Source organism: Elgaria multicarinata, chromosome 9 (genome assembly GCF_023053635.1).
Source record: "Elgaria multicarinata webbii isolate HBS135686 ecotype San Diego chromosome 9, rElgMul1.1.pri, whole genome shotgun sequence".
In the NCBI taxonomy this organism is placed as follows: Eukaryota; Metazoa; Chordata; class Lepidosauria; order Squamata; family Anguidae; genus Elgaria; species Elgaria multicarinata.
In genome coordinates this window covers 97,727,113-97,870,992 of record NC_086179.1, presented here as the reverse complement: position 1 = coordinate 97,870,992, position 143,880 = coordinate 97,727,113, and the positions used below count along the sequence as shown (strand labels likewise).

At 43.2% G+C, this 143,880-nt stretch overlaps 1 protein-coding gene across 1 annotated transcript; it reads right to left on the bottom strand.

Moving 5' to 3' along the window:
• Nucleotides 1–26,642: 26,642 nt before the first annotated feature.
• FAR2 (fatty acyl-CoA reductase 2) lies at nt 26,643–94,127 on the bottom strand. The gene is made up of 11 exons (XM_063134398.1): nt 93,908–94,127; nt 67,762–67,937; nt 63,896–64,075; nt 58,304–58,481; nt 54,587–54,631; nt 51,418–51,536; nt 42,857–42,924; nt 32,858–33,029; nt 30,018–30,147; nt 28,279–28,406; nt 26,643–27,066 (listed from the first exon to the last, which is right to left on the bottom strand). The coding sequence occupies exons 1-11, from the start codon at nt 94,094–94,096 to the stop codon at nt 26,904–26,906; spliced, it is 1,548 nt and encodes a 515-aa protein (XP_062990468.1). The 5' UTR covers nt 94,097–94,127; the 3' UTR covers nt 26,643–26,903.
• Between the last annotated feature and the right edge of the window lie 49,753 nt (nt 94,128–143,880).

Genomic DNA, 143,880 nt, shown 5'->3' with positions numbered 1-143,880 from the left:
CCTCTATGGTAGTACCGGCCCTGGAGGGAAACAACAACAAACAATGGTCCCGCCAGGGGAGGCGGCAGATCCAGGACCGAAAAGGAGGAGAGTGTGACCAGGCCGTGGTTTTTGTTTTTTTTTTCCTAATATGAAGGGGCCGTTCTAGCCTGTTCCGCCCCTCGAAAAGGTGCTTAATGAGTGATGAAAGCAAGATCTGGAGACACTTACTGAACAGTCTTTCCTTACTGAAATGAACCAGGCTTGTTTACCTGCTTCTAAGTAAATATGCTTCGGACTGAGCTGTAAAGGTTTATTTTGAAAGACTGAAGGAGAGGATGTGTGAGGTGAAAAACTGACAATCGGAGTAGGAAAGGAACCTCTCGTGCAAGCACTGAGTCATTACAGACTCTTGGAGGGATGCCAGCTTTTGCTGATGTTTTCTTGGCAGGCCTTATAGCGGGGTGGTTTGCCATTGCCTTCCCCGGCCATTATTACCTTTCCCCCAGCTAGCTGGGTACTCATTTCACCGACCTCGGAAGGATGGAAGGCTGAGTCGACCCAAGCCAGCTGCCTGAAACCAGCTTCCGCTGATATCGAACTCAGGCCGTGGGGAGAGTTTCGGCTGCAGAAACTGCTGCAAGTATCCAGTTATTGTATATAAAAATAAAATGCAAGTTTCCCCTGGAAAACAGGAGTGTACAATAAATGTTTAGATTTGAGGCAGGTAGCTGCCCTACGCTGTGCTCCTATGCACTTGCCTGGGAGTATAACCCACTGAAAATAGTGGGATTTACCTTTAAGCAAATAAGCGTAGGAGAGCTTCGGCTATGGGGCGATATTTAAATTTAAATAATAATAATAATAATAATAGCACTTCCAAACTGTTGCAGCAAAAGCTGGTCATGCAGCATCTTTAAAATGGATAGATTACCACCTTTCCTTCAAAGCAGTGTACATGGTTCTCTCTCGCCTTGTAAGAACCCTATTATGTAAATTACACTATAGTGTGTACCAATGGCCCAAGGTCACCCAGTGTCCTCCACGAGCAGCACCCATCACGATTTGATGGGCAGGAATAGGTAAGTGTGGTTCTTACGTTTTCCACCTCCCTGGCCAGGTATCCTACTTGATAACCAGTCTGCATGTGGCATTAGGTATTTGGAGCTCAAGGCAGGATTGCTGGAATAGCAACCGCCTGGCTATCCAACAGTTTCCCTGCCTGAGCTGGCAGAGATGGTCTCAGGTAGTGGACCCCAAGACTTCAACATTCATACTGAAGCCATGTTCCTCTGGATCAGTTCAGGATTTCAAGGCTGCCATGGCAACCACAAACTTATCTCAATTTATATCTGGGCCAATGAACAGGGCAGGACATTCACTGGAAAGATGGCCAGCCTGCCGGGGAAAAGGCCTACCGGCGCAACTGCGGGCCGGGCACCCCCATTATCCTGGTAAGCGGGCCCCCAGCTCCGGTTGCTCCGGTTGGCCTAATTTCCCCGGAAGTTTCCAGACAACCTCAGTCAAGCCATAGTTATGTCTGCTTCATGGTATTATGTGGAGTTGAGGATTATGAAGTGGCAAGGTCGACAGCTAGAACAGGGTTTCAGAGAGCTCGGGACGACTAGGATCAAACACAAGTTCTCTTTAGGGCCTAATCTGAGGCAGTGATGGCAGCCATTATTGACCTGCTCAGTGTTGGCCAATGGAACTCTTTTGGATGGTTACAGGCCTGCTTAATGCAGGTCTGGTAGATCATCAGGTTGAATCATCAAAGGCCCATTGTACTATTTGCTTTACATTAAACTTTGATGCCTTTTTTAAAAATACAAAATTGGATTCAGCCAAGGTATCATCTAGTTGTGGATACCAAACTACCTAGAGAGCTGAGACCAGCCACCTTGGATCCTTGCCCATCTTGGCTTTTGAAATCAGCCAGGGCTGGGCTTTCTGTGTCAGCTGTGGCAAATGCCTTTTTAACAGGGCACTGTGATAAAAACCACTTCTGGGGAAAAAAGAGAAAAAGGCAAATTCAGTCCTCATAGCTTTGGAAAACTATTGCCCAGTTTCCAACTTAAAATTTCTAGTCAAGTTTCTGGAGAGAGTGGTGTCCTATTAGTTTCAGGCAGTCTTGAATGAACCATTACTTAGATCCATTCCAATCTGACTTCTGGCTGGGTTTGGGACAGCAACCACCTTGGTGAATGATGTGTGCTGGAAATGTAATCCTCTTAGTTCTCTTGGAATTCTAAGTGGCTTTCAATACCTTTGACCACTTTATCCTTCTCTCAGGCATGAGAATCTGGAGTAGTGTTTTGCAGTGATTCTGGTTATACTGGAGGGTGAGGTCCAGAAGGTGATTTGGACACTTCTGTTCCATCCCCTGGCCGTTGGCCTTTGGAATGTCTCAAGGTTCCATCTTACCTCTATGCTTTTCAGAATCCAGGATGGTGTCATGTGGAGTTTTGGACTGAAGTATCATCATAGATTAGTAGAGTTGTAAAGGGCCTATAAGACCATTGAGTCCAACCTTAATTCAGGAATCCACCTTAAAGCATCCTTGACAGATGATTGTCCAACTGCATCTTGAATGCCTCTAGTGTGGGAGAGCCCACAACCTCCCTAAGTAACTGGTTCCATTGTTGTACTGCTCTAACAGTCAGGAAATGTTTCCTGATGTCCAGCTGGAATCTGGCTTCCTGTAACTTGAGCCCATTATTCCATGTACTCTGGGATGATCAAGAAGAGATCCTGGCCCTCCTCTGTGGGACAACCTTTCCCTCAGAGCTCCTGTAACTGTCACTTTATCCACTAAGTCGTCCCTATTGGTCAGTATCAAGTAAAGGATAGCTGATCCTTTACTTGATACTGATAGAAATTACTTGATAGACTTGATAGATAGAAAGTTACTTGATAGAAAGTTATCACCCGCACATGTCAGGAATTTCTTGGAAGGGCCACTTTTGGCAGAATTTGTCCCCCAAAACACACATTTCACCTTAAGGGCCAAGTAGTTTGGGAGTGCTCTAGTACTTACCGGTGGCTAGGAGTACTTTTTACCAGCTTTAGCCTTATCTAAAGAGCACATACCTTGCCTCAGTGATACATGCATTGGTTACATCCAGGCTGACTTACTGTAACACCCTCTGCATGGGCCTTAAAGGTGGCCTGAACACTTCAATAGATGCAAAATGCAGCAACAAGAATGTTGATAGGAGCTAGGTATTCCAAACATATGATGACCATGCTACGCCAGTTACACTGGCTGCCTGTTCATTTCTGGGCCACGTTAAGCTGCTTTTAAAGCCCCAAATGGCTTTGTGAAAGGCCACCTACACCCGCATGTAGTTGCCCAAGCATTAAGATGGAACATGGAGGCCCTACTATCTGGTTCATTGGTGACAGCGATTAATTTGGCGAGTACCAGGCACAGGGACTTCTCTGTGGCGTCCAACCCCACATCTGTGGAATACTCCCGCACAATGATTGTCATTTCCTGGCTTTTGGAAGAGCCCTAAAAATTCTAGTATGCTTTGAAGTAATTTTATTACACTGTGTTTTAATAATGGTGTTTTCTTTTACTGTTATTTTAATGTTACTTGCTGTTGTTTTGTTTTTATTTTAATAGCTTGAGATTTTGTTATATTTTTGTTTTACCAATTGGTTTGTAACACACCTTGCGAGGGTGAATGCCCTAGAAGGTGAGGTAGAAACATTAATAAAATGTCTGAGTGGGATTTGAATCTGTGTCTCCTCATTCTCTCTGGGTCTCTCCAACTTGTTCACTACTGTCAAACTTTAAAACTATTAAACAACATTAAAAACCCAAGCAATGCAATAATGTTTTAGAGTATTCAAAGCATTTCAAATGCTTTGGGCTCCTTCACACGTGGCTTTTTATCCTGCAACTTATCGGGGTTTCTGCTTTCAGAATCTTTGCAATATTTAAATATGCTCTTTATACAGCTAGTTTTTCTTTAACTGCATAATGCTACCTGCCATTTACACTGTTGGGTAGACCCTGGTGGGATGTTTTTGAATGTCAGCAGCATGGTAGGCCTGCTGTCCCTTTGGGGTAGCCCCTCCCACCTCTTGGCATGATTTTTTTTTCATTTCAACTTCCTTACCTCCCCTCTTCACTTCCCCTGCCTCTGATCACTACTTTGGCACACACAATGTATTTTTTTAGATAGATTCCACAGTATTTTCACAATATTGTATTTTATATTATGGTTTTATACTGTTGTTTTATACTTTGAATGGTTTTAATTTTTGTGAACCGCCCAGAGAGCTCCGGCTATTGGGCGGTATAGAAATGTAATAAATAAATAAATAAATGTCAAAAGTCTGTTCCACCCCACAACAGAGCAAGCAGTTACACATTTCTCATTTGTATGTACAAGGGGATTGAATCTTAAGGATTGGTTTGTCCATACTAAGAGCTCCATCCCACTTACATATTTGTCCTGGTTTTCCCTCGAATTATCCCATTTCGTTTCCATAGTGTATGAAAGCTTGCAAACTTACACCTGTGCGCTTGTATGTGCCATGTCTCTTTATACCTTTCTGTTACCCCAGTGAGATTCACTCACTCACACACCTTGTTGTTTTCCCCATCGTCTCCGCCCATTGATCTCCTTTGTACCTCCCCCTTCAGTTTATTGGTTGTTGGAAGTTGGACAACCCCACCTCCATTCATCCTGTTGGAAAACCTCCCTCCCCCTTCCATGAACTGAATGTGTATGGACATTGATCAGTATCACTATCACACATCTGCCACTTCCAAACACACGAAAGAACGTAGGTTCGATTAATGGGGGTTTCAAGATTCTCATTTCAAGGCAATAAACTTGAGGTCCCTGCCTGCAACCCCCCTCCTCCTAGAACAGCTAATGCATGTTTCTGTTGTGCTGACACTCATTGCCAAACTTGGCTGTGTCCAACACTTTACTCAGTACACCTTTTCTCAGAACATTTTTGGGATGGTCCCATCTCTCCCTGGCATCCTTCCTCCCCAAGTCAAGGCCCACTCTCACAATTTCTTCATTAAGATATACCAGTGGATGTTCAGTAGGATTTTAAATGCCTGTTTATTTTCCTGAACGGGCTGTCCAAGAGTTTGGGGGAGCTGAGGACCAGCTGGGCACACTTATGGGGTAGGGGGGAAGAGCAGTGGAATCTCGCCACAGCAAAGACACCCCCCACCTGACGGAAGGAGTCTTGGCAGGGAACAGCCTCCCTTCACCCAAGAAATGAACAGCAGGAGGACCCAGAAACAGTTTTTACGATCCCCCCACACTCACCAAGACAGGAGCTGACCCTGGATGGAGGGAGGACGGATGGAAGGAAGGAAGGTCCTGCGCCCCTTCTTTTAAGGGGCTCAGGAGAACAGGTCGAGAGAAACCCTGATTTTCTATGCAGTGTTTTTTTTTACTGCAGACATTTCCACTGGGGTTTTTATTCACGCCTCTTTTTAATTTCACTATTTCCATAGAACATTGGTTTGATTCTCAAATGTATCCCATGCAGTAGCGGTCGCCATATTAGATGTGGTGCCGTCTCCCTTCTGCGGCCATTTTGAGTGTGTCTGCTGTTACAACTAATGCCGTCCGCTGCCATGTTGTGTTTCATAGGAATAAGCTTTTCCCCACCCAGCACTATTTAGAAGAACACAACCCTTCAGTATATTGAAAGTAAAAGCTTTTATTGATCTAAGCATGCATAGCATTTATCAGCGCCTCCACATCCACCTAGTTACATTTGGATGTTGGGTTGCTGCATCTCTCCGCCGATTACGTCAATGGAAATTCCAAACAGCATCTGTCCACTTCAGCACACACCGGCATGCAGTCAAGGGCCCCAAAGAAGACTTGTACGGTCCAACTCAGCGGCTGTAACAGCACTCAGCATGTCAGCGATGAAGAAAGTTCTGTACAGCACCAAACACTGGAATCAATCCATGATGTTCAGCCTCAGTTACCTTTTCTTGGTTACAAGTTTACGATGCTGCTGTCTGATGGTGCGCTACTGTGTTAATGTAACGGGAGAGCATAGAATCATAGAATAGCAGAGTTGGAAGGGGCCTACAAGGCCACTGAGTCCAACCCCCTGCTCAATGCAGGAATCCACCCTAAAGCATCCCTGACAGATGCTTGTCCACCTGCCTCTTGAAGGCCTCTAGTGTGGGAGAGCCCACAGCCTCCCTAGGTAGCTGATTCCACCGTCGCACTGCTCTAACAGTCAGGAAGTTTTTCCTGATGTCCAGCCGGAATCTGGCTTCCTTTAACTTGAGCCCGTTATTCCGTGTCCTGCACTCTGGGAGGATTGAGAAGAGATCCTGGCCCTCCTCTGTGTGACAACCTTTTAAGTATTTGAAGAGTGCTATAATGTCTCCCCTCCATCTTCTCTTCTCCAGGCTAAACATGCCCAGTTCTTTCAGTCTCTCTTCATAGGGCTTTGTTTCTAGACCTCTGATCATCCTGGTTGCCCTCTTCTGAACACGCTCCAGCTTGTCTGTGTCCTTCTTGAATTGTGGAGCCCAGAACTGGACACAATACTCTAGATGAGGCCTAACCAGAGCCGAATAGAGAGGAACCAGTACCTCACGTGATTTGGAAGCTACACTTCTATTAATGCAGCCCAAAATAGCATTTGCCTTTCTTGCAGCCATATCACACTGTTGGCTCATATTCAGCTTGTGATCTACAACAATTCCAAGATCCTTCTTGTTTGTAGTATTGCTGAGCCAAGTGTCCCCCATCTTGTAACTGTGCATTTGGTTTCTATTCCCTAAATGTAGAACTTGGCATTTATCCCTATTAAATTTCATTCTGTTGTTTTCAGCCCAGCACTCCAGCCTATCAAGATCACTTTGAAGTTTGTTTCTATCTTCCAGGGTATTAGCTATCCCACCCAATTTTGTGTCATCTGCAAATTTGATCAGCGTTCCCTGCACCTCCTCATCCAAATCATTCATAAAAATGTTGAAGAGCACTGGGCCCAGGACTGAGCCCTGCGGCACCCCACTCGTTGCCTCTCCCCAGTTTGAGAAGGTTCCATTGATAAGTACTCTTTGAGTAAGGAAGGTGGAGTGAGAGGTGCTGACGCAAACTTCCTGCAGATGGACAACATCCGCCCAAAAAACAAAGAACGGCAATGTTGGAGAAGGGAAAGTGGAAAGTAATAACCACACAGGTTTTTTAAGCAGCATTAAGCAGAAGTGAGGAAAATTAGTTAAGCTCTTTGCCATGCAGCCTCATTAATTAATGCATGAAGAATAAGCAGAGGGGGGTTAGGGGAAGCAGGATGTGCGCAAACTCTGTAACTACTAACACGTGCTTCCCCCAGCCGTCTGTATGCTATTTTTACCATGATCTTTACTGCTGGCCTTCTAAAGCCTGAAGGCGCTAAACCAAAAAATGGAGGCGAAAACATGCTGCCGTACAAACTCTCCATGCGTGCTCTGTAATGAAGACATAAATACAGAGCTTTCCAAACTTTTCGTGTTGGCGACACACTTTTTAGACATGCATCATTTTGCGACACAGTAATTCAGTTTTACTAGCAAACTGGAGGTTAAACTAACCCCTTATAAGAGATACGGACACATACATAAATTGCAATAACGAAATGTATGGGGACACAACATATCTCATGAAAACCTTTCATTTATATTTTAAAAAATATATGATTTGTAAGATAATAACATACATTTCCAAGATTGTTGTCATTTATGAGAATGTGTAAATATGTGCAAGAATTATTTTTCTTTTAATAACACCAATAACTACTTACCATTTTCATGAGATGTATGAGGTTGATGGGATGAACACAGCTTTTGAATATTTGGTGGAATATTAGATAAAAACATACGCATTTCGCCATGAAGCATTTTTAAGCTTCCACGTTTCAGTGTCTTTAAGTTTGTCATCGTTGAAAAGGATACTTCACAAATGTATGTAGTAGAAAACTGCAGAAGAATTTTTAATGCTTTTTAACCTATGTTTGGATGCATTTTTGAAACGCGAATCCAAAAGCTGTCTAAGTCACCCTCTTCATATATCATTAACAGACTTTGATCATTTTTTATTTCAGCTAATTCTTCTTCAATAAGTGAAAAGTTCCTTGTTGCAGTTGAAAGAAATGGAGTTCTGATCCAATCATAGGCCTGGATTTCAACATTTGGGAAGTGATGATGAACTTTCTCTCTGAGCAATGTTAAATGGTCAACAATTAGCGAGCTGATATCACATTTTAGCTCACACTCAGCAGTTTTGGAAAACATTTCAACATTTCCTTTTTTCACTTTCCTTTTCCAAATTGCTATTTTGTCTCTCATAGCACAAATTTTATCTACTGCTGTTAAGATATTTTCTCCTTTTCCTTGCATGTTGGTGTTTATTTTATTCAAATGTTCAAATATGTCAGCAAGATATGCCAATTTTGTGTACCAAAGTTTGTTTTGAATTAGATTGCAGATTTAATTTTGCTGGTTTTTCTCAAAAAGTTTAAGCATCATTTCCCTCAATTTGTATACACGACAAAGCACTCGACGTCTTGAGAGCCAACGAATCTGTGTGTAGTAGAAGCTTTTTAAACCTTGCCCCCATTTCTTCACAAATATGAGCAAATAATCTTGATTTAAGAGGTCTACTTTTAAAGTACTTGACCATTTGAACCACTTTGTCCATAACTTTTCTTAATTCTTTTCCAATGGTTTGCGCGACTAGTGCTTCGCAATGTAAAAAGCAATGAGTAATTATAATATTTTCATTCTCTTTCTTTGGTAAAGCTATAAAACCTTTTGTTGAACCAATCATTGAGGGTGCACCATCTGTGCATATTCCTATACAATTTAATCATTGCAAATTATTTTCCTTCATGAAGCAATCTAAAGTTTAAAATATATCTTCACCTCTAGTTCTCATTGGAAGTTCTAGACAACACAAGTATTGCTCAATAATTCTGTCAGTATGAATGAAACGTATAAAAAACAATAATTGTGCTAACCCACTGACATCTGTTGATTCGTCTAATTGCAATGTAAAGATCATATTATCGTCTTGAAAAATATCCTTCATTTGCAGCTTAATGTCATCAGACATGACTTGAATATGTCTTCCAATCCTGTTATCTGCCAAAGGGATTTTATTAACTTCTATCTCAAATTCAGTCCCAAACATTGTTCGAACAATAGCACAGCAAGATTCCTTTATGGTGGTTTCGGCAATAGTGTGTGGGTCCTTGTTTTTGGCAATTATTTCAGCAACCAAGTAACTTGCCTTTTGAGCTTTCTCTGATGTCTTCATTCTCTTTGTGAATGATGCAGACTGCTTCTTTATAGATTTTGAAAGCTCAATAAAGTATTCTACTGGTTTTTCTGACAGATGACTGTGTTTTGAGGTAAAATGACGCTTTAATTTGTTTGGTACCATATTTTCATTTGCAAGTATATCCCCACAAACTAAACACTGGGGACAAGGATTGTTTTCATTACCAGAAAATGTGAACCCCAGTTTCATATCTTTATTGTATAAACGAGGCTTGGAATTTTTTCCTTCACACTTCTTACGTGCTAATACAGACTGTTTAACAGTTGATTCTTGCGTAATTTCATCTATAGCCACTACATTTTGTTCATCGCAAACGTCATCTTCACCAGCTTTTCTTTTCTTAATTAGAAACTTATCTATTTTAAGGGTAATTCAACTGCAATTTAATGAATAAATCTGTGTGAATGTATTATAGAGTTTTAACAGTAACTAAACATGAAAATAACTGCACCAGAACTCCACTACTGCAGTGATACAGTGAGAGAACAATCCCACATTGCACACACGTACAAATAGTGCAGACTAGGCGGCTTTTCATCGAGCGGCCACACATAACTTTTCACATTGAACTAATTTTGTCAAGCTGCGATTGAGCGGCGGTCGAGACGATGTTCTATCAAAAAACTGGACCCATGGAATTTCTCGAACGCGTCACTTCAGGTGTGGCTGCGTCACCGGAAGTGACACAGAATCAGCTGTTTTTACCCGATTACACATACTGCACAGTACCTGTATGATCCCTCGACCGCAATTGAGAATGCACAGAGAAGCATCAAGGCTCTCCTCTACTTTTTCTATATGAAAGGAGGCCAATATATTCTCTCAGCCATTCAAGTTTTCAAGGCGAAGGCCATCTCCCAGATGTTATATGGATCACAGTTGTGTGCATACAAAAGTTTTGCCCCCTTTGAAGTCACTCAGACTAAGTTTTTGCATTCAGTTTTGGGAGTCCCAAGTTGTGTTCCAAATGTAATTGTCCGTTTAGAGACAGGGCAAATTTCTATTGAGGCCCGTATATGGATCCTTAGGATTCATTACTGGCTGAAGCTGATTTTCTCCCCAGTGGGCCTGGCCCCACTGACATTAATTGATACATTCCAGACAAAATGGAAAACTACGCTATATGAAAAACTGAGAGTTCTAGGCTTCTCGCCAAATGCCGTAGTTGCTCTTGGTTATGAAAAAGCTAAAATGACAATTCAACAACATATTTTGGATATGGAATTGCAAAATCATTTGAGTTTGGCTTCAAGTTATCCTGAATTTAGAGATAATAGGAGGATATTTGCTTATGCAAAATATCTGGTGGACTTGAATATTCCTAAATTCAGGAAAGCTTTCACTCTGGCCAGGTTTAACGTTCTACCTTCAGCCCTTTTGGATGGAAGGTTTGGAAATGTACCCTACCAAGAACAGGTATGTCCTTGTGAGATGGGTAAAGTGGAAACAGTAGGTCATGTTCTGCTGTATTGTTCCTTTTATCAAGATTTGCGCCAAACATCTATAACCTCTATCTTGCAGCGAACTCCCGGTAGATCAGATGAATATTACATAAAACATCTTCTATCGGATCAGAATCCTCAGGTTACTCTAAAAGTGGCCAGTTTTTGTGCGGCTGCCATAAGCCGACAGAAATTGATGTTGCAGACTTTTATTGCACCTTTGACTTAGGCTGAGACTGCCGTGTTTTATGTATTTTATGTATGTATTTTATTGTATATTGGGGTTTTTAATATTATTGTGATGATGTTTTCTGTTGTGCTGGTCTATGACCGAAATAAACAAACATTCACATTCACAGTGCACCATACTAATCGGCACCTTTGCTGCGTAAAAATGCATGCAAGTTGGTATTGTTTATTTCACATAGACTCAGAGGTTTCTCGTTACTTTCGCGTGACACACCTACACACTGCAGCCAACACACTAATGTGTCGCGGCACACAGTTTGGAAAGCTCTGCATTAATATATGTCAGTGCACTTAGCTCAAAGGTGGGGTGGGGTGGGTTGCTGTGGGGAGAGAAGACCTGAAGTTGCAGGAGCCTGGTCTCTGCAGTCTCTTTCCCCCACCTGTTGAACATCTGCTGACCAGGGCCCTGCCTTGCTTACAGGTAAAGCTCCAGCTGGCCAGAGGCAGCACCTCGGCATGCGCCTCAGCGACTCGCAGAGTGCGCACTTGGCACCGCACAGAGGAGCCACCCTGTTTGGAGAACACCAGCCAACCAGCAACCAACAGCAATTTTTGCAAAAATCTTTTAATCAACTTTAAATAACTTTTAATATGTGCCTGGGGAGCTCTGGGGAATATGGGGGTGCCTGCATAACTGTGGTCACGGGTAGGGGGAGGTATGGTGCTGGGGGAGGAACAGGCCAGATGAGGAGAAGAGGGGATAGATTCCTTACAGCTATCCTCTCTTCTAGTTCTTCCCCCAACCAGATGGTTCCTGGCAGCCTTATCAGCTTGCTCCCGGGTCTGGTGGTGCTGCTGCTGAATGCCAGGTCAGTCCAAAACAAAATCTCCCTCATCCATGATCTGATTGTGGATGAAGGGGCTGACCTGGTATGTATCACTGAGACCTGGGTGGGTGAACTGGGAGGGGTTGCTCTCACCCAGCTCTGCCCTCCTGGGTACTCGGTGCAGCACCAGCACAGACTCGAGGGCTGGGGAGGGGGCGTTGCTGTGGTCTATAGAAATACAATCTCCCTCTCTAGGCTTCCTGTTCATTCGAGTGCTGATCTTGAGTGTTTGTACTGTGTGTTGGGTACTCGAGACAGATTAGGGATTCTGCTGGTGTACCGTCCACCCCGCTGCCCAACAGTCTCCCTGCCTTAGCTGACAGAGGTTGTCTCGGACCTGGTGTTGAGGACCCCCAGGATGGTGGTTCAGGGGGATCTCAACTTCCATGCCAAGGCTGCTGTATCCGGAGCGGCTCAGGACTTCATGGCTGCCATGACAACCATGGGGCTGTCTCAACATGTCATCGGCCCAACACACGCAAAGGGACACACGCTTGATCTGGTTTTCTCGACTGGGCAGGAGGATGGTGATCTGGAAGTGGGGGAACTAACATCTACCCCCTTGTCATGGTCAGATCACTTCCTACTGAGGTTTAGACTCTCGGCGGCCTTTCCCCTCTGCAAGGGTGGGGGGCCTATTAAATGGTCTATTAAAATGGTCTGCCCCCGGAGGCTAATGGAATCCTTGGTATACACCTGAGCTGAGGGCAATGAAGCAAGAGGGGAGATGGCTAGAATGCAGGTGGAGGAAAACCCGTGCTAGGTCTGATCGAACACGGGTTAGAGCTCATTATCGAGCCTACTCTGTGGCGGTGAGGGTGGCAAAGAGACAATTCTTTTCCACCAGCATTGCACCTTCTCAGTGTCGTCCGGCGGAGCTTTTCCGGGTGGTTCATGGCCTGTTACACTCTGGGCCAGGGCGTGAGATAGTTGAACCCTCGGTAGCACGCTGTGACGAATTTGCACGGCACTTTGAAGATAAAGTAGCTCAGATTTGTCATGAATTGGACACCATGCTTAATGCAGCTCCACTAGTAGAGGCGTTCGGAGCGCCGTCCGGTTCAGTTTTGTTGGATGAGTTTCAGTTAGTGAGGCCCGAGGAAGTGGTCAAGGTGCTTGGCCAAGTCCGGTCGACCACCTGTGTGCTTGACCCTTGCCCCTCGTGGCTCATTACATCAAATAAGGAGGGGATCGCCGGCTGGGTCCAGGAGGTTGTAAATGCCTCCTTGAGAGAGGGAGTGTTGCCAGCGTCTTTAAAAGAGGCGGTAATTAGACCACTCCTGAAGAAGCCTAACCTGGACCCGGAGGATGTTAACAACTACAGGCCGGTGGCTAATATCCCTTTCCTGGGCAAGGTGCTTGAGCGGGTGGTTGCAGGACAACTCCAGGCACTCTTGAATGAAATGGATTATCTAGATCCATTTCAATCGGGTTTCAGGCCTAGTTTTGGAACGGAAACTGCCTTGGTCGCCCTGTGGGATGACCTCTGCCAGGAGAGAGACAGGGGAAGTGTGACCCTGTTGGTTCTCCTCGACCTCTCAGCGGCTTTCGATACCATTGACCATGGTATCCTTCTGTGACGACTCGCTGAGCTGGGAGTGGGAGGTACTGCTCTGCAGTGGTTCTGCTCCTGTTTGGCGGGTCGGATACAGAAGATGGTGCTTGGGGAACATTACTCGGCCCCGTGGACTCTCAAGTATGGGGTCCCACAGGGGTCGGTTTTGTCATGAAGCCTCTGGGTGCGGTCATCCGGAGCTTTGGAGTGTGCTGTCATCAGTATGCTGACGACACGCAGCTCTATTTCTCCTTTTCATCTTCAGCAGGAGAGGCTGTGGATGTGTTGAACGCCTGGCTGCAGCAATGGACTGGATGAGGGCTAATAAACTGAAACAATCCAGACAAGACTGAGATGCTGCTAGTAGGTGACTCCACTGACAGGACGGGGTGTGTGTGTTCTACCGGTTCTGGATGGGATTGCACTCACCCTGAAGGAGCAGGTTCATAGCTTGGAGGTTCTTTTAGATCCATCATTGTCACTTGAGGCTCAGGTGACCTCAGTGGCATGGAGTGCCTTCTATAAACTCCGGTTGGTGGCCCAGCTACGCCCCTATCTAGACAGGGATAACCTGGCTTCAGTTGTCCATGCTCTGGTAACCTCCAAGTTAGATTACTGCAATGCACTCTACGTAGGGCTGCCTTTGAAGACGGTTCGGAAGCTGCAGCTCATGCAAAATGCAGCGGCCAGATTGATTTTGGGAACCAGAAGGTTCAACCATATAACACCTGCTCTGGTCCGCTTGCACTGGCTGCCTGTATGTTTCCGAGCCTAATTCAAGGTGCTGGTTTTGACCTATAAAGCCTTACACGGCTTGGGACCACAATACCTGATGGAACGCCTCTCCCGACATGAATATACCCGGTCACTACATTCAACATCTAAGGTCCTCCTCCGGGTGCCTACTCCGAGAGAGGCTCGGAGTGTGGCAACGAGGGACAGGGCCTTTTCAGTGGTGGCCCCCAGACTATGGAATGATCTCCCTGACGAGGCTCGCCTGGCACCAATGCTGCTATCTTTCCAGCGCCAGGTTAAGACTTTCCTCTTTGCCCAGGCACATAGCAGCACATCTTAATCACCCACATGTTTAGTTGTTTTTCTTAACGGTTTTTAATGCTTTATGTGTGTATGTTCTGTGTTTTAGAATTTTAAATTTTGTATACTCTTTTTTATTTTAATTTTAGAATTTCTGTAAACCGCCCAGAGAGCCCTGGCTATGGGGACAGTATATAAGTGCAATAAATAAATAAATAAATAAATAAGAGTAACTGCACATGTGCCTCTGTTACTGTTGTTTGTACTTGTGCTGCCACCAACATGGGGCTGGTTCCATTTTAAAATGGTCACTGCCATGTGTCCTATCCCTTTCCAATAATAGTTCCCAAATGCTATATCAAGTGTGTGTGGGGGAATTATACCCTTTGTTTAAGCTTGGCTAAGCTGGTGAGAAATTAAAAGGAGAAAGGAGCATGTTGCTTCCTGAGTGTGAGTGTGTGTGTGTGGGGGGGGGGGGGGTGGAAAGAAAGTTGTAGACTTTTGCTACCCTAGCTAACTTTTGCAGCCTCACCTCCTCCTGCTTCCTCCCCACCCACCCCGTTTCCTTTCCTCCCAGGACCACCTCCCTCCCCTGCCCCTTGATCTCCAAACCTCCCAGCAAACAGGCAAGTTTGCTCCTCTTCCACGGCTTTTCCTCGCAGAAGGCGTGCTCCTTGTCTTGATGGCTGTGGAGGCAGCGCTGCTCTTCCCTGCTTGGCTTTCCAAGGACTTTTTCCTCAGCAACTGAAATCCTGGAGGACTGCCTGAGACTGAACTGGAGACACCTAACGCTGCCGGGTCTGCCTCTTTGGCCGCCCCCATCATCGCGCTGATTGGCTCAGCAGCCCCCTCCCGGGATGGAGACGCTGCTGCTGGTGCTGCTGGTGCTGCTGGTGCTGGGCCTGTGCCGCTGCGGTGGCTGGACCCCCACACCGCTCTCCACCCACCTTTCTCCCTTGGCTGCCGGCCAGCGCGCCTCACAATTCCCTGCTCCCCATAAAGTGGGGAACTCGGCTTCTTCCCCCTTAACCCTTTGGAGTTGCACAATGTTATAAAGTGACCTATTTGCGAGCTGTAGTCATTTAAGCAATCAGTAGAGGCCTGATACAGGCAACAGATCTTTGACCATTCTCTTACCTGGGAGTAAGCCCCATTAATTAAATTCAGTGGAAAGAAACCCGTGTTTGGCTGTGCATTTCTCCCACTGAGAGTGCTGAACTTTGACAGTGAGTTGTGTCCTAGTTCATTTTAATGAGTTTCGTCCATTTTTAGGGGCTTTGCCAAAAAAAAAAAGATCACATTTTTAAATGTGAAGATGCTATAGTTTCTGTGCAAGTAGGATGAAAATGTTAACTTGGAATGATCTCACTCTTACAGCTTTGTTTCTGCACTACCTTATTTACTATGTTGAAATCTCCTGTATTATATAAATGTCATAGTGATGGAAAAGGCCATCCCAGGTCACCTAGCTCCCCTCTCTGGGATTTACAAGAATGATGCTTAGCATTTAAATGCAGTGCTCTCAGAGATGTGTGCTATGTAGCCTTTGGCTTAGGGTTTTCATACTCCAAGAGAGTGCCTTCCCTTTTCTCATCACAGCTTGGTTGAGAGTTAATGTGTGCATCAAATCAAGCCTACAAAGACAGAGTGGTTGTAACTGCCCTCACATCTGGAATTCCTGCAGACTTGCCTAAGCCTGAATATCTTACAATGATTGCAGTGTTTTAGTTTTAGAAGGATTCTGATGGCCAGAAATTTTGGGGGTTGGGTGGCATGCAGGTGCAGTTTTTATGCCTCTTAGGCACTTCCTTTACATTTTGTTTCACTGTTACATAGTGCTGAAACACTTTTGGGTCCCTTATAGTAAATCAGCTTACTAATGTTTATTAGCCTTTGAAATAACAGGGCATTGTTTGCATTTTGTTAAGCTTTCAAAACACAGCCAAAACCCACCACAGTCAGACTTCTTCTGCAGTATTTTAAATTAAAAGAATAGGTGGGCATTTGCTAGAGGAGGATTAAGTGCCATGCATGTGATAAATCAATCTCATTTTCATTAGGAAGATAAGTTTAGTGATGTATGCGAGTTCAAATCAGAAACTGTTCATGACAAACTCTGCTTGGAAATGCTAAATTATTAGTGATAATGCAGGGTTGTACCCAAGGCTCAATCTACTGATTTGTAGGTAGTGCCTCTTTTTCACAAGCAGTATAGTAGGGCCACTAAGCCTTCTAGATTAAATGCTGTCATTTGTGCCATTGTAAACCTATATTAAAATGGGACTATCACTGAAAACTAGAGCTGAAGCTACATTAATTGCCTTGTTTTGTGTACATTATTTGTATTGTTTCAGAGTTGTTTGGTGCCATCACAATGTCCACAAAAAACGTCATGTGGATCACCAGAGTCAAGTGTTGTACATGGAAGAGTAGGCATTGAGGCTAAAGACAGCGAGGGCAAAAAAGACAAAGTAAAATCAAATGGCAAAGCAGCATCACCTGGGGAATTGAAGGTGCTAAACAGTATCGAAACAATAAGGATTTGTAAGGAGAATATCTTTTTTCAGTTATTTGGCTTTAAAGTGGACTAATTTTGAAGTGACTATTGAAATACAAGATATTCAGCACAGGTCTATTTAAAACAAATTCAAATTAGAATGATTGGTGAGAGATTTTTGCAGTTAAAAGGCACTGGAATCTAATGTAGTATGTCCAGGGTCTGCTATAAGTTCAACCATGCAGAAAATTTATGGGGTTTTAAAGGTAATGGAATGTTTCTTAATTTATATGTTTTCCCATGAGGAAAAGGATTTATATTTGAAATGTTGGTAACGTTAGAAACCTGCTTGCTGCTTCTACCCATTCATTCCCTCCCGACCCCCACCCCACCCCCAACCATCTTGCTATCACTGAAACTGGACTTTGCAGGGTGGTGCAAAACGCCTGTGTGTACAGCAAATATAGAAGTATTGCATGTGCCTCACAGGTATTTGCAACATACAACCTTTCCTCCATGTTACACATCACATCATCATAATGGGCATTTGCTAGTTCACATATATCACACACTTCTGCTAATATTTATTATCAATAACTTAATCATGGAAAGAAAAATGGAGGCCAGAAATATTCCAGTCAGGCTTTTAGGCCAGAGTGTTTCCTTAGATGACTGCTATTATAAATAACATCCCCTTATTGGGTTCTTCCTCCTTCCCAAAAGATACTATAACTTACTTGCCATGACATTATGCTGGGCATTCTCACCACCAACCCCTGATGGCAAGCCATTGATATAGAGTGGCGAAGCATGCGAGGAGGTCGTTATGTTGGAATATGAATAAGTAGCCTTAAAGTTTATAGGGAGAGTTTATAGGGGGTGGGGGATTGTTGCTATTTTCAGCAGCAGCCATCAGTTTTAAGGTAAAGGAGGAAGAGCCTACAGATTATTCTGGGAAAGTAAAGGTTTATTGAAAATTATAATAGCTCAATGTATTTCAGCCTGTCACCACTTTCAGGGGTAACAAAACAAACAAAACCTTTCTATTCTAATGTATTTGGCCTTTCATTTAAAACATGTAGTCTCAACAGGGAGAAAGAAATGCCTTTGAAGAATGCAGCGCACTGAAATGTGTTCCACTGCTTTCCTACACTCCTCTTGAGGCTTTCTCCCTCTTCTGTTTTCTTGTTTTGTCCTTAACTATTATACAGTGCTAGCATATTTCTTCGATTGTAAGATGCCATCGATTGTAAGACGCACACTAATTTCAGTACCATCAACAGAAAAAAAAGCTTTGATTCTAAGAAATAATAAATGCACCCGTGATTCTAAGACGCACCCTGGTTTTAGAGATGTTTATATGGGGGGAAAAGTGTGTCTTAGAATCGAAGAAATACGGTAGTTCTCAGGGCATTAATATGGAGACTTCCATTACATTTGATCTGGGCTGAACAAGGGGCTTTCTACAGACTTCTGCAGGATCTACACTACTGCTTTATAGTGGCACTGAAGTGCACTGACAACTGTTGGGGCCCATGACACATCTACCCTAAGCAGGATATAACACTATGAAAGTGCTATTGAAAGCAGGATATGGTATGTGTCATGGGTCCCAACAGTTGTCAGTGCACTTCAATACTGCTATAAAGCAGTCATGTGGCTCCTGCCTTTTATATACTGTATTTCTTCGATTGTAAGATGCCATCGATTGTAAGACGCACACTAATTTCAGTACCATCAACAGAAAAAAGATTTGATTCCAAGAATAATAATTGTACCCTCCCGATTCTAAGACGCACCTCTTTTTTAGAGATGTTTATATGGGGAAAAAAGTGCGTCTTAGAATTGAAGAAATGCGGAACCGCTTTCATGCCACTTTCATAGTGGAATATCTGCTTGGTGTAGATGAGCCCTTAGACTTGAGGTTAGTCTATTACACTCCTATGCAATGTGTAATGTTTTAATGATTATTGCTATCTAGGATGCAAGTGCTGTTTGGACTTCGGTTGGTAAAGGGTTAATGCTGTTGGGAGGGGGAGCGAGTGAAATGAATGGCTTTGATTGGCTGGTGGTTCAAAGATTTGGATTGGCAGTTAGCAGTGAGAGGGAGGAGTTAGAAAAGAGTAGTAGTGGGGGTGGAGCTTGACGGCCATGGTGCTGGTAAGGTTTTTGTAATTTTCTAACCGGCCGTGCCGGGAAAATCAATTATCTCTTTTTAAAAGGGCATAAATCTCAAAACAACACGATGGAAAAGGACTATGAATATTAGGTGTTGAAGTTGCTGATATGGTTAAAGTTTAAAGGACGTTTGGAGTGAGATTTTTTTAAAAGCGAATGGAGGAACGTCTCTGTCTATGCCTAGCTATTTCGTCCGTCTCAGTGGAAAGCGAAACTAATTAACTGCTAGACGCAGGCAGTTAATGGTTTGTTTTTATTAGAGACGCGGACTTGATTTATGGCGAATCTCACTTGTACTGGAAAGTGAAGAACTGTGAAAACTTGCTTTTAAGAGTGAAAGTAACTCAGACACAAATTGACTGAATGACAGTTGCTAATTGAGTCGGGGGGGTGCTTCGCAACTGTGGACTGTCAGCAGCGTTTTGAGGGGAGACGGTCGTCTGTTGATTCAGCACTTTGTTTGTGTTTGTATCGGTCTCCCCCAGTGAATGCTGTTTTGATGTGTGGTGGAATTCCCCCCCCCCAAAGAAGAAAGAGTGATTAAGTAATGGAGCAGAGAGGGGAAAAAAAACAGTTTGCTAGAAGGGAGCTGGTGCTGGATGAGATTTATACCCTATGTCTAACATCAAAAAGAGGATTTAAAAAGAATTTCAAAAGTTAAGTGTTCAGAAAAAACGACCAAGTAACCATAACCTTGCCCACCTGGAAGAATCAGCTTTAGAAGGAGAAAAGGAAGACACAAACCCAGCTCTTTTAGATACAAAGCCAGTTAGAGAAGAAAACATGGCTGAAGGGGGAAAAGAAACTGGCACTCAGCCAGCCTCCATAGCTGAAATCCAAGCTGTTGTTGCAGGAAATAACGCAGTCATTTTTTAAAAAATGGACCAGCAAACGGACAATCTTAAACAACAGATGCGTGTCTTGGCGGATAAAATTATGCAGAATTCCAACGCAATCAAGGATTTGGAGGCAGGAGCAGACCTGACCCAGAAGAAGCAAGAGGCTTTTGAAAAATCAACAAATGTGCGATTTAATGAACACGAATTAAGGCTGATAGCTTTGGAGGATCAATCTCGCCGTTCATCAATTCGAATAAAACATTTAAAGCAAACACAAGGAGAGGATCTCAGAGAAATAATCCTGAATTGGTTCAAAGAGTTGATGCCTGATTTGCAAATTGACGGATTTGAAATTGATAGAGTTCACAGAGTGGGCGGGCAAAATTATAAAGGGGCGATTAGAGACATTTTGGTGAAATTTGGTAATTATTATAAAAAAGAGCAAGTCATGAAGAAATTGAGGTCTATGGCCCAGATACAGTATTAAGGCAAATCAGTGCAAATTTACAATGATCTTTCTCAGCATACATTGAATTGGAGGCGTAGTGTTAAGCCAATAACTGAAATATTAGTGAAGAAAAAAATCACATATTCGTGGGGTTATCCTGTTTTTCTAAGATTTACATTTGGAGGGGGGGAGCACAAAGTAACCTCTCTGGATCAGGGTAAAGAGTTGTTGAAGAGCTTGGGTCTGTTTGGGGAAGCAAGCGGGATTGGAACAGGTGGGGGGGGATGAGGCTGGGGCATCTGGGATGTAACAGAATTGTTAATTGTATTATGAGATAATTGTAGTCAGAAAAGTTAAGCATAGAAACCTTGCCGGCCTGGCGCAGCACTGCCTCCCCCCCTCCCCTTAAAGTAGGTGGCTGGAGTATTAGACTCACAGGGATGTGGGGGGGGGAAAGAGTTGGGGGGAGGGGAGGGGGGAAGGGAGGATGGTAGGGGGTAGAGTAAGGGGAATGAGGGTTATATTTTGGTGTTTGTGTTTTTTGTCTGTATGTAAATTTGAGTTTCAGAGCACAAGGGATCGAAAGGGACTCCAAAAGGGTGAATATGGATAAAAAGATAAAAGTATCAACACTCAATGTTAAAGGTTTGGGGGCAGTCGTGAAAAGGAAGAGAATAGAACAAATGTTTAATAGAGAAGGACCTGATATTATGATGATCCAAGAAACACATCAAGGCTTTGATAATGTGAATATGATAAAATTAAAGTGGCTAGCTTATTATGAAAAGTCATTGGGGACTTCAAAAAAAAAATGGAGTGGCCACTTTGATTTCAAAAAAGAGTGGATTTATATTAGAAGATATAAAAAAGGATGATAGTGGTAGATATCTTATGATAAAAGGTAAAATTGAAGGAAAGACATATACATTAATTAATGTTTATGCCCCAAATGAGAGACATAGAGAGTTTTTTATAAAATTATTTAAAGAAATAGAAGATTTTAAGGAGGGGTATGTTATTTTAGCTGGGGACTTTAATATGGTTATGGATAACAGATGGGACAGGTCGAACCCCACTAATGTTGAAAAGAGGAATAATATAACTATATTGAATAAATTAGTAAAAGAAAATGATTATTTGGATTCTTGGTGTTTACTCAACGGGGTTAAGCCTGGGTTTTCATATTTTTCCCCAGTTCATCATACATACTCCAGGATAGATTATATCTTTGTTTCAAAAGATTTGGCAATGAAGATTTGTAAAATGGAAATGGGGGTAATAAAGGTAACTGATTACGCTTTGTTAAGTTTAGAATTTGCAGTTAAGAAGAATTACAAAGAGGCGTACAGATGGAAACTGAATGCAAAGATATTGAAATATAATAAAGTGGTAGAAAAAATTCAGAAGGAATTGTCAGAGTCATGGGAAATTAATGAAAAGGGAGGAACAGCGGGGTCAGTCGTTTGGGACACCATGAAGGCTGTAGTAAGAGGAATTTGTATTAGAGAAATGTGTAGCTTAAAAAGGCAACAACATGCAGCGCAGGAGAAGTTAGAGACAGAAATTAGAAGTTTGGAGGAAGAATATTGGCAAGGTAAAAATAAATATAAATTAGTGGAAATACAAGCTAAGAAGAAACAATTAGAAAATTTAAATTTGGAGGAGGTTCAAAAAAATTTAATATATATGAAAAGGGAATACTTTGAAAACAGTAATAGGAATTCTAGATTGCTTGCCAGGCTCACACAAAAAGAAAAAGGGAGGAATGGGATAGAAGCATTGAAGGATAATAGGGGGAATTATTGTTATACAATGAAAGATAAAATAAAAACCCTTCAGAAATTTTATCAGGAATTATATAAGGGTAAAGAAATTCAACGAGAAGGTGGAGGAATATATTGGAAGGTATATAAAGAAGGGAATAAAAACAGTACATAAAGAGCAAATGGAGAAGGTAATAACTCAAAGAGAAGTTGAGGATGTAATTGATAATTTGAAAGTGGGTAAATCACCTGGAGCAGATGGATTAGGATCAGAATACTATAAAGTTTTTAAAGAGTTTTTAGTTCCGAAATTAGTGAAACTTTATAATGATATATTAGGAGATAAGATACCAGAATCATGGGAACATTCATTGATAATATTAATTCCAAAACCAGATAAAGATTTGACTATTCCTGATTCATATAGACCTATCTCATTAATAAATCAGGATGCCAAAAAATTTTCATTGATTATGGCTAAACGGTTAAATAAATTTATATCAGAATATATAGGAGAGGATCAATGCGGATTTGTGGCAGGAAGGCAGATGCATAGTTTAGTGGGGAGAGTTTTAAATGCAATAAATGCAATAAAAATGTCAAATACTAAGGCAGGAATTTTGGCACTGGATATTTTTAAGGCTTTTGATTGTGTGAGCTGGCAGGCATTAAAGATTATTGTAGATAAAATGGGATTTGGAAATAAATTTAAAAATATAATAGAACAGTTATATTCCCAAAATACAGTTGTAGTGGTGGTAAACGACGGACTCACTGAAAAGATACGACTAGTCAGAGGTACAAGACAAGGATGTCCGCTCTCGCCGGTCCTGTTTGTAATGGTTATGGAAGTATTGGCGAATGCATTAAGGGATGATGGAGAGATAGAAGGAATAGGAGAGGTAAGGGAAATAAAGTTGAATATGTTTGCGGACGATACCTTATTGACAAGAATCCAATAAGAAAAATGGATAGAATTGAATATCAATTGAGAGAATTTGAAGAAGTTACAGGGTTAAGAATAAATTGGTCTAAATCAGAGATGATGTTGATTAATTATACTAAGAAGGAAGAAAAGGAATGGGAGCATAAGGGAATAGAAATGAGAGTTAAGGAGGAGATTAAATACTTGGGAATTAAACTTACAAAAAACTTAGAGAATTTAGAAAAGGTGAATTTAACGAGGTTAAAGAAAGAGGTATTAGAAAAATAGGAAAATATAAAAGATTAAATTTATCTTGGTTTGGAAGAATAGCACTAATAAAAATGAAGATTTTAGCTAAAATTAATTTTGTGTTTAGGATGTTACCAATAAAAATCTCTGAAAACGAGATAAAAAGTTGGCAAAATATTATTAATACATTTTGTAACGGAGAAAAGAAAGCGAGGGTAAATAAGAATAATTGGTATTTAAGCTAAAAAAAGGGTGGATTGGGTCTCCCAAATATAAAATTATACTATGTAGCAAATAGATTAAGACATATTGTAGAAGCAATAATAGGAGTAGGAGATTTACATTGGATGGAGGACAAAATTACAAGTAATGTAGAGATGAGTTTGAAAAATGTCTTTTTTAAGGAAGGAGGGAGAAAGTGGGTTGGAAGTATAGATAATCCACTCCTGAGGACTCAATGGGAAATTTGGAGTAAATTTAAAGGGAAGTTGCTTCTGAGCAACTCTCCCTTATCACCGGTGATAATGTTGAAAAATTTCCCAGAGGATCTGAAGGGTAGATTATGTAAAATATTAAAAGAGCAAAATAAAATGAAATTAAAGGATTGGCTAAGAGATATAAAAACAAGAGAAGATATGGAAAATTTGTTAAAAGAGAAAAATTATCTTGGTTAGAGTATGCGCAATTAGAACAATGGAATAAAAAGTGGATTAAAGATAATAGAGTTTGTAGAGAAATGACGAAGTTTGAAGAGTTAATAGTAAATAAGGAAAAAGGTAAAAGAGGTAGTATAGTCTTAAAAGGGTTAACGAGCGAAATATATAAAATATTGTTAGAAAAGGAGTTAAGGGATAGCTCATGGAAAATGGTATGGGAGGCAGATTTGAAGGTACAAATAGGGCGACAGAGCTGGGAGGGACTGTGGAAACAAAGAGTGTTGAGAAGTATGTCAGTGAGAATAAAGGAGAATTATTTTAAAATTTTGTGGAGGTGGTACCTAACCCCGATAAGATTGAATAAGATAAATGAGCAGCACTCAGCAAATTGTTGGAGAGGTTGTGGGGAGAAAGGAACGTATTTACATATGTGGTGGGAATGCAAATATGTGCAAAGATTATGGAAGATGGTGTTTTCTGAAATTGAAGAAATAGTTGGAATGAAAATAGAACAAACACCAAAGATTGCATTACTGTCGCTATTTGAAGATTTAAAATGTGGAAAAGAAATTAAAGAGCTGATATCGAGTTTGCTGACTGCAGCACGATTGATGGTAGCTAGGAACTGGAAGTAAATGAGTTTGAAGGAATCTGGAAACAGTTCCTAATATTTGTGTTTACTAGGGGAAGTGGGAAACCGCCAGCAGAAGAAACGATAAGATTTTGGAATCAGGAATAGATCCCGAGGTGGGGGGTGCACTTTTATGTTAAAAATGATTATGTATGGTATGATATTTTATAGTTAATATCTATTCAACATATATGTATTCAACATTTATTTAGCATGTATGTAGTGGTTGTTTGGATGTAATTTTTTATTGTAATGTTTTATTGTATGTTTAATTAATGTGGAAAAGCAATTAAAAATTATTAAAAAAAGAAAAGAGTAGTAGTGTGTGTGTGTGGAGAGAGAGAAGAATCTGTGTTTGTCTGTGTAAGGGGTTAGTACAGAGTAGGATAAATGTGTTTTATTATTTTGGGGAGGGGAAGTTAATGGACGAGATAGTGTAGATTAGTGGGTAGAGTAGGCAGGGTTACTTATGAAACTGTTCTGAAACCAACAAACAATAGGACAAATGAAACCACAAGCTTTGTAAACTGCATAAACTTACTTATTGTTAAATAAAACTTCTTCAGTTTCATAAACTGGATTGGATTCTTGAAGTACCCGAGGTAAGGTACAGTGTTCTATGGTGGCAGCGGTGAAGGACAAGGGTGAGTAGAGAGTCCTGGGCTGGTTGCTGTGAGGCCAGAAAAGGGTCAGTGAGTCACAGAGTCAGTGAGCAGAATTCTGACGACTTGTTCCTGAGTTGGGATCCTTTAGATAATAGTGAGGAATAAAGGAAGCTCAAAGGGTGTCCTCACAAAATCTCCTCTTTGCAGCCTGAGTGCAGATGGAAAGGTAGCAACATAGTGCAGAATTAGGAGGGGGAGATACACACCCTTATAATTTATTTATTTATTTATTTATTTATTACATTTTTATACCGCCCAATAGCCGAAGCTCTCTGGCACTATTCACTGCCTACAATATTTATGCATTTGCATTCTAAACAACTGTCCAAATTACAATGGCCCCTGCAAGTCAGGGAAAGATTTTCTTAGCTGCAATACACTGTAGAAAATGAAAGTACAGGAAAATGAAATATTTCTGCACCAGAACAATGGCTGCAGATTGCTGTTTTAATATGAACTTTATATGACAGGAAATGCCCTTTAATTTCGTAGTAAAGTTACCTGTGTATAGATAGGGTCAGTTATACTACAAATGAATCAGTTTTATACCAGTTTAATTTTAATGGCCTTTGCAAAAGAATCCTGGAATTTTTATGTCAAACATTCTAAGAATCAAAGATCCCCCTACATCTGTGGGGGGGATCTCTTAACGGAATACAGTTTTCAGAGTTCCGTAGGAAGAGGAAACAACTATAAAATCTAGTTTAAGTCTGTGGCAGAGACATGCCACAGACTTAAGTAGTAAGTCTGTGTGTATTTGTGCGTGTATGTATTTGTGTGTGTGTACAAACTTTAAAAATATACTTAAATCTGTCTCTCTCTCTCGGGCTTAAAAGTATCCAGACTTAGCACAATGGAAGGGAGAGTAAAAACTAAATTCATGGATATTGTATCTAATCTGTTTTTATGCTTTTTATGGTTTTAAATTTTGTATATCAGTTTTTAATGTTCAATGTTTTAATCTTTGTAAACCGCCCAGAGAGCTTTAGTTATGGGGTGGTATATAAATGTAAATAATAATAATAATAACAACAACAACAACAACAACAACAAAATCCATCGTTGTTCTGTGGATTTCATTTCGTCTTCATTCTGAGTGAAGGAGACCCTTGAAACACATTTAAAATACAAAATATGTATGTCCACCACCAATAATGTCAATTCAACTATAAAGGATCTTGAAAAATATTCCTCTAGTCAGCCTCTCAGTTATTTCCTGTTGTGTCATGTCCCTTGCCAATTTTCATGCTTCAGTTATGGCATAGGAAGAAACAAGACTGGGGACAATATATTAGTACATTATGTCGAAGGTGAAAGAAGGCAGCGTTGGTGAACCACAGTCCTCATCGAGGCGGGGGGGCGGGGCGGGATATTCCAAAATGACTTGTATTGAAATCTTCAACCATGGCTTTGGTATTTAAAGTGGTGGACCTAGAGAGGGAAGCGGGTCGTCCATTAAAGCATTAGCAAACCAAAAAAGAAGAATATGGAGTGAGCCCTATAGTGATGTATGTTGAATTCTGCAGCAATTAAGAGACACCCTGCAAGTATCAAGCCTGAACACCTGCAACTGTTGTTTGGAGGAGGTGGAGGTCTTTCCATGAGATGGTGGTCAATAACCAGACAGGTATGTTCAATGCCTGAGAGTGCTGGAAGCTCTGAAGTAGTTCAGGAACTTGTAGCAGAGGTTCACCACGAAGAACCATATGTTCCGAGCCATTTGCGACCTTGCAATGAATAGGCGCCAAATGATCACAAGAAGGGTGGTTTTGACTACATACCCAATAGTCTTTAGCCTGAAAAAAGAAGAGAAACAAGCGTAGCTGAAACATCGGCTTGGTAGCAAACAGTTATCGCAGATAATGCATAAATAGATAAACAGCATTCTCCAGTGACAGAAGGTGGACAGCTCCCCACCTCATTTCATGCCACTATGCTGCTTGATTCTTGTGACATGGGACTGGTGTGATTGCTGCTCCCCGTGGCGCCACCCTACAACACTCCAGTAATGTTGGGGAATGGTTTGGGAGGGCTGGGATGACATGGAAAGAGGCGTAGCAGTCTTAGCCTGCACTTTCCATGGGTTCCTGAATTCTAGAGTGGTGTGAGACGGAATAATGGGACCAGCACTGCACTCACACCACTCCTGCTATGCAAGAATCAATCAATCAATCAATCAGATATTGCTGTTGTATTAACTGGGCAACCGAAACAAACATCCTGCATAGGATGGATGAGAAAAATGGTTGCTTTTGCTTTCTGTAGTTGCAATCCAGTGATGCTATACATGCATGTGTGGAGAGCCAGAGATGTCCTTCAAGTTTCCATTGCAAGCTGCTTATTAAATCCTTCTTAAGCTCTTCATCGTTTGGCAGAAAATTCCAGCTCCTCAGAAACTCTCTTTTGTTGTAGTCTCTGGGAGCACATAAAAGTGCATTAGGGATGACTGGTGAACCCTGGACCTCAGCCCTTGTGCTAAATCAGTGACTTTTTCAAATTGTGTTCTGCCAAAGCCTATAATTCCTCAAAAGCTCATCATGACTCTAGCATTAGAAGATCAGTGATGGAAGACAAGGTCTTTCCTGAAAGATAGCTTGCCCAACACTATAATCTTCCCCTGCAACCTGCAGGTTCAGGAGACTGGTAGACACCTAGGGAGATCCTTAGAGAAAAGGTTGACATAAAAAGGGTTCACTGAAGGTAAGAAGTTTCAAAACAATTGAACTAGAAAGTACTCATATCTCATGTTAACATGTATTTAAACTTGCTTTAGTTTTTTATATATGCAGAGACATACATACTCTGTTCCTATAATGCTCTCTTCCCCAACCTGGTGCCTCCCAGATGTTTTGAACTACGCTCCCACACTCCCCAGCATCCCTGATCAGTGGGCATGCTAGCTGGGCTGATGGGGGTTGTAGTCTAAAACATCTAGAGCATACCATTTTGGAGGACCTGCTATAAAGCAAAACATGTCTCTAGTTGTTTCAAATGGAATGTTCACTTACTTCCTTATATGCCTCCTTGCTGCAGGAATTCCAGACATGTCTTCATTTAGCAGATATTGCTTTGTTCCTGCACAATAATTATCCATGTATTCTGACCAGTGCAGCTCACGGACATCAAAGAAGAATAGCTGCAAGAAGGAATAAGGGACAATCTCAGTGACATGCCACAGATAGGATAGAACAAGTCCTTTAGTTCCTGAAGCTATATTGAACTTTGTATCAAAAGAAACCACATCAGGAGTAACGATAGACATAAGAGTTGTAGATCAATTTGACTATTTGAAAATATAGCCAGCTGCCCCCATCAGTTCAAATGCTCCTCTCCAGGATCGATATCTGAAAACACTAGTTCTGTAGCAGAAGCCAAATGTGCATACTGTGAACTCAGGGTGTCACTTCACAACCATCACAACCGCGGATTTATCGCCCTCCCGCCTTGCCCGGGATGTGTCTTTGCGGCACGGTACTCACACGACGTAGTCCCTGTCCTGCTCTCATCTTGCCTCTCCTCATCTCGCCTCTTCCCCTCCCTTTTCCACCAAAACAAAACAAGTTCCCACCACCACCCTCAAAATTTTGCCCATAGCCTTTGAATGAATTTTACTCTCAGGGTCAATCAGGTTTGGGATTCTTCTTTCATAATTTCAACTTCATATACACCTGGATCCTTTCTGTAGCAGTTAAGTTACATTATATTTGCTGAGCAATTTTGATAGCGCCTACTAAAAAAGTCCCTGTACGTATCCTTTTGTAATTTAGCGGGTTTCTTATCAAGAGGCAATGCTACAACATCTGCTTTTCATACAAATTGTATGAAAATTCGGCTATTGGGCGGTATAAAAATGCAATAAATAAATAAATAAATAAATATTGTTCTCCAAAGAATAGGAGGGATTACCAAATTGCCTTTTTTTACCATCCCAAAATAGTACAAAATTTCCTACCCCCTCAAGAGAAGTAACTATGCTTGTACATTTTATATAACCCCACTCCCAACACACACCATTTGTCGGAACTTTTATGCTCAATAGTTGCCCTCTGCACTGTTAAGTGAAAGTTTCAGTAAGATACTGATTAGCAAACTTCTGTGTTCAATGGGGTGCAAGAGAGCCTGTTGATCATGTACCCCTGTACTGTAATCTGGACAATGACTGCAGAGAGGATCTGATTTCCCCCTTATTAAGAATTGTCCTGGGACAGCATTTTGAAGAGGTGGTAATGTTCTGTTTGGAGGGTGATTTGTCCTAAGCCATTGGGAAGGTTACTATGTTCTTATTTCAATGCAGACACGGGAAAAATGCAGATGGCAGTGCCAAGCCATGCAGGCATGACATCTTGGTTCAGGTCCAAAAGCCAACACAAAGCCACGTGATATAAAATATTTGATTTGCTGATGCAAATGTCATATTTTTCGTTATTGTTTAAATTTCTAGCCTGCCTTATCACAAATCTGCTTCCTAGTAACAGTGCGTTCTTGAAGCCTCCAAGAATAGACAGAGAAGCCAGTATGGATTAAGGTGTTCACAGAATGTGGTAGGCTTTACACGTCATTGATAGATCTGCTGTTTTGGAAATCACTCCATCTAAGTCCAAGCCCAGGTTTGGGTCATGGTGCAATTTGGTGCCATCTGTAAAAGAAATTTTATTCCCTCCTCGGAGTGCTAAAAGCCACAACCCAAGCCATAGATGAGATTTGTTATAAAGATGGGATTTGTACTTTCGCAAAGTAAGATGCTTACTTGCTTGTCTTTTGGACTGAGCTGGTTCCTTAACATGCTCATATTGTCTGAAGTCCATTCCCAAGAACGGCTGGTAAAATAGTCGAAGAATGCTATGGTCTTGTCCAGGCGACTTAGGGTCTTCATCATCCTGAAATGAAATGGAATTAGCATGGGCGGTTTATAACCATGTAAGAATTTGCATCATAATCATGTAAGAATTTGCAGCCCTCTGAACAGACCGGCTACTCTGGATCAAAGGTTGCTCCACTGATGTTTAAGCCTGTATTTGGAATGAATTTCAAAAGCCGTTGTCAGAACTAATGAACGTAAGACCAAAGGCCTATATGGTCCAGTATTCCGTTACCGCAGTGGGCAAGCAGATGTCTATGGAAAGCCCCGAAGCAGAGCATGAGTGCAACAACAGCGCCCTCCTGCTCTTGCTCCCCAGCAGCTGGTGTTCAACTATCATGACTAGTAGCCACTGATAGCCTTAGCCTCCATAAATGTATCTAACTCCCCTTTAAAATTGTCCAAGTAGGTTTATTTATTTATTTATTTATTTATTTATTACATTTTTATACCGCCCAATAGCCGAAGCTCTCTGGGCGGTTCACAAAAATTAAAATCATCATAAAACAACCAACAAGTTAAAAATACAAATACAAAATACAATATAAAAAGCACAACCAGGATAAAACCACGCAGCAAAATTGATATAAGGTTAAAATACAGAGTTAAAACAGTATAATTTAAATTTAAGTTAAAATTAAGTGTTAAAATACTGAGTGAATAAAAAGGTCTTCAGCTGGCGACGAAAGGAGTACAGTGTAGGCGCCAGGCGGACCTCTCTGGGGAGCTCATTCCACAACCGGGGTGCCACAGCGGAGAAAGCCCTCCTCCTAGTAGCCACCTGCCTCACTTCCTTTGGCAGGGGCTCACGGAGAAGGGCCCCTGTAGATGATCTTAAGGTCCGGGTAGGTACATATGGGAGGAGGCGTTCCTTCAAATAACCTGGCCCCAAACCGTTTAGGGCTTTAAATGTCAATACCAGCACTTTGAATCGGGCCCGGACCTGGACTGGCAGCCAATGAAGTTGTAAAAGGACTGGCGTAATGTGATCTCGCCAGCCAGTCCCTGTTAGTAAGGTTGCCATTACTACTTCTTGCGTTAGTGGATGCTGTAGTTTAATTATGTGTTGTGTGAAGAATTACTTTCTTTAATGTGTCCTGAATCTCTCATCATCCAGCTTTGGTTGTGTACAGGGGGTAAATTACTTCAGTCAGTCTATAGTCTCTTAAAAAATATGACAAATTACATATAGGCTTTAAAGAACTCATGGGGGCCCTGCCCCACGAGTTCGCCAAGCCAGGCCATGTGAGCTTTTCCAGAGTGTTTTTCCAGAGCCCCCCCACCCCAAGCCCTTGGCAAAGCACACTTTCTGGTCCCCCTGGAAAGTGTGCAATTCCTCCAGCCACGGCATTAACGAAGCCGGGGGAACTGCGCACTTTCCAGAGGCCCTAGAAAGCGCCCTTTGCCGCCCCTTCCCACACCAATCGGGCCCTTAAAGGCCCTCTTAACCTTGCATTAAGAATGGCTTTAAGCCTCCAATTGGCCCCTTGGGAGGCAAAGCATGCTTTCCAGGGACTCTGGGAACTGCATACTTTCCAGAGGCCCCAGAAGTATGCTTTGCCACCCCGCTCCAATTGGGGCCTTAAGGGTCCTCTTAATGCAAGGTTAAGCGGTCCTTTAATGCCTTGATTGGTGCGGGGTGGGGCGGAGAGAAACACAATTTCCCCAAGGCTGGTGAAATTGCATATCTTCTCCCTCCACTCTGGCATTAATGGCAGCATGGAATGGAAAGAAAAGAGAGCAAAACGCCAGTTGGAAAGGAGAAGGTGGTTGGTGGTCAGAAGAGGTGAAGGCAGCAGGAGAGGGAAGGAGGAGAGCTAAGAAGGACACTGAGGGAAACCAGCAGTGTGGTGAAGGGAAAGAAACAGACAAAGCACCCTTCAGGCAGAAGAAGAGTGAACCTCCACAACAGAGACAGGCGACAAAAGACAAGAACAGCACTGCACTTTACAGGGACCTGTGGCCTAAAGTTAGAGTTCTTGGTTTATCATTTTCTTAATAATGTTATTTACCAAACATCTAAAGTTAAGTAAGTTCTGTTAAATATGTATTTTGTTTGTCTCTGGAATGATTGCAATCTGCTTCTCCTCATCCTAGTTATAGAAACCAAAACATCACAGCTGATGTTAATGCTGTAATCTCACTCTTTCATTGTGTAATCATATGATCCATGTTATTTATTTATGCTAGTCTATATTGCAGGAAGAGATTTCTGGGGTGGTGATGATGAAACCCCCGGTGGTGATTGGCTGAGCTGCCAATCTGTCAGCCCCCAGGGATACAGAAAGGGCCAAGAAAAAATGGGTTGGTGGATGGAAAATGAGGAGGCACTGGTCTAAGAGATGGCTCAAGGAAATAGGGGCAGTTAATACAGGAGGCTTGGAAGATGCAGGGGCACAAAAGCATGAGAGCGAGTTTGTAATCACTGGAGAGAAGCACATGGCAGGAATAGAGCAGAATGGCACACGTGTCCAGGAGCTGCAGAGAATTGAAGTTCACATGGATCTGAAATTGACCTTTGAGCTAAAATCTGCCCAAACTTTCACAAACTGCTTCTGCCCGCACGTTCTTGGTCACAAGGCTGGACAGCTTTCAGCTTAAAGTAATCAGCTTGTATTAACTAAAAAGGGAATGGTAGAATCTACACAGGTTTTTTTCTCACTTATGTAGAAAGTTGTTCCTTGTAGCAGTTTCCAGTATAATAGCATAGCAATGAAGCCTTCACTCACCTCGGCTTCCTTCCAGTTAGCCTCAAATACAAATCATAGAGAAAGGCCGGGGCCTTGTGGCCAACAGCTGTCCAATATTGGTGTATCAGGTAGTTCGAGGTCATGTAAGCCTTAGGTGCTCTGAAGGCTTTCTCCAAGGGGTTCTTCTCGAGTGAAAGTATGGCGCAACTTTCTGCATAGTAATAGAAAATAAAAAGACTAATTGTGTGGAAGACACACTTACAGGAGTATAAAGCTATTCATTTAATATTACCAGAATACAGAAGGCATGGAGAAAGACGTACAATTAAATATTTGCATTCTGCCAGAAATTGAATAATAATAATAATAATAATAATAATAATAATATATAAATAAACAACACCAAACACAATGTAATACATAAAATTAGTTAAAAGAGCATATAAAACCAATACAATATTAAAATAACAATCACAGTATCTTAAAATTCTTAGGTTTAAAATTCATATGGGTAGGCCTGCTGGAAGAGTCTAGTCTTTACGGCTGTCTTAAACTCAGAGAGAGCTCTAAGCTGACGAATCTCCTCCGGCAGGCCATGCCACAGTCTGGGGGCAGCAGAAGAAAAGGTCCTCTGGATAATAGCAGTCAGCCTTGCTTTTGTTGGCTGGAGTAAATTCTTCCCAGAGGACCTGAGTGTGCGGGGCGGATTGTACGGGAGAAGGTGATCCCACAGGTAGCCTGGACCCAATCCATGTAGGGCTTTAAAGGTAATAACCAACACTTTATACTTCACCCAGAAACTAATTGGCAGTCAGTGAAGTGATTTTTAAAATGGTGTAATATGGTCACCCCTAGATGTAATTACACCCCTAGATGTACTGGTGATGGTACATCTGCCATATTTTGCACTAGTTGAAGTTTTCGAACTAGGCACAAAGGAAGCCTTATGTAGAGCGCATTGCAGAAGTCGAGCCTCAAGGTTACCAGCATGTGCACGACAGTCTTTAGGTCTTCCAACTCTAGGAAGGGGCACAGCTGGCATATCAGCTGAAGCTGATAGTAGGAACTCCTGGCCGTCGCATCTATGCGGGATGTCATTTGGAGCACCAGATCCAGAAGCACCCCCAAGCTGTGAATGCAGTCTTTCAGGGGGGACTGTAACCCTGTCCAGAACTGGTTGACACACCTCCAAACCCAGGTTGCAGCCGTTGACAGTAAGCACCTCGGTCTTGTCTGGATTCAGCTTCAGTTTGTTTTTCCTCATCCAGCCCATTACCGCCTCCAAGCATTCATTCAGAGGAGACGTACTATCCTTAGCTGACGCTGTTGTCGAAGGCATAGAGAAATATATTTGGGTGTCATCAGCATACTGATAGCACCCCGACCCATGCCTCCGGATGATCTCTCCCAGAGGTTACATGTAGATGTTGAACAGCATTGGGGATAGGATGGTGCGTTGTGGTAACGCCATACAACAGCTTCTTCTTTGAGGAGCAACTATCCCCAAGCATCACCATCTGGAACCTACCAGAGAGGTAAGACTGGAACCACTGGAGCACAGTGCCCCCAATTCCCTCAGGCGTTCCAGAAGGATACCATGGTCGATGGTATTGAAAGCTGCTGAAAGGTCCAAAAGCATCAGCAGGGACACACTACCCCTGTCAATACCCATGCGGAGATCATCCACTAAGGCGACCACAGCAGTCTCAACTCCGTATCCTGCTCTGAAGCCAGTTTGAAATGGGTCTAGAAAATCTGTATCGCCCAAGTCTGCTTGGAGTTGGAAGGCAACCGCCCTCTCGATCACTCTGCCCAAAAATGGAAGATTTGATACTGATCTGTAATTATTAAGGTCCAGGGGGTCCAGGGAGGGCTTTTTTAGAAGTGGCCATACTACCGCCTCTTTTAAGCATGATGGAAAACTCTCCTCCCTGAGAGATGCATTAATAATACGCTGTAGTTGTTATCAAACTGCATCTCCGCCCTGGATGACCAGCCATGAAGGACAAGAATCCAGGTCTCTGTGAAGCATGTCAGGTAGATATAGGGAGAAGAGCAAGATCCCTTTTGAGCTTATGATTTCCATCCATTATTTATGCATATAGACAGAAAGTATTGTTATTATGATTCCAGACAGAGTCCGCTATCCTGTCTTTTCAGCTAATGTACACATTTTTCTTCAACATACATGAAAAATAGAGAGATGCCATATTTTAAGTCCTTGTTCTCATAAGCATTATGATAGAGAACAAATGTATCTTGGATTTATACCAGTTTAACTTCTATGGTTTCCTTAAATAAGCCTGGGAATTGAAAGGTGGAATTCTAGTTCAATAAGAAGCTAGGCTCTACAGATGATAAAAGTCAACCACTATCTACCTATCTATTCCAAACTAGTATTAAGTTCTACAAACACAAAAGAAAAAACTAGAAATACATCCACAGCCAAGGCTATAATCTCATCCACAGACTAAACATCAAGTTACAACACATCTAACATGCATTTATATAACATATTATCCAGGAATTCAGCATTGTTAAAAGGTTTTCTTTCTTTTTTTTCTAGCCTGTCTTCTAAGACAGGCTAGAAAAATGTAGCCATTTTACAGCCAGAGTACACTACTGAAGCTTAATTTTCTTAATATTTGTATTGTAAATGTGAGACTTCAAGATAATAACTAGGCAGGCTGGGTTAATTATTTTAAAACAATTAAATAGACCAACCCTGACAAGGCCCAGGCTGAATTTCACCCCTGTGGGAGCTGTAATTTGGTGAGGGGGCTGAAAGTGCTGATTTAGAAATAATAGAAACCTCACAAAATGGCAATTCTCAGACCTCCCTGAAGAGTGCATGGCAATTAAACTACTATTCATTATTTTCTATCTTACTTTTCTATGCAAAATTCTACCCCAAATAGGTATACATCTGTAATACCTATTTGTGGCCCTCCAGATGTTGTTGGACTGCCACTATCATCATTGGGTCTACTAGCTAGGATTGATGGGTACTGCAGTCCAACATCAAGTGGATGGCCACATATTACTCACCTGGCTAAAGGCAGTTCTCGAACTGCTCCCCTAGCTACTAATTTGCTGAAATGTCACTTCTGATGTTCTCTTTCTCCTTTAATTTAAGGATGTGTAAAAAGAAAGCTGCTTGTATGAGCCAGCCTCCCCCAACCTCGTGTCCTTTGGATGTGCTCCATTACAATTCCCATCAACCTCAGTCAGCATGGCCTATGATCAGGAATGCTGGGAAATCTAATCTAAAATATTTGGAGGGCACCATTTTGAGGAAGGCTGGTATAAGCCAATGTTGACTTTTACTATGTTAAAAAGCAGAAAAAGTTTTGACCAAAAACATTCAATCAAATAAGTATCAGAATGATTACAACTGAAGGAGCACAGAGAGCTTCAGCTATTGGGTGGTATAGAAATGTAATAAAGTAAATTAAAAGATAAAGTGAGTCCAGGGCTGGCACCAGACTATTTTGCGCCCTAGGCAGGCGCGCCGCACTGAAGCCGCCCCCGTGTGCGCTCCTGGCTTCAAAGCCAGGATACTGTGGTTGGGGGGCGGGGCAGCGGCTTTGAAGTGGCACGCTCGGAAGTGGCTTCCAGGCGCGTCGTTCTGAAGCCGCCCCCCCCCCCAACCCCAGCGTCCTGGCTTCGAAGCTAGGAACGGGTTCCGGCCGGGCGCTGGCTTCGAAGCCAGGATGTTGGGATTGGGGGGCGGCGGCTTTGGAAGAACGCGCCCGGAAGCCGCTCTAGGAGAGCAGCTTCCAGATGCGCCATTCGGTGCCCTCCTCTGCTTGGCGCTCTAGGCCGCCGCCTGAGCTGCCTGTATGGCAGCGCCGGCCCTGAGTGAGTCACACACAAAATGTTTCAACTAAACATTTTTTTCAACTAAAAATTCTATTACTTATAAAAATGACACCTGTTGATCTAATAAGGTGTGACTAGGCATCCATGATCTACAAAATTTCAAACTGATCTGATAAAAGCTGCCCCAGGTACAGCCACGTTCAAGCCCAAATCCATGTGGGGATTTGTCCGGATCCTTATCTTGTTTTACGAGGCCTGTGATCCTTACTGTATTGCAAGAGGAATCGTCCTGTGAGTTGACCCATGCCTGTTCATCGCTTGCATCAGTAGCTGGCAGGATTCATCAAACCAGCCTTCCCCGGTGCCCTCCAAATGCATTGGGCTGCAACAAAGTACTGTTTAGATGCTTCAAAATATAATAATACAGGCCTAGTGGGTCATCATTGCTAGTACCAGGCAACCCTTCCTCCCCATCTGGATCTGGGCCTGAAAGACCAAGGAACAGTGGGAGGGTACGATGTAAGCAAGTGCAATTTCTGACATTGCACAACATCATCACTGGTCATGGGACACCCCAGTTAAGGCAACATCCATAGCTTCCAAATTCCTGGCTTTACGGAGCTCAAGCCAACACGAGATAAGACTTAACTCTGGTCTTAAACCAACAGGTGTTGTTGTTTTTTAAATCACTGAATGTATTATTTTTCACACAGAGAAACTTACCATGTAATCTTTTGGAAATGATCACATTTTTTCAGCGAAACTTTCAGAATATGACTCTTGGCCCCCCCTCAAAAAAGTCTCAGTAATGTTAACCATTAACCCACTTAGATTTTATTGGAAGGACTTTAATTGCAACAAAGCATAATAAAGCGCTTTGAAATTGCTAAAATTACAGTTGATAGGTAGTAGCAGAATAATAAGAACAACAAAAAAAAAGAGTATTTGTTCTGAGGAAGGATCTATGTTTACAAAAGGAATATATATATATACACACACACACACTGTATTTCTTCAATTCTAAGACGCACTCCCCCTCCCCATATAAACATCTCTAAAAACGGGGTGCGTCTTAGAATCGCGGATGTGTTATTTCTTAGAATCAAAGCTTTTTTTTCTGTTGGTGGTACTGAAATTAGTGTGCGTCTTACAATCGATGGCGTCTTACAATCGAAGAAATACGGTATACACCTAATTTAACTTAAATTTAAACTTTGCTGTTTTAATCTCATATTTTAACCTATATCAATTTTTGCTGTGTGGTTTTATCCTGGTTGTGCTTTTTATATTGTATTTTGTATTTGTGTTTTTAAATTGTTGTTTGTTTTTATGCTCTTCATGGTTTTAATTTTTGTGAACTGCCCAGAGAGCTTTGGCTATTGGGCAGTATAAAAATGTAATTAATAAATAAATAAATAAATAAATAAATAAATAAATAAATAAATATATGAGGACCTGCAGGCCCCCATTACTTCCATTTAGGGTGCCCGGCAAAATCATTTCCATTTCCCCAGACTTTGAAGAATTGCTGTTTGGTTTTACTGTCTGTTTAGTAGTTCCCAGTGTTGTGTTAGCTTGAATGCTTTCTATGATGATGATCAGCAACGTTGCTCTTGTTGTTTTTTGTACTTTTATTATTTCTTACTACTCTGCTACCTGCCCAAAGAACATGCATTTATTTTGAAGTTGTGAGATATAAATTATGTAAATAAATAAATAATACTGTTAAAACAATGACTTGATTTGGTGAACTGCTGGTGAAACAAAAAAGGGATAAAATTAAATTAAATTAAAATGATGCAACCCTTTGGAACTACTCTGTTTTGTACAGTGGTATAAACAGGACGGGGGGCTTCCTATAGGAACTATGGGTCTTCTGATCCTGCCCCTTCCCTCTTATGGCCGCTCCTTTTCATCTTTGGGCATAGAATCATAGAATAAAGGTTGGAAGGGGCCCATAAGGCCATTATGTCCAACCCCTGCTCAATGCAGGAAACTTTTAAATACACTCACTTTGGAGTAAGCCCCATTTAACTCAATGCACATGATTGAAGCCTAAAACATGTGAGCCCTTCCTGGCATTGCCACTGCAAGAATTAACTGCACTTGCAAACTTACAGGTTTACACTAACTCCCTTAGGCCCAAACTACACATTATGGGGGAATTCATGTGTGATGCCACACTGAATCATCCCACTGTATGTAGTTTGGGGCTTTCACATCAAGAGATCTAGGACCCTAAGGCTTCAATGTACAAAACATATTCTAATAATATGTGAATGTTCTTACACTTCAGTAGTTTTAGTCACATGGACTTTGATGTCCCTGGATGCCTATCAACCCTGTTAAGTGGTTTATGGATTGTCTTACTAAAACAACTTGCTGAGCTCTGACTCCCCTACTGCTGCACTGTAGATTAATAATAGCTCCTTTGGGATGCATGATGCTGATTTTAACTGCATACGCCGCACTTTTTCTCCACATCAATTTCCTGCTGACCTCAATAAAAGCTTCATGTATAATGTGCAACAAGGGTGAGATTCTGCCAAGTGGAGCAGAACAAATTCTGCCCCTGGTCAATTTACAGAAGCTGAACTGCATAATAAACTAAACTAAAAAGTTTGTCTCAGGCACCAGGAGCTTAGTGCAAAAGATCTGAACAACAAGAGCAAAAAGCTTAATTCAGAAGATAACTCAAGCTATAAAGATAAACACCAAAATACCTATTTCTCTTTTCGTCTGTTTTTTTAAACAAGTAAAATCATATGCTAAAAAATAAGCCGTGCAACTGGGCGGAAGGGCTGTAGAGGAAAATGTTGTGGGCAGTGGAAGGGTTCAGCTACTGATATACCAAAGTGCAGGTCCCTTGACCCCTAGCAGCAATGGCTGCTTCACTGCCTGGTAGCAACGTTGCAGATGTCATTGAATGAGGTAAGTCTGAAATGACACCCTTTATCCTCTTTGTTGAAGACCATAACATATAAAGCTTGGGCTGTTTTCATAACACTGCAATCTTATGAATACAAAAGTCCAATACCCTGCATACATCCAAGATCTGCAGCATGTTTCCATCCTTCTTTTTATTGCTTGATAGAAATCAAGTAAATTTATTCTGTGTGAGCTTCAAGTAGGATATAACCTTAGGAAGGAATCATTGGCTGGAGAACCATCTCATCCTTAAGAATCCACAGAAAAGGCAGATCATAGTAAATGGTAGACAATGGCTAATCCACATCACAAGAAAAGCTGTCAAAAAAAGAAGGCAAATGAAGATGCAGGTGACTCTAGGTCAATCAGTTTGTGGATTACTTTTGTGAGGACTGGTAGTTTCCAAGAAAGGTCAAGTACCCTAATGAGTGAATAGAAATTAAAATGCCCACCAGAAGACAACAACAACAAAACAGTAAGAGGGACCAAAAATAAATTCTGAGTTTTCACCAGGAAGGGGGAGGAATACGAAAATAGTTGATATATAAATGTTAAGAGGAGGAATAGAAAAGCTATACGAATGGAGGTGTGAGATATATTCCAATATCTTTCGAACTAAGCAGGTCTTTGGACCTGGGTTATGACAGAAAAGTTACTAAAACAGGACTTCTTAGCAGCATAGAAACACATTATGAAAGACTTCATTCATTTAATTAATGCACCAACCTGTGTAATAGACTACTTTGCAAATATTTATCCTAGGTAAAAAAAATATTGGCCTATACATTTCTCATAAGCTCCAGCTTTTATTAAAAAGGGAATATGAAATATTAAAATATATTCTTTTATGAAGTTTGAATCAGTTTGATTCTAGCAAGGCATTCTAACAGAAGCATTCATGCTAACAAGCGGAGACTTTTCAATGGACATTTTACTAACCCCTAAGCCTATTGTTAAAATAATATGGGAAAAAGGAGGTGGAACTATTTCCCCATCTACCATCAGGAAAAGCAAAATGTGCATCAGATTAATAATTTTGAAAGGAAGATGATTGCTTGTGCTCTGCTTATGATACAAATAAGTAAAAATGACAAAATATTTTGGGAAGTGAATTGAATTGAAAAACACTTCACATTTAATGTTGTGTATATAATTGACAGTTAACTTGTTTTATACATTTAATGCTGAACTGTTTTATGTTTTATTTTCAATTTAATGTGTTTCTAATTGGCAGTTTTATTTGTTTCATATGTAGTAGCTCCTGATGAAGGACAATGTCCAAAACACATTGAGTACATTGAAGAATTATTTTAAGAATAAAAATGTACATTTATAGCCCCAGAACTTTGCTCTCCCCTTTTCTCCTTCGGTTTGGTGGTGCTTTTTCCCCTCGCTTCTGCACTAGCAGAGGATGAAGCCACGCTTGAAACCTCTACCTTCATCTAAAGAAGAATGGGATACTAATGTACTATATAAGCACAGTTGGTAAAGCTGATGAGAAGAAAGTTGGAAGCAGATTATGGTTATTGCAGAGAGCGGAAGGAAATTTAAAACAGAGATATCCGCTTGCAAGTGTGCACACTCCATTTCTGATAAACAGTTTTGGCAGGTTTTTGTATTGCTTCAGAAACCTTCAAAACCTGTTTGAGTAGAGGTGTTTGTGGAACAAAGAAATGTATGAGAAAACCATGTAAAGAAATACTTTTCTCAAGCTTCCTTGAATTCTCTTGAACAGGTTTCTTATGAAGTTGTGATTGTTGTAATAAATGCTAAATGCTAAAATAGTGGAATTTGCAGTGAGGCGGAATTTTTGTTTTCCAGCAAGCTTTGGAAATAAATTCCTTGCCCTGTTGTTGTTTAAAATGGATACTGTATACTGTTGTTTTCATATTTTTTGATGGTTTTAAATTTTTTGTATACTTTTAATGTCCACTGTTTTTTAACTTTTGTAAACCGCCCAGAGATCTTTGGCTATGGGGCGGTATATAAATTTATTAAATAAATAAATAAATATAAATAAATAAACTCACTGCTGAAAATGTAATTTCATGATATGGTTTTGAGTGGCCTATTTTAAACATTTTTTTATGGCTCGTTGTGCAACAGAAAAGAGAAAACAACATCCTGGAAGCTTTGATGACAAATGGTGTGACCTTTTCTGGTTTTGTTCCTGGAAAATATTTAGTTCATACATTCAAAAGTCAAACCAGTAAAACACTAGGTGTGTCTTCAGTTGCAGATGGACGTTAATATTATTTCTAGGCATAAGAACATAAGAAGAGCCCTGATGCTGGATCAGACCAAGGGTCCATCTAGTCCAGCACTCTGTTCACACAGTGGCCAACCAGCCATCGGCCAGGGATGAACAAGCAGGACATGGTGCAACAGCACCCTCCCGCCCATGTTCCCCAGCGACTGAAGCACACAGGCTTACTGTCTTGGATACTGGCTTCAGGAGGACTAGTAACTTCACACAGCAAATAGTTAAATTATGGAACTTACTACCACAAGATGTAGTGATGGCCACCAATTTGGGCGGCTTGAAAAGGGGGTTGGATAAATTCCTGGAGGAGGAGGCTATCAGTGGTTACTAGTTCTCCTGAAGTCAGTATCCAAGACAGTAAGCCTGTGTGCACCAGTCGCTGGGGAACATGGACAGGTGGGTGCTGTTTCACCGTGTCCTGCTTTGTTGGTCCCTGGTCGACAGCTGTTTGGCCGCTGTGTGAACGGAGTGTTGGACTAGACGGACCCTCGGTCTGATCCAGCCTCAGGACTCTTCTTGGCGCATTTAGAATGGGACTGATCTGCATGGATGCCATTTCATCCAAGTGGGCCACGACACTGCAAGTTTATTAGATTGTAAGCCTATGCGGCAGGGTCTTGCTATTTACTGTGTTATCTGTACAGCACCATGTACACTGATGGTGCTATATAAATAAATAAATAATAATAATAATAATAACACATAAAGCCAGCCTCACACACACATCATTTCCCCAAGAGCACCAGTCATCAGGTGTTCTGCACTGGAGCAATTGCAATCCTAGCCTAGAGAGCAGACAGGGTGTCTGCAGAGTTGTTAGAAATGTGATCAATAAACATTTCTCTCATGTCACATCATTCCTACATAAAGATGGAATACATCTTGTGCCTCTTACAATAATACCCACAGCAGGAGTATGGAAAGTCTTGAGCTGTTAGTGAACCAGACAAGCTTTTAGGATTATTAGAATAGTGGAATATACTATATCTGGAACCTGGTGGGATTTCCTTGCAGTAAAAACTTACCAATCTGTCCCCAGGAAATTGGGTTCAAGCCACCTGTTGTAATATGGTATATCAACGTTGATTTGGGTCTGAATAATAAGCAAGGAAGGGAAAAGACAGGTTGAAATGCAGAAGGAAAACCAAAGACAGTATTATTTGCTTATAATGAATATTCCATTATTTTCCAAACTTCTAATAGTGGGGGAATGCTTCTCTTCTGAATTAAAATTGGAGTAACACTTTATTCTTACAGTCAATAGGTTTACTTTTAGGAAAACATTATCCATCGTCAGAGGAGCCCACCTGCTGCATTTCTGCATTGAGTCACTGATTTGGGCATGTACCTTGCTTGAAGACGGCAAGCCCAGATCAGTGACTCATGCAGAAATGTGGGAAGCTCATTTGAGAAAAGGCCATTCTGTTGCATCTCTACATTGGGACTGATTGAATCACACCTAATGCAGAAATCTGGCAGAATCACTTGCATCCTGTGGACATTGATTGGTCGAAGTGGTGAATAAAACAATGGGCAGCAAGCTCTGTGGTTGGACATTCTAGACTCAACAGGTACTTTTAATTATTAGGGTACTTCCAGCAGCACACTGCTCTGGGACTGCAAGGCTGTCTTAGGTCTTCATCAAACACTCAAAAGCAAGTCATACGTTACAGCAGTGGTTCCCAAAGTGGGCGGCACTGCCCCCTTGGGGGCGGTGGGATTGCATAGGGGGGCGTTAAGAGGCAAGGAGGCAGCAGGGGGGCATTCGAGGTGGTCTTTTCCAAGAAGCGTCTCTCCAGAAGATCTTAAAACCCAGGGACATTTTTATGGGAGAAGGTAGTTTGGTCCCAAGCCATATAGGGGAAGAATCCACACATGTATTAATACCGTTTAAGAAGAGTCCTTTTAATGGTGAATTGAAATGTTTCAAAAGCACCAAAACCTTAATGAAGAGACATACGCTGCTTGGTGTGTCCCGCCACGTCGGCTGCAAAACAGAGGCGTTCACTCTCTTTTCCCTCCCTCCCTCAGCAAGCCTGCGGCAGCTGCTTCAGATTTTGAATAAATATTCAATTAATTTTTACTGTTTTGAATTTTATTGTTATTATCTTCCTTAGTTGGTCGTTGAAAACGGCTATTCTGAATAATGATTTTTATAGTGTAGGGTAGGGGGGCACTGGGCATGAGTCTGTCGAACCAAGGGGGCGGTGACCTGAAAAAGTTTGGGAACCACTGCGTTACAGGGAATATGCAACTAGTCAGGTCGTACAATAGACAACCTTTGGGATGATCACAAGGGAATTGATTTCTGAAGACTGTTCAGGGACTGGACTTTTTGAACTATTCATATAGAATTTATAACCCAAGAGTTAGTTAATTTATAGCCTTGATAAGGCCACTTCCCTTTATGACAGCAACACTGACACTGTCCAGAGTGTGCCAGGGTTTGTTTGTTTGCTTGTCTTTTTGAAGAAGTAGAAATTACGCTCATCCAAATTAGTCCCCCACCTGAGTGCACCACAGCAAGTGCTGTAGGAATGTGACCTTAAACCATTTTATGAGCTAAAAAAAGATCCGCTTTCAAACAGTCTGAGTTTGGCGCTATATAGCAACAGCACCATCTAGTGGCTGTATAAATGAAACCTATAGAACTCACAGATAGGGGTGGGGGGGGGAGAGAGTTCATGTAAAGGGCTGATCTTAATTCCACAAAGAATCTGGAAGTAGAAGCCCCAATAAAACTGCAGTACAAAAAGCTTCAGTGTGGAGAAGTCATAGGTATCTACCTCTTTTTCTGTAACGGAGGTTTTCCTAGAGAACAGATTGCCTGAACCCCAGGTAGGGGTCAGCAGAATTTGAGCCTGACTCCTTTGAGGAGTGAAAAGTATCTGCCCTAGGTTGTTTCACAGAAGACCTGAATTTCTGCAGGACCTTGGGGATGAATGCCTAGTGCTTTTGTGCTTTAAGATAGAAAGTGGAGCTAAAGAAGAAATCTCTTTCCTGCTCCATTTTTGACAGCATCTCAGTTCATTCTGCTGTAGCAGCTGACAGTAAGCTCGCTGATAGCAGCATGTTTGATCCTTTGAATAAATGTGGAACTGCTGAGTTGGCAACCTCATTCGAAGAAGGAAGCCCCTGGGCATCCCCTTGAAAATTTGTTGGGGCCCTGGCAACGTGACGAGGGGCAAAGGTGATCCAATCCTCTGTCCACTGAGGGAGCGAAGGTGGGCTGATGTTCTCTGTTAAACACTCCCATCTGATGGTCACAGCTTGAATTGCGCTGCCTCTCTGGATAGCCCCCACCCCACCCCATAGGCTTGTTCCCCTTTGGTTGCCTGAGGAAAGGCACTCAGTGGAAGGTCCAAATGGCAGCAGTCACTGTCATGTGAAGAGGCCTCATTTGGCGTTAGAGAAACAGGAGATGGCTTGCTAAGGGAGTTCCCAACGAGGGCAAAGTTCCTAATATGGCAGCAGAAGGTGCATTGATAGTGACAGCCATCTCATTGACGCTGACCTCTGACGGAGGCCTAAAATGGCCTGCATGAGATTCTGTTTATTTCGTACCATGGAGATACGTAGGTTGGCCAATGTTTTGTCTTTCTCTTTTTGCTAAGTGGCCCTTTAACAGACCTCGCCCCTATTAAGACTACGGTGAGAAAGACAGGTTGCTTACCTGTAACTGTAGTTCTTCGAGCGGTCATCTGTGCAGTCACACATATGGGCTCTGCGCCTGCACGGGGCCAGGTTCGGAAACTTCTATAGCTGAAATTCTTTTAGGCGGGAACCCCTCCCCCACCGTCCACTGAGCATGCTCAGGGGTTCCCGCCTAATCCCCTCAGTTTCTGAAACCGCCTAAACAGTCTCACTGAGGAGAACCACCAGGTGATCAAAAATTAATGACACCATAGTGGGGGCGGTGGGAGGGTTGTGTGACTGCACAGATGACCACTCGAAGAACTACAGTTACAGGTAAGCAACCTGTCTTTCTTCTTCGTGGTCTCTGTGCATCACACATATGGGCGATTAACAAGCTGACTTACCAGAGGTGGGTGGTGTCAGGTGATGGATGTAAATTCAACGGATTGCCGATAAGACGGCATGCCCAAAGGCACAGTCTCTATGCACTCTGATGTCCAGGCGGTAGTGACTGGCAAAAGTCAAAGGTGTCAACCAGGTAGCCGCTTTGCAGAGGTCTGGTAGAGCGATCCCCTTTTCAAAGGCTGTAGAGGTGGCCACTCCTCTGGTGTAGTGCGAGCGCACCTTACCCTCCAACGGGAGGCCAGCAAGTTCATAGGCTAATTTAATAGCCTGAACAACCCAAGCAGATATTCTCTGCGGAGAAGCCTGAAGTCCCTTTTGCTTGCCCCCATATCAAACAAAAAGTCTTTGGGATCTCCGGAGAGTGGCAGTTCTGGAGTGGTAAAAGGCAAGGGCCCGTCTTACGTCCAGGGTATGGAGAGCAGACTCAATAGGGGACGACGGCGAAGGAAAAAAACTTGGGAGCGTGATGTCCTGCCCAAGATGGAAGGAAGACACAACCTTTGGCAGAAAGGCTGGGTCCGGTCTAAGGACCACCTTGTTAGCATGGAACACCGTGTAAGGTGAATCAATGCGGAGTGCTGCTAGTTCGGAGGCACGCCTAGCAGATGTGACTGCAACAAGGAATGCCACCTTGAAAGTTAGTAACCGCAAATCTGTCCTTGCTAAAGGCTCAAAGGGCTTGGCGGATAGTGTCTTGAGCACCACAGAAAGGCTCCATTGAGGAACGAAAGAGCGAACTGGTGGGATGGTGTTTTTCATGCCCTTCATGAACCGCTTTGTCAAAGGGTGTGGGAAGACCGAGCAGCCCTGAATCCAATGGTGTGAAGCAGAGATTGCTGCTAAATAAACTCTAAGTGACGAGAACTTGAGTCCTTTTTTAAATAAAGAATAAAGAAAGGAAAGCACTGTTGCTATTGGTGTTGTAAACGGGTTCTCGTTTCTACTGAGAGCAAAGGCAGAAAATGCTGACCATTTTTTTGCGTATGACCTTCTAGTAGCTGGTTTCCTAGCTGCTAGGATAATGTTCCATATGTCAGTAGGCAGCGGTTGGTTGTCTAACGTTGCCTTATCCTCCAAGCTGTTAGGTTTAGGGACTGGACATTCGGATGGAAGATGAGTCCCTTCCCCTTCGATATGAGGTTGTGGCATTGAGGCAGTCTGATAATTGGCGATGATCGGGATAGACTGAAACATGAAAATATGCATCCTTAAGGTCGATAGAAGTGAACCAATCCCCTTGGGAGAGGAAAGGTAGGATGCTTGCTAAAGAGTTCATCCGGAATTTTTTAGGGTTGATGAACTTGTTTAGCTCCCTGAGGTCCAAAATAGTTCTCAGCCCCCCATCCCGTTTCGGAACCGTAAAGTAACGGGAGTGAAAACCGCCTCCCAATGCGCAAGTTGGTAATCGCTCTATGGTGCCCTTCTCTAAAAGAGACGTAGTCTCTTGCAACAGAGCGTCTGTAGGTGGTGAAAACCTTGCGGTTCCGAGGGAAGGGGTGTGTGGAGAACTCTATTTTGTAGCCCCGAGATATGATGTTAAGGACCCATGTGGCAGATGTAATAGTGGTCCAATAGCAGAAAAAAGGGGCAAGGATGTCACCAAACTTAGGTGCTAGGCTGTTTGGTGTATGACAGTCAAAGACGCCGTCTTTGATTCGGGTCAGGCTTGCTCTTGTTTTGCTTGAACCGTCCCGGATACTGTTGCCTCCTGTATTGACCCTGAGGCTGGTATGTAGTGGGGCGGTCTTGCAGTTGGAATTGCTGCTGCCTTGGTTGGAACTGCTGCTGCGTTCTGGGCCAGCGTCTCTGGGGGAATGGTCTCTGAAGCTGTTGTTGCTGCTGACCAATCCCCATTCTCTTAGCCGTATTTTTGGCTTTCTGGATGCTCTCCATGGACTCGTCCGTGGAAGAGTGGAAGAGACCTTCCCCGTCAAAGGGAAGGTCCTCAATACGGGTGCTTGCTTCTTGAGAAAGTCCTGCGGACCTGAGCCACGCATGTCGTCTCAACGCGATGGAGGCTACCATTGCTTTTGAAGCACAGTCAGTGGCATGCCTCGCTGTGTTAAGTTGTTGGCGTGACAGCCTCATAGCTTCTGCGTAAAACACATTTGATAGCTCTCTTTGATCGTCTGGCAGATATCCAGAAAGAGATGCCATTTTTTCCCATAAAAAGGACTGATATTTTGCCATGGTGGCTTGGAAGTTGTGTACTCTTAGTGACAAAGATGTGGAAGAATAAATTCTTCTTCCCAGGCCGTCCAGTCTCCGACCTTCCTTGTCAACCGGAGCATTATGTTTTCTCTGAGTGCGTCCTTGGGATGCCTCAACTATGATTGAATTAGGCTTGGGGTGGGTGAAAAGGAACGGCGCTGTCTTTTGTTGGATTTTGTAGATGTTATCTAACTTCCTCGACGTTGGTGGCATAGAGGAGGGCATTTTCCACGACTGTTGGGCTGTGCGTAATAGCACGGGTAAGTATGGAATTGCTGCTGGGGTAGATGACTCGCAATATAAGTCATCGTAAATGGGGTCATTTAACTTCTCTATTGGTTGAGAAGTTTCGATCCCCAGGGACCTCGCGATTCTTTGTACTTGATCAGTGAAATGGATCAAGTCCTCGGAGGGAGAGATTACATCTGTCGCTACCACTAAATCATCCGGTGAAGGGAATGATGGTGGAGGTGATGGTTCCTGAGAGGAGTCTGATTGATATTCATCATCAGAGAGCTCATCCAATGCACTTCTCCTCATTCTAGCCGCGGGCAAGGATTGCAAAGCCTGTGACAGTGCTGATGTTGTCGGTGCCGTTGTTTGCACCTGTTGAGGTGGAGGCCTCGGTACCGAGGGCTGCGTTGGCGGTGGCATAGCGGCAGCATCTTCCGCGGGTGGAGGGCGGGAAACTGTCTCCGATGGAGGTTGCCGGAAACACGGGTACGGAGCATAATGTTCCTGGTAATAATAGGAGTCTTGGTCCCGTCTATATCTCCAATCCTCGTAGTAGTAGGGAGGATACTGCGGAGGATGCCAATATTGAGTCGAATGAATCGAAGCCGGTGAACAGTCTCGGTTGTAGGCATAAGGTGACACAGGATGGTACCGACGGCCGTTGGTATCGAGGAATGGCATATCTCGGTACCGATGTGTGTCGGTATCGAAATCTCGGTACCGATGTGTGTCGGTCCCGAACATCGGGCATGAGTCATGTCCTTGTCGGTACCGATGTCCATCGGTATCGATGGTTGGTTGTTGGTTTTGGTGGTATCGAGGGGATGGAGGACCCTCCTCTGCCATTGTCGGATCTTGTGAGGAGCCTCTAATCTCTCCTTCCGAGATTGATGCCCTTAAACTTGTCTCCTCTGTCGGTACCGTAATGATATTGAGAGACGGTACCGGGGAAGGCATTATTTGCTCCGTTCGTGACGGCGTCAAGGCCGGTGAAGAAGACGATGTTGCCCGTCTCGGTATCGAGAAGGCTCTCAGTACCGAAAGTATCGGTATCGGACTTGCCGATATTGGAGGTGTTTTTTGCAGGGAAAGCCTCGATATCAGGCTCCTCGGTGCCTTAGGGCGCTTCGGTACCGAAGTCATTGGTATCGGAGTCCTCGGTATTGACAGGTTTGACTTTGTCGATTTTTTCTTTCCCTCCTTTGATTTTAGTTTGCTTTTCTTCCGTTGGGGTTCTTCGGCTCGCTCTCTTAGATATTTTCCTGGCCGCTTTTGACGAGGCGGAAAGAGAGAAGGAGGGGGGAACCGATAAGGCATCACTCCGTGATGGAGGAGGTTGGGGCACAGACTCCATTGTATTGGGAGATTTGGAGCGTCGAGACGTACTCGGTTTCTCCACTGCCTCCAACGCCTTTTCCCAAAGTAACGCCCGAAGGCGATCAGATCGGTTCTTCCTGGTTTGCCTCGAGAATTTCAGGCAAAAACAACAGGACTCGACGACATGCGTCTCCCACAAGCACAGCAAACACCGGGAATGTCCGTCGGTTTGGGAAATCTTCTGCCCACAACCGGAGCACTTTTTGAAGAGGCCTTGTAGTGCCATAGGCACCAAGGCTGAGGTAACGAACAACAAAAATAAATCTTTTTTGTTGTTGTTGTAATAACTATATAGAAAAGTTAGAAAACTGTAGAATTAAGGAAAAGGATGAAAAATAGTATTATTCAGCTAAGGTATAATGATACCAAACTCAGAAGTCTCCAAACGCTGTTGACCCTACAGGCGGTTGAAGAGAACTGAGGGGATTAGGCGGGAACCCCTGAGCATGCTCAGTGGACGGTGGGGGAGGGGTTCCCGCCTAAAAGAATTTCAGCTATAGAAGTTTCCGAACCTGGCCCTGCGCAGGCGCAGAGCCCATATGTGTGACGCACAGAGACCACGAAGAAGAACAAAGGAAAGGAAAGGAACCTCTCGTGCAAGCACTGAGTCATTACTGACTCTTGGAGGGACGCCAGCTTTCACTGATGTTTTCTCGGCAGGCCTCATAGTGGGGTGATTTGCCGTTGCCTTCCCCGGCCGTTATTACCTTTCCCCCAGCTAGCTGGGTACTCATTTTACCGACCTCGGGGGGATGGAAGGCTGAGTCGACCCGAGCCGGCTGCCTGAAACCAGCTTCCGCTGGGATCGAACTCAGGCCGTGGGGAGAGTTTCGGCTGCAGAAACTGCTGCTTTACCGCTCTGCGCCACATGAGGCTCGAGGAGAGTAAAAAGAAATGGACGAATACTGAGAGAGATTTTTTTAAAATAGTGGTAGAAAAAAAAGTTAGACAAATGTAAGAGCTTTAATGGAAAGCTGATGGGGCGGAGAATAAGGTCTTTTGGGAGAGAAACTTGTAGGAGAGAAGCTCTGAGGGGCAGAGTCTGCCAGCATGGAACCTAGAACAAATATCTAGGTCATACCATCCCCACTTCCCCTGCACAGTAGGGGGAGTTAAGCCACTGTTGCATGCCTCCCTCATACTAAACAGAGAGAGATTATCTTGTGAACAGTCATTCTCATGCTAGGGTACACAAGTGTACCTTCAGAGAACTCTTGGAAACCACTAATGAATGTTTAAATGTCCATGAGCCCAATGTAGCCACCCACAAGGGAGGCTGTCTGTTGTCTCTACATGATTTGCTACTCTAACCCTGCCACCATGCAATCAATCTCCACTGGGTGAAACAAATTCTGCCATCCCTCTGACCACTGCATCTCTGCATGAGTCATTGCTTTGGGCTTGCTTCATTACAAGCAGAAGAACATGCCATGGTTCATATAAAAACATAGGGCTGGGCTCTGCTGAGGGTGGGCAATTCTTAGTCAAAGTAAAACGTGTTTTGGATTTTGGCATAAGAGCGAAGTGTGCCTCCCATTTTATTTCAGAAAAGAATTGAGAAGCATTGCTTCAAAGTGATGTGAAAAACCTCCTGCCCTATGGGGGACATTCCCTTGTTGGATTTGCAACATTTTCAGTCCCTGTCATTAAAGATGAATGGTGAAATCTTGAAAAATCATCTACAGCTTGTTAAGCAAGTGCGGAAGCAAGAGTGGAGTCTTACCTGTGAACTGCAGTGTACCACCCAGCTGCAAGGGTTAAATTGATAGCAATATCTACTGGAACAATATCTGCTACTGCATCTGTATTGCATTTCACAGTTCGTATAATCCCCTTCCCAGCCTGAATGATGAAGAAAAAGCTAGTTATTTTCTGTGGCAGAATTTCATAGCCCAGTGACAATACAACTGAAGTAAGTTACAGATTCTACAAAAATAAAGAACAAGTTTCACCACTTGATTGAGGTTTGATTGTTTCCCTGTTTTGCCTTGAAAACCATTTGGTTTCCCCCCAAGACTTCTGTGAGAATGCCTGAAAGAATAGACCCCACCCCCGTAAGTACTCCTGAGAGAAGCTTAAAACACTCACACACACATTACCCAAATGGGTGGAGTATGTTGGCCCTTTCCTGAGTGTTCTCTGCACAAAGAGGCAAAAAACCTTAAGTGGGAGAGGTTAATGAGCAACATGCAGTTCTTGCTCGAGACCAAAGAGGACTTTCTGGACTCTCTTTAACCAGAAATGGAGAAGGCCAGAAAGACCTTCCCTCTTTCTAGCATCAGTTACCCTTTTCTCAATGATGAGAATGTGTTTTTTTTCTGCTCAGGAAAAGGAAGAATTCACAAGGATGACTGGTAGTGTGGCAGGGGTAGGGGTGAACCGGGCCCTAATTTGAGGTTGTCTGGAAATAATTTTAAATGGTGGTGGGGGATGGAGCACATACTTCAGTCTATTCCAGTAGTGACTTTACCTCCACCATCATTATTTCCCTGCTTGTTTAAATATATATTTATTACAGAATTAATCTTTGATGACTCCATGTTTACTTATGTGTAAGGCCAAGCTATAATGGCTGCCAAATTTGCACCCCTGCAGCTAGTACCACCTGCACTAGCTGCAGGTGGCAAATGGGGGAAGGCATACTGGAAGCTTTCAGAGGGCAGGATTTAACTCCCCAAACAGTTTACCATGGGGAAAGGGGACAAGAATGACATTTCTTTTTTAAAAGTTGTTAACGTTGTTTGGGGGAGGAGAGAAAGGGGTGGGAGGAGAAATGACTCTCCCCTAAAACAGCCCGAACCTAATAGAATTTTCTTCATTTTGTGTAGAGAATCCAGTCAGAGCATCTACAAATACATAATCGGATTTGCTATGGTTTTAGTTGATGCTACTGTCTGGGTCAGATATAGGGATGATTGCCAAGTTCTCCTGAGCCAGAGTCAGAAATGAATTTTCAAGTAAGAGATCCAATCATACCACAAGTCCCAAAATTATCTGGCTCAGCTCCAAATCCAAGTTGGAGGAGAATGCCCGCCTTCTCCCACCTGCAAAAGCCATTTCCTACTATTCCATAGCCCAGGACACAATCCCCTTTTCCTTCCTTTGAAGCTGTAGCCAATGGGAGCAGAATGAAGGTACACAGAGAGACGAGAGCCCCAACATATGGGTCGAAAGGTCCCTGCTACTACTGATCCAATTTAAAGGTAAGGGAAAGGAAGGGGGGTATTTTGGGGACTGGAGCTGGCTTTGGGGATGGCATCAGATATTGGAGGAGCAATTTTTTTACAGAGCCCTTCAGCTACCTTGGGGGGAAAAACTATCCAAGGACTTCAGGGATTTTTTTTTTGTCAAGGATCTCGGATATTTTCTGAGTTAATCAGAGGCATGCTTCAGATAATGTGTCCATCTCTAGTCAAATAACCTCACTGTAAGCAGCTTTCACAAAGAGAAGAACCAAAGTCCACAAATCAATGTAATTATTTGCAAACACTTTAACTTCAAATAACCCTTTCCACAGCATAGAATCATAGAATAGCAGAATTGGAAGGGGCCTACAAGGCCATCAGTTAAGGAACCTCTGAATCTAAAAAAGGTAAAACTGATGGCTTCACCCCTGAAGCACCAAGCACAGTCAGACCCTCCCCCGACCTGGTTGTGCCATCTTCTACTCTCATCTGGTCTCACCGGGATCCACCCCTACAACTGCCTTTCATTTTGCTCCCAGATTCTGAGCCTCAGGAGACCTGACAATCCCATTTGTTACTATACATACTGTTTAACATATACATGAAGCCGCTGGGGGAGGTTATCCGGAGACGTGGACTGAGGTGTCATCAATATGCGGATGATACCCAGCTCTACCTTTCCTTTTCATCAAACCCAGGTGAGGCAGTGACTGTTCTGAACCAGTGCCTGGGCACGGTAATGGACTGGATGAGGGCTAACAAACTGAGACTCAATCCAGACAAGACGGAAGTACTGTTAGCAGGTGGTTCATCTGTCTGGCGAGGTGATGTTTGCCCTGTCCTGGACGGGGTTGCACTCTCCCTAAAGGATCGGGTCCATAGTTTGGGGGTGCTCTTGGATCCAGAACTGTCACTTGAGGCACAGGTGAACTCAGTGGCAAAGAGCACCTTTTACCAGCTCAGGCTGATATACCAGCTGCGCCCTTATCTGGACAGAGATAGCCTAGCTACAGTTATCCATGCTCTGATAACCTCTCGTTTGGATTACTGCAATGCGTTATACGTGGGGCTGCCTTTGAAAACGGTCCGGAAGCTTCAGCTGGTACAAGACAGGGCAGCACGCTTACTAACAGGGACTGGCCGACGAGACCACATCACGCCAGTCCTTTTCCAGCTTCATTGGCTGCCAGTCCAGGTCCGGGCCCGATTCAAAGTGCTGGTATTAACATTTAAAGCCCTAAACGGCTTGAGGCCAGGTTATCTGAAGGAACGCCTCCTCCCGTATGTACCTGCCCGGACCCTAAGGTCATCCTCAGGGGTCCTTCTCCGCGAGCCCCTGCCAAAGGAAGTGAGGCAGGTGGCTACTAGGAGGAGGGCTTTCTCCGCTGTGGCACCCCGGTTGTGGAATAAGCTCCCTAAGGAGGTTCGCTTGGCACCTACATTATATGCTTTTAGACGCCAGGTGAAGACCTTTTTCTTCTCCCAGCATTTTAACAGCCTATAAATAAATTTTAACTTGGTGTTTTAAATTTGTAATTTTGCATTGCTGCTGTTTTTATCTGGTTGAGCTTTTATATTGTATTTTATATTATGGTTTTATACTGTTGTTATATACTTTGAATGCTTTTAATTTTTGTGAACTGCCCAGAGAGCTCCGGCTATTGGGTGGTATAGAAATGTAATAAATAAATAAATAAATATACATACCGCAATAAGTAAACCACTTGTTCCATTGAAGCTATCAACCCAACCCTGGGGAAAAAACAAGAAAACAAACAATTGTGAAGCGTGTGAATGCACGTGTGTGCATGGGAGTGCGGGGTGGGAGGGAGCAGAGATTATGCACAGCACATTTCAGTTTGCAAGTGATGCAGGGCCACATTCAGGTCTATAAATCTGGAGTCTAGTGCAGAATCTTGCTGCCTGAGAATCTCAAGATCAGAGGAAAAGTTTAAATCCACAATTAATACCTCCTAAATGCTCAGAACGATTCCGAGATGGTTCTGAAGTCTGTATACACATGTTGTTGAACGTTGTCCAAAGCCAAATGTAAGAACACATGTGAAAGGTTCAGGGTTTTTGTTTGAATTTTGAGAAAGACTCAGGGATTTCTCATGGGGACCACATGGGAAGGGCCTGCTTGTGAGCTTCTCAAAGGTTATTGTTGGAAAAATAATGCAAGATTTAGATGGGCCTTGCTCTGATCCAGCAGGGCAAATCTTATGCTCTTATTGATTCTTAACATTCTTCTTTCTTTCTGTGATGGACGTTTTGGCCTAGGCCTATGTCTAAAGTTCAGTTATTTTTACTGTGGTGAACAAATCAGAGATAAAAGCAGTCTGACCTCTCTCTTTCTGGATTCGGGCTTTTCTCCCCACAACCCCAGCTTCGGGCTTTTCTCCCATTACCTATCTTCCCCTTAGGCTTCTCTCTTAGTAATTTTCCCCTCTCCATTTTCCTTCTTCAGCCTTGTGTGCATTCCTTACCATCCCATGGTGTTGGAGGAGGGGGCATGACCAGGGAAGGGGGGGGTCAGTGATGTTGGAGGCACCACAATGGTGGTTGCAAAGTAAGGGAAGCTGCAAACAGTGAGGGGCTAGAACCTGCTGGAGGCTCTGTCATGTTGGGGAGGAGAGCGAGGAACAGAGAGCAGGCTACCAAAAGTAGAGTCTGAGAGGAATAAAGACCAAGGCAGCAATCGGAACATTGGAAAAATCCAATTAGTGGATGGCAGCTGTTGGGTTTTCCCCTCCCTAGGGTTCCCCTTCACGCCTTCCTCAACACTTCCTGGCCAGAGCCTTGCTTTGCAGTTTGCTACACTTTGCAGGCGGCAGCACTCACCCCTGCCTTGTTGCTGCTGCTGCTGCTGCTGCTTTTCCCCATGAGCTTCTCACTCCCCTTCCTTCCTTCCCTCCCTCAGAGTCAGCAACAGAGTGCCGCACCGGGCGGACAGCCACTTTCCCTCCACGAACCCAGTGCAGAGCTGGCCACATCCAGACACAGCAGCCCATGGTTCCTCCTCTTCCTCGCCAAGTGACAGTGGGATGTCGGTGCAGTTGGCAAGTGAGTGGCCGGAATGGAGAAGTAAGTGGAGGTGGATGGAGGGCGGATGGGCCTGCAGACCTCACCAGCTCCCAGGAAAGATATCTTTCAAGCCCTCTCCTAACTTCTGGAGGTCCTTCTACAAACTGCAGCCTCCACTGCTGCACCCAATGTCCTTTTACGTTGTTCTATTACTATTACCCATTGTCCTATTACCCTACCCAGTGCCTGCTTACCCTACCCTGTGCCTGTTTGCATTCTCTTCCCCTCCTTATTGTTTTATTATGGTTTTATTAGATTGTAAGCCTATGCGGCAGGGTCTTGCTATTTACTGTTTTACTCTGTACAGCACCATGTACATTGATGGTGCTATATAAATAAATAAATAAATAATAATAATAATAATAATTGTGGGAGTCTGTTCACTCTGTTTCTGAATCAGGTTTTGGTTGGAGCCTGGTCACTTCGTTGCAGCCTTGCCTGGCCATCCAGTGCAAAGGGTCATGGCCAGGAATCATTGTTCCATGGTCCTTCTTGCCTTGCCTTCAATCCTAAGCTTACTGTGGTCAGCCAAGACCTCTAGAGGAGTTGGCTGATATACAACTGGGCAGGAAAAAATGCCTTTGTCTCATCTGTAGGTGAGAGCCTATTTCTCTGAAAGGGAAGACAAGAAGAAATGGGGCGGCATGATCTGACTTCTCTCCATTTTATCCTTACAACAACGCTGTGAGGTTGACTAAGGATGACTGGCATCAAATCACCCATTCTTCTTCATGGCCATAGGGGAACTAGAACTTGGATCTCCTCAGACACAGTCCAAATCTAACCACTATACGACTCTTTTCTGAGCCTTCTGAATCTGGCTTTCAGGATTTCCCCCAGCATTGCTCATGCATTTTAAAACATATCTTTGCTGACATAACAGCTAGAAACTTCTGTGTGTGTTTTTAAAGAAATCTGAAAATTCTAATCATATTGAATTCTACACACAATATCAACATTTACAACTTGTTTATACTTGCATGGAAATGCAGAAGTCAGGTGTATTTATGAAGTCTGGGAGGGTGAAATAATGGCCACTGATTCTGAACAGGTTGGGGATGTTTTTTAGTGAAGCAATTTATAAAAAGGTTCACTCTCTGAAAAGAGAGACTGATAGATTTTACGTTTTCAAAAAAGGAGGGTTCGATCATTATTTTTTTGCTTCTTCTTCTTCTTCTTCTTCGCAGTAGTGTAGGGACTGTCCTAGCTGAAATCACAGTATCATGGAAAGCTTAATTTGTTCGTCTGCAATCTCCTCCCAGATTCCATTTTAATGCTCTGCCCGAGCAGACTTCATCATTCCAGTATCAACCCGCATCTTTTTTCTCCACCTCCCCACCCCAGCCCCACCTATGTTTGTAATATCTTGCCTGAGTGTAGTAATTTGCACTTTTGTGTAATGGCAAAAGAAACACCAATAGGGATTAGAGACTGCAATCATGCAACAACAATGAAAGGTTTATGTAGAGTAATTTATCATAGAATCATAGAATCATAGAATAGCAGAGTTGGAAGGGGCCTACAAGGCCATCAAGTCCAACCCCCTGCTCAATGCATCCCCGACAGATGCTTGTCCAGCTGCCTCTTGCTCAACCTTCTAGGCTATCATTATGCAACTTTTAGAGCTCCATCACACCCACACTGCTGTCCTCGTATTATCCTCCTCCGTTTCCGTAGCATGTTTTTCAAACACGTCTATCACATTCTTTATACTAACCTGCAGCCTAGAGGCAGGCAATTGTTCTTAAGAGGGTTGAAATGGCTTGGAAGAGGCTTTGCCTGCCATGGAATGTACTTATATTTATGTTGTTCTTCTGATACTGCTGGCGAAATAGGTTTTGTCCATTTTGGGAACAGTGCAAAAACCTGCCAAATCTACTCACCAGATATAAAAGTGGAATGAGTGAATACAACATGACCTTCAAATTGTCTTCAGTTACCTAAAACACAACCACAGGTCTCTAGCCTTAAATCCTCTTTAAGGGATGTATGAAGATTATAACTCTGCCAAAAGAGCATTAAAAATGTATAGTAGCTAGCATGAGAGATTCCAGGAGATACTACCATGGCCTGCCTAGTCTCCCTGGGAGTCATTTGTTCTCATACAAGATTGATAATGAAATTCTCCAATGTGACACAGGAGGCGAAACATTGCCTTGGAGCCAAATGATTTTGCCTCCTTCCTCTCCAGGAGCATGATGGTCTAAGGCGTGCAGTGCCATTAATATATCTAGTGAACGTTGTCATACCTTTCCTGCCAGACAAATGCTTGAGCAAAACAACACGTACAAATGGATCTTTCAGAGTATTCAGCAGAAATGGAAGAGCATTCATGCTTACAGGGAAAGGCTCTTGCCAGCTGGCTCCCACGATGGATGGCCGAATGATGGCAACATTTAAGTTGCCTTTCTCTTTCTGAATCAGGTGCTCTGTCAAGGCTTTGGTGAATGTATAGGTATTGGGCCAATCCCGGATCAGTTTGGGTGTGATCTGATCAAGGAGAGGTTCATCCATCCACCTAAAAGGATTAAAAAAAAATCTCTCACTGAAATGTATTCCATGAAAACAGAAGAAGGAAAGGCAAAAACAAAACAAAAAACAAAAACAAAAACCAAACAAACAAAAAACAAACAAAAGGGGGCGGGGCTAAAACTAGCAAAGCAGCCATTAACATTAAATGCTGAAGCTTCCAACACTCTCCATTGCAAATTAAGATACACATATTTTCATTGTGACACTGCAAATTACTGTGCCCTTTTGAACATAATAGAAACGCTAAATTTCTATACATATATAACCACAGATTTATATAAGCAACTGTCTGCAGATACTTACAAAGATCAAAGTGAAGAGCAGCAAGGCTCCTACATCTTCAATAATTTGTGCAGAAGAGGGGATTTTAATACGTGCAACTTCTCTCACCATTGCAGCTACTGAGATTTCCTCTTCAATGATTTCAGGGGTCCTGTTCCCTTTGGCACCTGGTCAACCTACTTACTAAGTGAGCCCCACCTCCCAACTTAGCCTTCCACCTCACGCACAGAAATTAAGTAGGGAAAACATTTCTCATCACCATATGGGTGCTCTAGAAAATCGCTGCTTTTCTGCTAATCAATTGCAAGTGGAATCACAATTGACCATCCACATTTCAGGGGACCTTAGCCCTTATTTTAGTTCTGTCCACAGTATTGCCCCCTTATCGCCACTGCCATGATCACCACACACCGCTTCTTGCAACCTTTTGAAGCAACCTTACTTCTGAATAAACATGTTTATGATGGGCTGTACCTCTCATCAATTTCCGCGGTAATCCCACCTCTGCGCACGTGCGCACACACACACAAACACAAAAACAAACCAAATGCTACAATGTAGTCAAGTACCTTCTACAAACAAAGATTTGAAGCACTCTGCTAAGTTCCATTTTTGAATGACTTAATGGGAGATTTGCAGGAGGCAGAGTAATCAAGCACAGGATTCCTCAACTTGTCCTCAGCCTCACATTCTCAAAACTACTACTACAACCTTGTAGCTAGAGGATTCCTTGCAGCCAAAGCATGCAGGTATGCAGTGGAAGTTATCAGGCTGAGCCTTTAAACAAGTCAAAAAAGTAACATCAGGAACAATTTACACTGAAGTGATTTCATAGAATCATAGAATAGCAGAGTTGGAAGAGGCCTATAAGGTCATTGAGTCCAACCCCCACTCAATGCAGGAATCCACCATAAAGCATTCCTGACAGATGACTGTTCAGTTGCATCTTGAAGGCCTCTAGTGTGGGAGAGCCTACAACCTCCCTAGGTAACTGATTCCATTGTTGTACTGCTCTAACAGTCAGGAAGTTTTTCCTGATGTCCAGCAGGAATCTGGCTTCCTTTAACTTGAGCCCGTTATTCCGTGTCCTGCAATCTGGGAGGATCGAGAAGAGATCCTGGCCCTCCTCTGTGTGACAACCTTTTAAGTATTTGAAGACTGCTATCATGTCTCCCCTCCTTCTTCTCTTCTCCAGGCTAAACATGGCCAGTTCTTTCAGTCTCTCTTCATGGGGCTTTGTTTCCAGACCCCTGATCATCCTGGTTGCCCCCCTCTGAACACGCTCCAGCTTGTCTGCGTCCTTCTTGAATTGTGGAGCCCAGAACTGTACACAATACTCAAGATGAGGCCTAACCAGTGCTGAAAATGTGTTTCAGTAAAAATGCATCTTTTTTAAACAGCTAGCTGTGCTATTCCATCATAAAATAATTCCATTATCCCAAATCCCTTTTTATCATTTAAAACAACAACAGCAACAACAACAACACATGCAGGGCAGGGCTAATGGATTGCCCCTAATCTTTTTTCTAGGTAAACATTTTAACAATTTGAGCTGTAAGTCCCATTGATTTCTTCTATGAATGCCAATCTCTAGTTTAGTCAATTTCACAATCTGAGTTGAGGGAGTCCAATCTAGTCAGTTTCATAATCCCAGCTACTCAGTTTCACACTACAGATTGAAAACCTGCCTGCTTGATTTTCTCAGTATGTTAATTAGCTCTGAATGGCCCCATTTACATGATCACATGGATGGTAAAGTATCCTCAGAGTGGTGAGAGGTAGGAAAACCGCAATGCCAGCATCTATCACATGATCATACCGCTGCAGAGGGCCCTGCTTTGCGGATAACTTGTCACCCTCCTGCCTTTGCTCCTGCATATCCCAGCAGGTGTTGTGGCAGGAATCAGGGCACGTGACCATAGATGGGTTGCACGACCATAGAAAAAGCCAGCGCTGACAAGAAGTGGCAGTCACTCTTGCCAGCAGAGTCTATGGTTGCTGCATTTTTTAAAAAAAAATTCGCCAGAATGAGGTCAAAATCCCATGGAGGTTCTGCCAGATGACATAGGAACTACTGTGGATGCCTGTTAACCCTGTTTCAGCAGGTGGGTAGTGGGCGTGGTGGGAACTCAACCCATCGGGGACACACACCCATGATCCACAGTGGGTTAACATGTTGTCTGAACAGGCCCAAAGTAGTGTTTTAGCAAAAAGCCTCAGCACTCCTCTCAAAATCAAAAGACTATTTTTTTAATACTTTTAAAAAATAGTGTTAAATCACTATTTAATTGTGTTAAATCACAATTTGGCAAGAACATAATCATTTTTTTAAAAAAGAAAAGACCATGGCATAGTTGATTTCCATAATTAAGTAGGCAAGTGTAGTGGATGGTAGTAGTTAGGGCAACTCATTCATTCCAGGAGAGAAGGAAAGTTTAGGAAGCAACTAACAGGGCCACTGAAAGTGGGTTTGGGTCGTGGTGAAACCAATTTTTCAGCCCCCCCCCCCCCCAGCAAGGGAGGACCGGCTAAAATCTTTAGCCTAAAAATCTTTAGCCAGCATGGCCTGTGAGCAGGAAGCTGCTGTTGCAAGCAGCAGGGTAACTCCCAGAGGAGGAAGTCCGCCTAAGGCCCAGGCACCCCCCATGGCCAACACCGTCAGAAGGCCTGCCAGTGCCACTCGCTCCCCCTGCTTTGCATAGGCCTGCTTGGCTGCCCACTCTCCCACCAGGGAGCAGGACTGGTAGACCCCTGGTGGCAGCCTCCCCTGGGCCACATGCCTGGCTGACTGGCAAGGGACACCCTCCATTGCAAGAGATGTGCGGCGAGTCCCACAACACTTGGGTGGGGCGGGGCCCTTGGCCATCTCTTCCCTCCTCATTCCCGCTCCTGACCCCCAGGCGCTTCCGGGCCTGTCTAAGCTCCTGAGTGCTGGAGAAGCCCCCCTCCCCCCATCTTCTGTCAAAACACAGAAGCGAATGTTCGTATATTATCATTATTTCCTTTGAAATTCACCAATTTTACAATGGATGTCAAAAACAATTGACAAATAATGATACTACCAAGAAAGTAAAAAACATGCAACATAGTCAGATCCCGGGGCCCTTTACAGGCTACCAGACCCTGGTAATTTCTACCAGCTTCCCCCCCACTCTCTCGTTGGCCCTGGCAATTAATTAAGGGGTTGTTGAGAGGTGTGCAGAAAGAGGCACAAGTGGGAGATTTAGAACTCAAAAAAGAGGGAGGAGGCCAGAGCTCTTTAGAGGCTTGCGATGGACAGACATGAAATGACTCTGTAATTGGCTCTCCCACCCTAGAGGCCTTCAAGAGGCAGCTGGACAACCATCTGTCAGGGATGCTTTAGGGTGGATTCCGGCATTGAGCAGGGGGTTGGACTTGATGGCCTTGTAGGCCCCTTCCAACTCTGCTATTCTATTGTATTCTGTCAGGGAAAGGAGATGCATCCCCAACAAGCATTGCACTTTCCTCAGGGGCAACTCCTCCCACTGTGCTTCAATTGCTAATTTGTCTGTCTACACTTGCAAAGGATCTGCTCTTCTCCTCTTTCTTTCCTTAACCAAGTTTCTACAAGTAAGAAAAAAAGACGGAAGAACACCAGTACATACATATTGGTCAAGAATTGTTGTAGTTTCAATATATATATATATATATACGTTCAGTTTTACTGTAGTATTTTATACATCCCTTCATAAAGAACTTAGCCATCTCATTTTATTAGCCCCAATAATATCATGTTTGATTTAATTAGGATATAGTAAAATAAGAATAAAAATATTCTGAGGTGTATGATTAATAGTAATATCAAATTCTGGGTACTTGTTTATTTATACATATGCAATCCATTTTAATTTTAAAAAAGAGAACACTCATGGAGAAAAAAATCTGTTGGGTAGTCTAGTTTCTATTAATGGCAAACATATTATTAGTTGTAGGGAAATTATCTCTTGTCTATTTTATTTTATTTGGCACTTAAAAGCAATTTATACTATGCTTTCCAGGGTATCAAGTTGTAACTGATTTTAGGTATTTCAAAGCTATGAAGTAGTCGAGTTCAGGGGCTGTGCAAAATCAGTTTATTGAAATCAGTAGGAACTCTAATTCTCTCTCTCCACAAACACACACACATACACACACACATATTTTTTTTAAAAAAAATACCTTCAGTTTAAGTCATTTACAAATCCATTTGTGCCCCCAAAGACATGGAAATTGCAAGTGAAGGCTTAACGTACATGGCAAAGAAAAGTAAAGAGAAAAAGAGGCAAACTCAAAATGCTGGGATAAACAAACAAACAAACAAACAAAACTTCCACAAACTGTTTAAATGCTTGACATATTTCAAACAATTGTTCTTCTTCAAAGGCAATAATATCTTGTAGCTGTCAATATAACACACACTCCCAGGGACATGCACATCCCATCCTTGGGTGGGGCGCCAAGAACAGGGCGGGTGCAAGGATCTCTCCTGCGGCTGTCAAGATGCTTGCGCCACGCCCTCTCCATCGCCCCCAAAGTAATGGAGATGTCCTTGGGGAGAATAGGGAGGGCGGGGCACAAACATCTTGACAGCTGCAGGAGAAATGCTTGTGCCCCACCCTCCCTGTTCTTGGCGCCCCACCCAGGAACGGGAAGTGCATATCCCTGGGAGCACGGGAGGGAACGCCAATTGCGCCACCCCCACCCAGGGATGGCATGTCCCACGAGGATTCCCCTTTGTGCCAGGTCCTGACAGTGGGGGGACCCGGCACGAAGGGGGAGGGCAGAGAGGGGACGGGGTGGGCAATAGTCAACCATGTGTTAATAGTCAACTTCACGGATGACTATTTGGGGGTACTCCCAACATGACGTGATAATAGTCATCCGTAGCGTTGACTATTAACACATGGTTGACTACTGTGTCGTCCGACTGCAGCCAGTGAGAACAGAAAGTCCCATATCCTTCACTCTGCCTACGTGGTTACGGTACATATACACCACCAAGGCAACTGCCACTTGGCAGGAAGCATATATGAAGAATATGATTAATATATTAATTTCACTCTATCCAAAACTATATTTACATGAGCAACAGAAGGAAAAACAGTTTCCACCACTTACTCTGCAAGGTCAAAAAGTCTATCAGGCTCCACAGGCACAGGATAGATGATCTCCTCTATGTACGTCTGATTACAGTTTGCATAGGCAGTTGAAACATGGATGAAGGCCTCGAGCTTCTGCATCTTGTGAGCCAATGCCAGAAGCTGCTGTGTGGCCTTGGCGTTTAGCAGAAGGGCATACCTACTCAAGGAAGCAGAAAAAGCTCATTAAGGAGGTCCAGTAGATATGGACATCGAAAGCTCTACACAAAGGTTAATAGAACTACTTCAGACATTCAAGGGAAAAATTAAGAAAAGGAACCTAAGTAACTTGCACATTCTCCTCCCATGAATCTGGAACTTCCCTAACGTGCCTGTGAAATGGGAGATCATGCATCTTCCTTTGGCAAAAACATGCATCTTTGTGCTTTGGGTGAGATCTGGAGGTCACTGGTGCATCTTCTTTCATCACTTGGGATGTGTATATACCTCAGTGGTATAGTACAATCTTGCATGCAGAGGAGTGCAAGTACAATCCATATCATCCCATTAAAGGATCTCTGTACTAGCACCGCTGGAAGGGACCTTGGTTAGCAGGTGTTGGAAGCATCAGTTGATTCTGGAGGCAGGGCACTACAATGAGGGAGGGAACGCTCTGAGGAGTCGGCAATCTGACAGCCTGTGATAGCATGGGACCACCACTCTGTCATGGCGCCTGGCCAACACAGTACAGGGCTTCATCAGCAAAGAGGGCTGAAGAGTCAGTACATTATAAAAGAAAGACAAGAGCATTCTAAATGTGTCCGATCTCATAGGGAAGCTTCTTCTTCTTTACTTACTCATTATAAAAGTTCTTTAATCATAAGTATTTGAGTTGGTTTCAGATTCTCTTCCCAGATTACAATTGGACCGTGGTCCTGCAGTTGCAACGCTACGTGCCTGAGGCTCTGGCAAGCCACTGCCAGGCACAATAGTCCTGGGCTAGATGGACAATTGGGCAGCCTCAATGTTCAATAGGTCTGCTCAATGTTTGTTGAATGCCAGACATTGCAATATATTAATCATTATTGTTTATATAGGAGAGAACAGTCTTCACAAGCTTAGTAGCACAAGCTACTCTTCCTTGTGCTTCTGATGGGACATGTGTCTGTACCTTACAGTCTCAACATCTACTGTTGTGTTTATAATTTCACTAAGTTTGAAAAGCTACAATATCCATTATGAGAGTTTTGGGGCTTTTCTAAAGGCTAACAAATGGAAACAGATTCAACAACCTGAGTTATATAAAACACTGCATTGTTAATTTGCAATTTAGTCTCCCCCCACCCACCCCAACAAATAATAACTTTGTGAAGGGTTTGAATATGAATCTAAGAGAATGCAAGCAGACATACTCCTGCCTTTTCTTTTTAGTGATGGAAAATTGCTCCTGCCTCAATTTTAAATATCTAGATCTATGAACTATTAGGTATAAAATTATGTTTATAATTGAGGAGTTGGTAAAACGTCTGAATTTACAATGATCCTGTTCAGACGACACGCTAAGCCAGTGGTTCCCTAACTTTTTCAGGTCACCGCCCCCTTGGTTCCACAAACTCATGCCCAGCGCCCCCCTACCCTACACTATAAAAATCATTATTCAGAATAGTGGTTTTCAATGACCCACCAAGCAAGATAATAACAATAAAATTCAAAACAGTAACAATTAATTGAATACTTTATTCAAAATCCAATTGGTGTACCCTGCCATGCTGGCTGCAAACAGAGGCGTTCGCTCTCTTTTCCCTCCCTCCCTCGGCAAGCCTGGGGCAGGTGCTTCCCATTTAGAGGGGATTCTAGGAGTTGAAGGACTTTTTTCTATCTAAACATGCATAAAATTGTGCCTTTAACGTATCATGTCACACTAGCATGAATACAGGAATCAAATAGGATTTCCTTCTTCAGTGGAACACACTTACTTAGGAGTAAGCACCATTTTGTTTTAGGAAAGGATAATGCATTTTAATTAAAATTTTAAAATAATTATCTGCCACCTGGTACAGAGTTTTCCTATGGAAAACCTGGCTGGGCCTGAAGTAGAGGGGCACTAATTTTACTGTACTTATTGTCTTTAAATATGGTTAAATATCCCACAGTTACCTTGCTATTCTATTTCTACAATTCATTTTCTCCTGTCTTTTCTTCACCCTCTCTTCGTTTTCAGGCTGAATCCTATGCACATTTACCTCAGAGTAAGTTCTATTGATCTCAGTGGGGCTTACTTCTGAGTAGACATACTTAGGATTGTGTTGCAGCTCTGTTTTTATGGTGACACAAGATATACACATACCATGTTTACCAAAAGAATGCTTGAAAAAAGGGGGTTGGACACCGTGAAATAAGCAAGGGCAGATAGGAATTGTTTCAGCAAGCATTCTGGAAAAAGGTGCTGCTGAATCTTCTTTAGCCAGGAAGGACCTGGGGAATTGCAATTCTCTCCCCCTCCCCCTTTTCTTTTCTCTCCCAATCCTGTTGTAGTCCAGATTTTTTGGGGGGTGGGAGCAGACACACAGACACACAGCATCTCTCTCTCTTTCGCTCTCTCCAACCCCCCCCCTCCCCACAGGCCTCACAAAAGCTGCCGGGCTGATTACGACAGGAGGGCAGCAGCTCGGAGGGGAGATGGCCCCAAACTGCAACTCCTGATGGGGAAAGGGAGCCTGGTGATACCTTGCAGCAGCACAAGCAGTCCTGCTCCTCACCCAGCCTGCCGGCTGACTGCTGTTCTTGGCAGCTGCTCTGCCGCCCGCTGTCCTCCACATGCTCCTTCCTCTCCGCCACAGGGCTGCTGCTCCCATCTTGTGCAGCAACTATCGCGAGAGGTCTGCCGGGGCAGCTTGTAGGAGGGAGCAGCTCTGGCCGAGGGAGCAAGCGAGCGAGCAGGCGGCGGTGGCTCCAGCAGGAAAGAAGCCCTGGGCCGTCCTAGGCAGGAGAAGAGTGGGCAGAGCAGCTGAATTCGCCGCTGTTTCCTGCTCTGCTGCCTTCTGTGGGCGCTTCCCCCACCCCCTACTTCTGGTGGGGCCGCTGTGGGCTTGAGATAGGAGGAGAGAGCGGCTGCGTGAGTGAGAAAGTCCTTCCTGAGCAGGAGCGGTGTGGGGAGAGCAGCTGAATTTGCCGCTCTTTCCTGCTCGGTCCCTGGGTTTTAGGACCTTCTGGAGAAACCACCTTGAGCGCCCCCCTGCCGCCCCTTTGCCTGTTAGCGCCCCCTGCCAGCGCCCCCCTGCCGTCCCTTTGCCTCCTAATGTCCCCCTATGCAATCCCACCGCCCCCAAAGGGGCAATACTGCCCACTTTGGGAACCACTGTGCTAAGCCATGGTGGTTAAGTGTTTTGAGCTAAACATTATGGCTTAATTGTGTGAACTATTACTTAGTGTGTTGTGTGACCCCTTCCTAACTATCGTAGGTACATAACCACAATTTAAACACACTCATTAATTACTTGCTGCAAAAGGGTTAGCAGCCTCACCATAGCTTAGCGTGTTATCTGAAGAACCTGACATTAATATGTATAATGCATTACTATTTGAAGAAATGGACCAAAAATTTTTTCATCTTTACCACAAGAATTTGAGTGGTGGTTTCTCTATCATGAGCAACACCCTTTGCAGGGACACCTGCCACTGGCAAGCAAGCAAATTAATTTATAGAACCCTGATTATTTTATTTATTGGAAAAATACTGAATACCTCCTCAAGTGTTCTTTTTTAAAGAGCAGTTCTGCTTAGGACTGTAGTCACACTTACTAGACGGTGTCCCACTGAACTCAGTAGACTTACTTCCAAGTAAACCTGATTAAGATTGTGGTATAATTATCACACAAAGGACAGGAAAAGACAAGCAGAACGTACTTGAGAGGCTCATCAAATCGAATTGTTGCAGCACAATGGAAGATAATGTTGACTTCAGACAGGAGTTCCTCAGTATCCTCAGCAGTGATGGCCAAGTTTGGCTGAATAAGTTCAGCGCTGATTGGTTTAATTTTTTCATGAAAGTTGGGCCACTCCTGTCGGACTCTATCAAACACCTAGGACACAAACGTAACATTTGGGTTAACAAGAAAGAAACTAGACAAAAGGAACTTCCATTCCAACTTCCTCTGGCCATCAAAATTGTGGGGTGCGGGTTGTGTTGTTGCACTCGTGGCAGCTAGACAACAACTTTCCCTTTGAACTAGTAAGATCTTGGAACCTACAGCAACAATGAATGTTTAAGAATTGTTATGTTTTAATCTTGGCATATCTTATATGTATGAGTATATTTTCTTGAAGAAGTCTATAATAAAAATGAAAAATTAATTCATAGATTTCCCCCACACACACACACTTGCCCTTCCTAGTGCAAAATCAGAATTCAACCCCCCAAACAGTTCTTGGTGTACACTTTGGTTAAAGTCTATTAATCAGGTGTACAGGGTTCACTGGCAACTTTTTTTTTAATCCTCTCTGTAAGATTCTCAGCATAGTTCTTCCTTCCATTTCTAATTAAAATTATTGATTCATTCTATGTTTTTATTGATAAACATTTTGGGATGCTCCAAGTCATGCTCAGTTTCCTAAAATGTGAGTTGAATCATAACATGAACCATATCATAACCTAGAAGACTTTTTGACAGTTTGTGTTTTGTTCTATGGAGTCCTGTTTTTCTGGAGTTGTCTCCTTCTGCCCCCAGTTCGTCCTACTTCTTCTGGATTCTAGGATGATTCAGATGTTTCAGGGACTACTTGCTGAAGTTCTTTCTGGACAGACATAAACTAGGCACCTAAAATACATTATGTATGACTTGGTATGATTATAAAATTAATCATATTTTGTTTATTACATTTTAAAAGTATAGTTTAGCCAGAGTTCTTGGATCAGAATTAGGGGGTGGTATGAAAGTTCCATGGAAGCAGACTGGACTGTAGCAGATATGGAGTTCCCCATTTGGTGGTAGATCTCATCAGCAGATTGATCAAGAAGTGCCCTTCCCCCGTGTCCCACTCACGTGGCTGCAGGGAGGCTGTTGCTGGCGGGGGGAGGGAGAGATGCACCTGACCTCCACTGGTGGAGGTCTGGTGGCACCACTGGCTGGTGGCAGAGCAGCAGTGCTATTAGGTGGGTGTGTCTAGACCACCAGCCTCTTCTGAAGCGCAGCTGCAGCGATGAGAGGGAGACCATGTGAAGCGTGTCAGCTGCAACAACAGAGAGACCACATGAAGGCCGGCATCCTCAGCAGTGTTTGGGAGTTGGCAGCGGCAGCGAGGACATTGAGCCCATTGGTGTTGTGGCCCAGTCTATTGCTGCGGGGAACTCTGGGCACTGGGAATCCAGCATGAGCGGTGGCTTCGTTCTTTTGCAGCCTGGCTGAGCTGCTGGTGGGGCGCGACTTGAGCAGCCGGATCGTGCGGGCCCACAGGCTGTTTGGGGCCTAGTGGCAGGAGCCTTTTCCTTGCAGCCTGGGTGGGCTGATGATAGGGGGTCAGGGTGCGGGGCCAAAGGTTTGGCGGGGAAAGGCCAATACGTTTGGCTTTGGGGCTCTAGGGATTATATTCCCCCCACAGATTTAATATCTGGGAGAGGTCCTTAATTCTGAATGCCCCTGGGACCAGGTGGGTGTCTGCCTCTGCAGGGCATAATGCCTCTGGGCTGGCTGGCCTATAATGAAGCCTTCCATATGGAAGCAGCCCTTGACCCTGCACTTCGGAGGGATCTTAAAGACCAGGACTTACGGCTTCAGTACATGACACCTGCCAGGCCTGGTTTCGGGAACAGATCTGATAGTGGCCATATACTCTACAAATAAGGTCCCACCTCAGCTGTTCAGCTGAGTGTGGGGCAGGTGGTTCAACACCATTTGCTTTACTGGGAATACAGTTCTCAGGGAGCATGTTCCAGAGTACAGTGTAGATACTGCCACAAATGCTCCATTTGTGGCGGACAACTTGCTTGCACCAATTGCCCAAGAACCAGAGGTTGGAAAGGCCCCAACTGGAAAAGGCATGGCGGCCACAAGCCTGGGAGACGGAAGTAGCCCCCTCCTAAAGGGACCCAGTCCAATTAAGCTCAGGCCCCTTCAGCGGCTGCTGAGAGAAGAGGTTTTCTGAGCTAGGTTTTCTGGAGGGTTTTCGTATCCCATTCCAAGGGCAGAAGTCGATTAGGGTTATGGAACAACTGGTTAAGGCTAAGATTGAGAAGGAGGTAGCGGCAGGATGGGTCATTGGTCCATTTCCAGAGCCCCCAATCCCCAATTTGAGAGTGTATCCATTGGGGATTGTTCCCAAGAAAGAGCCAGGTGAATATAGGTTAATCCATAACCTATCCTTCCCGAGAGGTAGTTCTGTGGATGATGAGATCCCTGAACACCTTTGTTCAGTGTGTTATGCATCATTCAATTCAGCAGTGACAATGGTTAGAGCTTATGGTCAAGGTGCATTAATGGGAAAGTGCAACATAAATTCTGCATTTTGCATCCTGCCAGTTCACCCCAATGACTTTGAATTATTAAGGTTTTTATTCCAAGGTCAGTTTTATGTGGAAAGAACCCTGCCTATGAGGTATTCAATTTCTTGCACCATATTTGAGAGGTTTAGTACTTTCTGGAATGGGCGCTGAGGGACCTGACAGGACTTAATAGCATTATTCATTATCTGAATGATTTTCTTTTTGCAGGTCCATGAGATTCAGCTCAATGCTATTGGTTGATGCAGGCCTTTGAGAGGCTGACTCAGGAGTTGGGAGTCCCTTTCACTCATGAGAAGACTGAAGGTCCCAGTCCGGTTCTTATGTTCTTGGGTTCTTATGTTCATGGCTGGATACCATGAACCAGTGGATAATATTGACAGAATCCTTGGGGTACATAGTCACCCTTCACGCATTACAGGAGGTTGTGAGTCATTTGAACTTTGCCTGCAGGGTGGTGGCCCCAGGCAGAGCCTTTTTGAGAAGGCTGTGCTGGACTATATCAGGTTTGAAGCTGCCACATCACCAAGTTCATGTATCTGCAGCCATGAAGGGTGATCTGTCAATTTGGCTCTAATTTTTGCAAGAGTTTAATGGCATGTCCTTTTGGAGGCGCGAGTTGCTATTAGAGGCAGAAATGCAGATTTACGTGATGCCTCCAGAGCCTTAGGTTTTGGGGTCATTTGGAAGATTGGTGGTGTGCTGAATGGTGGCCAGAGACTTGGCTAGCAGCGGGAATAGGACGGGACCTTCCTGGATTTTTTTCTCAATTTATGTGACAGTACATTTCTGGATGGAACAGATGGCCAATTCTGTTGTCCAATTCTAGTGTGGCAATTAGATCACTGTTAGGGTCATTAACACATTATCATCCCGTAACCTTAGAGTGATGGTCTTTGTTAGCGCCTTCACCTTACATTGCCTGCAGCACAAGATCTCGCTTAGGGCTAGGCATATACCTGGCCACGTCAATGCCATGGCCGATGCTTTATTGCATAACCAGGTGCAAAGATTCCGGGAACTGGCTCCTTGGGCTCAGACTCATCTGGAGGCCATGCCAGCTGCCCTATGGGAAATCAGAAGTCTGAGGCAGAACAGGCCATGATGCACTCCATATTCTCCAGCACCAGGATTGCCTACACCAAGTCAGGTAGGGAGTTTCACAATTTTAGATTAGGAATGCAACTGCAACAGTTGTGACCTATTCCTGTGGATTATCTTCTCCAATTCTGCATCCATTCCCAGTGGAAAGACTTAGCAGCTAGAACTACTGGAGGTAAGATGGCAGCACTTGCCTTCTGGTCCAAAAATACAGATGTAGTGGATAACACTGGGGATTTTAGGATCAGGTGCACGCTGCAGGGTATTTTTTTTACAGTATAGTTTAGTCAGAGTTCTTGGATGAGAGTTAGGGGTTGATATGGAAGTCCCATGGAAACAGATATGGAGTTGCCCATTTGGTGGTGGCCACCATCAGCAGATTGATCAGGAACCCCATGCTGGTTTGATCATGCAGAAAGACCTCCAAGTTAGATCTTAGCATATGGGCAGGATTGTATGGGTAAAGGCAGTCCTTCAGATAACCAAATCCCAAGCTGTTAAGGGCTATAAAGGTTAAGATCAGCACTTTGAAGTTGGCCTTGAAATATACTTGCAGCTAGTACAAAACTGGAGTTAATTTATTTATTTAAAATATTTATATCCCGCCCTATACCACTAAGATCTCAGGGCGGCATACATAGAGTTACATGTTCAGATTTTCTGGCATGACTGATTAAAAATGGGATCATAAAATCCACATCAATCAGATGACTTCAAATTTCCAGACAGGAAATAGCTCCTTCTAATCAGATAGTCCACTGAAAACCCATTTTAGAAATTATGTCACACATTTTGGAGACCCATGATTCTGCTCCCATATCTTATTTTATGTATTTATTTATTACATTTCTATACTGCCCAGTATCCAAACTCTTCAAATGTGTCTTGTTGTTGTTTACTGCATTTAAAAATCCACCACAAACTTGACAGAATCCGAATAAACAATGTTTACAAATGCTTCTCCTATTAAGTTTAAAATTCAGTATGTCTTCTCTGTTAGCATAGTTTATATGGAAAAAGGTTCAAACCATGCTGCTAGAGGGATTAAAGGATGGATGCCAATTATAATTTCTGCAAGCTTTGATTTTGCCTTCTAGTGTCATCCTGTCTTCTAATCTCAAATAACTGTTTTGTAACACAAATTTAATAATAAGCCTTAATTGCCTGATAAAATGTTTCAAAGTAACCTTTGGTAAGATGGGCAGCAGTTATGCATGCTAATAAGAGCCTGATGGGAAAACATTAAGCCAGTTCAAACATGGCTGTTAAGATTCATTTAAAATTGAATATACAGCACAATTTCAGATGGTTGGTTAACCTCATGTCAATAAGACAGCTCTTTATGCTACAGTGGGTGCCAGCTGTCCATCTGAAAATTCCAGCTGAAGCAAGCCGTCAACATGACTGATCACACCATTAGAACTCTGCCAATGCTCTGCAGAACTCATCTTGGTCTTTCCACCAAGAAACCACACCCATTCTCCACACATGAGTATGGAGTAGCTTTCATGTGAGAGGACATAAGTATCATTTCCAAAGTTGAGTTCCAGGACCTTTTCTTAAGAAACTGAACCATACCACATGGTATACACTCCTGAATCCATGAAGATTTAAACACACATACACATACCACACCTTCCACTGCCACCATTTTAACATTTAGTGACAATCTGTATACATAGGGTTGCCATATGTCCCGGAAAACCAGGAATGTCCTGATTTCCAGGAGATTCTAAAATGTCCGACCGGTTGGGCAAGAATTCTGGATTCCTGGTCCAGCTGGCTGGAGAAATTCTGACCTTCAAAACGGTGCCTTGAGCCTGTTCAGTGAAGCGGCAGCAGCAGAGAAAAAGATGCGTCAATCCTAGACCCCCCCTCCCCCCCAAAATTGTCCCGGTTTTGTGGATTCAGAATATGGCAACCCTATCTATACAAGATCCAGTGTCTCACCTTGTCATTCCTCCCAGGGAAAAGGGGACTAACTGTTCAGAGATGCAAGGGGTTGTACAAAACATTGCTTTATCTCGAAGCATCCACATTCCTCCATCAATAAAATTATTTAGAGTCAACGACAAATGGAAAGCAACACCATACCGGCTCTTGCTGCCAGGGATGGCGGCTCTTACTTTGCATGAACAAAGGAGAACATAGAAAATTGGGTGTTCTTGTTGCTGCTCTCAAGTTTCCAAAACAAAATATAAGTAAACCTGTTAGAAAAGGAATTGCAAAGGCAATGGGAAAATATGGTGACTAGCCACTGAAATTTGTTGGCATCACTTTTCCCCCATTGCACTAGCAAGCACTAGTTACATTGCACTAGCACAATGCCATTATTGATAGAACTTAATTTTTATTTTGGACACAAATATTATTATTGGTATACCAATAATAATATTTGTGTCCAAAATAAAAATTAATCTTATCATAGATGAGAGGTGAATGTGCTTTCTTTTTTGCCATACATCACTTGAAAATACACAAATGGTGATGAGATCCCTACCTGCATGCATTTTAAACTGCCACATTCACATCTGTATGAGAGCCCATGAAGTGAAGAGTACGTACATACATACATACATATGCCCCTGATTCTTGTAATTTATATTTGAGTATGCATACTCGAAAGTTGAGAAAGAATTGAGTCCGGGGGCGGGTGGGTTTAAAATCTGTAGCAAATGTCAATAAGATCTATTCAAGAACTAGATTACTACTGTGACACATTGGGTTGTGTACAAGCGGCAAGATAAATGTTTTGTATTTAATAGCCTTAAGAGCCCTATGCAGCGCAGAGGAGAAAATATCAGTTATAGTTTGTATTTCTACATTCAGTAACTTTGATCGGGACAACTCGTCAAGGTAATGAGCAAATGAAGATGAAGGATAACTGAAGAAATAAGCCATGACTGAAACTCAAAATTTTATGGAAGAATGAAGAAAGAATGAGAAATTCTGGCCCAATTCAATGTAGGACTATGCCAGCATTTAGAGTTACGTGCACAAGCAGGAATGTGCCCATATTAAGTTCTGGGCTTGAGGATTCCTCTCTCCCTCCCCCTCTGGGGATAAACTTGAATTTAGTATCAGTTTAATAGATTCCTGGTTTGTAGTAGGGGTGTGCACGGACCTCCCGCTCCGCTTCATTTCCAGATCCGCCATTTTTGGAGTGGCCCGCTTCACCCCGCCCCCGCTCCGCCCACTTCCGCTCCGCTCCGCTCCGCTCGGAGCTCCGGATCCGGATCAGAGCTCCGTTTCCCCCCCCCCATAGGCTTGCATTGAAAGCTAAAAAAAGTAAACAACTTTTTTTCTGTTCAAGTTAGAAACCTCACGTTTGGCACCATGATACCTCATGGGGGTATACACACGCACACCAAGTTTCAAGGCAATTACATCATCCCCTGATTTTTGGTGAATTTTTGAAAATCGGGCACCCCATTCAGACCCCTTGGGATAGCTCCGTCAATTTGCATGTTAGAAACCTCAAACTCGGCACCAGGACAGCTTATCCATGTGTCTACATGGACGCCCAGACTCAAGGCAATCCCATTATCCCCTGATTTTTGGGGAATTTTTGAAAATCGGGCACCCCATTCACACCCCTTTCCATAGCTCCGTCAATTTGCACGTTAGAAACCTCAAACTCGGCACCAGGACAGCTTATCCATGTGTCCACATGGACGCCCAGACTCAAGGCAATCCCATCATCCCCTGATTTTTGGCGCGGCTTTAAACTTTTTAACTCACCCCAAATTGTCCCATTCTACAACTACGTCAATTTGCATGTTAGAAACCTCAAACTCGGCACCATGATAGCTTATCCACGTGTCCACATGGACGCCAAGTTTCAAGGCAATCCCATCATCCCCTGATTTTTGGGGAATTTTTGAAAATCGGGCACCCCATTCACACCCCTTTCCATAGCTCCATCAATTTGCACGTTAGAAACCTCAAACTCGGCACCAGGACAGCTTATCCATGTGTCCACATGGACGCCCACACTCAAGGCAATCCCATCATCCCCTGATTTTTGGCGCGGCTTTAAACTTTTTAACTCACCCCAAATCAAGTCCCATTCTACAACTACGTCAATTTGCACATCAGAAACCTATCCTTTGGTCCCATGACAGATTACCCATGTGTCCCCATGGACGCCAAGTTTCAAGCTAATCCCATCATCCCCTGATGTTAGGGGAAGTTTTGAAAATCGGACACTCCAGTATATCAGGGATTTTAAAATTGCAATGCAGACAGCTCAATGGGGCCAGTTGAAAGGAAATCCCAACATGCCATGAGATAACCCTAAATCTTCTGGCACACTTGAAAAATGGATTTTTGAACTTGATAAAGTCTAAGTGAGCACAGGAAGGACTTCTCCCCTGAGTCAAAGCAAGACACATACACCATCCCTGCGAGGCGGGAAGGGGAGAAGGGAGGGGAGAAGGGAGGGAAGGCAGGCCGCCAGGCAGGCAGCATGCATTGTAGTGCCGCAAGGATGGCTTGAGCACTAACGCATAGCAAACCAACCCGTAAGCGGGCGCAAGGAGCAAGTGAGGCAAAGATGGCTGGTTGTTTCTTTCTAAGCCAGCAGTTAAGCATTGAGGGGCACAGAGGAGGACGACTGGGAGCAAGCGTGCCGGAGGGTGCTGGGCACGAACCGCAAAGCCCATCTCCCAGGCACCAGGCGGGCAGAGAGGCAGGCAGAGCAGGCGAGGAGTCAATCCTGACAGATGCCCCACCACAGCAGCACCCCGGGGGAGGCGGGCAGACAGGCAGGCAGGCAGGCAGGCTGCGGGCATTTCTGGGGGCACAAGGAAGTGAGGCAAGGATGGCTGGTTTCTAAGCCAGCACTGCAGTTAGTCACGCATTGCAAACGCAAACCATCCCAGCGAGTCGGTCACCGAGGAGGACAGGCTAGCAGAGGGGCAGGCAGAGTGACATGTCATAGATCTAGTATTGGGGAGGAGTCAGTCCCGGCAGATGCCCCACCACAGTAGCACCCTGGGTGGGCATTGGAAAACACCATCTTGTGGGTCCATACTTCCCCCACCCCATGTCCTGCAGAGTTGCCTGCCTAACCCTTGTGGGGATGGGAGATGGAGAGCTGAGAGTGGCAGTGCCAGCAGCAGCAGCAGCAGCAGCCGCCTTCGGCTTTCCCCTGGAACCAGTCGCCTTGCCCGCCTCTTTCCCCAGCAAGACCGACTGGTGCTGCCTCTTAAGATGCATCTTCATGCTGCTGGTTCCATAACGCCCTGTAGATGAACCCCTGCTTAGGCTGAGTTTGCAGTGGCGACAGACAGCAAAGCGGGGATCCGCTCCCACCTCAAAGTGGTCCCACACGATGCTTGTCTTTCGCTTCCGTGGTGACACCACCAATTGCCCGCCTGAGCTCTCTGGTGTTGCCACAGAAACAGGGGTGGCAGCGGAAGAGGTGTGGGATGAGACTGGGGAGAGAGCCTCGGCCTGCTGCTGCTCCTCCTCAGCCCCCACATCCTGGAGGACCACTGCCTCCTCCTCCTCCCCCTCCACTGTGCTGAGGACCTCGTCTAGGTCCATCAGCGGGCTCGTGGGCTCAAAGGATTTTTGTGAACCGCCCAGAGAGCTTCGGCTATTGGGCGGTATAAAAATGTAATAAATAAATAAATAAAAATAAATAAATAAAGGATAATGAAGGAGTTGGGGATACTCCTCCTCCTCCTCTAATGGCACTGCTGCCACCTGCCTCTTGCAAAGGGGCACTTTTCCCATTCCCACCCTCAAAAAGAGAACGCCGGGCACAAGTTGCAGAAGAGAGTGGCTCTGCCTGCTGCTTGTCCTGCTTCTGTTGCCGAGCAGCCAGCCAAGGAGTTGCCCGTTTGATTTTCACAGCAGGAGAGGCAGCCTGCTTACTGGTGCCAGCCTGAGCCTTGCTGCTTTCAGCACGCCTGCTCCCTCTTCTCATGATGACTAATAAAATATTAATACTACTACTAATATGTATAAGAAGAATAAAATATTAATACTACTAAGAATATGTATAAGAATATAATAATATGTTTAAATGTAGGGAAATGGGACAAGAAGTGTGTGTATGCTTTCCCCAAAATGCTCAATCTGTGGCTGCCTGTTGCACTTCACAAAAGCAGTGCACACACAGCACACTCACAGTCCAAGTTACACAGAGAAGAAAAAGAGAATAATTTTTTTTTTTTTTGTATTTTTTGGTATTTTTTTGTATATAGAGAGAAGGAAACACAATCAGGATTTAAGAGAGGGGAGGGGGGAAAAGAACCAACCAAACACACTACTAATATGTATAAGAAGAATAAAATATTAATACTACTAATAATATGTATGAGAATATACTAATATACTACTAAGAATATGTAAAAGAATATAATAATATGTTTAAGAATATTACTAATAAATGTAGGGAAATGGGACAAGAAGTGTGTGTATGCTTTCAAAAGAAAGCTTTCACAAAAGCAGAAGGAACACAGTCAGGCTTTAAGAAAGGGAAGGGGGGGGACAACCAAACAAACAAACACACACTCCAAAATTTAAAAGTAAAGTTTATATTAAATCAAAGTAAGGGAAAAACACAGGGCAAACTAAGCTAAAAGTCAGAAAGAAGCAAACAAACACACACGCGCCAAGCTAAATCTATCCTAATCTATCTCCAAAGTCCAAACACAGCAGAAGCACTAACTAACTAAGTCCTCTCTCCACGAACGCCAACCCACAAACAGACACAAAGCAGAAAGCTCTCAGGGTGACTCTGGCTTAGTCCCGCCTCAAACGCTGGGATTGGAGGATGATGCTTCATGAGGTGATCAATTCTCATCAGGATTGGGAGTTGAATGTGCCTGTCATCGCTTCAAAAAACAACAACAACCCCAAACCGTTTGTTGACCCGATTTTTAAAAAATTCTAGCACGTGAACCACAGGACGCAGAGAGGTGAGAGTAGTCTCAAAATGACCCCCATCCACGACTGTCTAAGCACAAGAATTTTCAGAACGATAGCTTAAAAAACAACCCAGTTATCCCCGATTCTTTCCCGCAATGCAATCCTATGGGCGAAAAGCCGAAAACCGCCGTTTGAGCCGCGCTGTCCCTGTTTGTTGACCCGATTTTTTAAAAAATATAGCACGCGACCCGCACGACACAGAGAGGTGAGAGTAGTCTCAAAATGACCCCCATCCACGACTCTCTGTGCACAAGAATTTCCAGAACGATAGCTTCAAAAACAACCTAGTTATCCGCGATTATTTCCCGCAATGCAATCCTATGGCGAAATGTTTTCAAGATGGCGACCGGAGCGCTCCGCCTGAACTAGGAGCTCCGAAAAATGGTCGCTTCTCTTCGCCTTGCTTCTAGGGGTCCGCGGCCCACTTCTACTCCGCCTCTGGGTAAGGCGGAGCAGGCCAATCTGCTACTGCTTCTCCGCTCCTAATCGGAGCGGAGCACATGCCTAGTTTGTAGTAATGAAACACTCAGGAATTGTGTTTAAAAGAAACTAGTCAATTGCTCAACAAACTAACTTCAACCCCTGGATTCTTTTTTGGTTTGTTTAGCAAACTAAAATTTATTTTGAACCATTCTGGTTTATTCCTCCTCCTGGTTGCATGGAAGCAGATGAGAGGAGGGAGGAGTGTGAGAGCCCAGCCTTTTGCACAGGGTCATTCCTGTTCACACACATAAAGATAATCAGGGCTGGCATTATGTGAGAACTGGTCTTTTTAACTGTATTTTAAGTAGCGTTAAATTTCATTATGGAAAGCAACAGCTTGCAAAACCCCATGGATTTATTTTTTTTTGTCAACCGCCCAGAGAGCTTCGGCTATTGGGCGGTATAAAAATGTAATAAATAAATAAATAAATAAATGGATAGGGCCCAAAGGACTCAGCATCTTGCCCGATTCAACTAAAACACAGCATGACGACTGCAGCAGGATTTTACTTGTAAATAAATGCTTCCAAAACAATTATTAACTCAATTAGAGAAACGAAGAAACGAATGCTGGCGTGTAAACCGTGAGCTCTGGCTTTTATCACAGCTTTTATCGCAGTAATTGTAATTGTAAAACTTCCCTGCAACTTCTGAAATATCAGCCTTGTATGGTATGGGCTAAAGACCCAAGGTCAAAGACTAAAGGAAGAGAAGAGATAGCAAGGGAGAAGGATAATTAATCAGAATAAGAAACACTCCTGCCGCCATTTACAAATGACGGCGGTTTGAAAGTTTGCTAAAATTACTGCTGACAAACTCTTGCTAAGGATTCAATACAAACATTTAGTCTGTTTAAAAACTGCCTGTGCCTGAAGATACCAATTTGCTACAACTAGCCAAGCATAATATACTTACTATATACATAACTAAACAGAGAAGATTGACGGGGGAGGAAAGGAATTTAAGTTGCTGCAACTTCCAATGGAGTTGACTCAAAGTCGCTAAAATCACCACTAGCCAGCCTTTGTCTTTTGCCTCTCCCTCTGCCCCTTGCCAATTCTTTAGCAGGTAATTAGCTCCCGATAAAGAGATGGTATTAACCAGGACTGGCTATAAAATGCTTGGACTCCCTCCTACCCTCTCCTTTATGGGGAGACGTAAGAAACGGAAAATCCAAACAAAGATCACACAGTTCTTTGAAGGAGCAGGCAATGAGTCGGGAATCGAAGAGACTGAAAAGGTGATTGAGGAGACTGAAGAGGCCAATTCTGAGAGGATTGGGGTGACCAACATTAATCTTGCTCTAGAGTGGTCTTTGGGCTTTAATAACAGCTTACTAGTCACAGACTTCCAAGAGCACACTTTGACAACATGGGTGCTAATATTTTTGCCTCAGAGCCACCAACAGCAGAGAGTGGGGCCTCCCACGTGCCAATTTCCTCCTCCCCCAAACATTCCCTCCTGGATGAAATGATGTTAAGACAACTAACAGAGCTGGCAAAGAACAACGGAAAAGCAAACCAGGCAGATTCATCTCGTCTAACATTGCCATCTGCCTGTGAAGGTGTATTCCTGGAAGGATGGCTTGTCGCCATGTCTAAAGATATTGGACACATTAAGCACTCTCTGGTGGAAAGCAACAAGCTTTTAAGAATGTTGGCAGATATTCATAATCCTTCTCAAACCAACACTGACAATCTTGGAAAAAAAGAAGGACATGATATCATAAACAATCTTCCACTCATAACTGAGCCTGAGAAGGGGCGAAATGATCTAAGTAAGAAGCGAAGTAGTAAAAATAAGAGGAACAATGTTAACACTGCAAAGAAAAGTAAAAACATAAAAAGAGCAAAGACAGTCAAATACAAGAAAATGGATTATAAGAAACTATATAACCTGTTAGGGAAGATGACCATAACTAATTCTAAATCTAGTCGAAACAACTCTACATCTAAGTGTACGTTTAACGGGGGAAACCCTCTTCTGCCCAATGACATAGTACAAACACCTCATTCTACTACAGGAGAAGAAATTATAAGTTTGACACCTCCATTGGCCCGGGACCTAGAGGGACAAGACCCCTGGATAGATGCCCTGCACAAAACTAAGCCATCACAGAAGCTAGCTCCAAGAACTGTAAGGTCGACCCCCCCCCCCCCTGGGAACTTGGTGCTGAATCAATATAAATTAGTTTTTGTAAACTATCCCAAACCAAAGGGAACTTTAACTCAAAATGCACGGAAATTAGATTTTTCAATGTTCTTAGAAGCTGCTTCCCAGGGGACTCTTACAACTCCTAATGTGAATAGTGTAGAATAGCTTTACTATAATGGGCAACGAGCTCGAGCAATTATGCCCTCTGCCTAGATGATCGTGCAGATAGTGACCACCTAGCATTGATAGCCGAGGTGGAATGCCCAGGGGGTGGGAAACAGCCTACTGCTCAACATCCCCTACAGGCTACATGTATAGGTGAGAGACGTCTCAGATGGACCCCGATGCTGATGGAAGAAATAAAGCAATTATTAGACAGCACAAATATGATGGAGGCTAGGGACTTGATCATTAATAATCCTGATAACTCCCTGGGCCTATACCAGGCCCTAGTGGATAATATGCGGCCCTTCTTGGTAAGGTCCAGACATTTAAGAACAAACCAACATGTATATTCATGGTTTGATGCAGAAGCCAGGAAAGCCAAACAAGCTCTGGTAAAATCGGCTAGGTCCTTGAGGAGAGACAAATCAGAGGATAATACCAGAAGGCATTTGATGCAGAGGGGTGAATATAAGACATTGAGGCAGAAAAAAGTGAGCTTTGCAACCACCTTCTGGAAGGATTTAGGACAAGCTACTACAGAACGCAATGGAAAACGATTCTGGCACATGGTGGCCAGGGGTCTAAAAAATTTTAAACCTGCGATAGCAGGACAAATCCCAATGGAAAGGTGGCTGGAACACTTTGGCAATCTGTTCTCGTCCTCAGATACAACCCAGTTGGCTCAAAGCAAACTGGAGGATGGTCTGCCCTAAGATGCACAGAATACCTGGCCCACAGTCACAGAAAGGGAAATTATGAGTTTCATCGGCCAACTAACTAGCAGAAGGGCCCCGGGAGGGGACGTGTTGCCACCTGAAATTTTCCGCCTAAATCCATCCTGGTGCTGCCCAATTTTGGCAGCACTTTTCACATCAATCGACTTAACAGGTGCTCTCCCAAGAGGTTGGACATCTAGTGTGGCGGTCCCAATACATAAGAAAGGTAACGTTCAGGACCCTAACAATTACCGCCCAATAAGTTTGCTCGATGTTCCCGCCAAATTGTACGCAAGGCACCTATTGGAGAAATTAGAAGAATGGGTTGAGGAGTTTCATATCCTCTCCCCATTACAGGCTGGCTTCCGTAAGGGTCATAGTACAATCGACCAGTGCTTTGTTCTGAATTACCTAATACAAAAGTATGCAAATAATCCGCCAAGGAAATTGTATGTTGCTTTTGTAGACCTCTCCTCTGCTTTTGATTCCATAGACCAACAGAGGCTGTGGAATAAGCTGCAGGCTTTATCAATCGAGAAGCGCTTCCTCTCCCTTATACAGCGCCTATACTCCAATGTTGTTGTTGTTTATTCGTTCAGTCGTTTCCGACTCTTCGTGACTTCATGGACCAGCCCACGCCAGAGCTTTCTGTCGGCCGTTGCCACCCTTAGCTCCTCCAAGGTCAAGTCTGTCACCTCCAGAGTATCATCCATCCATCTTGCCCTTGGTCGGCCCCTCTTCCTTTTGCCTTCCACTTTCCCTAGCATCAGCCTCTTCTCCAGGATATCCTGTCTTCTCATTATGTGGCCAAAGTACTTCAGTTTTGCCTTTAATACCATTCCCTCCAGTGAGCAGTCTGGCTTTATTTCCTGGAGTATGGACTGGTTTGATCTTCTTGCAGTCCAAGGCACTCTCAGAATTTTCCTCCAACACCACAGTTCAAAAGCATCTATCTTCCTTCGCTCAGCTTTCCTTATGGTCCAGCTCTCGCAGCCATAGATTACTACGGGGAATACCATTGCTTTAACTATGCGGACCTTTGTTGTCACTGTGGTGTCTCTGCTCTTAACTATTTTATCAAGATTTGTCATTGCTCTCCTCCCAAGAAGTAAACGTCTTCTGATTTCCTGGCTGCAGTCAGCGTCTGCAGTAATCTTTGCGCCCAGAAATACAAAGTCTGTCACTGCCTCCACGTTTTCTCCCTCTATTTGCCAGTTATCAATCAAGCTGGTTGCCATAATCTTGGTTTTTTTGAGGTTTAACTGCAACCCGGCTTTTGCACTTTCTTCTTTCACCTTTGTCATAAGGCTCCTCAGCTCCTCCTCGCTTTCAGCCATCAAAGTGGTGTCATCTGCATATCTGAGATTGTTAATGTTTCTTCCTGCGATTTTAACTCCAGCCTTGGATTCGTCAAGCCCAGCACATCGCATGATGTGTTCTGCATACAAGTTGAATAAGAAAACCAAGAAGGCAAGATGGCTGTCTGCTGAGACACTGGAAGTAGCCCAAGAAAGAAGGAAAGCAAAAGGCAACAGTGATAGTGGGAGATATGCCCAATTAAATGCAACATTCTAGAGGTTAGCCAGAAGAGATAAGGAATTATTTTTAAACAAGCAATGTGCGGAAGTGGAAGAAGACAATAGAATAGGAAGGACAAGAGACCTCTTCCAGAAAATTAGAAACATCGGAGGTAAATTCCAGGCAAAAATGGGTATGATCAAAAACAAAGATGGCAAGGACCTAACAGAAACAGAAGAGATCAAGAAAAGGTGGCAAGAATATACGGAAGATCTGTATAGGAAGGATAATAATATCGGGGATAGCTCAGACGGTGTGGTCAGTGAGTTAGAGCCAGACATCCTGAAGAGTGAGGTTGAATGGGCCTTAAGAAGCATTGCTAATAACAAGGCAGCAGGAGATGACGGTATCCCAGCTGAACTGTTTAAAATATTGCAAGATGATGCTGTCAAGGTGATGCATGCCACATGCCAGCAAATTTGGAAAACACAAGAATGGCCATCAGACTGGAAAAAATCAACTTATATCCCCATATCAAAAAAGGGAAACACTAAAGAATGTTCAAACTATCGGACAGTGGCACTTATTTCACATGCCAGCAAGGTAATGCTCAAGATCCTGCAAGGTAGACTCCAGCAATTCATGGAGCGAGAATTGCCAGATGTATAAGCTGGGTTTAGAAAGAAAGTTGCAGAGGAACTAGAGACCAAATTGCCAATATCCGCTGGATAATGGAGAAAGCCAGGGAGTTCCAGAAAAACATCTATTTCTGAGTTATTGACTATTCTAAAGCCTTTGACTGTGTGGATCATAACAAACTGTGGCAAGTTCTTGGTGGTATGGGGATACCAAGTCATCTTGTCTGCCTCCTGAGGAATCTGTATAACGAACAAGTAGCAACGGTAAGAACAGACCACGGAACAACGGACTGGTTTAAGATTGGGAAAGGAGTACGGCAGGGTTGTATACTCTCACCTTACCTATACTCCAATACAGACATTAAAATCCGGTATGGTATAGCAGGATCCCTCTCTGATCCCATCTTGACATCAAAAGGAGTCAAGCAAGGCTGTATTCTGGCCCCGCTATTATTTAATCTTTATATTAATGATATAAGTCAAAAACTCTATGCCCCTACTTTTTCCCCACCCTCAATTGGAAAGATGAAGGTTCCAGCCTTGCTTTATGCCGATGACATGGCCCTCATTTCACTAACTCAAGTGGGTATGAGGAGATTACTTACACAACTTGGAGGGTATTGCAAACAGGAGGGCCTAACTGTCAATTACAACAAGACTAAGGTTGTGGTATTTGCTAAGAGACATGTTCATCATAGATGGATCTTAGATGGACAAGTTATCGAGCAGACACGCTCTTTCAAATATCTGGGTCTTCACTTCTCGGAGAACACGCTGTGGCATGCCCACATTAAAGCAATTTCAACTTCCAGCAGTCGCCTCTTGGGCCCTATTAAAAAGCTGTATTATACAAAGGGACACCACTTAGTCGAACCCACAGTAAAGGTCTATGTTGCCAAAATAATAGCACATCTTTTGTACGGTGCACCCATATGGGATGCCTACTACAAAAATGAATTAGAACCTATACAGAATAACTTTCTACGCACTCTCTTGGCAGTGGCACATAATATGCCTGGAGCACTATTAAGAACAGAAATAGGCATCCCCTCCCTGAGAGCTCTTGTACATAAATCTGTCATTCTTTATATGAAAAAACTCTGCCTGGTGCCTGAGCAACACCTGGCAAAAATGTGCTTTTTGGACCTACAGGACAGGGAGGGATGGGCGCATACTGGTAGAAGTTTGATGTCATCCTATTCACCTCTCTCAGTCACAACCTTACACGCCCTACCTGTTCGCCAAATCCGTGATATAATATTCAGTAATGATATTGGGACCGACCTTGAACAGGTTAGGAAATGTAAGTTGGCCATCTCCCTGCTGCGTGGGATTGAAACCCAAGTATGTCGTGAAGACCCATGGACTCGCCAGGTGTGCTGTCTCCCTGGAGCACAGATTAGAGATGTGACTGAAGGGTTACCGAAACTCATAAAGTCCACGGACACATACCCCTTTCTTCTCATCCATGTGGGAACAAATGATGTCGCCAAGCAGAGCTACGAAGAAATCATTTCAGACTATGAAGCTCTGGGAAGGAAACTCAAGAACTTTGGGGCCCAGGTAGTTTTCTCATCCATCCTCCCGGTTCTTGGAGGAGGATTAGAAAGGGAAAGGAAAATACTCCGGATGAACAACTGGCTACAAAGGTGGTGCCGACATGAGAATTTTGGATTCTGGGACCACGGGCTACGTTACTTGGAACATGGACTGCTGGCAAGGGATGGGTTGCACCTCACAAGGGCTGGAAAGAATGTGTTCGGCCACAGCATGAAGAACTTCATCAGGAGGGCTTTAAACTGAATCTTACGGGGGTGGGAGACGTAAACCTTGAGGCAAAAATGGATGAAGGCCAAGGCACCACAGTACAGAGAACAGCTCCAATAGTGCCCCAAAATAGTGTCCGCAACAATGTAGGAACAAAGCCAGACTATAAAACACATGATCTTCGATGTCTATATACTAATGCCCAGAGCATGGGAAACAAACAGAATGAACTTGAACTCTTATTACATGAAGGCAAATACGACTTGATAGGTATAACTGAAACTTGGTGGGATGACTCCCTTGACTGGAATATAGCAATTGAAGGATATAACTTGTTCAAAAAGAACAGAAGAAATAGAAAGGGAGGTGGAGTTGCACTATATGTTAAAAATACCTATCCCTGCACAGAAATACAGGCGGATCAGACTGGGAGCCCCATCAAGAGCATCTGGATTAAAATAAATGGGGCAAGGAATAAAAAGAACATGATAATCGGAGTCTACTACCGACCACCCAATCAAGGAGAAGACGAGGATGAAACTTTTGAGAAACAAATTGCCAGTGTTTCAAGGAAGTGTGATGTAGTAGTGATGGGGGACTTCAATTACCCTGATATCTGTTGGGAGACCAATACTGCCAAAAGTGGCCCTTCTAAGAAATTCCTGACATATGTGGGTGATAACTTTCTCCTACAGAAAGTGGAGGAAGGAACTAGAGGATGGGCAATCCTTGACTTGATATTGACCAACAGGGATGACTTCGTGGATAAAGTGGCAGTTACAGGAACTTTGGGGGAAAGTGACCACATCATACTTGAATTCTTGATTATGAAGGAGACAAAAGTTGAGTGAAGGCATACACGTACTCTGGATTTTAGGAAAGCTGATTTTAATAAACTCAGAACTATGATAAGTAAGGTCCCATGGCAAGTGAGCCTAATGAGAAAAGGAGTGCGGGATGGGTGGGAGTATTTAAAAAAGGAAATTTTAAAGGCACAGTTACAAACAATTCCAACAAGGAGAAAAGATAGAAGACAACAGAGGAAACCAATGTGGCTCCACAAAAAGCTTAGAGACGACCTGAAAACAAAAAGGGATACATATAGGAAGTGGAAGGAAGGCCAGGCTACAAAAGAAGAGTACAGACAAGTGGCGCAGAAGTGCTGAAATGGCGTCAGGAAGGCTAAAGCTCAGAATGAGCTGAGATTAGTGAGGGATGCTAAAAGCAATAAAAAGGCTTTCTTCAGATATGTGAGTAGTAAAAGACAGAGGAAAGAAATGGTGGTTCAACTGCTTAATGAGGATGGCAAATTGATAACAGATGACAAAGAAAAGGCTGAAGTGACAAAGAAATCCGGCAACGGCTGACAGAAAGCTCTGGCATGGGCTGGTCCATGAAGTCACGAAGAGTTGGAAACGACTGAACAAATAAACAACAATGAACGACAAAGAAAAGGCTGAAGTGCTCAATTCCTACTTTGCCTCAGTCTTCTCCCAAAAGCGGGTCTATGACCCCCCTGGAAAAAGTGAAGCAGAAGTTGAGGGGGCAGGATTACAGTTTGAGATTGATAAACAAATGGTCAAAGAACACCTAATTTCCTTGAACGAGTTCAAATCTCCAGGGCCCGATGAACTGCATCCTAGAGTAATGAAGGTACAGTAGCGTAAGGCTTATTACCAATCTAACAGACCAGTTTTGCTCATTTTTGTTTTAAACTGAAGCTTGAGCAGTGTAGACATAGAGAAAAATGTGAAAACTCAAAAAAGTTCAAAGCTCGAGTTTTAATAGCAATTAATTTCCTCTGTGCCAAAGAGGCAGGATAGCCCTTCCATCAGCAGGATGATGGACAACCTTGCTTGACCAATCGTGTGGCGCGGTCGGGCTCTGGCCACAGCGGCACGGTTAAGCTATTGCCATCGATGGGGAGGGGGAAGCAGAGAGAGGCAGCCAATCAGGGTGCACAAATTTTGGAGGGGGGGATTCACTATGTATGAGCTACAGTTGCATTATTCATTAGATCCCTCTGCAGTGAGAGGCCTCAAGGGCAAAAAGCAGGAACAGAGCACGACCGCTAGCACCCATGGCGACATAGACTTTACAGTAATCAGATAAAGTAATAAGTATAGAACAATACAATTTAACAACTAGTATTATGGAGACACTGTGGTTTTGCAATAAAAAAGATATAGAAGGGCAATTACATTACTCAAAAAAGAAAACTAACAACCACCGTAAGTGGTGCATTCAGTTTATAATTTTTTATAGATTTATTAACTGGTAGCATTACATGCGGCCGTTTGTTTCGTTTTTGAAGTGTTGTTCACATTACCTGCATGGAGGTATATTATATAAGCATTTTATCTTAGCAATTTATATAAAATCTGGAAATTATACAAGAAGAAAATTGACCCCTAATAAGTATAATGAACAAACTGAAGATCAAATAGTATTGGGTACTACCATTTTTTAAAAACAACAACGATATAATAGAACTTAGATTTTTTTTTAAATGGCCGTATTAAAAGTTATCAAAATATAAAACATAATCAAATCTCGGTTATCAACTTATAGAACGCAATCAAATCTCAGTTTTTCAATATGTGCATATAATAATAATAATAATAATAATAATAATAATAATAGTGATAATAATGATAATAATAATGCATTTCTTACCCGCCTCTCCGATTGGATCAAGGCGGGCAATGACAGCAAGTATAAAATACTTAAAATACTGATTAAAAACATAGTATACACTGTTAAAAAACATCCTAAAAGCATCCTAAAATTCCACTACAGGCCTGCAGTAAGAGGTCACTCTTGATAGCTTTCTTGAATGCTAAAAGATTGTCAAGCTGACGAGTCTCCTCCAGCAGGCCATTCCACAGTCTGGGAGCAGCAGAAGAGAAGGCCCTCTGGGTTATGGTTGTCAGCTTAGTTTTTGCTGACTGAAGTAAATTCTTCCCAGAGGACCTGAGTGTGTGGGGCGGATTTTACAGGAGAAGGCGATCCCACAGGTAGCCTGGACCCAAACCATGTAGGGCCTTAAAGGTGATAACCAACACTTTATACTTCACCCGGAAACTAATTGGCAGCCAGTGAAGAGTTTTAAGACTGGTGTAATGTGGTCACCTCTAGATATACCTGTGACCAGCCTGGCTGCCATATTTTGAACTAGTTGAAGTTTCCGGACTAGGCACAAAGGTAGTCCTATGTAGAGCACATTGCAGAAGTCGAGCCTCGAAGTTACTGTCTTTGGGTCTTCTAACTCTAGGAAGGGGCGCAGCTGGCGTATCAGCCGAAGCTGATAGTAGACACTCCTGGCCGTCGCATCTATCTGGACTGTCATTTGGAGCGACGGATCCAGAAACACCCCCAAGCTGTGAACACAGTCTTTCAGGGGGAGTGTAGCCCCATCCAGAACTGGTTGACACACCTCCAGTTGCGGCCTTTGACAGCAAGCACTCTGTTTTGTCTGGATTCAGCTTCAGATTGTTTTTCTTCATCCAGCCCATTACCGCCTCTAAGCATTCATTCAGAGGAGACACACTATCCTTAGCTGACACAGTTGTCGAAGGCATAGAGAAATGTATTTGGGTGTCATCAGCATACTGATAGCACCCTGCCCCATGCCCCTGGATGATCTCTCCCAGCGGTTTCATGTAAATATTAAACAGCATTAAGGAAAGGATGGCACCTTGTGGTACGCCACACAGCAGCTCCTTCTTTGAGGAGCAGCTGTCCCCAAGCATCACCATCTGGAACCTGCCCAAGAGGTAGGACCGGAACCACTGAAGCACCATGCTCCCGATTCTCAGTCCCCTCAGGCATATTAGTCATATAATATTCAAGTTAATATCTAAATATAGATCACTAAGAAATTGCTCTAGCTTTGAAGCAATAACATCAAATTATTATTATTATTATTATTATTATTATTTATTTATTTATTTATTTATATAGCACCATCAATGTACATGGTGCTGTACAGATTGCGCAGTAAATAGAAAGACCCTGCCGCATAGGCTTACAATCTAATAAAGTTGTAGTAAACAATAAGGAGGGAAGGAGAATGCAAACAGGCACAGGGAAGTGTAAACAGGCGCTGGGTAGGGTGAAGCTAACAGTATAGAGTCAGAACAAACTCAATATTTAAAAGCTATAGGGAAAAGAAAGTTTTTAGCTGAGTTTTAAAAGCTGTGATTGAGTTGGTAGTTCTCAAGTGTTCTGGAAGAGCGTTCCAGGCGTAAGGGGCAGCAGAAGAAAAAGGACGAAGCCGAGTAAGGGAAGTGGAGGTCCTTGGGCAGGCGAGAAGCATGGCATCAGAGGAGCGGAGAGCACGAGCGGGGCAATAGTGTGAGATGAGAGAGGAGAGATAGGCAGGAGCTAGGCCGTGAAAAGCTTTGAAGGTCAACAGGAGACGTTTATATTGGATTCTGGAGTGAATTGGAAGCCAATGAAGAGATTTCAGAAGTGGAGTGACATGGTCAGAGCGGCGGGCCAAGAAGATGATCTTAGCGGCAGAGAGGTGGACAGAGACCAGCGGACTGATGTGAGACGAGGGAAGGCCAGAGAGAAGAAGGTTGCAGTAGTCCAACCGAGAGATAACCAGTGCGTGAACGAGTCTTGGCAGAAGAGACAGACAAAAATGGTCGAATCCTGGCGATATTATACTGGAAGAAGCGACAGGATTTAGCTGCTGCCTCGATATGAGGAATAAAGGAGAGCGAGGAATCAAATATAAAGCCAAGACTACGAGCTTCCTTGACCGGAGTAAGCGTGACATCGTTGACAGTAAGAGAGAATGAGAGGTGAGGAGAAGGTTTAGGAGGAAAAACAAGCAGTTCAGTTTTTGCCATATTAAGTTTCAAACGACGATGAAGCAGCCAGGCTGAGATATCTGAAAGACATGCCGAGATACGATCGTGAACATCAGGAGAAAGTTCTGGAGATGAGAGATATAATTGTGTATCATCGGCATACAGGTGATATTGGAGGCCATGAGATTGAATAAGCTTACCCAAGGGTAGCATGTATAAAGAAAACAGCAGCGGGCCAAGCACCGAGCCTTGAGGAACCCCTACTGAAAGGGGAAAAGAGGAGGACGAGCTGCAGTTAGCCGACACGCTGAAAGAGCGACCCTCTAGATAGGAGGCGAACCAGTTATAGACAGAGCCACAGAGTCCAAGGTCATGGAGGGAATCTAAGAGAAGATCATGATCAACCGTGTCAAAGGCTGCAGTTAGATCAAGGAGAATAAGAACGGAATAATGGCCCTTAGACTTGGCGGTGAGAAAATCATTGGTGATCTTGGTAAGGGCTGTTTCAGTGGAATGCAAAGGACGGAATCCAGATTGAAAGGGATCCAGAGCAGAGTTACTAGAGAGAAAGTCAAGACAACGAGAGTAGACCACACGTTCCAGAATCTTTGAGACAAGGGGCAACAGAGAGACAGGTCGGTAGTTAGACAGAGATAGTCGATCAAGAGTGGGTTTTTTGAGAATGGGAGAGACTGTAGCATGTTTAAAAGCAGAAGGAAATGAACCAGAGGACAGAGAAGAATTAATGATGTGAAGCAAGGACGGGAGGATAGCGGGGGTAAGATTAATAAAGACGCGAGAGGGAATCGGATCGTGGGAACAAGTGGAAGGCTTCGACGAGCGCAGTATGTTAGACAGTTCATCAGCTGAGACCGAGGGGAATGCCGAGAGAGTTGCAGGAGGAACTGACAGGTGAGGAACAGGAACTGGAAGCGGAGCAGAGCTGGCCAGATATAGTTTGGATTTTAGCATTGAAGAAAGAGGCAAAGTCATTGGCAGACAGAGAGGCGGGGAGAGATGGTGGATTAGGCTTAATGGGTTAAATAAGGGAACTCTAAGTCAATTTTATAAAATTATGGTTTACCTTAATATGAGAAAGAACACCTACTTGACTAAATGGGAAAATGATTCAGGAAGGCAAATCACACAAGATGTTTGGTATTTTATTAGCCAACATAACCCAAAGAGACATTCTGTATGAATTTCCGTACTCTGGTTCTTAACACCAAGTAGGCCTAGTAAAATCTATAGGAAGTTAGAGGATAAGTGTCAGAGTTGTGTGATTCCAACAGAGAAAATATATACCCTGTTTTTTGGACCTGCCACCAAATAAGAAAATTTTAGAGGATGATAAAAGATGAAATTATGAAAATTGTAGGTGTTAATATTTTTATTTGGATATGTTAAACATACAGTCCCAATTGATTATGTGGAAACGACTATTCACTTACTGACAACTGCCCGTATTGCAAAAAGCTATAGGCAGAAGAGAGTTAATCCTCCAACAATTGATCATTGGTATTATGAGGGTTTGGGATATGGCCTTGACAATGAAATTAACTAATACGATTACAGTCAGAGAGGGACAATCAGAACATAATTTCTTTACAGAAAACTGGAGTCTCTTTATTTTATATTGGAATAATAAAGTTCAGGATTCAGTACAACATTATTTATTGTTAGAGGCAATTTAACTGGTATGAACTTGATTAAGTTTATAGAATCAACTTACTAGTTGGAAGGGTCATATAAAGCCATCGAATCCAACCTCCTGCTCAATGCAGGACTCTACATTAAAGCATCCCTGACAAATGGCTGTCCAGCTGCACCATAAATGCCTGTAGTGTGGGATAGCCCACGACCTCCCTAGGCAATTGGTTCCATTGTCGTACTGCTCTTACACTCATGTTTTTCCTGATGTCCAGCCGGAATCTGGCTTGAGACCAGGATACCTGAGATACCTGACCAACCTGCCCAGGCACTGAGGGCATCCGAGGGCATGCTCCTGGTGGTCCCACATAGACCCATCCTCTGAGTCCACCAGGGGAAGAGCCTTCAGCGTGGTGGCTCCCCTCCTGTAGAATTCCCTGCCTCTGGAGGTCAGGCAGGTGCCAACTTTGTACTCCTTTCAGCGCCTCCTGAAAACATCATTATTCCAGGAAGCCTTTCCTTAATGTCCAGCCATGAGTCACTGTTTTTGCTTCTTTTAAAATCTGTTTTAAGTGTTTTATTGTTTTTATTTTCATTTTATCTTGTACACCACTCTGAAATTTTCAATGGGGAGTGGTATATAAATATTGTAAATAATAATAGTAATAATAATAAAAATCCAGACACATACAAGTAGATACCAATCTACTGTGATTTACACCACCCTTACCCATCCCAAAACAATGTCCAGACACCTGTTCAAGAGTTCTACAGCACCCCACCACTGGGCTTTATAGATGGAAAAGAGACGTAGGGTGGGGTATCACCTGCATATTGGTGATGTCACAGCCCAAAGCTCCAGAAAATGCCACAGACATTGAAACATTGTGCACCTGCCCAGACCCAGTCCAGTGAGGCGGTCCAAAAAGTCAAAGGCTGAAAGCCACTGAGAAGTCTAAGAGAACCAATAGGGTGGCACTACACACACGTAGTTTATTTATTTATTTATTACACTTATATACCGCTTTCAGGGACTGTGTGTAAAATCAACACAGGGTGGTAGCATGTGATCACAGTCATCCACCTAGACACCCTCAGTCCTGCTTTTACTTAGACATAATCTACACCTTTGAAATAAATCCTCAGTTCTTTTATAATATCTGATATTTCAATGTTCATAGGCCCAAAATATGCAGATTTTACCACTGCTCCATTGTGAAGAACAAGAAGCACATGTTCATAACTTCTGGTTTATGTAGCACTTAAAATAAAGTATGCTTTTAGTCCTTTACACTCTGGACTCTATGTGCACAGGCACTAATTAGATGTTGTATCCCATGTGCCAAATAAGGTGAGCCAGTTTCAATCTTGCTGCTTCACCACCTGATGTCTTTCCAGACTTTTCCTGAACATGTGAAAAAGCCTAGTATGAACCTATGGATCATTATTAAAGCAAGATTTTCATTTGTGATTTGTGACAAATGCCAGGTGTTTACACTGAAAGGGCATTGAATACATGGTAACTTTGGCCTACTAGCTATTATCCATTGTACAAGACACTATCAACTACCGTAGGTTCCTATATAAAAATAAATTGCCTACCTTGCATTTCACCAGATTTGCCACTCTATTTTCTGTTGACTGACCAGATTTGTGCCGCACAAGAATGTAAATGGCTTTCACATCAGGGCTGGAGCGCAGAAGCTTTTCCAGTAGTACTTTCCCCATAAAACCAGTGGCTCCTGTAACAAGTACAGACTTCCCGTTGTAGTAAGCTGCAACTGAAGACATGATGCTTTCAGCTTCCAAGTTCTTTGTAGAGGTATCTAGCAGAAAGATGAAATAATTCAAGGCATTAGATGTTAGAAAATTCTGAATCATTCTCTGGAGCACTGATACATTGCACATCTATACTGTAATTTGCTAAATAATTTTGTGGTGTCTTTCATAATGAAATACTGAGAGTTATCTTTTGGTTTCTTCTCAACAGGAAGTGATAGCATACAAAACATGTGGTATCAGTCTTTTGTACATTTTCCAGAGGAGAAGCCAGCAAAAACAATAAAAGTCTTGAGGTATCTTAAAGACTAATGAATTTATTACATTGGAGATCCAGATCAAGTGGTTTCATTGGTCCCTCCTACGTATTTTGGCATCCACTTTGAATTATCAAGATCCAAGGCTGAGGCTCTTAACACTGCTGTGAGTTGTCAGTGACAAGATTGATTATTTGGAATTCATATGCCACTTGATTTAGAATATGAATTTGCTAGGAAGCTCAACTTTCATGTTTTTTGCAAATGGAGTTGCATGTGCTTCAGCGCAACAATGCATCAGCCCATTTTTAAAAACTGGCCAAGGGAACAATGGGTTAGGGTTTGTCAACTTGTGGCTGTTGAACATGTCTCAACCACACAGAACACTGTTCATATGCACTAGTATGATGGAATATATAAGCTGAATCACTCTAAAAGTCTTGCTGAATCTGACCTATACTTATGCCCAAATGATGCTATGCCACCCTTTGGGCAAACACTCCCAAGGAGCAAGCAAGGCTCTGACAGCAATGTACTAATCAGATTCATGTATTAACAGAATGACAGAACATGGTGCTTTGTAGTGTGAATTTTCCTGTTCATAATTTAATATTTGTTTTATCTGGAAAGTGAGATGAAAGTTAGCCTACATGAGTGTTTTTCAGGTTTTGGCTTAGACTGCCGAAGTTTGGATTGTAAAATGGGGAGGGTGCCAAATCAGGATAAAGTAACAGATATTAATACAAGCATAACATTCAGATTTCATCACACACAACTTACTGTTAAACTGACCGGATGTATCTATCTCTGCACCAACTTGGGTCAAGTATTTTTCTAATATATTTGATGCCCAACCCTGGCAACTGGGTGAGCCAGGGGCACATCAAGAACTATCTAACCCACCTGAATGGCAACCGGTCACTAGCAGGGAAATAAAGACTCTTGTCTCACGTTTGCAACTTAAAAAGGCTCCTGGGGAAGATCTCTCACCTCTGGCGCTTTATAAAGAACACTCAGAATGGTGGATACCAATCCTTGCTGCTCTGTTTACCAGGATTAATAACACCGGACAAATGCCCCCCGGATGGAAAGTGAGCTTCATCTCCCCAATTTATAAGAAAGGAGACAGGAATGATCAAAAAAACTATCGGCCGATCAGTTTGCTGGACGTCTCCTCAAAGTTATATGCAAGACACTTACTTCAAAAATTACTTGATTGGCTAGAAACGAACCAATTTATACATGAAGAACAAGCTGGTTTCAGAAGCGGATATAGCACCATCGATCAATGTTTTACTCTGAATTACATCATCAGGAAATATACCAAGAATATCAAGAGTCATCTATATGTAGCCTTTATTGATTTTTCAGCCGCCTTTGATTCAATAAATAGAAGTAGATTATGGGAAAAACTACAAAACACCAATATTGACCGTAGACTATTGATGCTGATAAAAGAGCTATATAGTAACACTGAAATGAGGGTTCGAGTTGGCCTAAATGGCTTTCTAACAGAATCCTTTAAAACAACCCGGGGAGTTAAACAAGGATGTCTCCTGGCCCCTTCCCTCTTTAACATCTATGTTAACGACCTAGTGTCACAGTTAGCCCAAGTAAACTCCCCTTCCCCAGTAATCATGAACAGAAAGATCTTTACTCTAATGTACGCAGACGACATAGCACTAATCTCTCTCGCGCGTTTGGGCCTGAAAAAGCTTTTAGGTACTCTCAGCTCTTATTGCAAATCTGAAAACCTGGCAATAAACTATACTAAGACAAAGATAATGGTCTTCGGCAGCCGCAGACCTACACACAAATGGACTTTGGACCAACAGGTCATTGACCAGCTTCGCTCATTTAGATATCTGGGTATTCTCTTTAGTGAGTCCCTCTCGTGGAAAGGGCATAGGGAGGCAGCGAAATTGAAAGCACAAAAAACTGTAGGGGCTCTAATGAAGTTTTATTATAATAAAGGGGGACAGTTGATCGAACCTGCCCTAAAAATCTTTAACACCAACGTATTACCACAGCTGCTTTATGGGTCTGAAATCTGGGGGTCTGACAACACCACGACCGAAGCCTTGGAGATTGTGCAGAACAACTTCCTTCGAAAACTTTTCTCTCTTCCATCTGGTACCCCTGCAGCTTTTTTGCGCACAGAAGCTGGTAGTCCTTCAGTTAGGGCAAGAATTGAGAGTGCGCAGCTAAAATATTTTAAACGAATCGCCATCTTGCAAAAGGAGCGTCTTCCTACCAAGTGTTTTCTAGAAATGGATAACAATTGTCATTGGACGGCAATATCCCAAAAGCTCCTGTATAGTTATCATCTCCCTGAATTGAAGTTTGCTCTAAGCATGGATAAGAAGCAACTAAGGGATTGGTGTTTTTGGGTAGATTCCAGGAGGGACCTGCAACTTATTAAAAATTCTAAATTCTCTTGGTGGTTCCCTCTTCTAAAAACAGAACACTATAGAGCATGTTATCTGTCCAAACTGAGGCCACTGCCCCTGAGAAATGCTTTCATTGAATTGAGGTTTCAAGTGATGCCAACTGCAGTGCTGGATGGACGCTACCACAAGGTACCATTTGAATCGAGATTATGTATCTGTGGTCAACAACAAGTGGAAGACATAACACACTATATGTTAACTTGCCCTTTGTATAGGGACCCAAGAGAGAGACTCCTGAAACCGCTGTTGACATATGGAGGCATGAATGCCCAAGCAGAAACAGTTCTCTTCCTCCTTAGCGATACCAACAGTTATGTCACTCATAAAGTGGCCCTGTTTGCACTGGCAGCGAAAAAGATTAGGAAGAGAGAACTAGATAAAATTGCTATAAACTGCCACGGAGACGCAATGTGCTGAGCGAAATGAGAGCTTTAGTCACAGTAAATTTAAGCTTGTCTGTATGGTTCTCTTGGCTATTTTTAAACTGTTGTGTACTTTTATAGTTGTATGCTTTTCTATGGATGTATTTGTCATGGCCTTCGGCTAGCACAATAAACATGATGATGATGATGATAATAACTGTTAAACTGTTGGGGTAAGATCATTCAGGGTTTGGGGGTTTGATGTTACTAGTGTTGGTATGAATGACACACAACTCTGTCTTGCGAGATGGAGGTCAGTAAATAAAGAGACGACACACAGAACTTTGGGTTTAAACAGGACCACATTTATTAAAGATCTGCAAAGGGGGAACCTAAAGGGGCATCCAGTCTGGCTTGGTTTTCAGACCTTTCTGAGTAGGGCGAGCCATTCATGGCCCGTGGGTTGGCGCTGTACAATTCACCCTCCCACAGCCCCCCCTTTTGGGGTAGGGAGACCTTCTGGTATCACCCCAGCTCATGCCTCAAAGCTATGAATAGGTGAGAAAGGTTGGCCTCAGAGGTAACCCTTATCTCCCAGTCAAGCGACAAAGCTCAAAGCTGGGAGCCCTCGGGAATTACCAGTCACTGCAACAGTGCCTGTGAATGCTCACCATTAGAAAATCCCTCTGGATGCCTGTTCCTTCCTGCCATGGTGGGTGACAAGCCCCTTGATTAGTCAATCCCCCCCCAACTACCTAAAATTATGTACTTCAAGCCCCTTTGCAGATCCAGCAAAACAAGTCATTACCGAGGTTGGTCAGATGAACTCTGTCCTGCCTATATAGCTCTCTCCGTGGTACGTTAATCGCCGGATGTGAAATACTAAAATCTCTGTGTTTAGTTAGGTCCCTAAAAATCTCAGTATTCACTTTTTCCTGGCTTTTTCCATTGCAGTATGGTTATAGCCAGTACACAAATTGAACCTGGGTAACACGCAAGACCAAATTATTAGTACACCAGGCCTACGCTGCCAAATAATCTGGAAATCGGCTATCGCTTTAAATGTTATTGCTTGTAATATGAGGACCTTGCCTTGCTTCTAGGCCATCCCATAAGAGGTCCACACTCTTCATAAAATCACGCATGACTGCATAGCAATTTTTGGGCCGGTGCCCCAATATGCGCATTGTCACAACACAAGTCTGGGCTGCTGCCCAAGTGTATACAATGTACATGCCCTCTTCCCAGCGTGCTCTGGGGATATGGCAAGACCAAGTACTTGCCTCTTTGTGAGTACACGCAGCAGAGGTCCATGTCATCCCTCTTGCACTGGCTACTATACGCGGGGTGGATAGTGGGCCAATCGGCCCGATCAAACCTGCGGCCTACAAGGCCGAAACTGCGCTGCTCTATCTTGTCGTCATTGAAGATGCACCAGGTGGGTTTGCTGATCGCGCCTTGAGGTTGCTCTCCCGTCCCTAGCGCCCTCCTCATCTCTGCATTGTCGGTTGCTTGGACGATCCGTAGCTCCAGCAGTCACGCGAACAAGAAGGAAACTGGGGGGGTAAGCGCCTACTTATAGGCCAGCAAGATACCCCTCCCCGTATGGTGGCACCATCACTGTCAGCCAATAGTGAGAAGGCACGTCTCTATTTGTTCCCCACTTGCAAATGCTTCCCTACGCCCAGGCTGTGCTGGGCGTGGCAGAATGGCTCTTGTGGACTAACAAGCTGAAACTTGAACCTGGGTAACCTGAGAGGGCCTTCTTGGTGGTGGCTGTGATCTCCCCGATGAGGCTCACCTGGCCCCAACATTGTTATCTTTTAAGTGCCAGGTCAAGACTTTTCTCTTCTCCCAGGCATTTTAACAGCATTTAACAATGTTAAGTTTGTTTTTAATGGACCTCAGAATTGTTTTTAAATGGATACTGCTGTTTTTATACTGTTTTTATACTGTTGTTTTTATGTTTCTGATGGTTTTTTAAATTTTGTAAACTTTTTAATGTTTACCATTTTAACTGTTGTAAACCGCCCAGAGAGCTTCGGCTATGGGGCGGTATATAAATGTAATAAATAAACAAATTAATAAATAAACAAACTGAATCCAAACAAGACAGACGTGATCTTGATCAACAGAGCTGAACCAGGAATTGTTCTCTCTGTGTTGGATTCCACTTCAAAATACAGGATCTAGTTTGGAGTTTCTTCTGCTCCCAGCTTTAGCCTTGGATGCTCAGGTATCTGCAGTAGTCAGGAGAGACTTTGCCTAGCTAAGGCTGTTGCTCCAACTATGCTCATTCCTGGAGAATACAGATGTGGACATGGTGACACATGCCTTGGTTACCTCATGTCTCAATTATTACAATGCACTCTACATATGGCTGCACTTGAAGAGTATTTAGAAACTACAGTTGATCCAGAAAGATAGGGAGCATGTGACTCCCTTGTTGAAATAGCAGCAGGGGGTTCCAATTTGTTGCTGGGTAAAATTCAGAGTGCTGGTGATGATCTTTAGAATGCTAAATGGTTTAGGACCAGGATATCTAAGCACTGCCTCCTCCCGTACAAACCTGCCCCACTACAGAGATAATCTCGGCCACATCTACACGTTGTGTCAAATTATTACAGTTGCATCATGGTAATGTGGATTGTAACCCAACAGTTATCTGTGCACTTCAATACTGCTATAAAGCAGGAGTGTAGCTCTAGCGCTGCAGAGGCCTGCTTGTTTGTTCCGGGTGGGAATACGGAAAGGGCCTTCTCAGGGGCTGTGCATAGCCTCTGGAACTCTCTTCCATCTCTTTTCCTCATAAGCAAACTTCTGGACATTAGTGAAGATGTTTCTTTTTAAGTAAGGAGTTTAGCATGTAATTTTAATTTGGTATTTTTCTATTTTAAAATATTTTGATTGCTATTGTGTTGTAGTTTTCAGCTGCTATTTTTATATTTTACTTTATGCTGTAAAATTGTGGGGATATTTTTAATGGTTAAATGATTGATTCGTTGTAAGCTGCTTAGAACTCCTCAGAGATAGTGAAGTGTAATGTTTTAAAATATATAAACTCACAAAAATCGTTGGTTCCTCTGACACCGCAGAACTCTCAATAAGCCTTCTGTAGTTATGTAACCCAAAAATATGCCCACTTTCCTGAGCAGTTTATCCAAATTCAGTAAATTAAGTGAAGAAAACCAGACTGAAGTGCCCCAGTTTTAGTACACAAAATTGCCAAAAATAGGACATGACATAGGAGGAAAAAATAAAAAAGCAAGAGCAACTAAAAACAGAATGTTCAGCCAGACAGCAGAGATAAATAGCTGATGACGAAAATGGGAGAAAGTCCCCTTGGCTTGGACTAACCAGAAGTTTTTCTTTTTTTAAAAAATGAAGTTTAGCTGCATCCCAAGATAGGCTTTGTTAAATGCATTATTTTGAAACTTCATCTATATCCATGCTCCATCCATATCATTAAGACGTTAGGTGGACACAGGCCTAGACAACCCTCCAGGAGAATTCTTGAGGGATAGCTAAGAGAGTGGGTCTCGTGATGGTGCAGCAGAAGGGAAGAGAACACTTTATGGGGCATGTGATGTCCTGCCCCCGTGTCGTCTCAACTTCACCTGACTCCCATAAGCTACCTGACAGGACTGTCCACGCCACTCGCACCCAGGACCACTTCAATCCCCCCCCCCCCCGGTGCTGATGACGTGTCCTGCTGCTGCTCCTGCCTCGCCCCTTCTTCAGGCCCCACAGCTCCGCAACCCAGCAACCCGGCCCTCAGTTTCCCATTCCGCTGCCACTATTTGTTGTTTTCTTCTCACACTCCTCCTCAGACCACACCAGTTGTTTGTAAACATTATTGGAATTTATTAACTCAAGTACGTGCATGCACATAAGCTTATTGGTTTCCTCAGTTCAAATGCATACAGTTACAAGGTTCTAAGCGCATTGGTTTCTGTCACTTCTTTCTTACAAGGTTCCACTACAGACTACTAAATATCTCTCATACAATTATCCACTTCTCTCTACCCCACTTCTACCTTCCACTTCACAGAATTCCCACCCACGCACTCCCTTAACTATATATATAGATACATTTCTCCAGCTCCTCCCACTCTTTCACAGCCAATCAAAGCACTCTCCGTCCACCATCCAATCAGCACTCAGGCATTCAACCCCCCCTTACGAACCCAACCTGTGGGTACAAATTGTAAATACATTGAGGCCTACTTACTACCTAGAACTTTATACATAATATAAACCATTAACCTTGCAGCTATTTACATTTACAGCATATCAGGCAGCTGAATATCACAGGGTTCAAGAATGTTAAAGGAAAAGGGGTTATCAAAAATCAACACAAATATGCTTTGTTGTGGTTAATGTAGTAATACAGCCCTCTTGAATAAATAAGAAAATGTCCATAGAGTGACTTCATCTCCAGAGCCAGATCTACACGAAGCAGGATATGAACTTTGAAAACGGTTTGAAAACTATCTGTGGTGCTCTGTGTCCTGGGCCCCAACAGTTGTCACTACTGTTATATTTATTTATTTATTGCATTTCTATACCGCCCAATAGCCGAAGCTCTCTGGGCAGTTTACAAATTTAAGACAATTCAAAACAAAACAACAGTATAAAACCATAATATAGAATACAATATAAAAGCACAACCAAGATAAAAACAGCAGCAATGCAAAAATACAAATTTAAAACACAAATTTAGAACAGCAAAGTTAAAATTAATTTATAGACTGTTAAAATAGTGGGAGAATAAAAAGGTCTTCTTTTATACTCTAAAAGAATATAATGTAGGTGCCAAGCGAACCCCCTTAGGGAGCTTATTCCACAGCGGGGGTACCACAGCAGAGAAGGCCCTGGTCCTGGTAGCCACCTGCCTCACTTCCTTTGAAACCGTTTGAAAGCAATAGTGGAGATCCTGCCCAGGTAAGTTTTGCTTTTATAACTGATTATTGCATTTGGATGAGAAGGAAATGTTTCCTTCAGATCAGAGAGGCCACTGGCCATAAGGGTGGTTTCTGCTTCCTCTAAAATGTGAGTGAATTGTCTTTTCAGTGTCTTTTCTGATTACATCAATTATGCAGAAAGTGCACACATTCAGCTAAAAACAGAGCGGTTGCACCATCTCCCCCCAAACCCTCAAAAAAGCAAACAATCCAATGAAAAGCACTGAATGTTGATTTTCTTCAACTGAACACTTCTGTCCATTAAAATGGAGTCAACTAAACCTAGCTACGCACAGCAAAACAAAAGCAGCCATTTGGTTTGGTTCAATTAGATAATGCAGTTTCTCTGGTTATGGAAAAGAGCCAAGAACCAAACAGTTGCACACTTATGGATGGAATATAGGGGTTTCCTGTAATCAGACAGACCCTTGATTGGAAATGTAGTATTTCAAATAACTCAAACCCTAAAACCCCATAAATTACAAATCCAGTGTTAGTTATGAAGGCAGGGGCAGTGTCTTCGGCAGTTCCTCAGGCAGCCACAGCTGCCCCCTGCTGCTACGTGCCACTGTCTCTTACCACCTAAAGGCTGCTCACTGAGAGCTTGTCTAGCAGAAAAGGGATTTGTCAATATCAGGAATAAAACATAGATAGGATTTTTCAATATATTTTTAATGCAGAATGTCTGAATTTCACTATACAGAATTTCTCTATTCTGTATTCTTACGTGCTGAGTTTTGGCATCTTGAAGTATTATAATATGATGGTATGACTTGGGTATGATATTGTTCACGTTATATTAAATATGGTGTGTGTGTGTGTGTGTGTGTGTGCATATGTTTGTGTGCAATCAAAGAACATGAACTGCAAGATGAAGGCTTCAGAAAATACCTTTCAACTTGTACTGTACCATATCTTTTATCGTATGTGGGGTTTTCCTTTACCTGATATGCATTTTTCCTTCTGCTGAGTTTATTTATATTGCATTGTATCGTCAGATTATATTTTTTATTATTATCTTCACTAAGCTGTGTGAAATCTATTTGCCCTGTGATCTCTGTATACCTGGGATTAATATATGGGATTAATACAGATTTATTGTGTCCACAAATATATTTCACAAATGAAGCTTGGCATTTGGCTTATGAAGAATGTGTAATAATGTCTAGAATCACTTAACTGTGTGTATGGAATGTGCAAGCCAAAACAAATGTTAATCTAAATAAACTGCTGATTTCAAAGGCCTTAGATGGAGTACACTCATTAGGACATTGTAATAATCTTCTTGCCCGTTGCTGCACCCCTAGGAGAAGGCACACCATTGGCCAAATCACCTGGGCTACTAAATGCTCAATACCGCCCCCCCCGACCTCCTCTTGCCAGTTCTGGCAATGGTAGAATCTCCCTTCTTTATCGGATGCCAGGCCCAAGATATAGCCTAGAGTTGGGTGGTCTTGATTCACCACTGACTGAGGACCAGGAACCCACACAGGTTGTAGGGGAAGAACTCAACTAATGTTTCATAAATGACTCTCCAAAAGTTAATTGATTAATTGGAGTCCTGACATTGCAGTCCTGATTTTGAGGCATAACTTCGCAACCACAAGGTTTAGAAACTTGCTTGAAAAAAACCCAAACCTTGAAAGTTATAATTTTTAAGTAGATCTTTTTTTTTTTAACAAAGAGATATTCTGGAAACTCAGAAACACACACAGCCCTGCTTTCTCCCCAACCACAAGGTAACTGCTTTGCTGAAAGTGCAAAAGAATGTTAGGAAGTGCTTTACATTCTTTGAACAAGGGTGGGCAAACTTTTGGGTTTAGGGAGCCACATTGGTCCCCATGGAACACTTTGGAGACATACGTAAGAAGGAAGGGCTGGTGGGTGAGGACACTGCACACACACACACACACACACAGAAGATTGCTGCGGGGGCGGGGAAGCGAAGGCTTTAACTTCACCTCCCTGGTGATCCTGATTACTGATTACCAATCTATGCATTGGTTCTATATTTTCATGTTTTAATTATTTATGTACACTACTTTAAAATCTGGAGATGTAAGCAGTTTATAAATACCTTGCAAATAAAGCAATAAAGTAATAAATTAAATAACGCTTCCCCCCCTTCTGCTAACAGCGAAACAACAATCTTGATAAGGACTGCTGGGAGAGGGAGGGTGGAAAAGTGAAAGCCGTTCTTCCCTCTCAGCAATTCTGTTAGGAAACAGGGCGTGCAAAGGCAGCCCCCCACATGTGCCCCGTTCCCCTGTAGAATCAGGCTCACCAAACAGCTGGCAAGAGCCTGATTTTTTGTGAAACGGGTGCACCAGAAGAGCGACCTCCGTGCACCATGTTTCCTCCTCCCCATCTGTGCAGGATTAGCTTCACTGGATCTTGCTTGACAGATCATAGAATAGCACAGTCACATTGCTGGCAAGATTGTTCCACAAAACCCATGTCCAGTATATGATTCCCCAATAATCTTAAAGCATTTCCCATAAAATTGAAGAAAAGTGTTTCTCTATTTTGCCAAAGGAGTAATTTTATGTGCCTTTGCAAACATCATCTAGATTAAACATTAGCCATGGAACAAAATGGACTAAAGGGTAGCACCTCTTAGCTTGTTTCAACTTCAACCAGACATAACAGTCAAAAACAGCAAAAAACCCATAAACCTACCTCTTTGATAGCTGGTGGCTGCTGCAGCTGGTGGCTGCTGCAGCTGGCGGCAGCGGTGGCTGTTGGTGGTGGCTGCTGTTGCAGCTGGCGGCGGCGGCAGGCTGGGAGAGCCTTAAAGTGCGCATTTTGTGTGTTTTGGAAACGCACACTTTAAGGCCCTCACAGCCTTCCATCTGGGCCTCTGCTTGGTCAACCAACAGAGGCCCAGACGGAAGGCTGGGAGAGCCTTAAAGCGCGCATTTCGCACATTTTGGAAACACGCACTTTAAGGCCCTCTCAGGCTTCCGTCCGGGCCTCTGCTTGGTCGACGTCACTGCGTCAACCAAACAGAGGCCCAGACGGAAGGCTGGAGAGCCTTACAGCGCGCATTTCCAAAATGCGCGAAATGCACTTTTTGGAAATGACCCAGTTTGCCTCCCCCCCCATTTCCGGACATGTAATAATAATGTCCGGGCCAAACCGGACGTTTGGTCACCCAACTTTATGCACAAAAGAGGGGGAAATTGTTCATTCCCTCCATGGCAGCAAGTTATCCTTCCCAATTTCATTGCTCTGCTCCTCCCCTCCCCGCCCCCTCCCCCCTGCTGCACACTCCTAGCTTTTTATTTAGCCTTTTAGAGCTCCAATTTGTAGCTCACTTTCAACACCATTTTTAAAACCAGCAGAAACAGTGAGGTTGTCATAGTCACATAGTCAATTCAGTTTACTAAGGGCAAATAAAATTCATGGCAATGCATACACTATGAATAGGCTTGTTTACCCTCACTAACGGCATCACCTAGTCAAATCTGACGGCAATATGACAGCTGATTGATAGGTCCCAGAGGCCTATGATCCAACAGTCACATGTGCAACACAATGGGCTTCTGCCTTTCATCACTTGCCACACATGTGCCGGTCCCTTTGCCCTTGGAGTGTTGTGGTTTGAAAGGGGGCTGGTGTTATGATTGAAAAAATGTGTTCAGTTTAACGATAACACATGAACCACCATAGGCTTTGCCAATGATATATTATCTACCTTGTTATTCTCTGCATCACATAGGGGGTTGCCTTCATGGCACTGCTTTGCCGCTATTTTGGAGAAAACCCTGCACTATTGCCACTGCAGGGAAGGGGTGAAAAATCCCCATAGCAGCACTAGCGCCCATTGAGCTCTTAGAACCTGCCCCTGCCCTCTGTCCGGCTCCCCCACGTGCCCTCAACCTACCATGAGGCTTGATCTGCCCTCAGCTTCGAGGTGCAACAAAGACACAACCAATGGAAGAGCCACGGTAAGCCACGGGTTTACTCCCAAGCAGTTTTGCTGGAAAACCCTGTGGTGGGTACAATTTGGTGGGTGCACTGTGTAAATGATGCCGCACCGCTGTCACCACTGGGTATATAGGGCACATAGACAGCTCCTAAATTTCATGGAAACTCCCTGTAGTGCACTCGTTAAAAGACTATTTCAAATATATTTTCCAATTTGTAGATAAACCTGGGTAGGAAAATGCATGTGGATAAATATGAAGCACAGGATACACTTTCATTTCATCAGGAGTCCAAGGGACAAGTCCAGTTTATATAATCAGCAAAATGAAGAGGCAAAACATTTCCTGGACTGTACCAACTTGGGCTGCAATTTTGTGTGGGGAGGGTTTGGCATGTATGAACACACAAACAACAACACTATCCCGAACATCAAAAGGAAGCATATGAGGCTTTCCCTCTGGAAACTCTTTCCACCATAGAATCATAGTATAGTAGAGTTGGAAGGGGCCTATAAGGCCATCGAGTCCAACCCCTTGGCTCAATGCAGGAATCTACCTTAAAGTATACCTGACAGATGATTGTCCAGCTGCCTCTTGAATGCCTCTAGTGTGGGACAGCCCACAACTTCCTAGGGAAGTGGTTCCATTGTCAGGTTTCCTGTAACTTGAGCTCATTATTCCATGTCCTGCACTCTGGAAGGATCGAGAAGAGATCCTGTTCCTCCTCTGTGTGACAACCTTTCAAGTATTTGAAGAGTGCCATCATGTCTCCCCTTAATCTTCTCTTCTCCAGGCTAAACATGCCCAGTTCTTTCAGTCTCTCTTCATAGGGCTTTGTTTCCAGACCCCTGACCATCCTCGTTGCCCTCCTCTGAACACGTTCCAGCTTGTCTGCATCCTTCTTGAAGTATGGTGCCCAGAACTGGGTACAATACTCAAGATGAGGCCTAACTAGTGCCAAATAGAGGGGAACCAGTGCCTCATGTGATTTGGAAGCTATACTTCTACTAATGCAGCCCCAAATAACATTTGCTTCTTCCTTCTAGGTATTGTGTACTGATGGGTTTTTCTTTTTAATTTTCTGAGCAGCCAGAATTTTCATAGACATTGCATAACACCACAGCAGCCAAGCCAATGACTCCAAGAGCTCCCTTAAATATAACTCTTGCAGTTAACAACCAAAATTTCAAAGACTGCAGTCTGAATTTAGCTCTGATATTTTCCTTCTATAATTATTTATTTTAGGATTAAATTCATTATCTCTTTCTGGCAAAGCAGCTACTTCTATATATCTATGCATTCTTTGTTTAATCTAATTCCTCTCTCTAAGACCAGACTAAAGACTGCTGGATGAGCTCCTTACATTCAGAATGGATTCTGTGGTAAAGATGCATTTCAACCTACAAGTAATTCTTATTGTTGTCTGTACATTTTGCTTTATGGTCTGTTTATGCTTTGGAACTCATTTATAAAACACCAGCCTCGAAGTTTAGAGTTAGAGGACATACTTACAGCCAGAAACACAAACAGGAAGACTCTTCTTACATAAACGTTTTGGCTTTTGCCATTCCCAAATGTGTGCCTGACTGAAGTCATGTAAGTGATGGCAGAGCATAACCTAGAAACATTTTGGAAAGAAATTTACTAGAATATTCCAGAATAAGTTACGTGGAATCAAAATAAGAGGTAGTTCCCTCATATATTAAAACTGGGTGGAGACAGCCCCTTTTACCACATGCTTGACTACAAAACAGTATTTTCCCAAATATTGAAAATAAAGCTTTTTAAAACACATATCCACTCTGAGGTTCCTCTCCCAAAGCTACTTTTGCATGATGAAACTCAATGAACCCCCACAAACCTCCAGTGAGCCCCCCAACTGAGTCACACCATACTTCCAGTTTTATATTGTATTTTGTATTTGTGTTTTTAGATTGTTGGTTGTTTTTATGCTCTTTATGGTTTTAATTTTTGTGAACCGCCCAGAGAGCTTTGGCTATTGGGCAGTATAAAAACCTTAATAAATAAATAAATAAATCCCTGGTAAGGATGCTTCCAAATTGCTTAATAAATGCTCCAATATGATCAATGCTCCAACGCAATTCTCCTACCTAATACCTTCATAAAGATACAGGGAGAAGAATTGCTTAAGGATGAGTAATCCCTTCAACAACCTGTAAAGCAGATCAATATTCCAGAAGGTGGTGCTGGGGGATTATTTCTCTGTGCCATGGCATTTAGGCCATGGGGTTCCACAGGGCTCTATTTTATCCCCTATGCTGTTTAACATTTACATGAAACCGCTGGGGGAAGTTATTCGGAGATGTGGGTTGAGGTGTCATCAATATGCAGATGACACCCAGGTCTACCTCTCCTTTTCAGTAAACCCTGGTGAGGCAGTGGCTATTCTGAACCAGTGCCTGAGCATGGTAATGGACTGGATGAGGGCCAATAAACTGAGACTCAATCCAGACAAGAAGGAGGTACTGTTAGCGGGTGGTTCACCTGTCTGGCTAGGTGATGTTTGCCCTGTCCTGGACGGGGTTGCACTCCCCCTAAAGGATCGGGTTTGTAGTTTGGGGGTGCTCTTGGATCCAGAACTGTCACTTGAGGCACAGGTGAACGCAGTGGCAAAGAGCACCTCTTAACAGCTTAGGCTGATATATCAACTGCACCCTTATCTGGACAGAGATAGCCTAGCTACAGTTATCCATGCTCTGATAACTTCTCGTTTGGATTACTGCAATGCGTTATATGTGGGGCTGCCTTTGAAAATGGTCCGGAAACTTCAACTGGTACAAATCAGGGCAGCACGTTTATTAACAAGGACTGGCCAACTAGACCACATCACGCCCGTCCTTTTCCAACTTCACTGGCTGCCAGTCCAGGTCCAGCCCGATTCAAAGTGCTGGTATTAACATTTAAAGCCCTAAACGGCTTGGGGCCAGGCTATACGCCTCCTCTCATATGTACCTGTTCAGACACTAAGATCATCCTCAGGGGTCCTTCTCCGTGAGCCCCTGCCATAGGAAGTAAGGCAGATGGCTACCAGAAGGAGGGCCTTCTCCGCTGTGGCACCCCGGCTGAATGAGCTCCCTAAGGAGGTTCGCCAGGCACCTACACTATATTCTTTCAGATGCAAGGTGAGCTTTTTATTTTCTCAGCATTTTAACAGTCTATAAATTTAATTTTAACTTTGCTGTTTTAAATCTGTATTTTAAATTTGTATTTTTGCACTGCTGCTGATTTTATCCTGGTTGTGCTTTTGTATTGTATTTTATATCATGTTTTTATACTATTGTTTTATACTTTGAATGGTTTTAATTTTTGTGAACCACCCAGGGAGCTTCGGCTATTGGGCAGTATAAAAATGCAATAAATAAATAAATAAATAAATATTATTCTACCTGCTATACACACTGCCTCTCAATGGGAGTCTGGGGGCAGAATTCAATGGGATGATTATGCCTCTGTTGATTCCTTTCAGCCCCACCAATTCCCTTCTGCAACAGATGGGTCCACCAATTCCATTGCACAAGTGGGACTAGAGATGTGAGGGCTCGGAAAAATCATGAAAAAATCGGAAAAACCCCAGGTTCCCCCCCCCCATTTTTTTTCCAAAGCCATTTTTGGTTTCTGTCTGAAAAATTGAAAAAAAATGAAGAAAAAATGGATTATGGGATGTTTTATTTTAGCATGATGAATAAAATGTTTAAGACAAGGTGTTCAGATATTTATTTCTTCAAATGATTTCTAAAAACTATGTACAGTATCAGATTATTACAATTTCTGTGCACCAAGGACAAGCAAAGTCCTAGGTTCGAAATTGAGACTACAACTCTTAAATGCAAGAGCAAGATGCATTTCTGCCTCTAGGGGGCAGCACTGCCATTGAAGCATAGACTGAAACTGATTTTATTTATTTATTTTATTTATTTACTACATTTTTATACCGCCCAATAGCCGAAGCTCTCTGATAATGATGGCTACAGCTCAGAAAATGAGTCTGATTAAATTTTATGCATATTCATTGAATCTTGGTCCCCCCCTTTTCTGTTCTTTCTTGTTTTTATACTGTTGTTTTTATGTTTCTGATGGTTTTTAAATTTTGTATTCTTTTTAATGTTTACTGTTTTAACTTTTGTGAACCACCCAGAGAGCTTCGGCTGTGGGGCGGTATATAAATGAAATAAATAAATAAATAAATAAATATGGGAATGGGTGTTTTATGTCTGTTTGACACTGTGGAGGACTAGCGGAGACATAAATAATTTTCTTTGTTACTAATGTTGATGGTTTCTTCTGTTGTTGCTTTTAATTGTTTTTTGCCTGCTCCTCATAAACTGGCAAAACCAAAGAGGTTCCTTACAGTTCAGGTGTTCCTAACAGTTCAGGAGCTTGTAGCTGCATTTGTTACCAAAAGAAGTAAAAAAAAAAAAGTAAAAAAGTAAATTCAATTTGTAATAATTGTTTGAATACACTGTACTTTTAATATACCAAATGAAATAATTTTATAACAAACCAACTTGGACATAATTACATTTTATGTTCCTAAAGTATCAAAGTGACTTTCAACCCTAATATTGCATTAGTACAATTTTCCTGAAAAAAATCGTTTTTTCCAAAAAAAACCAGGAAAAAAACCGGTTTTTTCCCCATGGCTTCAAAATTTCCAGAAATTTTACATCTCTAAGTGGGACCCACAGCTTATGCAAGGGAGACTTACCGTATTTCTTCGCTTCTAAGACGCCATTGATTGTAAGATGCACACTAATTTCAGTACCAACAGAAAAAAAGCTTTGATTCTAAGAAATAATAAACACACCTGCAATTCTAAGACGCACCCTGTTTTTAGAGATGTTTATATGGGGGAAAAAGTGTGTCTTAGAATCAAAGAAATACAGTATCTTGAGGAAGGTCTCAAACAAGCAAAACCAGTCATTTCTGGAAGGAGGCATGTTGTGGAGCTTACATGTGCCGACCTGCGTCCTTCAAGAAACAAGCATTTCTGCTTATTCCAGGTTGCCCTGGAAGTGCTAAATTGCACAACAGAATCGGCAGGGGCATAAAAGAATGAGAAGGGATGTTAGTACTCCAATGGATTCTGCCCCAGGCCCACAAATAAGTCCACATAAGTTCACTAAGCCATGAATGCCAAAGTAAGACACTTTAGGCACATCAACAACTTGGTCAGGGAGGCAGCAGGGAAGAGAACCCATTCTCATCCACCTTACAAAAACTTCCCAGTCTGGTCACCTGGACACATTTCTTACTTACCAGAGGTTATTTATGAGTTTGTGATCCTGCACCTTGAATACAAGACTATTTAAAACTAGCTCTATTGAGTTCAATTCAACATATTCTTCATTAAACTACACTGTATAAAGAAAATGTACACAAGTGACGTACCATCATAAGGACTTTTATTTATTTATTTATTGCATTTTTATACTGCCCAATAGCTGAAGCTCCCTGGGCGGTTCACAAAAATTTAAACCATTCATACCTACATTACACCACTCCTGTGATACTTGATCAAAAAAAGGGCTTGTGACATTAGCATATTTAATGTGCTATTTGGGTGGAAACATCTGAGGGGTGAATGCAGAGATGTTGTGGAGGGTTCATGGGTGCTGCAGAGGATTCCAAAAGGTATTCCAGGGCACTCCCACAGTTCACAAAGGGGGGCACTGGTCAGCCCAGGTGAGTCTCATCATCAGTCACCTCATGCGAACTGACAAAGTGCCCTCAGACATCATATTATTTTATTCAATTTATATCCCTCCTGTACACAGAATACCCGAGGCGGCATGTACTAACTCTCTTCTACAAGGGAAGACCAGAAAGACTGAGTAAGTGACAAGCAATGGTATGCTATCTTACAGGGGTGCTTGTCTGCCATTACTTAACCAGTCACCCAGTTAAGGGAGAACCCAGTAAATTTCTGGGACAGACTGACCAGCACTGGCCTAGATCTTTGTCACTTCCTTATAACATCAACTCACTGCTTCCTGTTGCTACAGCCAAAGTGCTGCTCTACACAAAGCGTTCTCAGCTATCCAGAGTGGACAAACATGAAGGTACACCCAATGTAGCAATACTGGCTATTATCCCTATCATAAGAGTATTACTTGTAATAGTTTGGCTAAGAAGATTTATACGCCTTCCTATATAGGCCTTCCTCTCACAATAGCCCTACTACGCACTTCCCACACCCTATCAAGGTGTATCAGCAATGTTCACCTTTCAGCCAATTCATTTCCTGAAAGCAAACAAGAGAAGAAAAATGCTTTTGTTGACCTATGTCTTTGTTACACAGCAATCAGCATGAATGCTTTTTTACTCATTACCCCATCTGTTAAGCAGGATTGTTCTTGTGTCTATTGGGGTGGGGCAGAAAGATGCTAAACTACAATGAAGGAGACGGGGGCAGGGTGGGGGTGGAATTACCAGTTCACCTGGGAAATGAGATATTTAAAAGAATTGGTTTTATTAATTTATTGTTGACAAGTGATTATTTTACAATATGGTTGGAAGGATAAAATGGGATAATCTCAAACTGGGATAATCTCAAATCCCAAACAGAAGAACTTTGGGGCCCAGGTAGTTTTCTCATCCATCCTCCCGGTTCTTGGAAGAGGATTAGAAAGGGAAAGAAAAATACTCCGGATGAACGACTGGCTTCGAAGGTGGTGCCGTCGTGAGAGTTTTGGATTCTGGGACCACGGGCTACGCTACTTGGAACATGGACTGCTGGCAAGGGATGGGTTGCACCTCACAAGGGCTGGAAAGAATGAGTTCGGCCACAGCATGAAGAACTTCATCAGGAGGGCTTTAAACTGAATCTTACGGGGGCGGGAGACGTAAATTTTGAGGCAACAATGGATGAAGGCCAATGCACCACAGTACAGAGAACAGCTCCAACAGAGTCCCAAAATAGTGTCTGCAACAAGGTAGGAACAAAGCCAGACTATAAAACACATGGTCTTCGATGTCTATATACTAATGCCCAGAGCATGGGAAACAAACAGAACGAACTTGAACTCTTATTACATGAAGGCAAATACGACTTGATAGGTATAACTGAAACTTGGTGGGATGACTCCCATGACTGGAATATAGCAATTGAAGGATATAACTTGTTCAAAAAGAACAGAAGAAATAGAAAGGGAGGTGGAGTTGCACTATATGTTAAAAAATACCTATCCCTGCACAGAAATACAGGCGGATGAGATTGGGAGCCCCGTCGAGAGCGTCTGGATTAAAATAAATGGGGCTAGGAATAAAAAGAATATGATAATCGGAGTCTACTACCGACCACCCAATCAAGGAGAAGACGAGGATGAAACTTTTGAGAAACAAATTACCAGTGTTTCAAGGAAGTGTGATGTAGTAGTGATGGGGGACTTCAATTACCCTGATATCTGTTGGGAGACCATTACTGCCAAAAGCGGCCCTTCCAAGAAATTCCTGACATGTATGGGTGATAACTTTCTCCTACAGAAAGTGGTGGAAGGAACTAGAGGATCGGCAATCCTTGACTTGTTATTGACCAATAGGGATGACTTAGTGGATAAAGTGGCAGTTACAGGAACTCTGGGGGAAAGTGACCACGTCATACTTGAATTCTTGATTATGAAGGAGACAAAAGTTGAGAGTAGCCATACACGTACTCTGGATTTTAGGAAAGCTGATTTTAATAAACTCAGAACTATTATAAGTAAGGTCCCGTGGAAAATGAGCCTAATGAGAAAAGGAGTGCAGGATGGGTGGGAGTATCTAAAAAATGAAATTTTAAAGGCACAGTTACAAACAATTCCAACAAGGAGAAAAGATAGAAGACAACAGAGGAAACCAATGTGGCTCCACAAAAAGCTTATTGATGAACTGAAAACAAAAAGGGATACATATAGGAAGTGGAAGGAAGGCCAGGCTACAAAAGAAGAGTACAGACAAGTGGCGCAGAAGTGCCGAAATGGTGTCAGGAAGGCTAAAGCTGTGAATGAGCTGAGATTAGCAAGGGATGCTAAAAGCAATAAAAAGGCTTTCTTCAGATACGTGAGTAGTAAAAGACAGAGGAAAGAAATGGTGGTTCAACTGCTTAATGAGGATGGCAAATTGATAACAGATGACAAAGAAAAGGCTGAAGTGCTCAATTCCTACTTTGCCTCGGTCTTCTCCCAAAAGCGGGTCTATGACCCCCCTGGAAAAAGTGAAGCAGAAGTTGAGGGGGCAGGATTGCAGTTTGAGATTGATAAACAAATGGTCAAAGAACACCTAATTTCCTTGAATGAGTTCAAATCTCCAGGGCCCGATGAACTGCATCCAAGAGTAATGAAGGAGCTAGCGGAAGAACTCTCAGAACCTTTGTCTATTATCTTTGCAAAATCATGGAAGACGGGTGAGGTGCCGGATGACTGGAGGAGGGCTAACGTTGTCCCTATCTTCAAAAAGGGCAAAAAGGAGGAACCTGGGAACTACAGACCAGTCAGTCTGACATCCATCCCTGGGAAAATTCTGGAGCAGATTATAAAGAAGTCAATCTGTAAACACCTTGAAATCAATGCAGTGATTACTAGAAGCCAACATGGATAGCTAATACCCTGGAAGACAGAAACAAACTTCAAAGTGATCTTGATAGGCTGGAGTGCTGGGCTGAAAACAACAGAATGAAATTTAATAGGGATAAATGCCAAGTTCTACATTTAGGGAATAGAAACCAAATGCACAGTTACAAGATGGGGGACACTTGGCTCAGCAATACTACAAACGAGAAAGATCTTGGAATTGTTGTAGATCACAAGCTGAATATGAGCCAACAGTGCGATATGGCTGCAAGAAAGGCAAATGCTATTTTGGGCTGCATTAATAGAAGGATAGCTTCCAAATCACGTGAGGTACTGGTTCCTCTCTATTCGGCCCTGGTTAGGCCTCATCTAGAGTATTGCGTCCAGTTCTGGGCTCCACAATTCAAGAAGGACGCAGACAAGCTGGAGCGTGTTCAGAAGAGGGCAACCAGGATGATCAGAGGTCTAGAAACAAAGCCCTATGAAGAGAGACTGAAAGAACTGGGCATGTTTAGCCTGGAGAAGAGAAGATTGAGGGGAGACATGATAGCACTCTTCAAATACTTAAAAGGTTGTCACACAGAGGAGGGCCAGGATCTCTTCTCGATCCTCCCAGAGTGCAGGACACGGAATAACGGACTCAAGTTAAAGGAAGCCAGATTCCGGCTGGACATCAGGAAAAACTTCCTGACTGTTAGAGCAGTGCGACAATGGAATCAGCTACCTAGGGAGGTTGTGGGCTCTCCCACACTAGAGGCACTCAAGAGGCAGCTGGACAACCATCTGTCAGGGATGCTTTAGGGTGGATTCCTGCATTGAGCAGGGGGTTGGACTCGATGGCCTTGTAGGCCCCTTCCAACTCTGCTATTCTATGATTCTGTTCTATGATTCTATGATTCATGCGTGCTGCTCCAAGTTCCTTGGAGGAAATTCAAAACACAGATGTAATAAACCAATATAGTCTTAAGGCTATATCACGATGGAGTCAAGTGTGCTTCTAGTGAGGGAGGAAGCAGCAGCCGGGCACCTCTCCACCGTGCCTGGGTCCAGCTCCAGCTGAGAGCTCCCTCCCTCCTGCTACCAACTGTCTCTGCAGAGGCCACCAGTGAGGGAGGAAGCAGCAGCCAGGCACCTCTCCACCGTGCCTGGCTCCAGCTCCAGCTAAGAGCCCCCTCCCTCCTGCTGTCAACTGTAACTGCAGAGGCCACCAGTGAGGGAGGAAGCAGCACCCAGGCACCTCTCCACCGTGCCTGGGTCCAGCTCCAGCTGAGAGCCCCCTCCCTCCTGCTACCAACTGTCTCTGCAGAGGCCACCAGTGAGGGAGGAAGCAGCAGCCAGGCATCTCTCCACCGTGCCTGGGTCCAGCTCCAGCTGAGAGCCCCCTCCCTCCTGCTGTCAACTGTAACTGCTGAACTTTGCAACTAAGATTGTAGTGCCTGAATTTGCTTTCCTTTCCCCCCTCCTCCTCCTCCTCCCTCCCAATCCCTTTTCCTTTTGTGTCATGTCTTTTAGATTGTAAGCCTGTGGGCAGGGACTGTCAAGAAATATTTTTGTAAGCCGCCGTGAGAGCCTTTTTTGGCTGAATGGCGGCATAAAAATCCTTAAATAAATAAATAAATAAATAGGGATGGAGTTCCATAAAAAGGCTATTCCATGCTCTCTCAGACTGAGATTCTCAGGATCTGGAGCATGGCCAATCTCATCAAGCAGGAAGTGTATGAAAGAAAAAGTGTTCCTCAAGACATATTGGGCTCAGGACATTTATGGCTTTAAAAAAGCCCCAAGAGTCAGTCAATGTGGTATATTAAATAAATATTTAGACTTGGACCGAGTACAGCGACACTCAAACTCTCTTCACACAAAAAGATTACTGGGAATCACTCTCTATCAACCAGGAATTTGGAAAATTGGGGGGCGGAGCTTGACGGCCATGAAAGGGTAAGATTTCTTGGGAGGGTCCCAGATGGGACTCTGAGAATTCAATTATCTCATTTAAAAAGGCATGGGTTTCTAATGAATATCAATGGAAATATTTATGACTTTCAACAGATGGTGATGATGTTTTTTTTGAAAGCATAATCGGCATAAGGAGGGAGGAAATTAGCCCGTTCCTCAGGCTTGTAAATCAGTTTGGCGGAGTGTTGAGACTGAAATCGAAAGTAAAGATATTATTGTTGGATCTCTTCCATCGCCTGCTGAGTTAATTACGGTGAAACATTACTCCTTATCTGGGAAGAATGAGTAATTGGCAATAAATTCACCCATCAGAAAGCATTGAGAGAGGAAAACTGTTTATATGCATGGAAAGAGAGACTGTGTTGATTGTTATTTGGGACATTAAGCAATAGATATAAGCTCCATGCCGAACATTAGAAAAAAAAATTTAAAGTTGAAAACGTTATCTGGCAGCGCCAAAAACGCCCCTCAAATCATACTCTTGCCCGTCTCGAAAAGGTGTGTACAGAAGAAGTTACACAAAGTAGTGAGAGCGAGAGAGAGAACGGGAGTGACAAGATGGCCGGGAAAGCTGGCAAGACGCCAGCCTCTATGGAGGAGCTTAAGAGCCTGATATTGGATAGTAATGCAACTCTGATTAAAAAGATGGATGAAAATTCAAAGAAAGCAGATAAGAGGCTGGAGGTGTTAGCTGACAAGATTGCTCAGAATGACAGAGCTATAAAGACATTAGAAGTTGGAGTAAAATCATTGGAGAAAAGGTTGCAACGTGAAGTTTCAGGACCAAGAATTAAAGCTGATCCAATTACAAGATCAAGATCGAAGATCCAATCTACGAATTAAAAACTTTATTGAAGAACCAGGAGAGGATTTGAGAAAAATAATTTTGAAGTGGTTTAAAGATATGATGCCTGATTTGGAAATAAAAGACTGTGAGCTGGATAGGATTCATAGAGTGGGAGGAGCAAATTATAAAGGAGCAACTAAAGACATCCTATTGAAATTTGGAAGCTACTACAAAAAAGAGCAAGTTATGAAGAAATTGAGGTCTATGGCTATGATAAAATACAAAGGCAGAGCAGTGCAAATCTACAACTATCTTTGTCAGCAAACACTCCAATGGAGATGCAGTGTTAAGCAAATAACTGAAACGTTAACAAAGAATGCAATAAAGTATACTTGGGGTTACCCTGTTTTTTTAAGATTTTCACATGGTGGGAGGCAGCACAGAGTAACCTCTTTGGATCAGGGCAAGGAGTGGCTGAAGAGTTTGGGTTTGTTCAAGGATGCAAGTCTGGAAGCTGCAGGTGGGAATGGAAGTGAAGCTGGGGCGTCTGGGATGTAATAAATTTGATAAATTGATTACGAGATAATAATACATAAAACTTGTTAAAATATAGAGGTCTTGCCGGTCAGGCGGAGCACTGCCTCCCCCCCTCACTTAAGGGTAGATAATGGCCGGAGTGGTAGACTTACGGGGACTTGGGGGGGGAAAGAAGTGGGGGGTAGGATGGGGAGGTGGGGAGGTTTGATTGGGTGGGGGGAGGGATTTGAAGGGGGTTTATGGGTTTGGGTTTTTATGTATGTGATTATGAGTTGCAGAACACATGGGATCGGAAGGAGTATCAAAAGGTTAAATATGGATAAGAAAATTAAAGTATCAACGTTTAATGTTAAAGGTCTGGGGGCAGTTGTGAAAAGGAGGAGAATTGAACAAATGTTAAATAGAGAAGGATCTGACATTATCATGCTGCAAGAAACACATCAGGGGTTTGATGGAGTAAATGAAATACACACAAAATGGTCAGTTTATTATGAAAAGTCATTGGGGACATCAAAAAAAATGGAGTGGCTATTTTGATCTAAAAAAAAAGCGGATTTATATTAGAAACTATAAAAAAGGATGATAATGATAGATATCTTATGATAAAGGGACAAATTGAAGGCAAAGCATATACATTACTTAATGTTTATGCCCCCAATGAGAGACATAAAGAGTTTTATATGGAATTATTTAAAGAAATAGAAGAGTTTAAGGAGGGGTATGTTATTTTAGCTGGGGATTTTAATATGGTAATGGATAATAGATTGGACAGGTCAAACCCCACTAATGCGGAAAAGAGAAATAATATTACTATATTGAATAAATTAGTAAAAGAAAAAGATTATGTGGATTGTTGGCGTTTACTTAGTGGGGCGAATCCTGGCTTTTCTTATTACTCGCCAGTTTATCATACATACTCTAGGATAGATTATATATTTGTTTCAAAAGAGTTTGCAACTAAGGTTTGTAAAATGGAAATGGGGGTAATAAAGGTAACAGATCAATTATACTAAAAAGGAAGAGAAGGATTGGGAAGAAAAGGGAGGAGAAATGAGAGTTAAGGAACAGATTAGATATTTGGGAATTAAAATTACATAAAATTTAGAGAATTTAGAGAAACAGAATTTAAATAGTTTAAAAAAAGAGATTTTGGTAAAATTGGAAAAATATAAAAGATTAAATTTATCCTGGTTTGGAAGAATAGCATTAATAAAAATGAAGATTTTAGCAAAGATTAATTTTGTGTTTAGGATGTTACCAATAAAAATTTCAGAATCAGAGATAAAAAGTTGGCAAAATATCATAAACAATTATTGTAATGGAGATAAGAGAGCGAGGGTAAATAAGAATAAATGGTATTTAAGTCAAAAAAAGGGAGGATTGGGTCTCCCAAATATTAAACTATATTACGTAGCTAATAGATTAAGACATATTGTGGAGGCAATTATAGGAATAGGAGAATTAGATTGGATGGATGATAAAACTACAAGTAATATAGAGATTAATTTGGAAAATGTATTTTTTAGGGAAGGGAAAAAAAATGGGTGGAAAGTATAGGTAACCCGTTCTTGAGGTTTCACTGGGAAATTTGGAGTAAATATAAAGGGGAGTTGCTCCTGAGCAACTCACCTCTATTACCGGTAATAATGCTAAAGAATTTCCTGGAGGAATTAAAGAGTAGATTAAGTAAAGTTTTAATAGAAAAAATAAAATGAAATTAAGGGAAAGGTTAAGAGAAATGAATATGAGAGAGGATTTGGAAGAGGTTTTAAAAGATAAAAAATTAACTTGGTTAAATTATTGGCAATTAGAACAGTGGACTAAAAAGTGGGTAAGAGAAAATGGAGATTGTAGAGAATTGACGAAGTTTGAGGAATTAATAGTTAAGAAAGAAAGTGATAAGGGAAAAAGAACAGCGTCAAAAGGGTTAATGAGTGAAATATATAGAATATTGGTGGAGAAAGGGTTGATGGATAGTTCAGGTAAACTGGTCTGGGAGACAGACTTGAATGTACAAATAGGACAACAGAGCTGGGAGGGACTATGGAAACAAAGAGCGTTGAGAAATATGTCAGTAAGAATAAAAGAGAATTACTTTAAAATTATATGGAGGTGGTACCTAACCCCGGTTAGATTAAATAAGATAAATAATCAGCACTCAGCAAATTGTTGGAGAGGATGTGGGGGAAAAGGAACATATTTACATATGTGGTGGGAATGCAAATATGTACAAAAATTGTGGAAGATGGTGTTTTTGGAGATTGAAGAAATTGTGGGAATGAAGATAGAACGAACACCAAAAGTTGCATTACTGTCACTATTTGAAGATTTAAAATGTAAAAAAGAAATTAAGGAATTGATAACGAATTTGCTGACTGCAGCAAGATTAATTGTAGCTAGGAACTGGAAGATTCAAGGAGATTATTGTATTGAAGAATGGTACAAAGAAGTATGGGATATAGCTATTAATGATAAATTGACTTGTAATATTAAATTGAGAAGAGGTATAGCTAAAACAAATGATTTTGAAGGAATCTGGAAACAGTTCCTAATATTCGTGTTTTTTAAGGGAAGTGGGAAACCGCCAGCGGAAGAAAGTATGAGATTTTGGAATCAGGAATGAGATCCCGAGGTGGGGGGTGCACTTATATGTTAAGTTTGATTATGTTATATAGATATGATATTAATGTTAATCAACATTTATGTAGTATGTTGTTTCTTTCTTAATTGTAATGGTGTATGTTTAAGTATTGTAGAAAATAAAATAAAAAAAAGGGGAAAAAAAGGAATTCGGAAAATTTCCCTATAGGCTAATTTGCATAGGGTCATTTGCATCAGAAAGTTTTCAGCTTGCATTGATTATTTTACTGTATTGTAAAATACAGGGGGAAAATAAAGCAGACATAACGTGATTTAAATGTTATCTTTTAGATATATATTTTTATTGGAATACTTGCAAAAATTCTAAGAGTATTGCGTGGCCTTACATTGAGGCCACTCTTATCCAGCCTTCCCCAACCTGATGCCCTCTGGATGCGTTGAACTACAACTTCCAGCATCCCCCATCCAGCATATTTGAATGAGGATGTTGGGAACTGTAGTCCAATGCATCTGGAGGGCATCCAGTAGGGAAGGCTGCATGGATATAGCTTAGCAAACAAAAGAACTGACAACTACTCATCAATTTCAACAGAGTTTCCAGTGAAAACATTAAGTACAACTTTGAAACTGCTAGGCTGGCCAAGTACTGTATTTGTAATTGGCATTAGTTCACTGTTACTAATGCCTGGAAGTGGACGTGTTTTTGCCTGTATGCTCCAGTTAACTGCATTTTGGACTAACTCTGGTTTCCAAAGGCACACCAACATAGAGCAAATCACAGTGATCTAAACTGCATGAATTACTTCAGCCAGATCAGGATTCTCCAGGAAAGAGAACCTATGAAGTTACTGATAAGTTGCCACAAATTAGTGAAACGTTTCAAAGGGAGATTATGCATCTTGAAAAAGCCAAGATTTGAAAATAATTTGCAAGCCAATTGTAGCTATTTGGAAAAAGAGGAAAACGTATTGAGAAAAATTATAACCAAAAAAAGTTATAGCTGTCATTCAATTTCATTTAAAGTAAAATTCAAAACTAGAAACTAAAATTACCTCTCCAGACAAAACATCAAAGAAACTACAATGGAAAGTAAAACAATTTTAATAAGATTAATGGAATTTTCTAAAGAAGACCCAGATATCCATATCCAACACTAATCATACAGTATCTTTATTTATTGTCAGGAGGAGATGAAAGGAAGCACTTTACTGCTTTACAATGATTTTTTGGTAGCACTGTTCAGCATCTTTTAAAGGAAAAAAAACACCAACATGAAAACAATATGTTGAATTTCTGCAGCTCCTAAAAGCACAGGAGCCTTGCTATAAAATCTTCTTAATGCAGCCTTCCCCAACCTGGTGTTTTCCAGGTGTGGACTTCAACTTCCATCAGTCCCAGATAGTGTGCCAATGGTCAGGAATGCTTGCAGTTACAGCCCCAAAATCTGGAGGGTACCAGATTGGGAAAGGCTATCTTAATGAGATTCTGTTGTGACAGGTGACACATTAGGTACAGTTCTAATATCGTGAAAGATAATACAGCAGCCAGAGCCAGTTCAAGGAAACTGGACATCAGGAAAAACTTACTGACTGTTAGAGCAGTACGAAAATGGAACCAATAACCTAGGGAGGTCGTGGGCTCTCCCATACTAGAGGCCTTCAACAGGCAGCTGGACTGCCATCTGCCTGGGATGCTTTCAGGTGGATTCCCGCATTGAGCAGAGGGTTGGACTCAATGGCCTTATAGGCCCCTTCCAACTCTATTATGCTATGATTCTAAGTCCAAAATCCTGAAGCAGCAGCCAGCAGGTGTGAACATTTCCTTTTGCCAATTTTTAATATTTGCCAATTTTTAATATTTGCCCAGGTTTTTTCCACATAGTTTACATGGGTTGTGGCTTCAAAGGGCATAGTCTTAATGGTAATGTGCCTGAGTCCCCCCTTTTGCAAAGGGTTGCTGCTGGGTTCAAAAGACTGCTTTTCTGAGTTGCTGTGCAGATTCCCCTCCCGATAATTTTGCTGTGGAATGGGTTTTTGCTGCAGAATGAAGAGATGCAGGCTCAAAGCAGTGTATTTTAGGAATCTACACCTTGGCAGTGCTGATCAGGGACATTTCAGACTTCAGTCACTAGGTAATTAAAAAGCTCACAAGACAGTAAGACTCTCAGGCTAACTTTCTGTACAGAACATGGGGAGAGAGACCGCTACAAACCTCATTTTTCAAAGCCCCAGACAAGCAAGCAGCTCCTCTCTGAGCTACAGCCAGGACAAGCTATGCTTCTGAAAGAAGTGGTGTGCCTACCTGGAGGATCAGAGTAACTTTAAGGGGTCATGGAGCCCGTAAACCTTCTCTCCGGGGTGCTGCTCCAAAGACTGGTTTTCTCTCCTTTTCTTCCCTTTGCTTCAAACACCAACTACTCCCAACAGGGTCTTTTTCAAGGCCTTGACTCTTTCTACAAACGTAATAACTGTAGAAGCGAGGTGGCTTTAAGGTAGAAGTGCAGCACCACAGGCCAGAAGGCCAAAAATCTGGCTCTTCTTGGGCCCCAGCCCAGCCAAGCCCAGCCCTCTAAGGTTCCCCAGGTGGTTATGCCCCCCTTCCCCTAGCCTTTCCCTCAACCACCAATTGTCTGGTGATTTCCCATCTTCTGTGCAACCCCCCCCGGCCCCATTCTACAAGCCTGAAATGCCCACCTTAAGACTTAGTTGCAGTGATTTGGCTGGAGAATGCTGGGAGTCGTAGGATGTCTTTTGTTTAAACATGCAAAGGATTGCGCCCTAATAAAGTCAAAACACTCATCTGATCAGATTGTCTTAATTGCATGTAATTACATTTCATCATTTTGTAATCACTGATACTTTCCTAAGCGAATAGTTTAGTGAAAGAGTCAACTCCTTTGCACTGTTAATTTAAAAGAGCTTAATTATTTGGAAATATTATCTGCTATTCTACAGAGAGACAGCTTGTGGATCACATCATCAAAACATGTAACTTCTTCTAATATACCAGGCATTTAGCAATATGTAATTAGCTTGGGTTTGTTTTTGTATGTTTTTGTGGTTTTAAATTCTTGTATATTGTTTTTAAGTGTTTTTATCCTATGTAAACCATCCAGAGAGCTTCGGCTATGGGGCGGTATACAGATGATGATGATGATGATGATGATGATGATGATGATGATAATAATAATAATAATAATAATAAGATTATTTCTTATTTTTAAAACTTATAAATCACTTTTACATGAAACTGCACAAAGTGACAATCAACAGAACAATTAAAAAATCAACAATGCAAAACAAAACAGCCAACCCTCTGGCTAGAGGCTGGGATCGATATTTAGGTGCATGCATTACTGGACAGGTGGAAGTGGATTCCCACCACGCTTCCCCACAGCAGCCACTTCAGCCTTCTGCTCACAGATGCTGCCTCAGCCCAATTTTCAGAAATACAAATTTGTTAGGAAACTGATTAAATAAATAAATATCATCAATGATCAGGTCTGGTGTTTATATGTATTGTTTAGTCTAAATACTCAAAAACATACAATTTACAGCACAATCCTATGCATGTTTACGCAGAAGTAAGTTCCTTACTCTGTAGCTGTGTTTAGGACTGCTGTTTTTAAATCACACTGACTTCTGTGCAACAGTTAAACGCATACATAAATCTTTCTTATTATTGAAAGCGGTTAACACTGGCTGGATAGTACCCATAATGTGAATTATCTCTGGAATTGTATGCAACAGAAATTTAAGACTTTCCAACACATTTTCCACAAGCAGATGTTATGGTTTTATGGTTCTGCCACAACAAATAAATGCAAGACAGCTATTTTTATAAGCTATGCCTTTAGCTTTGGCAGAGCACCTACACAGAAGAAACTGTGATAAAATGAGAAAGGAGTCTAAAGTTGTGGTGTAACCAGGCAGTGGATAATCTAGAAATTAATTTAAAATTAGCTTTTAAATGAAATAACTTCTGAGAGATTCTTGGGAGCCCTTGTCCAGAAGCAAACTACAAGCTACATGGAAACAAGTGTGCCAGTGTGAGGATTTTCATGTGGTCAGCCCTGAAATTGACAGCTGGTAAGCTTGCGTGACATGGGGGTTTAGATCACCAGGTTCTTCCAGGGGCTTTTCAGCTTCCAAGAGCAAATGTTATGGCTTGTTAAGCAATAGCCATTTGAGCGTGCTGAATCAAGCTTGTTCCACAGGCAAGGCCATCATCAAGCTGCACCATAGTTCCTTGTGCTCTGTACATACCATTATGCATCCGTTGCCTTGGTTATACATGTTAATGTTCACTCATGACCAGGCTGTCTGTACTTTGCATTAAAAGAAATGTACCCAAGCAATCAATATTACGTGCTAACCTTAAAGACAGCCTAAAAATCATTTGAAATAAAATTTAAAAAATATTTTAAAATTGGATTTTGGCATCTGTATACAGATCCCAAGTCTGCCTTGTTTTTCTTATTTTGCCTAATTTATTCTGCATTTTTGCTCTTTTCCATAATTTATTGTAGTTTGACTAGGGACCATTTGGCACTAGATTTCCCAATCATTCTGAGATTTCAGCCAGCGTGGTCCACATACTTTCAATCCTGTCTAGGCAGCGCTGCAGAAACTTGTGCTTTGTTTCAAACGAAAGCGAAGATTCATCAGAAGCGGAATGATGTGGGCCAATGTGACGAGCCGCTCCTGAGCAGCAATGATGGAAATCACGTCCCACATGCAACCAGCACCTACCACGCTTGAAATAAGCCATCATGGCTTAAATAAGACAGCTTATTTAAGTTCCCATGGCTTAAGCCATTGCATGTGCCAGGTAAATAAGCCGCCATGGCTTATTTTGATTGTGTAAACAGGTCATTACCTCGGCTAGTGACCTATCCTCCATGAAATTGTCTAATCATGGGAGTGTCTTGATGGGTTTTTTCTTGTGGTTCGGGTGTGTTGCCAGGTCCTTTGCGACACATAACATTGTGGCCAGGGCACATCTAACCACCCACTTCCTCTTCAAAAAGTTGCAGTTATCGCAGAGTCGTTTTACTGCATGCTTTTCAGTTGAAGTGGCTCCCGTGTGCTTGTTCTGCAATGTGCCCCTGTTCCTGTGCATTAAATCCTGGGGGTGCCTCTGTGACCTGGCCATGATGTGGTTAAGGAGCCGGGCTGCTCCTTCCACCCATCACTCCTCCTGTTCCATTGAGAGCTGTAATTAGGCATTTTATTATTGCTGCCTACTTCGCTTCTCTGATGTTTTGTTAATTGGCTTGGAGTAAATAGGGTAGGAAGCTATGATTCAGTGACAGTAAGCTGAAAATGGGGCAAAATTGGGGTGGCAGGGGGCTTTCAAGGTGAGGGGCTTTGCCTCCCACTCCCGTCACTCCTTTTCTAGACCATTCTCTTGTTATTTAGCTCTGATGCTGCCTTACTTTGCTTCTCTGAGCATCAGTTCACCCCAATCCGTATCTGAAACAGCACTTTTCTGGAGGGAACTTCCACACTGGGAAGTATGTTTTCCCCAGCACTGAAAGACTGGGTGTTAAGGACGGCTGCCTCCACCATGTAACATTGATGGAGCACAGCTGATTTCAACATACAGCGGAGAATAAGAGCAATGCATTTTCCTCCCATGCTCCCATCTTTTAAAGCGATCTAAGCACATAGCCATCAAAACCCAGATACCTTGGCCCTCCTCTCCTGCTCTGCCAATCCACCCCACAACTTTGCACACAGACACCCTTGATATTTTCAGGGGGAGCAAATCCAGCTCAGTAGTCAACAGGTCTGCCAACTTGCTGGCCCTCTGAACTGCAGAAGTTGAAATTATTCTTCTGAGTTCAGAAGCATGTTTTCAACTTTTGCAGACAAAGGCTAGCAGCTGACCAACTACTGATCTAGGTTTCCTCCCACTACCAGTTACAGTTACATCCTTGTCAGAGTCATTGAGGGTTGCTTGCAAAGAGGGGCAGGGGCAGTACAAGGAGGAGGAAATGGGCAAACATCTGGGTTTTCTGGGCATCCTGTTCAAATATTTATGAAGAACAAACAAACGTCAAAAGTTTGCAAGGAATGTTCACAACATCCAGAGGGGGTTGTGATGGAAGCAGCTTGGATATTTTACTATATCTATTCATAAAGCAGTTAGAATCCAAGTAAAGCTATCAATGTAGAAAGAAAAATCATTTAAATCAAAAATCCAAAAACATCTTCTCCAACCCAAACTGGACTAATATTTTCACAATGCCACCAAAGGTAAATAAAATCCATTTTTTCAACTCAGAAAAGTGGTTCTCAGAACCTTTGATACCTGGGACATTGTTGTGGATTAAAATTGGAGTCACACTTCACTCTTACATGCACACGAAGCTTCTGCAGTGACTTCCTGATCATCCCAATTACAATGGAAAGATGTCCTTACAACTGTGGAATAGACCAGTTCATATGGCTTCTCAGCATCCCCACCCCCTTTGCTCCTATAGTCACAGCTCAGAGACAAGACCATGCTTCTTGGGCAATGGTGATGCTTCTGCGATTTCCAATTGTAGGACCTTGATGGATCCTTCTCCCTCTCTAAGGAACTTGTCACTATTCATATATTGGCAAAGGGAGGGCAATCAGTGCCGTATGGAGCCTTATGCTTCAATGTGCACAGAGTGGAGGGTGCTTAACTGTTCAAAGAACACTTCAATCCCTTTGCATCACATAAAAGTGCCCTTGCATGCAGTTTGGGAATCATTAATCTAAAAGGAAGGCTTCTCGAGAGTTTGTAACATTGCTTCTTCCAGATTATATACACCATTGGGGCTCTATTGCTACCCTGTGATACTAGAGTCTTACCTATTGTCTTTTCTGCAAGTCTGCAAAACAGCTGTCCCTTCCCCTCCCTGAAGCCTAGTAGAAAAGGTTTTACCGGGGTCTAGTTTGTCATGGAAAAAAGACCAGGAGTGGCGGGAGATGCACGGGAGGTGGACAGCATTGTCAAAAGGAGGCACAGGAAACCATGAGTGGCCAGCAACCAGCGTGCGATAAAGTGCTTGTCTGATGATGCTCTGAATGAAGGAATCCATTGAGTCACTTTAAATGGTTCTGTGCAAGCAAGAAGCATTAGCAAAGTAATTCCCTTGGTCTATCCATCTTGATGGGGGGATGGGGTGCAAACATGAGGAAACAGATGGTTGGCAGAATGTGCTGAGGATTAACCGCCCTAGCTAATTGTGCAGTGCTAAGGAAAACAAAAGTGTCTGTTGAAATGTCAAACTTTCATAATAGTATTATGCTCAGGACCAGTGTGCTCTATGAAATTCGATGTCAAACAATGTCAAACATAGACATGGGTACACCTGGTATCATGGAACTACCACAAAAAGTCCTCAATGTAGCTGAAATGATTACTGAAGAAAATGACTATTTCCTTCCCACAGTCAAGCAAAAGCAATAAAACATGTTGCATAGAAGGCAATTCATAGAATCATTGAATAGTAGAGTTGGAAGGGGCCTATAAGGCCATCGAGTCCAACCCCCTGCTCAATGCAGGAATCCAGAGATGTAAATTAATAAAATAAACTCTTTTAAAGAGAAGACAACACAAGTTTAGAATGAATTCTGGGAAACTGGCAAAAAATAATGGTGAAGATGACCTGAATGGTATCCAAAGAGATTTCAAGCTCTGTCACTTGGGCCAAAAGTTTATTTGAGCAATGAACAGGTTTGAGACTGTATTATTCCAGGTCAAAAGTATACTTAAAGTTTTCGCTTATCAATTAATGAGAAAAAATATTGTGAAAGGTATACACCTCAACAAGCTGATATATAGATGTCTAGAAAAACATATAGACAAATTCTGGGTAAAGAATTATCTTCATAAAGGTATAATTCAAAATTGATCTTATCTAGCCTGAAAGGTAGACGTGTAAAGCCTTTTATGTCTGCTCCAATTGTTTAAGAATGTTTAACAACAATGAATTTATTGGACAGTTATTATTAGTTTCCACACACACAAAAAGTAGAAATAGCTGATTTTTTTTAGCAATGCTGTTTAATAATACAATTTTTTTATATGCACAATATATTTTAATTTTATAAGCATATTTCTAATAAAAGTGATAAATGGATCAAAAAAGATTTCCCTGTACTAATTTTTCAGTATAACACCAATGAAACAATTTTAGGTATAAACTTTGTTTCAATGTATTTTATCTACTATTAGGTGATAAGTAAGGAGCTAAATGCTTCCAAAATACTGAACTATATAGACTGATAGCTCAAACAAAGTCCCTCATCTGTAACACTGAGTTCAAATCCTCACTCAACCATTAAGTTGACTGGGTGACCTTGAGCATTTTTTTAGCCAAACTCCTCCCAATATTCTTGTGAGGATAAAATGGAATTAACTCCATGTATCCATGAGTTCCATGTAACATTGTCAAAGTAGAACAAAGTCATAGCAATAAATTTAGCTTTTATACAGGACTTTAAAATGTGCAAAGTACTCCACAGTGCATAAGGAGGGAAGTGGTAGTAACAAAGAAGTATGCACATTTGGCCAGCATCACATTTACATGGTGTTGTCAACTACAAGTACAGTATCTGCAGACATAGCATGCAAGGAACTGGCAGCCCGGTTTATACATGACACCATCCATGCATCACCCGACATGGATGTTTCTTCTACACACATTGGCCCTGTTCAGAAGACACCTTCAACCACGGTGAATAAGGCTTAAAGGTTAAAGCCGTGGTTTAAGTTGTTCTCTAAACAGGGCCACAGTGATTTCTAAACTGGGGCAAGATCTACACTGCTTTAAAGTGCTTTATAACAGTTTTGACAACTGTTGGGGCCCAGGACACACTCCATATACAGTTGTCAAAACTGTTATAAAGTGCTTTAAAGCAGTGGTGTAGATCCGGCCTGGTTCTCAGTCATCCTTATATGGTGGGCATCAAGAATATTGCCAAGCCTCTACATCTAAATTTTGCATATGCTAATTTATCTCCCCAATGTAGTGGTATATTATTTACTCACCCACATCAGTCATAGGTGACAAATTCAGACAATTAATTTTCTAACCAAATAATCTTCAATAAAACAAATTCCTCACTTCATTTGCACCTGACCCTGATCAAAGTTTTTCTCAGCTTAATTACCATGCAGGAGAAGATTATTTTGAGGGAGGGGGATTGCAGCACCTGGAAAACAGAGAGTTTACTCTTATCTCGCCTGTTACCGTCCCACTTGAAGATTACCTGGTGCATTTCAATCAAGTTGAGAAAAACACCTTCCATTGTCACCAATGGAAGCTCTTTGGAACTGATTCAAGTCATGGGAAATAGATGGGCTGGAGCCGCATGGGCCCAGGCTTAACAATGCCCCTGGTAGGCTTGTAACTGTGTAATAGTATAATTAGATCCATACTGCAGATGGCAACCCTAAAACAGAAAGGCATGATTGAGAGGAGCACTAAAGAAGAGGCTACAGATAAACTGCAACATTTTGTAGTTGGATCCCACATGGAATAAATAAATAAAATGTATACATGCTTGATTATATTCGAAGTACTTTTACATACACTAGTTTAGTAATCTTTACAACAACCCCGTAAAGGAAGATTAGCACGATCCCTCTCTTCTAGATGCATGGCTGAGTCATCATCAACTTTACTACAGTCACCGACCAGACTTGAACAAGGCTGAATCGAACAGTGGCTTGCCAAGGTTGCCTACTGAACGAATTCATGGCCCAGATGACATTTGATCAGTAGATTTAACCCCTCACATGAGTTATTACTAAAGTATATTCAATAGAGACTGAGTAATCATTTATTAGGGAGTTTCATAATTATGGGTTCAGAGAAGACCAACACAACCTATCAAGCTCAGCTCCTTAGGAAATGTGGTCATTATGGTATTGAGGTGCTGGCAACTCATAATCTCCCTCATCTTTTCTTACGATAGCAAACACAGCCGCCATCCAACCACATCTCTACTGCTCCATTTTCTGGGGGTGGGGGAGGCAGGGTACACAACAACAGTAGTAGCAAATGCAGAGCCGGTGTGGCTTAAGGAGTGGGGTTGGAGTGAGACAAGGGTGAAGAGCCAAGAGAACATGATGCTTTGTGAGGGAGGGCGTAAAGAACGCGTGAGCAGATCCCAGGTTCATGGGAAGAAGGTGGGCAAACTTTTTGTTCAACATTCTATCTCCTGCCTATGAAACTTTGCAGGCTTTTTTTTGCTAGTAAAAAAAGGGAGACTCTATGGGTACATCTCTGCATAGATGGAGTATGGAAGAGTTGTGAACTCTGAGCAAATGAAGACTGAGGAAGAGGCAAAGACAGTACAGGTTGCTATGTAAGAAATATGTAAGGCCAATATGTGCTATGTGTCAGGGAGAAACCCAAAATCTCAGGAACGAATAGTCAGGGGAAAACTAAAGCCAAACAGACCTAGCAGAGTTTAGGGAAGGGAGCAGAATATGCAAAAGATGCAGCACAGTCAGAGGAGAGTAAGCAAAATAACCAGGACGTTTGCAGTTCCTATCAAAGGAATGAAGGAAGAAATTGCTGGCAGGGTGGTTGGCAACTCATGCTTAGAGCTCCTTGGTATCTGGTCACTCTACAAAAGAGGGCAGGGTTACTGCAGCTTTAACTGTTGTGACGAAGAGGGGATTTCACCAGGTGCTGCATGCTTACCAATGAAACCTGCTGAAATTCTCTTTTCTATACAACTGTTGAAGATACAGGGGCCCTGTCCCAGGAGGCAAATTGGCGAGACTAAAAGAAAATTAATTTCCTAAAAAACCCACTAATGAACAAGACAGGCTGAGCTCCAATACACAAACCCACGCTTTTGAACAAACACTTTCTGCTGCAACACTTCTTTCACAGAATGCAAACAGCTGAGGATGTGGGGCTCGCTCACAGGCATTCTGGCAAATAAAGATTGTGCTGGAGGCTGACCCTTCACGCTGCAGCATGCCAACCTCCCAATTAAAAAGACTGTTTAATTAAGACATCTTTTAAGCAGATACCAAGAAAGGTGTCCGCAGGTGCCACTTTAGTGACCCCAGTCAGCTAAAACATAATGTGTTAAATGGTCTTTATATGAAGCAATACATCAGAGGCCTCACTAATGTACATGGTGGGCATTTGTCCAAGCCAAAGCAAAGTCTATCTCCAATTAGCTTTTGGATCAAGGTCAGTCCCTCATTAGCTGAGCTATAGCTTGCCATTTTGCTACTTCAAGGAACTAGAAAAGATGCATCTCCCACCTGCCTTGAACTAAGCCTGAAAAACAAGCATGTGTCTGCACAAGGATCCATTATAACAGAAGAAGCAGAGGCCCTGGATTGCAAACCACGGCCCCTCCACCACCACTCACATACACTCCAAGTTTCCAAAGCAAAAGCTCCAAAATAAAGTCCTTTATTTACCTTAACTGAACAATTCACCATGTGCCACTTTCTCCCATCCATCACATGTAGTTTTAATATTATTTTTATTTCTACAGCACTAACAGTGCACTTGACAAAATGCACCAAAAAAATATTAAGTGTTTTCCAAGGAACTTGCAGCATAAAGAGCACAGGACTCGGAAGCAAAGAGCAGGATGAAGCAGGTGTAACAAAGGATGGTTGTGAAACGACACAGTTAACATGCATTTAGACTTTAGACTTTATTGCTCTTTGGAATGAAGATGGGGTGGGGCTTGAGCAAAGGCTTCATGAAATACTAGTTTTCTAGTTATTCAGATTGAATGCTAATTGTCTGAGGAGCTCCACACTCCTTGCCCTCTTCCTACACTGAAAATTAAGCATTTGAAAGCAACCCAGGATGGATTGCATTCATCCATTGCTCTACATTTGGTTGTGCTCTTGGCTACTAGCCCTCATTGAATCACGCATTGTAATAGCTTACTTTTTCTTCACAATATTTTCTTCAACAAAAAGCAAAGACATCACATACCTCTTACATTTCATGGCCTTTTATCCCCAATTTTGGCATTTCCCTCTCTACACCCGTGTATGTAGATATACATCTACCAACTGAAAATAACACTTGATACATCTGACAAAATAGTCTCTTACCCGTGAAAGCTCTTGCCACAGTATATCTGTTAAGTCTTTTAGATGCCACAAAACTTTTAGTTTTAATTTTTTTCTTTGCCACACTGCAATAATAGCAAAATCCATCCAGAGTTGAGCATTTTTAAAACTACCATATGTATTTCAAAAGGAGAGATTTAAGCCCATGTTTCACTCTCCTGTTGTAGTCATAGAGCCTAATTAGAAACTTGTTTCAACTATTCTTGTACTTTACATACAAGATTGATTGGATGCCTAAAATTTGGTGGATGCTGAAGTTCCCAGTCAAATTTTGCTGATGTCTGAAAATTAAGGGTACTTCTAGACGGAAAAGCTCCTAGCGCAACCCATCAAAAGGCCAAGGTGCAACTCTTCCGTCTTTCCATCCTTAGTGGATTTTTTTCCCTGGTAAGAAAAAGGGGGAGATAGGGGTGGCGACGGCTGACAGAAAGCTCTGGCGTGGGCTGGTCCATGAAGTCATGAAGAGTCGGAAGTGACTGAACGAATAAACAACAACAAGAAAAAGGATGGAAATGGTGGGAAAGCGTTCTGGACCCACTGATGAATTTTGTGAACGCAGCAGGAGATCACACAATAAAAGCCTCTTCTGAAAGCACCTAAATGTGATTGCTAACTTTCACTGGGATATGTCCAAAATATGAGTGCATCTATTTTCAGATATTCAGAAAATATGGTTGGGACTGTCAGCATTCATATATAAGTGAATTCACTAAATTTTGGGATTTTAGCTGTAATACACAATTGCCCAAATTTTCACAGTCATGTATGAATGTTGACAAAGCATGCTGCCAGACGGAGGGCTCCTGGCACTAACAGTCAACCGGCACTGTGCAGCCACTCCGCCCTTTCTTCCTTAACATATATTTTTAGGTAAGAAAAAATACTAAGTGGTGAAAAAACGTGGGAAGGATACAAACTGGTGTAAAATTCCATGACTTAGGCAGTGAGATTGCGTAAGGAAGGCCACACCTGGAAGCACCTGTCCTCAGAAAAATCTTGTGAATATGAAAAAAAAAAACCAAAAAACGACCAACCAGCTGTTGTCTGACAGCCAGCTAAATGTGTATGTTGGAAAACTGGGGGAAATCTACATCTGTTCAGGGACAATCGCAATTTTCCTCTGGAATAGTCAGCGTTCAGGTGTGAAACTTCATGTCAGTCCCTTTACCCGGAGGCCTGCCACTGCCCAGGTGATTCCCACAATGTGTTTGCTAGGCTTTAAGATGCCACAGGAGTCTTTTTGTTTTTACTTCCTGAATTGTCGTCGATCCCCCTCGGGGATGGATTTTGCCGTGGTGAAACCGAGCGTGACTCTCCAGGCTGAGCAATGCCCGTCTCCTTTCACAATCCGTCCCCCTTCCTCTCGTAAGGAGACGCCAGCAGCGCCGAAAGGAACCTGCTCAGACCTGCACAGGGCGCAGCTCTCGCAAGCAGAGGCGCCCTCGCCGCCCTGCGGAGCGCGCAGCGGGTTTGCTTCGAAACCACCCAGGAGGCTCATCCGCCCCCGCCCGGCCGCCCGCAGGAGCCGGCCGCACGCCTCCCTCGGTTTGAAAAGCCACCAATGCCGTTCAACGGAGCAACTTTGATCCGAAGAAGGCTGGGGTCTCCGCTGGGCCCCGCCCCGCCACACCTTTAGGACTTCGCAGCGGGCGCAGGCGGCGGCGACGGCTCCGACGCCAGCCAGCTCCACCGCCGCCCCCAGAAGCAGGTCCGTCCCGCCTCGCTCCCGGAGGCCCCGCAGCTCCTGGCATCGCCACGTGTCCGCGTTAGGTCCTCCCCACCAAGCCTCTGGCCTTTTACGCACACGCAAAAGAGCTGCCCGTTGACGGCGAGCCTTACCTCCGGGTGGGGTTCAGATCCTTCAGACTCACCAGCCGATTCTAGGAAGCAAGAGATTGTATTTACAAAAAGGGGGTGGGTTACTCTGAACATCCAGCACGGAGCGGGGCGTAGAAGCAAGACTCGCCTGGCTTTTTCTTTCCCTGCCTTGCAACTGAGCACGTCTGCAGACGCTCTCGGCGCTACCAAGAAAAGAGAAAGGCAGGAAGAAAGGAGCGGGGAGGAAAGCGGAGGCAAGCCCAGCCTGCCTCGTCTTGTTTTCTGCTGCCTCTGTGCTTGTGTATGTGTGGCTGGGTGGGTGGGTGCGCGCGCGCGCGCGCGCTCTCAACTCCTGCCCGCTTTTCACGTTACAACCGACGTGTTCTGCACCCATTCAAGATTCGGGGTCTACAAACAGAATACGGTTTTGCACACTAGACCTGCGCCTTCCTGCAGTGGAGGCTTAATAAAGCCCCGCATTTGCTCTCGCGTTCTTGGCACCCAAAGATTCCGTTAGTAGCCTACAGAAAACATCCAGCAACGCCTGCAAAAGTCCTCTTTGCAAGGCAGGAGAGGCGAAAAGATCTGGTGGAAATTGCTTCTGCTCGTAACTACGGATCGCCATTTGGATCAGGTTTGGGGCTACCGTCCAGGCTTCACGGATTCCTAACAGAGGAGCAAGAAGCAGCAGACAAGGCTGTGTGTGTGTGTGTGTGTGTGTGTGGAGAGTGAGACAGAGAATTGCTACTGGGTTCTCTGCTTTGCTTTGATTGTCTTAGATGGAGCTTGAAGTTTCTTACTGCTACACTGTCTTCCAATTTAAAAGGAAAGGGACTTCACAATTGGGCACAGGAAGAAAGAAGACAATGAACAGGTTTCTTCCGTTACCGCCATAAATTAGTAGCACTGTCTAATACTGCACAGACACTAATCTATACTAAGTAAGACAATGAAACTAAAGGTCACTCGTATCTAAAAGTAATTTTTCAGATGTTACCCTAATTTTACATTATCAGAAGAATACGATGGAAATTATCTTAAAAAGAAGTCATGACTGAAACTGCATTTGCCTCAATAGCTAGGTTTCACTACTTTTGCAAAACAGGAGGAACAACTCACCCATAGAAATATACAAAGGAAAATACTTACTTCAGTTGTAGGTCTTGAAAAATTTACTACCGGCAATGGAAACCTGTCATCTGGAGCCAGTGAGTGGCTACAACAGTAACAGCCAGCACTTAATATAGTGCCATGTCCTACACCTTCCCACCTCCATACCCACTTTAATTAATCCTCCTATTAGCTCAATGACATTGTTACGTTCATGGTTGATGTGAAATGGGACAAGACTAGATATATGAGTTTGCTTAATGCTTAGCAATGACTAAGGACACACAGTGGCTACTGTACATAAAAAAAAAAAGAAACAGGGTCAAATTCATTTGTTTGTTACATTTATTTGTTGTTTTATAAAGTACAATTTTCTAAGCGACATACATAAATAAAGTATATAAAAACTAACCCAACTTACTAAAGGGGAAACCCAACAAACACCCACATCAACAGGAACTAATGTTCATGCACCTTTAAATTACATGCCTGTGATGCGGGGATTAACAAATAGACAGCAAAAGTGGACTCTGAGAGCCCTTACATAAGTTTATGTGAACTGCCCAGAGAGCTCCGGCTATGAGGCGGTATATAAATGCAATAAAATAAATAAATTACATTTCCAAAGAGACTTCGGGCACAATTCTATCCAGATGCCCATCAGCCTCTGAACTTGGAGAGAGGGAAGAAGCGGAAGCAATATTCACTTCCATGATCCCCCCCCCACTTTGCATTTGTGCTAGATGGGCTTTTTCACCCGTCTAGCTTAAGGTAACCATAAGACCCAGAAAAACCCGGAGAACACTGGAAAAATGAGGCTAAACTAGGGCCACGGGGGGGGGGGGGATTTACTGGAGAAACAAGCACCCTGGCGGTCCCGGTCAGGCCTTGCCAGATTGTTCCCTAGGCAGTCTCAAATCTCACGAGATTTCCGGCGAGATTCTGGCAAGACTTCCACCATCTCACAAGTCTCATGAGATTTGAGACAGCTAGGAAGGCGGGGCATGCTTTTGTGCACCAAAACGACCCAGCTACCACAGAGGAGGCAGCAGTCAGCAGCGGCACCATCATCGTTAGTGGCTCCAGCACCAGGCAGGCACTTGCGGAAGCAGCGGCGACCGTGGTGGACCAATGGCGGCATTAGCACTAGTGGGGCGATACATGGAGAGAGATGGCAGCACTGGCTGGGAAGTGCGGCCCCTGGCCTTGTGCTGGCCCAAGCCCAGCCACGTGTGCACCATGTTGTCCTGGCCTGCTCCCCCACCCCGGCCTCCAGCTGCCGCGCTCGGGAAGGTACGTGGATGTGGAGGGTGGCGGCGCTTCATTTGCTGGGCAGCGTGGCCCCTTGTCCAGCTGTGGCGTGCACATGGCTGCCCTGGCCTACTCCCCTTCCGGGGCCTCCAACTGCCACGCTTGGGGTGATCAGTGAGATCCGAGGAAGGGAGGCGGCGGCGGCAGTGCTTGCCTTGCTCTCGCCCGGGCAGCGTGGCCCTTGGCCTTGTGCCAGGCCCAGCCGCAGCACGCTGCCTGCCCTGTAAGGGCTTTCCCCCCAGAAGCCGTGCTGTGCCTGTACGTCTGACAAAATGCCACGAGAGATCCTGCAATGCCTGTCAAAGGCGTGCGGCCTCCAGTCTCGCAGAAACCAGAAAGTGAACAGAGTTGGGAGGCCCAGCAAGGCGAGGGTTGAGCGAGCGACTGCAACCGTGGGTGTTCCTTGTGGGGAGGAGGGAGGGTGTGGGGGGAGCTGTCACTTCGACTCGGGCTTGCGTGGATCCCTTCCCCCCATGACGGAGAAAGTGTTGAGTTGTGGAGGGATTCAAAAGGGCTGTTTGGTGGCTGCACTTGGTCTGTGGCTGAAATCAACCCCCTCTCCTCCTCCTCCTCCTCTTCCTCGCTGTTTGTTCCTTGCGTTGCCAGAGCGCCTTCCTCTCCAGCTCTCTTTTTCCTGACTGATGTGAAAGGAGTCTGCGAGAACGGCGGGCTGGAGCCCTTCCTACCTCCGTGCCCAGCCCCCCAGCCCCACCTCGCCTCTTCCGCGCTCACTGCCTCACCCTCCGCGGCCAGCCGCTGACGCGCTCTTCCCTGCCCTGAGTTCTGCGCACCAGCGGCCTCTTTTGCAGCCCCCTCGTACATCTGCGCCCCTGCGCGCGCCTCTCTCCCCTTTCCTGTTCACTCGCAGGTATTAGCCCGGTTCTTGCCCCCTTTCCTCTTGCTCGCTTCCCTCCTCTCTCAGCCTCTCCACCCCGATGATTCCTCCGGAGACGCCGTCCTCCCGCCCATCATGCTCCCTCGAGCCCCTCACTTTGGCAGCCAGCTCAGGTGCCCAAGTCTCCCCTCACCACTCCTAAAACGGATTGATCCTTGGGGAGGGAGGTTTGCATTTCACCATCTGGTTTGCACTTGTTCACGCCACGAGCATGTTCTTTCTGGGAACCAAGGGTGGGTCACCCATTAATAAAGCTTGAAAAATCCTGATGGGAGCCTTTCCCAACCTTGGTGCCCTCCAGATGTGTTGGACTACAACAAAAATCACAGAGAACAACTTGGGCAGCCCCCCACCCCACCCCACCCCACCCCAGTCCCCATTTCATCTAATTCTAGCTATAAACCCCAACTTCAAGTATAACCTAAAGGGATCTGAGCTGGCCGTGACCGAAGAAGAAAGAGATCTTGGGGTTGTGGTGGACAGCTTCATGAAAATGTCCACCCAGTGTGCAGCTGCTGTAAAGAAGGCAAACTCCATGTTAGGCATTATAAAAAAAGAAATTGAGAATAAAAGCTTCATCACACAGGGTGGGTGGGTGGACACACACACACTCACTCCCTACCTTCGCTTTTCCACCTGTGTTTTCCTTCCCCAGTTACTTCCTCTTTTCAAAAGAGGAAGTATCCAATGAGCGTGAGGCCCATTAAGTCCACTGTTGTAATGGTGCTGCTTCTCCTGCACACAGCAGGAGAGAGCAGCAATTCCGAGTTTAAAATACATCGGACTTAATGAGGAACTTTTTGTAGCGCAAGGAAGGCCAGAAGGGGCAGGAGGCAGATGACGTCATGTGAGGGACCTGAGCAAACTCCGTGAGAGCCCAGTAAGGAGCATGCAATAAAATGCTTGTAGGATGGAGCTTTAAAACTGCTAGTATCATACTGCCCTTATACAACTCTATGGTGCGACCACACTTGGAATACTGTGTACAGTTCTGGTCACCACACCTAAAAAAGGATATAATAACACAAAAAAGGGCAACTAAAATGATTAAGGGGCTGGAGCATCTCCCCTATGAGGGAAGGTTTGCTAAACAACTGGGATTGTTTAACTTGGAAAAAAGGAGGCTAAGGGGGGGTACATGATAGAGGTGTACAAAATTATGCATGGTGTGGAGAATGTGGAGAGGGAGACATTTCTCTCTCTCTCTCTCTCTCTCTCAAACTACTAGAACCCAATGGGGTCATCCCATGAAACTGATTGGTGGGAGATCAAGGACAAATAAAAGGAAGGACTCCTTCACACAGCACATAGTTAAATTATGGAACTCACTACCACAAGATGTAGTGATGGCCACCAATTTGGATGGCTTTAAAAGGGGGTTGGATAAATTCCTGGAGGCAAAAGCTGTCAATGGCTACTAGCCCTGATGGTTGTGTGCTACCTTTAGTATCTGAGGCAGTAAGCCTGTGTGTACCAGTTACTAGGGAACATGGGTGGGAGGGTGCTGTTGCAGCATGTCCTGCTTGTTCATCCCTGGCCGATGGCTGGTTGGCCACTGTGTGAACAGAGTGCTGGACTAGATGGACCCTTGGTCTGATCCAGCATCAGGGCTCTTCTGATGTTCTTAGTTTATTTGGTCATCCAGTTCCTTGCTCAGTTCAAACACTACTTCAGCATTTCTACTGTTTTATAGGCTTAGGTTTAAAGAAGAAATAGAATTGGCTCCCTACCATCCTACTTAACCAGGGTTAAGCAGTTCATTGTCATTGTATTTATTTAAAGATGCAATTCAATATGGTGATGAGACAGAAAAAAAAGTCCTAGTCTATTGTGACTTCTAATATCACAACTTAAAAAAAGTAAACATAAGCAGTCATATATGAAATACATAACAAAGCAGAAAATATTGGTAAAACAGACATTTAAAACCCACCAAGTCTATCTGCATAGGTAATCAGGCCGCTTTGCACTTGGCTGGCCAGACCTTCTCCTAAGGCAGTGGTTCTTAACCTTTTTAATCTGGTGAAAGCTATGGGCCCCCTCCCTAGAAAAATGCACATAAGCACATAAATACAACTTTGCATGCATGTAATTTATATGGAAAGTAGTAACTAATGAATACAAATTAATAAGCACAACAGAACGACCGGCAGAAAGACAAATCAACAGACAGGCAAACGGACAGACTGACCGACTGACAAACCTTCACAGACAGACAGACAACCCTATTTTCAGTAGCATTATTATGGATTTCTCAAGGTTCCTCTCAGAAAATATATGAATGACACTGACTGATGACTTTGTGTTTTTCTACCTTACTGACGCCCCCAGACCCTAACTTTCTCCATTCTCTCTCTATTTATGCATCCCTACTCAAACTGCGTGCACCCAGTCCCTAATTTTGAACAATATATAACGTTGTAAATAATGGATAAAACAAATAAATATAGCACACCAACCATTCTTGGATTTTTCACAACACTCGCACACGTCTTTCTCCATATGCACCCACATATGAACAAACACATATTCACACACTGTAAACCCATCACTCTTCAGCCACACTCTGAAATTGTGGTCAGAAGGCGGTCAGACGTCTGCAACCTCGGCTGGTACAGCTGTAGTAATAATAACTAAGGCCCTCTTTCTCATAGGAATCCCTCCCAGCACAGGGTCCTTAAACAGGAATCTCTTCCACCATCTCCTCTGTCTGTTTGTTCCTCCCTCCCTCACTGCCGCCTCTCAATCCAAGCCGATGGGGGATAGGAAATCCTCCCAGGGGCCCCCTCAATGGAGTAAGACATTGAGACATTGCCCTCAATGGTACTTACTTCTGAGTAGACACACACAGAGAGCCAGCCAGCAAGCAGAGAAGGGATTCGCTCGCTCGCTCTCCCCCTCCAAGGCTCCATGCATGTTGGGGAGGAGGGAACAGGGAAAGCAGGAGAGAGCACATGGAGGGGAGCGAAGTTCAAAATGGCTGCTGAGTTCTTTTAAAGATAAGTGTTTTAAATTTAAAAAATCTACTCCAGTGATTCCCTTAATATAGTGAATATAATTTTTTATTTGACTTTCACGGACCCCCTGAAGCCCATCCAGGTTAAGAACCCCTGTCCTAAGGTTTCACAGATTGTTTTTTATGTATTAACTAACAAATTATCTGTTCTTCCTTAATTTCTGAGGTTGAGCCACAGACAGAACTGGCTTGGAGGAGCTTCCGACTGATAAGAGTGTTTGAAACTCAGTCACATGGCTTTCCTGGGTGATAGGGGGAGTTAAGCCATTGTGGGATGCTTTCCACACACCAACTCAGAAAGAACCTTCTCAGTAAATGCCACGTTCTTGGGGACTGTTCATAAGGATTTCCTGCAGCTTGGGTTAGGGTTAGGGTTTTGAGGCCACTTCAGCCTCAAAAAGTCACAGTATTGCAGATATGTTTTGCTGCATTCTTTTTAGTTGAAGCAGCTCCTGTGCGCTCGCTCTGCAATGTACTCTCGTTTCTCCACATTACATTCTGGGCATGCCTCTGTGACCTGGATGTAATGTGGTCAAGGGGTGGGGCTTCCGTTGAGAGCCATAATTATGTGCTTACTTATTGTTGAGTTACTCATTTTTCTGACATTGTGTTTGCTTCCCTAATGTTTGCTGTAAACATGATGTTTGCTGACATTGTGTTTGCTTCCCTAATGTTTGCTGTAAACATGAGTAGGAAGCTATAACTCAGTGACAGTTTGCTGGAATGGGGCAAAACTGGGGTGGTGCAGTGTTCTCAGAGGGAGCCTTCACACCCTGTCTAGGATCCCTGGGGATGCTTCCTCAAGGAAAACGGAGCCATTTCCCCATATCATCCCATTTTGCCTTATTTGGCCATTGCCTCTGTTCCAATCCATCCCTCGCCCCTTTGGAACATTTCTGCATATCCAAAACTGCACATTTCTGGAGTTACAAACAGGGAGCTTTTTATCTTGTTGTTGCTGCTGCTGCACTGCTGCGCATCTCCAGTTTATCAAAATAGAGATCTGCCGCATCAGTTCCTTCCCATTCCTGTTCGTACAACTAGTAGCACAGGGGAGAATACATAAAAGATTTAATACATACATAAAAGATTCACATGTTCACTTTTCAGGCTGGATAAGATCAACATTGAATTATACCTTTAAGAAGATAACTCTTTACTCAAAATTTGCTAATTAAACTTAAGTCTATAAAATTTTCTAGATATCTGTAAATCAAGCTTTTTGATATACATACCATACACTTTTCTTTCTTTTTTTGCTCATTCATTGATAAGTGAAAAATTGAAGTACACTTTTGACCTGGAATAATACAGTTTCACACCTGTTTATTACTCAAATAAACTTTTGACATAAATGATATGCCCTTAAATCAGCATTTTCTCTTGGGATAGCATCGAGGTCAATTTGGACATTATTTTTATGACAGTTAGCCAATATTCATTGTAAACTTGCTTGTGAACCTGTATCTTCTTTTAATAAATTTACTTTATTATTTATTTACATCTCTGGATTTCCAATTACCTTCTGTGCAACGTGCTTAATGGCTTGGAGCTCACACCTCCAAGATGAGACAGCTATTGCTTTTGTGTGTGTAGGGGGGTAAGGATAGTCACTTGCTTCAGTAATCATTTCAGCCACTTTGAGGAATTTTGGGGGCAGATTCATGACACTTTGAGTGCAGTCAATTGGAGTTTGGCATGTGCTCTCATCAATATGCGATGCAGCTCTACTCCTTTTCATCTTCTTTTCGTGAAGCTGTGGATGAGGGCTAATAAGCTGAAACTCAATCCCAACAAGATTGAGATGCTGTTAATGGGTGGCTCTTTTGCCAGAATTGAGGGTGCTCAGCCTGTTCTGGATGGGGTTGTACTCCCCCTGAATGAGCAGGTTTGTAACTTGGGGGTTGTCCTAGAGCCATCTCTGTCGCTTGAGGCTCAGGTGGCATGGAGTGCCTTCTTACAACTTTGGTTGGTGGCCCATCTAGAGGCCTCTCTGGATAGGGATAACCTGGCTTTAGTCATCTATGCTCTGGTAACCTCTGCTTAGATTACTGCAAGGGGCTGCCTTTGAAGATAGTTAGAAGTTGCAGTATGTGCAAAATGCAGCAGCCACATTGATAACAGGGACATGAAAGCCCAGACATATAACACTGATTCTGGCCTGCTGCCTGCATGTATCCTGTACGAATCAAAATAGAGAACAGAGAACTTGCTGGGCCTCCGGAAAGTGTGCCATTCCCCCAGCACGACATTAGCGCGGCCAGGCGAATGGCACACTTTCCAGAGACCCCAGAAAGCACGCTTTACCTCCTCCCCAAGCATCAATCGGGGCCTTAAAGGCCCTCTTAATGCAAGGTTAGGAGGGCCTTTAAGGCCGCAATTGGCATGGGGGGAGGACACGATTTCTCCAAAGCTGGCTATTTTCCCCTTCTACTCTAATGGCAGCCCTGGGGAAGTTGCTCTTCTCCCACCCACCTTGCCAATGGGTGCCTTAAAGGCCCTGTTATTTGTGTGTGTGTGTGTGTGTGTGTGTGTGTGTGTGTGTGAAACGCAATTTCTCCAAGGCTGGGGAAATTGCTGATTTTCTTCACATGTTCAGAGGACGGCAACAAGGATGATCAGGAGTCTGAAAACAAAGCCCTATGAGGACAGACTGAAAGAACTGGGCATGTTTAGCCTGCAGAAGAGAAGATTGAGGGGAGAGATGATAGCACTCTTCAAATACTTAAAAGGTTGTCACACTGAGGAGGGCCAGGATCTCTTCTCGATCCTCCGAGAGTGCAGGACACGGAATAACGGACTCAAGTTAAAGGAAGCCAGATTCCGGCAGGACTTCAGGAAAAACTTCCTGACTGTTAGAGCAGTACGACAATGGAGCTGGTTGCCTAGGGAGGCTGTGGCCTCTCACCCTAGATGCATTGAATAGGCAGCTGGACAACCATCTGTCAGGGATGCTTTAGGATGGATTCCTGCATTGAGCAGGGGGTTGGATTTGGTGGCCTTATAGGCCCCTTCCAACTCTACTATTCTATGATTCCTCCACTAGAGTGGAAGCAAAGGCAATGTGCACAGGTGAGGGTGGCACCACACCCAACTGCTCTTGAAGGCTCCTGGTGCTGGGTGGGTCTGCC

Coding starts and splice junctions, on each gene's coding strand:
- FAR2 (XM_063134398.1), bottom strand. CDS start 94,096: ATGTCTTCAGTTGCAGCTTACTACAACGGGAAGTCTGTACTTGTTACA. Junction 58,482..63,895: donor AGACTTTTTGACCTTGCAGA/GTAAGTGGTGGA, acceptor TAATCCTTTTAG/GTGGATGGATGAACCTCTCC. Junction 28,407..30,017: donor TCAGTCCAAAAGACAAGCAA/GTAAGCATCTTA, acceptor TCCTTCTTGCAG/CTATTCTTCTTTGATGTCCG.